Below are 138982 nucleotides of genomic sequence, written 5' to 3'. Positions count from 1 at the left end.
AAAAAATAAAAAGCAGAGACATTACTTTACCAACAAAGGTCCGTCTAGTCAAGGCTATGGTTTTTCCAGTGATCATGTATGGATGTGAGAGTTGGACCATAAAGAAAACTGAGCGCCGAAGAATTGATGCTTTTGAACTGTGGTGTTGGAGAATAGTCTTGAGAGTCCCTTGGACTGCAAGGAGATTCAACCAGTCCATCCTAAAGGAGATCAGTCCTGGGTATTCATTGGAAGGACTGATGTTGAGGCTGAAACTCCAATACTTTGGCCATCTGATGGGAAGAGCTGACTCATTGGAAAAGACCCTGATGCTGGGAAAGATTGAGGGCAGGAGGAGAAGGGGACGACAGAGGATGAGATGGTTGGATGGCATCACTGACACAATAGACATGGGTTTGGGTAGACTCCGGCAGTTGGTGATGGACAGGGAGGCCTGGCGTGCTGCAGTCCATGGGGTCGCAAAGAGTCGGACACGACTGAGCAACTGAACTGAACTGACTGAACATATGCTTTAATATTCCAATGAATGTAAAACACTTGGGTCATGGAACAATAGAAGGTGCTCAACAAATGTTCATTCTGTGTGCCTTTTGTTGAGATGCCTTATGTTCCTGTGTGTGTTTCTTCCAATAGAGAATATTTCTGTGTGTGTGTGTGTACATATATATGTAGATTCACACAATTATTTTGATTTTTTTTGCAAGAGTCTCTCTTATAAATAGGAGGTGAAAACTTTGAGAAACCCATTGAAGGACATGCTGATGCATCCTGTAAAGAAGAAATAACAGGCAGAGCTGGGGCTCAGTGGTTGTAGTATTAAGACCAAGTCTTCCTTTTTGGGGTTTTACTCTTAGACCTGTGGACCAGTTTCCTATAAGTCTCCAGTATAGGATCAGATATACCAACTTAAAACTATGCTGCTTTCTGTGTGATTGCCGTTTCTTAAGTCTAGATAAAGTGGTTTTGAATTGAGTAGCTCTTTGGCCACTTACTACCTCTTTGGCTATCATCAAGGGTCCAATTACTTGTAGACAACTAAGATACATGTGTGTGCTCAGCTGCTCAGTCGTGTCCAACCATTTTGCGACGCTATTAACAGTAGCCCTCCAGGCTCCTCTGTCCATGGGATTTTCCAGGCAAGAATACTGGAGTGGGTTGCCATTTCCTTCTCCAAGGGATCTTCCCAACCCAGGGATCGAACTTGTGTCCTCTGTGTCTTCCTGCATTGGCAGGCAGATTCTTTACCACTGAGTCACCTAGGAAGCCTGAACATCTAACGTATTTTGTTGTAATTTCTCCATGTTGAGAACGATGCAAACCAGAGAAATACTATGCCAGACTAAAATAGTTGCTTTATAAGAGCCCTAGGTTCACTTAACACTCAACAGCTTGACTAACTGTGAAGCAGCATTGAAAAATGACACCCATAATCAAGCCCTCTTTGGTTAGTTGAATATATGTCCCTCTGAATTGTGAAATTGAAGAGTGACTTTTAATTTAGTAGAAGAAAAGACAAATGGAATCTTAAAAGCCTAGGGGAGTGAGCTGGGCTCACTTTGTAATAACACAGAGCCCCACTCTTAGAAGGGCCCATCACTTGGTTTAGGTTGGCCCATCACTTGTTCTGCTGTTGCTCTCTTGAAATTCTTAATTTTTGAACAAGGGAGCCCTCATTTCCATCTTGCACTGTACCTCAATTATTTAGCCAGTGCTTGGAACAAAGGAGGGAAGCAGCATAGAAAACGATGCTTATAAAACACTTGTGCGTCAGGCATGAGCCCAGCAGCATAAAAGCATAAAATTCAATTTGCCTTGGAGGGTGGGTATCATCAGTTTCATTTTACCAAAGATGAAACAGGCCAGCAGAAACTTAAGATGCTTACTCAAGGTTATGCTTCTAGTAATGGTAAATCCACTTTCCAGAGTTTTCCGTAGAGAAGAATTTAATGAGAATGTTTCTTCCAGCGAAGAAACATTTTCTGCCCATTTTTCTTGGTGCTTCCTTGGCCAGTTTGTATTCTTTTTTCCATCCCTTCCCAACTTGCCATCTGCTGGTCAACATTGTACTTTGCATTTTCTAGAATTTCATATAAAGGGAAATTCTCCAGTTACTTTTATATGGCTGTTTTCACTAAGTGCATAGATATATTTAGTGCTATTCATGTATGTGCAAAAGCATGGCATTAAATAAGAATAAGCAAGGCCCTGTTACATATTAGAGCTGCGTTGTTTATAAGCAAATGTCCTTTTATGTACTGACAATCACTGAGAAAAAGTTGTTTAAAGTGAGAAGTGAAATTGCAACTAAGTAAATTGAAATTGTTTCATATCGATTCATCATCAATAAGAGAAGTTTGAACCATCTGCCTCATTACAAAGAAAAACCCACCAGACAACTTGGGTATATTAGGAGGCATAAAAAAAAATTTACTTGAGCTAATATGTGTTACTTTGTTGTGGGATGAATTAGGGAAAGCTTTTCTTTTTTTTAATCGATAAATTCCTTCCCCCAATTTTAATTCATTGGCTCTAAGATCATTTCCAGAAATAAACATTTTAAGCATGAATCATAACTGTGTATTTAAGTGCCAAATAAGAAAAACAATTGCAAAGCAGAATAAACATTTAATTAAAGAAAATTATGTTTAATATTCACGGGGGAGCATGGGTTTTGCAGGGTGTGGGTAATGGATAAAGAAACTGGGGTCATTCACAAGCTTCTGGAGTCAAGACATTATGAATTTACAGACATTGAAAGTGACGAGCGACATGGAAGCAACCTAGATGCCCATCAGCAGATGAATGGATAAGGAAGCTGTGGTACATATACACCATGGAATTTTACTCAGCCGTCAAAAAGAATTCATTTGAACCAGTCCTAATGAGATGGATGAAACTGGAGCCCCTTATACAGAGTGAAGTAAGCCAGAAAGATAAAGAACATTACAGCATACTAACACATATATATGGAATTTAGAAAGATGGTAACGATAACCCTATATGCAAAACAGAAAAAGAGACACAGAAATACAGAACAGACTTTTGAACTCTGTGGGAGAAGGTGAGGGTGGGATGTTTCAAAAGAACAGCATGTATACTATCTATGGTGAAACAGATCACCAGCCCAGGTGGGATGCACGAGACAAGTGCTCCAGCCTGGTGCACTGGGAAGACCCAGAGGAATCGGGTGGAGAGGGAGATGGGAGGGGGGATCGGGATGGGGAATAAGTGTAAATCTATGGCTGATTCATATCAATGTATGACAAAACCCACTGAAATGTTGTGAAGCAATTAGCCTCCAACTAATAAAAAAATTAAAAAAAAAAAAAAAAAAGTGACGAGCGAGTGGACTTCCCTGGTGATCCAGTGGTTAAGAATCTGCCTGCCAGTGCAGGGGACACAGGTTCCATCCCTGGTCCAGGAAGATTCCACATGCCACGGGGCAATGAGCACAGCTACTGAACCCTCAGGCCACAACTACTCAAATCCACGTGCCTAGAGTCTGCGCTCCACAAGAGACGCCGCCGCGCAGAGAAGCTTGTCACAGCAACTAGAGAGTAGCCCCCACTCAAGTCCGGGTGCAGCAACAAAGATCCAGCACAGTCCAACAAAACAGTGACAGGCATGAAAGTCCACATCAGGGAAGCCTGGGAAAATTACCAGCGCCTGCTTCTTGCCTTCTAGCCAAACCGGCCTCGTATGAATCAGAGGAAGAACTCTAGACAACGTTCAAAGGCTTTGCCGTGAAGAATGTGAGGGCGTTTATGAGTGTCTATGTTTTATGCCAGTGGTGACTAGGTAAGTAGAGGTTAACTGTAGGGCCAGAGAAACAATTTGACTTGGCGAGAGCCAAGGGCCTTGTTTTGTAGCCTTTGACTTAGTGCAGTGGTTCTCACTACAGTGATTTTGTCCCCTAGAAAATATTTGGCAATATGTTGGAGAAAGTTTTGATGGTCACATCCAGGAAGTTCCAACTCTGCATTACTGGCATCTAGTGGGGAGAAACCCAGGATATTGTTGAATACCCTACAATACACAGGACAGCCCTTTACGATAAAGAATTATCAGCCTCAAGTGTCAGCTGGGCCAGGCTTAGGGAACTCTGGCCTCATAGTGTTTACATCATCCTGCTCCCAACTCCTTCCTCATCTTAAGATCCCCAGTTGTAAACAAATAATGTAGAACTGGTCTTTGGTTATGTGCTTTTAATTATAAATAGGGTAGTTTTAGAGAAAGGAAGATATAAGAGAGGGAGGCAAGAATTATTTACTTGATTTTCATTGTGGAGATTTACGTTCGGAGGCTAAAAAACAAATGAATGCATTGGCTAGAAAAGAGATTTAAGAAAAATATTCACACTTTTATGAAGCTTGTGGGATGCCCCCAGGGTGAAAGGCTAATGAGTCAGAAATAATTTACAGGGCTTAGTAGCTAAAACCAGAAAGCACAGAAAGGCTTCAGATGGTTGAAAGCAAACTAGAATTATGGTATGCGGTTGTATAATGTGCCTTTTGTACAGTGTTTACTAAATAACATTCATCCAAGGATCTCACACCCTTTGCATAAGTTTTTCAATTGTCATGAAAAAACTGTCTTCTGTCTGTCTCTCTCTTTTTGCACATGACATTGCACACCAAGGCTACAGTCTCAAGCTTTCTCGGTGTTACCTAAAAATATTTGCTGCATACCATGTGATTGTGGCTAAGAGAAGGTGTAAGAGGCTGGAGTTTTTCTAACAGTCAGCTTCTCTTTGCTTTGACCTTTCTTTGTGGTTGTGTAGAAATTCGATGAAAGGAAGGCCTGCATAGTCATTTTAATAATAGCATTTTAAAAGTTGCTTGTAAAAAAAAAATAAAAAAATAAAAGTTGCTTGTCACGGTGTGCTCGGTCAACGTTGCCTTGTCATTTTGGATAGAGAGAGGTAGGAACCAGTGTGATCATGTTGCAAGTCATTTGGTCCCAGTTTGTAAATAAAGTCTGCAAACTTGGTCATTGAGAAGAAGAGAACTCCCTGATTCTGTCGAGAGAGTGCAAGCGGATTGACATTGATCAGACACACTGGGTTAAATTTATAGACACCTAACTTCAATGAAACATTGTTTTAATCGCAAAAGTGATTTGTGATTTTTATGGGGAATTTGGAAAATATAGAAAGGAGGTAAGAAGAAAATCGTAGTCACCCATAATAATCCATAATCTGGTGCTCAGAGATGATCAAGCTTTAGTAGTCTTTTCATAAAGTACAACTTAAAAAGAAAGCTTTTGCTTTATTTCACAAATAAACTTCTGTATCTCTTTCTTTACTAAACCACAAAACCATTCCCTGAATACATGACATAGAAAAATCTTTGTATAGTTACTTGTTTTTGATGATACTTGAAGGAAGTGAATGTGTTTTCAATGTCATTTTGTGAAATGTTAATAATTTTGATTTAATGAATAATATTCCCCATTTCCCTGGTTTGAGTGTAATCTGCACTCTTTTTAAAGGAAAATAATATTTATATTTATAGGACTTATTTCATAGAGTTGATTCAAAGATTTCATTAAAGTACCTATTCATCCTAAATGTACTGTTCTGATTTTTAAAAAGAGTTTTTTTCTCATCCACTGTTCAAGATATCGTAGTAAGACAGAAAGGCATAAGGTATAATGTGAAAATCCCTCATAATCTCCACTGCACTGACATAACCACTGTCAACAGTTAAACACGGTTAACATATATTGATACACTTCATCAGACTTTCTTTTATAATATTTAATGCAAGGTAGACAAAGTGAGGGCTTCCCTGGTAGCTCATTTGGTAAAGAATCCACCTACAATGCAGGATACCCGAGTTTGATCCCTGGGTTGGGAAGATCCTCTGGAGGAGGGCATGGCAACCCTCCAGTATCCTTGACTGGAGACTCCCCATGAACAGAGGAGCCTGACGGGCTACAGTCCATGGGGTTGCAAAGAGTCAGACACGACTGAGCGACCAAGCACAGTCTTTTCTAATTCACCTTAGTGGGATTGTACTATGGAGACTCTTCTGTATCATGGTTTTTTTTTTCACTTAGTGTCTCTTGAACATTATTTCTTTGCATGAAAATATACTGCGTTCTTTTTAATGGATATTCTGTTTTACCAATTCCATACTTATGGACACTTATTTCTGATTTTTTGCTGCAGTGAACATCCTTGTACATACATCTTTGTGTCCTTCCTCTAGAGTTTGATTCTGCCCTTCCCCAGGACAAATCTAACATCCTAAAATTCTATAAGAATGTTATCTTTAACTTTTTTCTCTATTTTTAAATTTATTATTACATTTTTGTTTATTTTTTGGCCTCATAGAGTCTTAGTTGCAGCCTGTGGGAACTTCGTTGGGGCATTCAAACTCTTAGTTGTGGCATGTGGGATCGAGTTCCCTGACCAGGGATCGAAACCAGGCCTCCTGCATTCGGAGCACAGAGTCTTAGCCACCGGACATCCAGCGAAGCCCCCACAATTGGTTTATTTTTAATTGAAGGATAACTACAATATTGTGTTGCTTTCTGTCATACGTCAACATGGATCAGTCATCAGTACATATATATCCCCACTTGAGAGCTCACTGTGGTACAGGGGGCATGTTGGTTCTGGAATCCCTCCAGCTCTCTGCATTCACATTGACACAGTGCTGACCACACACAGACAACTCCAGCTCAGCCTACAGCAGGGGCCTCGGAGCATCTGCCCTTTACCATCAGTGAGCCCCGAATGATCTGAATGATCTTTTGATAATGTAATATGCAATTTAAGTTTCCTGCTGAGAATCTTTCAAAGGCTTCCCATAACCTTTAGAATAAAGTTCAAACCCCATTCTCGCCATGGTCCTCAAGACTCCCCTGGGGCAGGGCTTCAGAGCAGTTTATCGTTTTTCCTTTCTACTTCTTCTCATGGTAGTTTACTTTTTCTCCTTGTATTTGGGCCACCCCACCCCTCTTTCTGTCCTGAAGGCGTATTTTACTGCAGTCGGCAAGCTGGAGATCCAGGAGAGTCTTCAAGTCCAAGAGAAGACGGATGTCCCAGCTCTAACACAGTGAGTCAGAGAGTCGATTCTCCTGTTCAGCCTTCAGTTTCTGCTCAGGCTGTCCACAGACTGGATGAAACCCACTCACACCTGCCTTACTCGGGCTCCCCATTGGATTGTAAATCTCATCCAGACACATCCTCATAGACACACTCAGTGATAAGTGACAGTGAAAGTCACTCAGTCCTGTTTTTGTGACCCCATGGACTATACCTTCCCTGGAATTCTCCAGGCCAGAATACTGGAGTGGGTAGCCTTTCTCTTCTCCAGGGGATCTTCCCAACCCAGGGATCAAACCCAGGTCTCCCACATTGCAGGCAGATTCTTTACCAGCTGAGCCACCAGGGAAGCCCAAGAATACTGGAGTGGGCAGCCTAGCCCTTCTCCAGCTATTCTTCCTGACCCAGGAGTTGAACCAGGGTCTCCTGCATTGTAGGTGGATTCTTTACTGACTGAGCTATGAGGGAAGCCCAGACATACTCAGAATAGTATTTAACCAAATCCCTGGGCACCCTGTGGCCCCATCAAGTTGGCACGTGACATGAAACATCATAGACAATTTCCCGTTACCAGACCGCTTTATCATTGGAAAGGATTTTCATGGAAGTCAAATGTCAACACCTTTGACCATTCCAGAATGTACTCTCTGAGGTTGCCTCCCTCAGAAATACCCCATTCTCTCAGGACATACTGAGTATCATTTATAACACTTAGTCAATATGTAATGTCTTCATTTGCTGTTCACTTGTTTTTTAATGAATTAAAAAGTTTAGTTAGCCAGAGAAAAAAAAATGATTCCTTAAAAACCAATTCTCATGGTTCCTCATAAAACAGTAAGCTTAGAAACAGAAAATTTCATGAACAGAAAATCACTATGCTTTTAGTTCAAGACACATTGGGTTTTTCCCTTTTTTTTTTCAGATGACAGACAGATGGATGTAGCCAAAACTATGAATGTGTGTACTTGCCCCAAATGTGCAACATAAATACAGAAGACTTGTAACCAAAACTGGAACAGGGTCAACTTCTAGCCCCGGTGAGTCTTCTGGGTAGAATCGCCGCAGCCCAAGTGCCTCCTGAAGTCGTGAGGCCTGTGCCCCTCACTCCCCAGCTGGCATTTTTCGTCTGCTGGACTCTGGACCCAGCTGCCCGGGCGGCCCCTGCTTTGTGAGAGAATGCCCTGAGGGGCCCGTTAGTGCCACTGGGGCTAGGACCAGGCATGCTGGAGGCAGGAGGTGGCAGGGAGCTGAAGAGAGCCGCAGGTGCTGTTTACTCATTTTTTAATAGATTTTCTAAGTTTTCAGTTGTTTGTGGCTCTGCTGGGTCTGCGTTGTTGCTCAGGCTTTTCTCTGGGTGGGGCTGCTCTCTGGTTGCAGTCTGCAGTTGTGGTGGCTTCCCCTGCTGCAGATCACGGGCTCCAGAGTACGAAGTTGTGGCATACTGGCTTAGTTGCTCCGTGGCATGTGGGATCTTCTCGGACCAGGGATTGATCCCATGTCCCCTGCGCTGGATTATTTAACCACTGAGCCACCAGGAAAACCTTGCTTATTTATTTTTAATCTCTCTCTCCTACTAAGATATATTAGGGTAGAGTGAGTGAAGTTGCTCAGTCGTGTCTGTCTCTGTGACCCCATGGGCTGTAGCCTACCAGGCTCCTCTGTCCATGGAATTTTCCAGGCAGGAGTACCGGAGTGGGTTGCCGTTTCCTTTTCCAGAGGATCTTCCCGAACCAGGGATCGACCCTGGGTCCTCCCGCGTTGTAGGCAGATGCTTTACCCTCTGAGCCACCAGGGAAGACCTCCTCCTAGGGTAGGGATCTATTCAATAGGTATCTACCCAAAACAAGTGTGCAATAATGAATAGTATTATTTCATCATCAATTGGATAACTTAGTAATATTAGATACTGAAAGTCCTGTATAGACAAACCTCCCTTGTAGAAGAATCCCAAATAATACGTGGAGATAACCACTCCTACAGGAGGTGGAGTTTAATCTCCCCACTCTCGCAGGTGGACTACACAAGTGACTTGCTTCCAAGGAACAGAAGATGGAAAGGGAGGGACACTAACCTTACAGTGGAGAAGCCTGGCAGTTGCTACCTTAACCGAGCCATCATGGGTATTACACATCCTGAGAGGATGCCTTCAGAAAGGCACAGTGTCACTTCTGTGGAATTCTTGCCCCCAAGTGGGTCATCTCAACGTAATGGCAAGAAAACCTCAGATAAACCCAAACCGAGACTTGTTTTACAAAACAGTTAACCAGTTTCTATCAAAAATGACAAGATCAGAAAAGACAAGATAAAAGTGTCACCGGTTGGAAGAGACTAAAAAAAACATGACAGCTAAATGCCATGTGGCTTCCTGAATTGTATTCAAGAACAGAAAGAGGATATCAATGGGAAAACTGAAGAACTCTAAATAAAATCTTAAATTTATAGAAAAGTATCCATGCCGGTTTCTTAGTTTTAACCAAAGTACAGCGGTAATGTAACATGTTAACAAGAGCAGAAACTGGCGAGGGCTATGTGAGAAATCTGTTGATTATCTTTGCAACTTTTCTGTAAAAATAAATTTATTCCAAAATAAAAAGTTTAAAAAAATATGTAATCACAAACAGACTCTAAATAAAGCAATGTTTTTTTTTTTCAAATCTTAATAATAGAAATAAAAAAACTGAAAACAGGAAGTCCTCCAGACTCACCATACACACACACACACACACACACACACACACACACACACGTAACTATGTGAGACAATAGATGTGTTAATTAACTTGATTGTGGTAATCATTTTAAATATGTATGTGTTTATTAAATTATCACATTTTAAAACATAGATATATACAATTTTTATTTGCAATTATACCTCACTAAGGGCTTCCCAGGTGATGCTAGTGGTAAAGAAACTGCCTACAATGCAGAATATGTAAGAGACATGGGTTTGATCTCTGGATGGGGAAGATCCCCTGGAGGAGGGCATGGCAACCCACTCCAGTATTCTCACCTGGAGAATCCTATGGACAGAGGAGCCTGGTGGGTTACAGTCCATGGAGTCACAAAGAGTCGGACACAACCAAGTGACTTAGCATGCATACATGCCTACCTCACTAAAGTTGAGGGAAAAAATCTTATGTGTTGCTAATGATATTCAAAAGTGCAATGAAAATTTTCTCTTTTTATTAGTTAACATATACATATATAGATTGATGACTACTACCATTTGAATTCTGTTTATAAATTTTTTAAACCTTCAAGGTCTCAACTATTATTTTCCATTTCTGTTACCATATTTTAAATTCCCTAAAAGAAGTGATCTTTGCAGTTCATGCCCACTTAATGTTTATAATTGAAGGATATTTTTGCATAGACTGGCACCAAACAGTTAATTACTACTGTTAAAATGATCACTGCTTAGAAAAGTTTCTGTATGAGATGATTCTTACTTGACTATACATTTTACCTCATTTTTCTTTTGAATAAAGCCAGAAAGATTATTGAGAAATCAAGGGTAATGAGTACCCAAAGTCAGAATTGCTGACTCTCCAATCCATTTGAGGTGTTAGAAACGTAGAACCATCAACAAATTTTTCCACCAGTATCTGAAAGAATTCCAACTCTAAAATCGTCACTATCCGAAAGCAAGCACAGTTTGTTACTTTCATTATCACTTGGGTAGTTATATTCATTCCAGTAAATAGCATCTATTAATGCACTTGTGTAATGACAAATTGATAAATAATCCGCTGCACAAAATATCCTGGTTTGGGATTTACACAGAATTAGCTAAGACATCAATACCTACTTAAGACATTTTTCAAAATGACTTGATTGATTTACTTTACTTTCATGGAGTCACAGATCAAAGTCATAAAAGATAAGAGAAATGAGGAATCGTCCTAGTTTGGGGGAGAGCAAGAAAATGGAACAAATAAAGGTAGGAGCTGGATGAGATTCTGGGACAGAAAAAGTACAATGGAGAAAATCTGGTGAAATTTGAATAAGCTTTGTCATTTAGTGAAGAATCTTATACCCATGTGTATCTCCTGCTTTTGATAATTGGGCTATGGAAATGAAAACTGTTAACACAGAGAAACTGGGTGAAAAAGAGAGACCATCTTTCTGAACTATTATTTCAACTTTTTGCAACTTCTGTAAGTCTAAAATTATTTCAAAATTAAAGATTTTTAAACATTACACTGGAAAACGCCTCAGGAAGTTGTTACTTCAAAGGCAAACACAGTATTTCTCAATAGTTCTGATAGAGTCAGCTTCCCTCCAGCTTTGAAATGGAGCATTATTTCTTCAGTTGAACAGCAGATAAAGTGCAGGCGTTGGCTGCACTTTAGGAATATTTTGTACTGAAAGGTATATGTCAAGTTCCTAGAGTTATAGTTTGGACAGTGAAATGTTCATGCTTTGAGAGGCCCGTTGGAAGCAAGACCAATAAAGACTCACATTCTCATTTTACAATGTTCATGAAAATATTCATGCTCATTGAGTGGAATATCAGGCTGAAATTGCCTAGACAATTTTAAATTGGGAGTTTTTTTCCCCCTCTTTCCATTTTTTCCTTTATCATCAAGCACATAGAGTTGAATCTGAATAAGTAAAATGTAGATATCATGTGAGGATTACCAGGTGGCACTTGTAAAAAAGCCCATCTGCCAATGCAGAAGACATAAGATACACAGATATACATAAGAACCCTGGGTCGGGAAGATCCCCTGGAGAAGGAAATGGCAACCCACTCCAGTATTCTTGCCTAGAGAATTAGAGGAGCCTGGTGGGCTACGGTCCATGGGGTCACAGAGTCGGACACGACTGAAGTGACTTGGCACGCACACACAGACATCTCGTGACTTCACTATAATCCAGTGGAGGAAATACATATGCAGGAACTTTGCTAGACAGGTTATTATCACTTTTTACAAAACAATTTTATTTACTTTTGTGTGTGCTGCGTCCTCGCTGCTGCACAGGCTTTCCTTGGGTTGTGACGAGCTACTCTGTGACCGTGGGCTCTGCTTGCTAGGTACGGTGCAGAGCTTCTCATTGCGGTGGCTTCTCTTGTTGCCGAGCACGGGCCCTAGGGCGTGCGGGCTTCAGAGCAGCACACAGGCTCAACAGTTGCGGCTCCTGGGCTCCAGGGCACAGGCTCAGTAATTGAGGCGCACAGGCCCAGCTGCCCCGTGGCGTGTGGGATCCTCCCAGTCAGCTCAGTTCAGTTCAGTCGCTCAGTCGTGTCCGACTCTTTGCGACCCCATGAACTGCAGCATCCCTGTCCATCACTAACTCCCCGAGCTTGCTCAAACTAATGTCCATTGAGCCGGTGATGCCATCCAACCATCTCATCCTCTGTCGTCCCCTTCTCTTCCTGCCTTCAATCTTCCCCAGCATCAGGGTCTTTTCCAATGAGTCAACTCTTCACATCAGGTGGCCAAAGTATTGGAGTTTCAGCTTCAACATCAGTCCTTCCAATGAACACTCAGGACTGATCTCCTTTAGAATAGACTGGTTGGATCTCCTTGCAGTCCAAGGAACTCTCAAGAGTCTTCTCCAACACCACAGTTCAAAAGCATCAATTCTTTGGCACTAAGCTTTCTTTATAGTCCAACTCTCACATCCATACATGACTACTGGAAAAACCACAACTTCGACTATACGGACCTTTGTTGGTAAAGTAATGTCTCTGCTTTTTAATATGCTGTCTAGGTTGGTCATAACTTTCCTTCCAGTCCCCTGCACTGGCAGGCAGATTCTTCACCACTGAGCCATCAGGGAAGCCCCTATCACTTTAAGAAAGCTCTTTCGGTAGTTTAGCAATGATGCGCTGTTTTATTAATACCGTCATTAATCACCTACCACATGCTTGCCTCTTCATCACCTCTAGTCTAATACATAACTCAGCAAGGAAATGTCCCTATTTCACAGATGAGGCGATGAAGGCTCAGAAAAGTTATGTAACTGGCACATCTAGGTTTCAAATCTAAGTGGAGTGTCTCCAAATGACTAATATTTATATTGGTTGCACTTCCCTGAAACAAATTCTATGCTTAGTGAATGTGTCATAGGAAGATTTCAGTATACAAGTCTTCTGACATATTTGAAATAGCCTGTTAATTTTAAAAAGAAAATATAATATTTCATTTGAAAGTTGGTCATTTATAATTAGATTTTCTTGAAAATATAGAAATATGTAAGAAAATCTAAGGTCTCCCAGTTATCAAATTATTAGGTCCATTAGTAATAGAATGTATCAAGTTAATAAATTATATTTCATAAGTACATTAACTATACCAAGATCCTAAAGTGACTTTGAATATCATACATTGAATGTATTTTGTTTTTTTTTAAGCTAGAAAAACTATCAGTGATCTAAAAGAAGTAACTCAATGTTTACTTTAAAAAGTCTGCTTTGGCCCTTCATTTCCTGTTCAGAACTATAGTGAAATATTTATGGGTCATCTCCTTGCTGCAAAGTAAACTTTTCAAAGCACAGATAAATAACCAACCTTATTCGGATTGCACTGAGAGTTTCTACTAAAAAAGCTAACCATATCTTTTGGATATGGGAAATATTATTCCAACGAGCTTTTATTTTAGAATGCTGATCCTCTGTAATTGGATTGGTGGCAAAGATCATTCACCTGATAAAGAGGCAAAGAAAACTTTGTGGCTGTTGCTGCTTTCACCTTACAATTAAGAGGGACATAATTAGATACTCTGCTTTAGCACCCTGTTATAAGATACAGGTTTCAACCTATCCCTTACATCATGAAACAGACAAGTTTCACTCTGTGTCCCAGCAGTCCTTCTCAGTGAAGTTGAAATGCATTAAAGGTCCTGAGCAGGTATGGTTCTGCTCAAACTCAGAAATAAACAGAGAATACCAGAGTTTCTCACTTAAGTTGCAAAACTACAGTGTCCCCTAGATAATCATTGTTTCCTAAACTTTCCCGATCATGAGAATCAGTAGGTACCAGTTTAAAATACATTTTCCTAGGCACATCATCTAGAAATTTCAGTTTGATAGACTGAGGTAGGACCTAGGATCTGAATTTAAACAAATATCGCAGGTGACCAGGGATTTTTGAGATGCAAATTTTTTTTTAAATAAAACATTTGTTACTCTTATTGGGTATTATTAGAATACTGGAAAGAATAAGAACTTTGCTATAAATCAATTTCAGGTTTCCTCATTAATTTTTAAATCTTTCCTTCAATGTTTGCTTTAAAAGATATTAATAATAATATCTATCTCTCGAATTTATTGCAAGTATTAAATATGAAGGATCTAGGCTTTTGTTGCACACACTGTGTCTGGGGACCAGAAGGTAGCAGTCACCGAGAATCTGGTAAAAATGCAAAATCTCAGGCCCTGCCCCAGACCTGCTGAATCTGAACATGCTTGTTAAGAGGATGCCCTGGCTGGGATGCCTGGAGGTCCACTGGTTAGGACTCCACACTTCCACTGCAGGGGGTGCTGGTTTGATCCCTGATGGGGAAACTAAGGATCCCACAGGCCCCAGTGAAGCTAAATAACTGACCAAATAAAATAAACTTGAAACACTTCAGAAATGACTTGAAAAAATAAAAAGATGCCTTGAGTGATTCATACACACTTTAAAGTTGGCCAAGCACTGACCTTGTCACTAAGTCAGGGTTCAGGAAATACTAGATTCTTTCCTTCTCGTTGTATTTATTATACCAATAAGTCAGCTCAACTAGGATTCAGTGATTGTCACCACCTTACTGTTGCTTACTGTTGGTTTAAGCCCATTGGGTACACTTTCAGCTCTTACACAGTGGAAGCGTGTGCGTGTCTTTAGCATCTGAGACATCCTGGAAGCCCTATACGGTGGAAGGTTCAGCTGGTAAAGAATCCACCTGAAATGCAGGAGACCTGGATTCTATCCCTGGGTTGGGAAGATGCCCTGGAGAAGGGAAAGTTTACCCACTCCAGTATTCTGGCCTAGAGAATTCCATGGACTATATGTGGCTCAGATGGTAAAGAACCCACCTGCAATGCAGGAGACCTGGGTTCGATCCCTGGGTCAGGAGGATCCCCTGGAGAAGGAAATGGCAACCCACTCCAGTATTCTTGCCTGGAGAATCCCATGGACAGAGGAACCTGGTGGTTTACAGTCCATGGGATCACAAAGAGTTGGGCATGGCTGAGTGGCTAACGTACAGTGTAAAGTCATTCCTAAATAAAGGCGTGCATGGGCTGGCCATCAGGCTGCTGCAGAAGGTTGACTCTGAGGATTTGACTTCCAAGACTCTGCTCCCATGCACTGCCACCAGCACGAAGCCAGCACCACGAACTCTCCAGTCTTTCCTGAGGATTATTTCAGAGCCTCTCGTGTGTGCTTCCCTGAGAAGCACTGAGCGCTTCCATTACTATTTATCAACCGTTGGTAGCAGGAGAAGCCTACAACTTATAAGTAAACTGGGTGCTATTTGAAAAAAAAATGGGGGGAAGATTTCATAAAACGAATTGGGGGCTTCCTTTTTATTTTTCTCCCCCCTTTTACTCCCAGGGTTTATCATGAAACTCCACAGAGTCAGAAGAAGAGAATTAGGTACAACCTGTCTTACTGCTTCAAAGACATTTTCAGTAATTGCCTGCAGTTAAGGCGGAGAGCACATGTTAATACATGACAAACGAAAATGAGGACTATATTTTAAACTTTGGGGGTGTACTCAGCCAACAATGGAAAAGGCTGGTTGCTGTCATGAATGTTTTAGCTGAAATGCTCTTATTAAAACTGAAAAAAATTTTAGTTTACTGGTGAAAGATAAATGACTAGGATAATTCTCAGATTTCTAGATAATCCAGCCACACACAAAAAAAGTTTCTTTAACGCCATGTGTCTCTTAAAGAGTGTGCTCTCCAACAGAATGTATCAATATCTGGTATTTGTAAGTGTTCTGTCACCGATATGTTCATTATGAAAATATTTTTTAATTTTCTTTTTTATACTGATGGGCACTCAGCCTTGGAGGCTCCTGACTGCACTGCATTCTGTAGCTGAGCCAGAAGCCTGACTTCAGCTGCAACCACACCATTCCCATTTTCTACACTCTTACAGAAAGCAGTAAGATGAGTTCTCACCTATTATTACTAAGTTCTTGGGGAAAGGTCTGTATATTGAGACAGACCTTTCCAATAGGTATACTGGAATACCTATTGGGTATGCCTGGAAAACCATTTGGTAGGTTTTTTTAATTCACTGCCAATCCTTTGTAATATCGTAGTGGTGGTTGTTGTGCAGCCACTAAGTCGTGTACTGTTCTTTGAGACACCATACATTGCAGCATGCCAGACGTCACTGTCCTCCACTATCTCCTGGAGCTTGCTCAAACTCATGTCCATTGAGTAGGTGATACCATTCAACCACCTCATCTTTTGTCATCCCCTTCTCCTCTTGTCTTCGCTCTTTCCCAGCATCAGGTCTTTTCCGATGAGTTGGCTCTTTGTATCAGGAGGCCAAAGTATTGGAGCTTCAGCATGAGTCCTTCCAATACTGTGGAGGTTAAGCTACTCTCTTTTTCCCCATTTCAGTGAAATAGATCTAGCAGTGGAAATGAGACATGCCTTGAAATTGAAAGGGTGAAAAAGAACCATCTCTCACTAAAATCAATGACTCATCAAAGAATTTGTTCTTAAGAAAAGGACTTTGCACCTACACTCACAAAAGAAACTATTCTTCATATTGTGGGGTTTGCCCCCAAATTCATGTGTTGAAGTTCTTACCCCCAGTATCCCAGAATGTAGAGAGAGGGTCTTTACAGAGGTGATCCAGTTAAAATGAGATCACTAGAGTGGACCTTAGTCCAATATGACTGTTGTTCTTCTAAGAGGTAATTTGGGCACAGACATTCATAGAAAAAGACTACGTGGAGAGACGTGGGGAGAAGATGTGTGTGTGTGCTAAGTCGCTTCAGTCATATCTGACCCTTTGTGACCCTATGGACCGTAGCCTGCCAGGCTTCTCTCTCCATGAGATTCTCCAGGCAAGAGTACTGGAGTGGGTTTCCATGCTCTCCTCCAGGGGATCTTCCCGACCCAGGGATCTAACCTAGATCTCTTAAGTCTCCAGGCATCTATAAGTCAAGGAGAAAGGCCTAAAAGAGTTCCTTCCCTCACAGGAGGAACTAACCTTACTGAAACTTTGATGTGGGGCTTCCAACTTCAAGAACTGTGGTACAATACATTTCTGTTGTGTCAAACACCTGGTTTGTGATCCTTTGTTACAGCAGCTCCCTGCAAGCATACTTCATGAGTCATTGCGAAGAGAAAACAACAGTGGATTTGTATCCATTAGGATTAGGGCAGCTACATTGCCTATTATGCGCTTATAGTATTAAAAAACAAGTGATGATTTATTGATGATTTCTTTGATGATGTATTTTCCAATGCTAACATTGGCTTTCTTTTAGCTTAATAGTAACAACTGTGTATACCTGATCATTATATCACCACAGTTCAGGAATGCTTTCATTTTTTATTGTTCCATTGTCTTTACCAGGTACTTTCTCATTCATTAGCTCAGTTCGTCTTCAGGGTAACCTTGAACCACATAGGAGTTTAGTTTATCACTCTCAGGAATGGGGCCACGTACCAGGACACAAACATCGCTAATACTTTCTCTCTATAACCTTTGCTGATTTCCAGTATCTTTACGGAACTGGGAGGGGTTTTATTCCCCAGTCAGAAATAATTGGGTCAGAGAGCAACAGAAAGCAGAAAGCATCCTGGTTCGAGGTACACACACACACACACACACACACACTCACATGCATGCACACATATTTTTTCTGAGCTATTTGGGAGTAGGTTTCATACATCACACCCTTACCCCTTGATTTTTAAGCGTCATTTCCTAATCCACGTCACCCTTTTTTTTGGCTCTGCAGGGTCTTACTTGCAGTGTGCAGGCTGAGTCGCCCTCGGCCTGGAGGATCTTAGTTCCCCAAACGGGAATTGAACCCACATGCCCTGCATCAGAAGTGTAGAGTCTTAACCACTGGACCACCAGCTAAGTCCCCATATTTTGGCATGTAATTGATAGTTACAAACATTTTTATTGTAATCCAATCATCAAGTTTTTATCCCTCCCTAGTCTTCATTTTTTCCAGCATGGTCATAGTTGTGTTTTTCATATGCTATTATTTTTCAACTAGTTGTAGTCTCCGAGTTCTTCTCCTTTACCTAGCTTCAGGGCTTCCCAGGTGGCTCGGCAGTAAAGAATCTTCCTGCCAATGCAAGAGATACGGTTCGATCTCTGGGTCGGGAAGATCCCTCAGAGAAGGAAATGGCAGCCCACTCCAGTATGCTTGCCTGGGAAATCCCATGAACAGAGGAGCCTGGCGGGTTACAGTCCATGGGGTCACAAGAGAGTAGGACATGACTTAACAAATCCATAACAAGAAGTAGTCAGAGTTTCCTACTTCTTGGCATTTCCTCATGGCTTTATCCCCCACCGCTTGTACCTTATCACTACATTTCTGGTAAGGAGTGGCCATAACTGAATCATAACTTTCCTCCACACTGCAGCCTCAAACTCACCCACCCGTAGCTCCGCTGTTGTCTTTCAATCCCTTGTAATTACCCCACATTCATATTACAATAAAGCACTAGCCATTTTATTACTTTTATTTCTGGTATTTACTTTTACTTTGAGTTAGTGTGGTTTGAGTAAAGGGCATTATCACCAGTAGAAGTAATACTTGCAGATAACTAGTGATTCCAAACGGTTACGCTTTCCCGTGCATCTTTTTGTGGCCTATACAGGTGTTTGCTGGAGTCAGAAGACCCGAGTTCTTGTTCCAGTTCTTCCATTTATCATACAGGTAATCTTTGCCAATCACCTAATTTCCCACAATCTTAGTTACCACCTAGTTATCATCTTACTTAAAAGGATACCCAACTTCTTATCTATTCTCCAAAGACCAGCCTTATCTACTTTAATGATTCTCTTGAAGACAAAATGATATGTGTATGTGAAAGGGCTTCATGAGAAATGCCAGAGTATTTTAAAACATCATATATTCAAATATTCTGAATTGGAAAGGATCATAGAGACTGAAAAGACTGGGTCATTTTACAGATGAGTAAATGAATGACCAGAAAGATTAAATAACTTATTCACAATTGTTGAGCTGTTTGGCAGAATCAGGCTTCCTAGTTTTTTGTTTTTTTTTTTTTAATTGAAGGATAATTGCTTTACAGAATTTTGTTGTTTTCTGTCAAACCTCAGCATGAATCAGCCATAGGTATACACACATCCCCTCCCTTTTGAACCTCCCCCATCTCCCTCCCCATCCCACGCCTCTAGGCGGATACAGAGCCCCTGCTCGAGTTTCCTGAGCCAGACAGCAAATTCCCGCTGGCTGTCTATTTTACACATGGTAATAGAAGTTTCCATGTTACTCTTTCCATACATCTCACCCTCTCCTCCCCCTCCCTATGTCCATAAGTCCATTCTCTATAGTTCTTTAATCATAGTTTTTTTATCTCAGCAAGCTGTCTTCCTAGACAGAGTCTGCCTCTCAGGTTGCTCATGCTCATGCTTTGAAGTTGTGAAGAGCTTAATTCCAACTGTCAAATATTTTTCAAGTATTCATTGCACAGAGTATTGAAAAAATACAAGTATAGAAAGACAATTTAAAGAAAATGCACAAGGATTATAAGTGACTTAGAACTTCATTTGACATTATTTGAAATAACTGTTAAGAAATCATTCTTGCTCACTGATGTTCAGGCTTTGTAGAAGCATCAACAACTAGGATCTATGTTAAGCTTGAAGAGATCAGTCCTCAGTTCAAGATCAGTAAGTCTCTGATGCTGGGAAAGACTGAAGGCCAAAGAAGGAGTGGGCGGCAGAGGATGAGATGGTTAGGAAGCATCACCAACTCAATGGACATGAATTTGAGTAAACTCCAGGAGCTAGTGGAGGACAGAAGAGCCTGGCATGCTATAGTCAACGAGGTTGCAAAGAGTCAGACACAGCTTAGAAACTAAACAACAACAGCATTCCCGAAGAGGACTGTGGTTGGCAGAACCACTGTGGTTACGATCCTAAACAGGAAGAAAATACAGCGTGAGGACAAAAATGCCTGCCATAAAAATATGATATGTGTTTTTAACTCAATGAATAAAAGCAGAAGGCATCTGCTTTAGGAAAAACAACAACAACCAGATTTATTGGGTTTAAAGATCCGCTCCGTTTTCTTGAGTCACCTTTATCCATTCCTCAGGAAAAACTGCTGAGGTAGATACTCAAGTTAACAGCATGTTATCAAACCATAACTCTAATGCTTTCAAACCAGCCTTCTCTACCTTCAGATTTACTCTTTCTTTTCTTTCCTTTTTACTTATGCTTTCCTTTGTTTTTCTGCAAGTCTTAGCAAATGCTTGTGTAACACCTATACTTTTTACAAGACACCTCACTACTCAAGCATCAGGGGAGAGAGGAGGGAGTCTGGTTTTGACTGCGTATCAGAGAGGGTGGGGCAAAAGCGCAGAGCCGGCCCTGGACACGTGACCCGGGCCACGCCTCCCCGGGGGAGCCGGATGGAGCAGCCCTTTCACAGACGTCACCCCGAGCTTTCTTTTCTTTTTTTGAATCTCAAAGGCCATGGCTCAAATCCCCTCCAGACGGAAGACAGGTGCATCCTAAACTTTATGAGCAGTAACACTCGGTTTAAAGTAAAAAGCATTTTCCTGAGGCCTACTACCTTCCGCAGAGCCCCACCCACCGTGCACTGAAGATAAACAGCCACATGTCAACAGCCGCGCTGACTCTTCCACCCGGGAACCGGGTAAGAAGCTGGTTCTGAGAGAACAGAGGCCTGTCAGGGCCTGTGGAAGGGCAGACACGCCTGCCAGCTCACCGATGAGAACCTGGACGCGCGGTGAACCCGCAGCGCCCTGGGGAAGGCCGTCCAAGAAGCATTCTCAGGGCTGAGCCCACCTGGCTTTAGGACTCTCAGGCTCTCCTCCCTAATTAAATAAATAACTGCTCTTGCCTTGGGGAAGAGAAAGGGAGGATGAAGAAAGAAAAAGGGAGAGAAGAGAAGTAAATACACGGCCTCTGGGAGAGCAGAAATCCTCTTCACTATTAAGGGCAAATCTTTAACAACCCCCACCCCACCCCACCCCCCACAGACATCTGCAATAGTTTGAAAAATAGATAACCACTATTATTTTGGATTCGACTCCCATCTTTTTCACCTGGATTTTGTTTTATCAAGTAGTATTGATTTCAAACCTGGAGGAGGGCATGGCAACCCACTCCAGTGTTCTTGCCTGGGAAATCCCATGGACAGAGGAGCCTGGCAGGCTACAGTCCATGGGGTCACGAAGAGTTGGACATGACTGAACACACACTTACACATTAATTTCAAAGTCCGATTATGGGTACAACTCAGAGACAATTCAATTCAAGATTGAGAGGAAGGAGGTATCAGTCACTGTGTACAGGGTCCAAAGACTCTCTCCTAGGTCTTCCCTGGTGGTTAAGACCCCATGTTTCCAATGCAGGGTTGCAGGTGATTCCATCCCTTGTTGGGCCACATGCCATGCAGCACAGTTAAAAAAAAAAAAAATCAAAGAATCTACCCTGAGGATGAGAGTGCAAAAAGAGAGCTTAATTGTTTTTCAAGTTACCTTTCTTGTTTTAAATAGATAAGGATTTTCCAGGCAAGAATACTGGAGTGGGTTGACATTTCCTTCTCCTCTTAAAAAAAAACAAACCAAAAACTCAGGGTAAACAAAGTATTTCAAACGTGTTATTCACTCAGTCGTGTCCAACTCTTCCTGACCCCATGGACTGTAGCTGCCAGGCTCCTCTGTCCATGGAATTCTCCAGGCAAGAATACTGGAGTGGGTAGCCACTCCCTTCTCCAGGGGATCTTCCCCAACCAAGGACCAAACCCGGGTCCCCCGCATTGCAGGCAGATTCTTCACCATCTGAGCTACCAGGGAAGCCAATTTTAAAAGTACCCCCTAAAAAAAGTAAGTACCCTCTAGATTTCTACTGGCAATATCTTATTTACTAATAGTTACAGTTGGAGAAAATTTTCTAAGTTGACATTCTCTTCTTAGAAGGATAAAATTTCCCTAAAAACAAAACACACAAAAAAACATTCTTCCATTCTACATTGATTGCTATGGGACTTTCTATTGAACGCCCCTGCACTAATTCTAGTGCTCATGTCTCCAATAACATTAATAGTATCTACCACAACATATGTGATATAAAGTGGGTACCTGGTGGCTCAGTGGTAAAGAATCCACCTGCCAATACAAGAGACGCAGGTTCAATCTTTGGATCATGAAGATTCCCTGGAGGAAGATATGGCAACCCACTCTGGTATTCTTGCCTGAGAAATCCCACGGACAGAGGAGCCTGTCAGGTACAGTCCACAGGGTTGCAAAATAGTCAGACACAGCTTAGTGACTAAACCACAACGGCCAAATTGTCACAACATTTTAATAAACAGCGCATGTCCTAGCAGAAAACACATGCATATAGAGATAGAGGACCTCTAACGTACTAGGTGATAGGACTGAGCAGTCCAGAACAGATTCTTATTATACAAAAAGTATGAGTCTCCTCAAGTTTGGCAGAGATCAAAGAGATTAGCTTATCATTTTCTGAGCCAAGATATTCAACATGAGGAAATGGGTAACTTGAATGCCAAATCTTTCCTGGACATCCTCATTAAAAACACACTAGATAACCTAGGGGAAAAATGAGCAAAAGATTTGAATACCTCACTTACACACACAGACACATAAAGATCCTTAACATCTTAACATCTTAACACTGAGGAAATGTAAGTTAACACAACTACACACCCATTAGAAAGACTAATCTAAAAACTATCCCACGTGTGGATGAGGATATAGAGCAACTACAACTCTCACACATTTTTCATTAGTTCAGTTCAGTTCACTCAACTGAATGCTCAGTCATGTCCGATTCTTTGCAACCCCGTGGACTGCAGCACGCCAGGTCTCCCTGTCCATCACCAACTCCTGGAACTTGATCAAACTCATGTCCATCGAGTCAGTGATGCCATCCAACCATCTCATTCTCTGTCGCCCCCTTCTCCTCCTGCCTTCACATATTTTTCATGGGAATGGAAAGTGGTACAATAACTCTGGAAAGCAATGTGGCAGTTTCTTAGAAAATTAAATGCAACACCTGCTACTGCTGCTGCTGCTGCTGCCAAATCACTTCAGTCGTGTCCGACTCTGTGCGACCCCATAGACGGTAGCCCACCAGACTCCGCCGTCCCTGGGATTCTCCAGGCAAGAACACTGGAGTGGGTTGCCATTTCCTTCTCCAATGCATGAAAGTGAAAAATGAAAGTGAAGTCGCTCAGTCGTGTCCGACTCTTAGCGACCCCATGGACTGCAGCCTACCAGGCTCCTTCATCCATGGGATTTTCCAGACAAGAGTACTGGAGTGGGGTGCCATTGCCTTCTCTGAAATGCAACACCTACTGTGTGCCAATTCCATTCCTAGCTGGATACTCTAGAGAAATGAAAACATATGCCCACATAAAGACCTGCAATGAAAGCTCATTCAGGTTTATTTGTAAGAGTGAAAAATTGGAAGCAATCCTAATGTCCATCAGTAATGAATGGACAAATGTGACATAGCTATTCAATGGAATACTATTCTGCAACAAGAAGGAATGGAAAATTGATGTTCCCCACAGGATGAATCTTTTCTTTCTAATTTTTATTGGAGTATAATTGCTTCATAGTGTTGTGTTAGCTTTTGCTACACAACAAAGTGAATTAGTCACACTTTTATGCATACTCCCTCTTTTTTGGATTTCCTTCCCATTTAGATCACTACAGAGCATTGAGTACATTTCCCTGTGCTATACAGTATGTTCGGATTAGTCATCCACTTTATACATAATATCAGTAGTATATATATGTCGATTGGAATCTCCCAATTCACCCCACTCCCCTTTCCCCCTTGGCATCCATAGTCTGTGTCTCTGTTTCTGCTTTGCACATAAGATCATCTATACCATTTGTCTAGGTTCCATGTATATGCATTAGATTATATGATACTTGTTTTTCTCTTTCTGACTTATTTCAAAGGATGAATCTTAAAATCAGTAGCTGAGTGAAAGAAGCCAGGCAAAAGGAGAGGACAGAGTGGATGATACCATTTAATTTCAGAAAATATTAATCTGTGATAACAGGAAGCAGAGTAGTGGTTCTGGGGGAGGGGGTGGAGGTAGGGAAGGATTACAAAGAAGCAAAGGAAACCTTTGAGACAGATGGAAATATTCATTATCATGATTGTGGTGTGCACGTCTGTTAAGATGGATCAAATTATACTCTCCAGATGTGTGTGGTTCGGTACATTTCAATTATATCTCAATAAGATTAGGGGTCAGGGAAACCCTTGAGAAAGCTAACTCTTTAGGACATTTAGATTTAGGTCTCTCCTGACCCCATCCCAGGAGAGGAAATCTTAGGAGGCATAGACCAAGGAATACAGTGTTTAAAAATTGTGTCCTAGACTTTAGGCAGCCTACAGCCTATAACTAAAGCTATAGCTGACAGTTGAAAAAACTAACCTTGGCTGATAAACTGTGTCTGGATAGGTTTATATATTCAAATTTAAGGCTTACTCAGTGACACAAGAAAGGCTGTTGTATATTTCTGAAGTAGAGCATCACTGGGTTCTTGATCAGGTTCAAAAAACCTTAATGGAGGAGGTAATATCAGTAGTCCTTTATTCAGATTGGGTGGATATGCAAATGCTCAAAGTATATAGAAGCTTCATAAGTCCTATTTAAGAAAGAATTAAATTATTAACTTGATTAGGTTCTTGAATTTCCTAGATTCATTTACTAACTGAAGATCCAGCCTTTCCAATACTATCCTGTTCAAACTCTTCTGTGGTGTTCAAATTATTTTTTTAAAGCAACAGACTTTTCAATGAAGCGAAATTTCACTTAAAACACCCACCTCAATCACTACCCTTACTATAAATAAAAGCAGAAACTTATGACCATATGTTTATTTTTTAAGGTCACATTTTAAAATCCATATCAACAAGTATAATGTAAGCAGAGATCAACCCCAACAGTCATTTTTATATCTTGTTGAGATTGCAGAGTTTTCAGAAATTCTAGATTCATGCAGATAAGGAATTTCAAGTGGTATTTTTAAATCAGTGTCCATGGAAAACTCTTCAGTTAAAGTGATCCAGAAGCTTAAGCAGATGTTAATAAAGGTTTGCCTCTTCGTGGTATCCCGAGTCATATCTAACAACTGATTTCATTCCGTACCGAAAAAAGGCAGGGAAAAAGCACCACAGACTTACAAAAGTTAAAATCACCTAATATAAAAGTCCCACAGGTCCAGGGGCTGTGTATTTCCTCCAATTGCATGACTCCCTGGTACATACACACAAAGCAGACATACCTGAGGCTCGCCTGCGATTTCACAATAGCGCACACAGGTTGTAACAGTGTCTTTACTTGTACAGTTTTATGGGTTCCAACATGCAAAAACTTCAGTTAATATCGAGAAAAGAAAAAGCTGAGTCAGAACCAAGTGACAAACCCAACAGCCAGTTGAGGCAGTACAAGAGGTTCAAGTATCTAATCCAGATGGCAAAGCTGAAGGGGTTTTGCAGGTGTAATTAATACATGCCTGATCAGTTTACACTGAGCTGATCAAAAAGGGAGATGATCCATGGTGGCCTGACTTAACCAGGTGAAGCTTTCAAAGAGGATCCTGAGATCAGAAGCTGAAGCCAGAGACTCTTTGTGGATCTTGAAGAAATAGACCTCCCTGAGTATTATGGCTTCACAATGAATACTGCCTACCATTATGTGGACTGAAGAAGACTGGGCTTCATGTGGATACTCTGGGCCCAGTCAATGCCTGGAATATTCTAAAGATCAGAGGACCCAGAAAACCATGCCCAGACTCCTGATCCATGGAAAATGTGTGATAATAAGTGTGTATTGTTTAAGGATATATTTGTGGTGATTTATTATCCAGCAGTAGAAGAATGAATACAGATGCTTTATTTCCAGGCAAATAATTCTATGAGAATTTCGGGGCTGTCATTTCAATGTTAAAAATTCTTTAAGCTCAGAAATATAGCTGAGAGTGATCTCAGATTAGCTCAGAAATCTCAGCTAAAAAAAGAAATTATGAAGAATCATTTAACATTATGTTGTAAGAACCTGAGAAAAATAGTAAGCAACTGGCTAGGCTCTATGCAAACATGAGTTAAGCCAAAAACTGGAAATGGCCTCCTATTGTTAAAAGCTGATTTATAACATATATATTCGGGTATGTTTTATCATCATTAAATTTTTTTAGCCTGTATATTAATACTAAAATACATACAAGCTACAAATGTAATAAATGTAACCTTATAGGGGAGGAGCTTGCCAGACACCACCATCAAGTGATCAAAGTTAACATGACCAGTTATGGGACAAATTGAAATCCTGGGCCTGCTGATAGGATGTAATGAGAACACAACATTGCTTCTTCCATATTACTGCCCAAGTTACACAGCTACCTCATTTAATCACAAGGAAACATCAAACAAACTCAAAGTGAAAGACATTCTACAAAATAATCAACCTGTAATCTTCAAAAACTTCAAGGTCGTGAAAATCAATGAAAGCCTGAAGAATTGTTCCGCAATTGAAGAAAACAAAAAGATACCACAACCAAATGCTCTGTTACTCTAGACTGGATTCATTTGCTCTAAAGACTATTGCTGGGACAACTGGTAGAACTTGAATGGGGTCTGGGGATTGTGGTTATATACAAATGTTAATTTCTTGTTTGAAAGGTTTTACTTGCAATTGTTTTAGAGAAGAACATCATTGTTTGTAAGATTTACACATAAAAGTATTTGGGGTTATAAGATATCATGTTAGCAATTTACTTTCAAATAGTCGAGACAAAGAGGTGCTTTAAATTTTTCTTGTAAATCTGAGATTGTTTTAAGATAAAAGATACACAGAAAACTATACACTTAGACTTTCAAGAAATTATGCACTTGGGCAACCCCCTGAAGTACTTCTCATGGAGCACTGTTTTTTTAAAACAGTGATTTATCTTCTCCAAATAGAACACAGCGTTAAATAAAACTACCTCTCATCTGTGTGGCAAACATATACTTTCCTACTTATTTAAAAAACTGTAAAACGTATCATTTTTCTTTTTTGTGGTTTCACTAATTGTTTTTTTCCTTTGTGATAGGTCATGATTTGTATAATCATAGACTGAAAAATCTGCAGGAGGCATTTGCTAAAATAAGTACAAATTTCTTATATTTTCATGCATCCTTTAATTCTCCATTTCTCTCAGAAACATAATTTGGTTTGGAGTCTTTTTTCTTTATACATTCTCTATGCTATTTATTATTTAGAATCAGTTAATTACAGTATTCTGCAAGTTGTAGGGTCTAACAACAAATCTGCCATACATGTTCAAATGTTATTTTAGGCTAAACAATAAAAAGTGTACAACTGGAAAATCATTTCTTTCTGAGTTAATTTAAAGGCTAAAAGAGTCAATTTATAATCCTATCTTTTTATTGTGAGCTAAGATTCCAAAAATAGCTTTCTCATGTATAATTACTGGAGACAAGTCACATATTTAGAAAAGTCTGTAAACATTTCTTTGTTTCATGTCTTTTAAAGAAAAATACTTCCCACCAAGTTTTTTGATGTTGAGTATTTTCATATATTTTCACTGTCATGAAACTCCTATAACAGAATAATTACTTCCTGATTACTAGATGGAGATAAATAAGGCAAGGGAATGAGGTTATGATCCTCATCAAGAGAGCAAGCTTTGCTCTCTCTTGCTCCCAAGGCTGCTGCTATATAATACTTGGCCGTGTAGTCAGTGAGCCTACAGAATCTCTTGACTTTCTAGACGCATCTCACCTTCAGCTCGCACTTTTCTTCATCCGACACCAAGGAATCCAACTTACAGATGAACACTGTCCACAGTTCAGGCCTACCATTCAGTGCTAAAAATTTCTTTAAGCTCAGAGTCAGGGCTGAGAGCAAGCTCTGAAACTCAAATCAGCTAAAAGAGAAACAATATGGAGTTATCCAAAAGGATACACCAGGAAACTGAGAAAGATAAATATGCTGCTTGCTGAAAAATGTCAGCTTAAGGAGACCTGCAGGGTGGAGGCCCCTGCTGGTCCGGTGATTAAGAATCCGCCTTCCAATTCAGGGGATGAAGGTTTGATCCCTGCTTGGGGAACTAAGATTGCACATGCCAAGGGGCAACTAAGCCTGCCAAAGACCCAGTGCTGCCAAAATAACTGAACAAAAAGAGGGGTGATGCATAAAACCCAGGTAGGGCTTTATGTAAACATGTGCAAGACGTATAACAATTGAAATTATATATAATCAAAGGTAAAGCTGTATTTCACCACAATGTGCAATTCAAAGAGCCTAGGTTTTGAAACCAGATGGCTACACTCTAGCTTTTTTTTTACCAGTTAGGTCAACTCTGATGGGTAATTTAACCTCTCAGTGCCTTAGTTTCCTCATGTATAAACTGGGGATAATATTATTTACTTTACACAGTGTTTTGAAGATTAGATAGATGCACAGGAAGTATCCAACATGAAGACTGGCGTGTAATAAACACCTGGGGAAAAAATGGTAATTATCCATATTTGTGAGGTGGTGAGTGATGGTACTAAAAGAAAGTCCCATGACAATTTAAAAAATTGTTGTATTTTTACCAAAATATACAGGCACATGGTTCAGTTACATGATACTAAGTATATAAAGAAAATATGCAGTGCTCAGCCCCATCTCTCTAATTCTCTGTCTCACCCTCCACAGGTAACACATTCCTGCTTTATTAGCTGCTTCCTCTAGTGTAGACTCACCTTCTCAATATACTACCTATTACATAATATCACCATAGTATCACCATGATTATATTTCATTTATTTTTTTCCCTTGAAGTTAATGATTACCTCTTCTTAAAAATGTTCTTAGTCTTCTATGCAATTATCATTGATTTTTCCCCCCACAGTCTCCAAGAGCTTTTTAATGTAATTTTCTGCATTTTTATTGTTGTTCAGTTGCTAAGTCATTTCCAACTCTTTGTGACCCCATGGACTGCAGCATGCCAGGCTCCTGTGTCCTCCACTATCTCCTGGAGTTTGCTCAAATTCATGTCCATTGAGTCAGTGATGCTATCAAAACATCTCATCCTTTTCCGTCCCATTCTCCTTTGCCTTCAATCTTTCCCAGCATCAGGATCTTTTCCAATGAGTTGGCTATTTGCATCAGGTGGCTAAGGTATTTTCTGCATAGGCGAAGTATTTTCTGCATAGGCATCAGCATAGATAAATGGTCCTCTTTCTTTTTTTTTCTAGAAATGTACCTCCTACAACCTTTGTCTCTTTTGCTCAACCTGGAATATTGCTCCCTGGACCTCTTGCACGTCTCTTAGGAGCTCTTTTCCTGATCACCCAGGGCATTCCCTTGCCTCACTTCAGCGTTACTGGAATCTCCCTTTCCTGGATTCCCTGGCTTTCTCAATCTTGTTTCACTCTCGTGTTCTGGTAGAGCACATCCTTCAGCAGCCTCCTGGTTAAGACCCCTTTAGCAGATTCATCTTTAAGACCTGCCTTGCGTGTAGAATCCGAAGACAAGGTGTCTACAGAGGGAAGCTTGAAGAACATCATCATTTAAGAAACTGTTCAAGAAAGAAGCTATACCATAGCACAGGGACCCCTGCTCAATGTTATGCGGCAGCCTGGAAGGGAAGGGAGTTTGGAGGAGAATGAATACTTGTATATGTATGGCTGAGTCCCTTTGCTGCCCACTTGACTCTATCATAACATTTTTAATCAGCTATATTCCAATACAAAATTAAAAATTTTTTTTAATTAAAAAATAAATGTAATGTTCATGTTTATTGACAAAGAAAAAGATCTTTAAAACAAAGAAAGATGCTATACCAAAGACAAGTGGAAAGCAGTAGATAGAATGAGAATCGGAAGAGTATGATGTCTCATAAGCCAAGGAAGGAAAGAATTTTAAGAAGGAGGGGGGTCACCAGAGATGAATTATCAATTTCTCAGAAATCTCTTTGCTAAGGAAAAGACTATGACAAGGAGAGTGTGAACTTTTCTTAACCTTGAGGGCACTTTTTCTTAACCCTGAGAAATGCAAATATTCCTTTTATGAGGAAAAAATTATTGGGGGCCTCCCTCCCCCATGTTGAGTTAAATTATTGTTCTGATGTTACTTAAATATGTAAAAACATGAAGCTTGTTTTAACCTCATTACGCTTATTGTTCTTATGTAAATAGAAATGAACAAATCCATAAGTTAAATGTAAGTAAAATTATCAAATTAAATCAATTTAATATTGTTGATGATTCCCAAACCCTCCAATGCCCACGCCCCCTTCTCAAAGCCAAATTACTGATTTCATGTGAATGTGGTACAAGTTACCATAGTCAGTTTGGGTGTTGGCCTATGAACACCACTACCTTCTTCAGGTAACAAGTTTTCCCACCACTTTTCTCTGATTGAAGAACAGAAAAACTTATTTGCTGTGATCTTAAGTTATTTGGCTTTCATGTGACACAACCTCATTGCTCACATATTAAGTTGGCATCTGTCCCTTTGTCATCAGCCAATGTCATTCAAAACAGCACTGTTACCAACTAGACCAGTCTTGGGCAGTGAAATAAGATGGCATGACTCAGACACCAGGTGTTTATTCTTATGTTCGGATTCTTTTTTTTTTTTAAATAAAAGATTTTCTTGAAATGAAATCTTCAGCGATAGAAACATGGATTAGGCTCTTTCTCCCCATGCTTATTATTCTACTTGAGGCTCAGATGATATGATCAATGAAGTGATCAAATTCAAAGACAGTTTACTGGACCATATTCTCTGGAGCTGGACCTGTCATTGTGTGAAGTAAAAGTCGCTCTGTCATGTCCGACTCTTTGCAACCCCAAGGAATTTTCCAGGCCAGAATACTGGAGTGGGTAGCCTTTCCCTTCTCCAGGGTCATTGTGAGAAGCAATGGGATAAAAATAGAGCCGAAGTAGGAGAGATCTCTTGGAATGCTTTTCTTTCCATCAGAGTATGGAAGGGAGGACTTCCCTGGTCTGCTACTGCCAGGGGCAGTGCCTATCAGCCATTCTCCTTCCCTTTCTCTCTGCCCTTTTCCTTCCCTCTCTCCCTTACCCTGCACAATAGCCCACCCCGTGGCCTTCAGCTCAAGAGTTGCCCAATTTCCAGCAAGATACACACATTTCACTGAGGGTAGGAATCATATCTCAGTAAAGAATGCTTTTTGCTTTGGTTATCCGAAAATCCAACAGTAATTTAATCCAAAAACCGTCTAGCGACTTTCCTGGTGGTCCAGTGGCTAGGACTCTACACTCCCAAATGCAGGGGGCTCGGGTTTGATCCCTGATTAGGGAACTAGATCCCACATGCCACAACTGAGAGTTCACATGCTGCAGCTAAAGATCCTGCAAGCCACAACTAAGGCCTGGTGCAGACAAATTAAAAGAGAGAGAGAGAGCGCCGTCTTAAAAGAAAAAAGTCTAATTTCTCACCTAGCACAGAAGTGTGGAGATAAAGAGTGGCAAGACTTGGTTCAGCTGCTGAATAATGCCTTCCAGGCTACATCATCTGACTCCACTGCTCTTAGGATGTGTGCCTTTATCTTTCTAATCTTTGCTTCATAGTTGCAAGTGGCTGTTAAGGCTTCAGAAATCATATCCGTGGCAGGAACAAAGGGACGAGGGTAGCGCTGATCAAGTTCTTGTTTTGCTTTAATAGAGAAGTAAAAACTTTCTCAGAACCACTGCCAGCTCTCTCCTGCTCTTGTCTAAACTATTCTGGGATAGCTAATATTTACCTTTTTTTTTTTTTTTTTTAAGTCTCTTTAGTTCCCTGGTGGCTCAGCAGTAAAGAATCTGCCTGCAATGCAGAAAATGCAGGGGATGGGAGTTCAATCCCTGGGTCAAGAAGATCTCCTGGAGTAGGAAATGCAACCCACTCCAGTATGCTTGCCTGGAAAATCCCAGGGACAGACGAGCCTGGTGGGCTACAGTCCATGGGGTCACAAAGAGTTGGACACGACCATGTGACTGAGGGCGCACGCACATATGCAGGCAGGCAAGTGAGACTGGTAATGGGTGTTGTTAGACCAACAATGTGTCAGCCACCGATGGTGACAGTTGCTGGATCATGCACCTTCTGTCTCAGAGGACAGACTTCCAAGCTGTGCAGGAAATTGTGTGACATTAATCATAGATGCTGGGAGATAAGCAATATAAGGGCTCAAGTTTAACTGTACGATTGTGATTAACACTGAGAATCGGGGTAGCTGAAATGTTGGAATATGAAGTCTGAAAGTATTTCAGAATGGAATCATGAGCTATGCTGAAAAAAAAATACCACAGATTTAGGGGAAAATCAGAAATTAAGAATGCAAAACAACAACAACAACAAACACCACCCTGAGAACCTTGTAAAAGATTCCAAAATAAAAAGATATTAAAATATATGTGTGCATATAATTGCAGAGAATATTAGGAGTCAGGTTATTTGAAGCCAAAGAGGAGAAATGTAAGTGTAGATTAAGTATACAAATTCAGGAATCGTTGTTTAGAAGTGGAGTCTTATTTTATGATTAGGGTCGTTTTTAAAATTGTTTTATTTTATTGGAATATAATTGCTCTATAATGTTGTGTTAGTCTCTGCTGTACAAGGGGAATCAGCTACATGTATACATATATCCCCTCCTTCCTGGGAGGGCTGCTGTCACCCACCCCCATCCCACCCCCCATCCCGCCCATCTAGGTCATCACACAGCACCAAGCGGAGTTCCCTCTGCTATGCAGCAGGTCCCATGATATACATGACAAAATTTTTGAGAAACTGATGAATAACTGCTTTCAATTCATGTAGGAACGACCACCCAAAGAAAACAGTATAACTGTCTTGTAATTAAACATGTTTGTAAGATGAATTTAAACCTTATTTTTAGGTCAGTCAGATTTATTGTTAAATAACTCTTGGGACACAGAAGCCTATTCAAATTTTGTAAGGTAAGAACAGTTGTCAGTATTCTGATTTTACAGAATTCATGTGATTATATGCATCCATTGAGAAGAAAAGATGGCACTTGTATATTTTGAGAGGACACAATTTTTGCAAAGTGTGTTAATTTGATTTATTCATCAAGTATCTAATAACCTCTCCCATGCTCCAGGTAAGCCCAGTCAGAGGCATTGCAGATGCAATGGTAAACATGAAGAATAGCCATTTAGGATGGTAGTGGAAGAAAGACAATGAAATAACCAACTATAATAAAGGTCACCAAATGCATGGGGCAAATATCTAATGGCAGTGTGGCATCTAGCACACACCCAGGGGAGTGCAGGAGAGGAGGGTCCAGGGAGGTCAGAGAAGGCTCTGGGGGTAAGCGTGTCCAAGGTGAGACCCAAGGATAAACAGGAATTAGCCAGAGAAAGGTGCTGGGCTGAGGAGAGGGTGGAAGCAAAGGTGTCCACTCTGAAGTAGGACAAGTTTCGGGGTGAGAAAATCAGAGAAAATGGGGCAGTTTGAAAGCAGTTAAGGAGACAAAGCTCTAAACTTGGAGTCCGGAGGCCTGGATTCCAGGCCTAGCTCTGTTCCATCTGAGACATACGTTGAGACCTGGGGAAAGCCACTTACATAGCGAGATCTCCTGGCGAGATGCATATTCTGATGTATTCAATTTCCACTTCTCGGGCTTCTGGACCACCTGTCCTGGCATTCTGGTGTCTTTTGTTTGTTTGGACAGATTCTGCCTCAGGTTTATTTGCACCAATAGCGCAGGAGGACCCCCGCGCCTTGCACACGGCAGCCCAGCAGTCACACCAGCCCTCCTGTCCTCACGTGGCAGACAAAGGCCTCGACTCTGGAGGCTTTGTGGGGACGTGGGCGCCTGTAGAAGCCTGGACTGGAGCCTGAGCTGAAGTTTGCTTGGGTTTGAGCCTTGGCCTGGGGCTTTGGCCGGCAGAGCCTGGGATACCTGGCAACGTGGGCACGAGCAGGTTTCTGGAACTTGGGGTGCACAACGCGGGCAAGGCTACGAGCTTGCGGCTGCTGCCCTTTGGGAACTCAGGCTTGAGTGTGATTCGCAGCCAGGATTAAGTTAAAAAATCTCATTGTTGAGCGTGTTAAATGGCATCTTAGGTGTCTGAAACCTAAATGAGATTTTCTTTCTATTCTTAGTACTGCGTTTTCTATTTTTAGGAAGTTAAATAAGCACCTCTCCACCCCTTAATCCTAAACACTTAATACCAGCTACTTACCTATGGCTAATGTAATAACCCGCAGAAAATTTCAAAAAATACAAGACACGATCTTCTGAAATAATTTCCCTTGGTACAAAACTTACTTCTTCTTGTTTTCTCTTGCCTTTCAAGTAATTAACCCTTCTCTTTTGAGCTAAAACTACGCAGTGTAAGATTCCTCTGTAGTCATTCCAAGTGGCAGGTAACAGTAATAATAAAAAACCCTTTATTTATACTGCATGTACTTGAAAGTGTCCTTTGGCAACCTGATGTGCCATGCCAGCAGCATTTCGTTTTAGTTGGGAATTAGGTGAACAGTAGTTGAGCCAACTCAGTGAATCATAAAACCTGCTAATTGGAGCTGGAAAATGGTTTTTGGCTATGCCCTCACTCGTATTTAACGTCTTGATAAATTCTGACCCTACTGCTTGGACTCTGTTAAGAGAGGGAAAGTGATGCCCCTGTTATCACCTGATGCAAATATGCTCATTAGAAACAAGATTTCCAATATTTAAATCCTTCTTTTCCTGAGTATCTTATCACAATCAAAAATTCAAATGCAAGTTATATGTGTGTGTGTGCGCGCCGTTACGTCAGTCGTGGCCAGCTCTTTGTAACCCTATGGATTGTAGCCTGCCAGGTTACTTCGTCCATGGGATTCTCCAGCAAAAGCTGGAGTGGACTGTCATGCTTTCCTCCAGGGTACCTTCCTGATCCAGGGATCAAACTTGAGTCTCCTGCATCTCCTGCACTGCGAGTGGACTCTTTACCCACTGAGCCACCTGGGAAGCCTGCAGGTTATATATCTTTAATAAATACACAGATCTTAAAACTAGCTTGTTGACTTCCCGGTGGCTCAGATGGTAAAGTGTCTGCCTACAATGCGGGAAACCTGGCTTTGATCCCTGGGTCGGGAAGATCCCCTGGAGAAGGAAATGGCAACCCACTCCAGTACTCTTGCCTGGAAAATCCCATGCATGGAGGAGCCTGGTAGGCTACAGTCCATGGGGTCGCAAACAGTCGGACGGGACTGAGCGACTTCACTTTCTTTCTTTCTTTAAAACTAGCCACTACTTCACACTCTTGCAAGTTTCATTCCCTGAATTTGTTCCATTTTTCTCAATAAAAATCCAAATTAACACCTATTTTCTTGAAAACTACATTACTGTCGTGGCTTAACCTCAACTCTCCCTGGAAATAATGCAAGGAAAATATTTTAAAGAATAGGTAGTCTTTCAAGGGTGACAGTTGGTGTTTCAACACCTGCTTCTACACCTGAGGGTAAGAGATCCGAGGTGGTTAAATCTCAGTTGTTTGCTTAATCGGCCAGATTTCATACATAATCCTCTCTGGTGTTGTCTTTCACTTTTTCCGTAAGGTGAAGTTAGCAAGACCTTTTCCACTGTGAGATTAAAATTGAAAAATTTGGTCACAGCTTTCTTGCCTCAGAAAAACAACGTTGCTATTCTTCAAAGGGTGATAGGAAATACATTCTCCCAGGGTTATAAAAGGGTTATTACTTGTTCAGTATTTTAAGGAAAACAGAAGGATCTATGTCTTAGGTGCTAAGCATTTATCCTCAATACTTTCAGGTGTCAATCTAGTCCCTGCGAGAATTTAATGTTTTCTTAGATAATTTTCTTCTTTTAGTGGTAGAATAATTAAGTGCTTTTGTTTGTTTTTATCCTTTGGTTTATGGTATCATGGCAGAAAAACTCAAGTTTGACCAGAAAAGCTTTTGAAATGCCCTAGATGAGTTTTTTCTTAACTAAGGGAGCACCCCACTTTATCTAGTGGGATTTAGCAAATACAATCTGGTAGTAGAAGTCAAAGCAATTACCTTAAATTGATAGTGATTTAGTCTTTTAGACCTGTTTTTACATCCATTGCATCATTCAATATACAGCCTTGTGAGACACCGCATGGAAAGGAAAAAATTTCCAAAAGTCTATCTTTCCCCATCTGTAATCTCAACAATTAAGTGTGAAAGTCAACCCCTTCCTCCTACAGGGTGTTTGTTATCCAAACTTTTTTTTTTTTGGTTGCACCACACGGCTTGGGGATCTTAGTTTCATGATTGGGAATCGAATCCTGTCCCCTAGAAGTGGAAGTAAAATTCTAACCACCGGACTGCCGGGGGATTCCCTGTTATCCAAATTTTGATCTCATAAATCTCTGACTTTAACTCCTTCACCTGAGCCACAAATGTACGTGTTCCTTATGACTCAGTTCTTGGTTCCTCTTTCTTTTCTTTAAATGATCTTTAAATTTTAGATTAATTAATTAATTAATTTACCATGCATGCTCTTCCTTGGAGATCTTATTTACTTGCAGGGTTCCCTTCAATGATCACTTTCACAAGTTGACTTCTAAATGCCTATCTTCAGAACTGACCTCCCTCCTGAGAACTTGACTTTCCAACTCTTTGCTAGACACAGTTCTAGACAGATTTCTTGGAAGAAGCTATAGCTTAATGTATCTCAATTCAAAGACATTAAAAGCAGTCTAAGGTCAGGCTCAGAGGCAAGTCTGTGTGTTTGAGCTGATGTTTGTCTTAATAAATTGCAAAAGCAAATCAAATAAATATAGATTTTCCACTACTTTATGTTCATCAGTTTTTTTCTATCCCTTAAACTTGGTCCTTAACTTTTAGGTCCTGTATGTTCAAAATCTGAAGATAGCCTAACACTATTTTCAGTAACCCAACGTTTCATAATGTATTCAAAAGGTTAAACAAACAGAAATTGTGCTCCTCTGAAATGGAAATCAGTTTTCTTAATCAATTTGGTATTAGTCTTTAAAAATCACTCCTGAACAATGAGCTGGCAGGTGCAAGTGAATTCCACGCAGATTCCTTAAGGCTAGTGATTAGGTTAAATGGGTCTTTCAGCACCAGGGTGCATTAAGGAAGCCAAAGGCCATGGATATTTGTCAAAGGTCTTTAGAAAACGAAGTATAAGTTTAAGAAAAGATCCTAAGAAGTTTGGTCAATTCTAGGTGAATTCAGGAATTCTGGTCATTTTATGGGGACGTTAGAGGTAAATCCTGTAGAACTGGAGGGAACTTTTTGGGCTGTCATTTCCCTTCCTATGGCCTTACAAAGTTCTGGGATGATAATCAATCCAGAATTCTAAAGTTCTGAAAGCCGGACTCTGGAGACTAGTGATACTCCGCTATGAGGACACTTCAACTCACTCCATCAACCTGAGCTCCCTGGCAAGCTATGACGTCGAGGCAGGAAAAGGTATCTCTTGTTCATTATATGAACAGTCGAGGTGGTAAATATAAAATAAGAGATACACTTTGTTTGTTGCTCATTAACTGGGACGCAGACGTAGGTAAGATTGCACCGTGAGCGAGGGTAACAACTCGAAACAAAGGGACCGCAGACCCCGGGACACCTCTCCGCCCGCAGCCCCGGGCCTAGCCCGCGCGCCGCGTGGGGGCGGGGGGCCGGAAGGGCGAGGCCGGAGGCGCGGTGGGCGGGGCCGCGGGCGGGGGCGTGTCCTCTAGGAGGCGGGGACAAGATGGCCGCCCTGGCCGCTCGGAGGACCTGAGAGGAGGTGGCGGAGGCCCCGCCCCCCGGCGGGAGGGCCGCTCTGTGCGCGCCCGCTCTATGATGCTTGCGCGCGTCCCCCGCGCGCCGCGCCGCGGGCGGGGCGGGTCTCCGGGATTCCAAGGGCTCGGTTACGGAAGAAGCGCAGCGCCGGCTGGGGAGGGGGCTGGATGCGCGCGCACCCGGGGGGAGGCCGCTGCTGCCCGGAGCAGGAGGAGGGGGAGAGCGCGGCGGGCGGCAGCGGCGCTGGCGGCGGCTCCGCCATCGAGCAGGGGGGCCCGGGCTGCGCGCTCGCCCCGTCCCCGGTGAGCGGCGCGCGCAGGGAGGGCGCGCGGGGCGGCGGCCGTGGCCGGGGGCGGTGGAAGCCGGCGGGCCGGGGCGGCGGCGGCGGCGGCGTCTGTGGCCGTGGCCGGGGCCGGGGCCGTGGCCGGGGACGGGGCCGGGGACGGGGCCGGGGCCGCGGCCGTCCCCCGAGCGGCGGCGGCGGCCTTGGCGGCGACGGCGGCGGCGGCGGCGGCGGAGGAGGAGGAGGCGGCGGCGGCGCCCCCCGGCGGGAGCCGGTCCCTTTCCCGTCGGGGAGCGCGGGGCCAGGGCCCCGGGGACCCCGGGCCGCAGAGAGCGGGAAGAGGATGGACTGCCCGGCCCTCCCCCCCGGATGGAAGAAGGAGGAAGTGATCCGAAAATCTGGGCTCAGCGCCGGCAAGAGCGATGTCTACTACTTCAGGTACCGCCTTGGGGGGCGGCGGGGTCAGCCCGGGGTCGGGGGGTCAAGCGCTGACCTGGGTAGGGGGGTGTCAACAGGACAGCAGAGGGGCCCGGGCCCTTGGCTGAGAGGTGACCCCCCCAACCCCCGAGTGCAGTGACAGTCACAGCGTCCGAATGGTGCGAGCCCCCCGGAGGGCATCTCCACAGGGTAGGGGCCCGGGGAGTGATGGTTTGCGGGGAGAAAGACAGGGTTATTACGCCAGGGCTGACTGGTCCACCGAAGGGTTAAAAGAAGGTGCAATTCATCGGAACTATAAAACCAGTCACTGTTGGCCGCCGTCCCAAGTCCGTCCCAGATTCATCATCGCAAAGTGTTTAATCACGCACACGTGGAAGAAAGGAGCCATCTATGACAGTGAAGCAGGTTTTAGTTACTTTGTTGGGATCCCGGGGAAGTGTCATACAAAGTCACCACTGGGGATGCCTGTAGTTTTCTTGGAACCGCCCTTGTTGTTGCAGAATTGACTCGCCTTTAGAAGCAGTGTGGTCAGTTGTCAGGCTCCTAGATCAGAGTGTGTCCCCCTAGGGGACATTTGGCACTGTCTGGGGACGTTTTTGGTTGTCAAACCAGGGAAGGGGGGTGCTACTGACATGTAATGGGCAGAGACTAGGGATGCTGCTAAACATTCTGTAATACACAGGGCAGCCCTCACTGCAAAGAATTAACTGGCCCAAAATGTCACAAGTGCAGGATTGAGAAATCTTGGTCCGAACGATGAAAGGTTTTCAGCTTGATGATGAATCCTGTGGTCATGCTGTCCCTGTCATTAGTTTGGATGACCCAGTAAGCTCAGGACAGGGTCTGTGGCTATTGATACCAGTGGAATTTTCTTAAAAACAAATTTGCTAACTTTTCTTATAAACTGTCCCATTTCTAGACGAGAACATAAACATGTTATACTCAGTGGCTTGGAGAGCAGCGTTTGTGGGTTCGTTGAGTCATTTTCAGGGACTATACATAGGTGTTGGAGTAGTTGTCATCTGCCATTTAACCATCAGAGTGTGTTAGGAAGGATTTCCTGTTTTCTAACATCAAGTAGGTTTGATTCATTACCCATGGGAAAAGTGAGTGTGTGTGTGTGTGTGTGTGTGTGTGTGTGTGTGTATGTATAATACTCACACAAATGCACACACAAAATACCATGTTTATGAATTGAGAATACTCTTAAATAGATTTAAGGGGTTAAAAAATATATCTGTGTATATGTGCATATGTGTACATGTATACATACATCCAAGTATGATCACTACTGGCACAACATGTAAATACAAACATTCCTGATGGTTGCTCAAATATATGGATGAGGAATTTTAGTAAAATTATTTCACCTTTTCAAGTAAAAAAAATGAAAGTGGTGTTGTTAGTAGAGTTTATTTTGACATTTAATCTGAGACCACTCATCTTGAAATCGTAAATGATGCTTAGAAAGCTTATTTTAAACATACAAAGGTGATAATTGTGTTTTGCATTTCCCCATCATTACGTATTAAATTATACTTTGGTAATACTAAGTTATTTTGGAGCAAATTGTTTTTCCTCTCAGGCTCACTTGTTTCTTGCAGTGCTTTTCACGATTGTTCATTTTTGCATAGTCTTTCGTTAACAGCTCCTTTTGTTATCTTTCTAATCAAGTAGCATGCCTACACTTCTTCACGTGAAGTCTGTTTTGACATCTTGTAGCCAGTGATGTTTGACCAGAATATTCTGTGTCTGGGATTGACCTCCGTGAGGAATGGGTGACTAGTCTGTTCTCAGTAGAGCATCTTCAGCTTTGAATTTCACCCCTTTTGACTTTTTCCTGGGTATGCTTTGTTTGGTTTGGGGATGGTACGTTTGTTCAAACTAACTTGGTTACTGCAGAGCCTTTGTTGTTGCAGTTCTTGCAGCAGCTGGAAAAGTTATTTCCAAAAGGCAGATTGCCGTAGCGCTCCTTCTGGCGTGTGCCCACCTTTGTGTATGGGTGTGTCGTCAACTTTTGACGTTAAATTTTTAATATTAATAGATTATTTTATGGTAGAAAAACTGGTATAATCAATTTAAAAGTCTCTTTATGAGACAGTGCAGAATGATTTGCAGTTTTCTGTCTGTGCCAAATGAAAACACACGTTGAACAGATTTGTGCCACATGCACTTCGTTCAGGGCTGGAGGGAGTGTTGTGTGTCACGGTTGTCTGCTAGTTACACTACAGGATTTCCTTCTGAGAGGTTACGAGGCAGGAGGACCCAGACAGTGTGATGTGACGCCTGTGATACAGTGCTTCCTCTGACTTTGACTTCTGCTTTCAATGGTGGATGACGGAAGTTACCTACTCATATTAAAGGTGAACACGTAGGGCTTCCTTGCCGGTCCAGTGGTTAAGACACTGCCCTTCCACTGCAGGTGGCCTGCCTTCCATCCCTGGTTGGGGAGCTAAGATCCTACATGCTGCGTGGTGTGGCAAATAAAACAGTGAACACACTATTTTTCAATCCACGGTGTCAGTGCTTTGTATATTAGCATCCCCACATACATGCCACTCATTAAAAAACCAATAACTCACAAAGTTCTGGCCATTATCTCTTAATAGGTGGGTGCGTTAATTCTTCCGTTGGTAATGTGAACACCTGCACACAGTTGTTCACACAGATTCTAATAATGCTGACTCCTGATTTAGCTTGCCCCTGGGGAGATTGATTTAAACAAATCTGTGCCTGTTAACCGAGGGTGTGTCTTAACAGTTATTAATTGGACTGAAATTAAGCTCATTCAAGAAAGCCTCAAATTTTGATAGAATTTTTCTTTTTTTTTTTCCTCTTTCCTGAGATTGCCAGGTTCTAATAGGAAGGTGTGCCTCTGGTTGCCAGTTAAGCAGTATAGTTATGTCTTCTGTCAGGATTACTGGTAGTGCTGTGGCAGTTTGTATATTATCATCCCAGGTTTGTTTTCTAAAAGGGTGTGGCTTGATCAAGTGTTGGATCTATTGGTAGAGTTTCTGAAAAAGTTCATTGCCATCATAAGAGCCGATTATTTCAACGATACTTTTCTTACTGGTCTACTGATTCCTGTCATTTCTAGCTTTTGGTTCCATGCACTTGCAGATTTGTTTTTTTTGAAATATCATTTTCCTTGGCAAAGGAACCTTTTAGTAGCTGCCTTATGCCTTTTTGAAAATCAGTTGTCATTCTGTGAGCTCTGTATCAATATCTTATTGGGTTCTAGACTACTAGTTATAAGTAGGTTAAAGGCCCAAGAGTCAGGGTAAACAGCTACAGCTGCTGCCATAAAGTATGATCTGGTTGGGTACTGGAAACAAAAGAGTAACCATTTTTGATTCTTGTATCAAATTATGATGCATTTACACCAGATCACTTCTATGAAAATATAAAATAGAACCAGAGGACATTTGAAATAATCACTAGGGAGCAGGTGCGTGATGAGAGACTAAAGAGATTTCACCTTGATCTGGAAAGAAGAGGCCTCAGAGGCAATATAATTGAGAGCTTTAAGTCATGAGTGAGATGGTGAAGGTAGGAGTCTCTAGGGAAGGCAGCAGGGCCCAGGGGTGGAGAGGTTTGGAGTTGGTACCCACCTCTGTGCAGCCTCGAGCATGTCACTTACTCCCCAGGGCGTGGTTTCTCTGTTAATGACGTGGGTAGTGGGATTGTACCTGTACCTCATAGTGGACTCAATTCTAGAACACTCAAATAAATATATAGCTCTCTTAAAACTTTGTATATGTTTAAGGACTAATTAAAGGAAAACAGTTCATTAACTCAAGTTGTATGGACTGAACATATAAATAGGTTTTTAAAAGTGTATAGAAGTAATCTCATTTGTTATGAAAGGCTGGTATGGTCTTTGAAGCCATGAATTCTGAATCATTGAGGGTATCAAAGTTCAAATAGGGCCTGTCCCTCCCTTTTTTTTTTTTGGGTCTTAAAAATACAGACTTTTCTACATAGTCTTTGTTGGAAAAAACTAGCTCAGCGGACCAAGGGTCACAGTTCTTAATGGAAGTCTCATTGGTGTTCAGTTAACTGTTATTCGTGATATTTTCTTTCTGGTCATCACCATGGAGTTAAATGTGGCATCTCCTGTATTACTGTCTTGTTCATTTCCCTAGAACATGGCTTCCTCCCCGCTCCCCAGACACAATGCTAAACACACAGATGCCAAATAAGTATTTACCCATTGATATGACACTGAAAGCTTAGTGAAGCAGGCTTAAATGACTTCCCGGCCTTTCCTTTGTCACTCTGCTGTGCGGTTATCTGCATTTTACAGGTGGGGGTCAGGCCAGAAGCTAAGTGCTGCTTGAGGTGGTACTGCTAGGGAGTGCAGGGTTAGCATCCTGACGCCGGTGCTTCAACCCTGGGACTCTGAACCACCCTGCCCTGCTGCTGCCTCGGGCCATCCCCAGCACCGTGACTTGGGCTTCCTTGGTGGCTCAGCCTGTAAAGAATTTGCCGGCAATGCAGGAGATGTGGGTTCGATCCCTAGGTCAGGAAGATCCCCTGGAGAAGGGAATGGCAACCCACTCCAGTATTCTTGCCTGGAGAATTCCATGGATAGGAGTCTGGTGGGCTACAGTCCATGGGATCAGAAACAGTTGACAGGGCGGAGCAACTAACACTTTCACTTTCACTTTCAAGTATTGCAACATCTCATGCTTAATCTACTTTGTTAAGCTTTGTGTACCACTAAACTAATGTATGTATTTACTGTTATGCTTGCATCCTGAAGTTGACAAGGGGTACATTTTAAATCCTATTTTGTAGTGAAGCCATTGAACCAAAAGAATCTTCCAAGTTCTATGTAATATTGAAGGAGGAAAAAAGTGGGAAAATAGTGATAAATTAAGCAAAAAGCTTTGTTTCTTTCAGAGTTGAGACACAGTTGAAATATACTACAGACCAGTTTTTTTAAAAAAGCATTTTTTTTCCCCTGGGTAATAGAAGTGACCTTTTTGTTAAGAAATATTTCTCTTTCTCTTTTTCTTGTTCACCCTAGGATTGCCCCTCTTATTTATCAGATATTCAGATAGGCAACACATTACCTAAGAAGCCTTTTAAAAGCTTTCACTTAAATTGGAAGAAATCTCGTTGTAACTTGCAGGCTCAGTGTGGTTTATGAGGTAGTTTTATATACTTCCTGCAAAAAGCTTTATTAGGTTTTCAGAATTGAGACCCAGTTGAAATGTTGGTCTGTAGACCAAAAAAAAAAAAATCCTTTAGTTGGAGAAACAATATACAATATTTATTAAATGCTTATTGCGTAATTGAAAGTTTGCCTTGCTTTTAGTTTCTTTTCTTGATAATGCTTCTTATCAAACTAATGTTAGCTTTTTCTGATTGAAGCCTGGATCCAGAAATAACGTAGAGATATAGAAAGCCTAGGCATGGTGGAAATTGTGCTCGGATACTTCTTTCTCAGCTGTACCATCACATCTTTTCGTGATGCGCTAGAGGGATTTTTGTTAGGTTGCAGCCTTACCATCCGTCCTGCATCTGATTTTCGGAGTCTGACATGCAAAGTCTCACCTGCCAGGAGGCCCATAATACCTGTAGTGGAGGAACTACTTAGCTGAAACGGAACTGATACACATACATTCTAAAAATAATCTCTAACAGAAATTGATATATGATCTTTTTTCAGATTACTTTTTTTAAAATTTCACTTGTGAGATTTAGTCACAATTTTTTTTCATAATTTAGTTGGTGAAACAAGCAGGCTCTTTGCAAAGTTGGTGGTGACTTTTTTGTTTTTGTTTTACGCTTTATAGTGGGACTAATAAAGATTCATAACCTTTAGCTTGTGTTTGAGGTTTCTCAGACCTGCAGGATGAATTAGAAATAAATCATCAGCTCTTTTTTCATGCACTTACTGTTTGGCTTGATAGAAATTCCCCTTGTAGCTCTTGTCTGTTGGTCTTTTGTTGGTGTTTGCCATTGCCACTAAGGAATAACTGGAAATTGAAAACGAAGTTTAACTTACTTCCTAAAAACTAAAACTTCTCAAGAAGGAGAATAGAACTATGAAATAGGGTGAAATTTAAATAATACATGTGGATCTTTTGATTTTGCCTTATCTTACTATAAAGTCAAATTCATTTGTTTGGAAACTGAACTGTATGTAAGCAGTATGTAAATGTAAATGATAGTAAATATAATTTAAAATTAGATCCTAAAATCAAATACTTATCGTTTGTCAAGAAGAATTATTAGTGATTTACAAATGTTAGAAAATCATTGTCCTCTTGATGATTTTTGAATAATATATCTTGGAATTCTTTTCCTTTTCTTTTTATAATGTCCTTAGAATTCTTTTTAACATGTATGCAGTGATGTATGTGTATCTGTTAAAAAAAAGAAAGATCTTTTCTGGAGGCCCCTAGTGGAAATGGGCAATAATACAAAAGTGGACATACAAAATACGTGTTTGCAACTTTTTACTCTTACATACTACAGATAGTAAATTTACTATGTCAGGTTACCATAGCAGTTTCTTAATGCTTTCTTTTCACTTCCATACTTACTTAAATACTGTGTTTGAAGTAAGTCTGTCCATAAACTGACTTGCATAGGACTGGTTTAATAGAAAAGTAGGGACTCTGAATCAGAAGATTGGGACTTGAGTCTTGCTTTACTGTTTTAACGTGGACAGATTTTTAAACTTCTGTAAGCTTCCAGTTCCTCATCTGTAAATCAGGGATAAGAATTCTGCTTCATGGAATTTTTTGAGATTAAATGAAAATACATTGAGGCATCTGGCATATATAGTAGGTGGTCAGATCAGTAAAATATTAGTTCCTTTTTCTTCACTTAATTATCCAACATAAATAGAAGTATGTGCTTGTTAATTATGTGATGGTTTCCAATATTGTATTGTATTTTGAAATGTGAACAGGGTAGAGCTTAGGTTATACATGTTCATCAGAGTTTTAAAAATATATTCCATTTTTTCCCCTGATTATAAAAATAACCCATGTTCAGTGTGGAAAATTGGGAAGATATTGAAGAGTATATAAAGAGAAATGTCTGTCTTTATATAGTTCCAAAGAGAATCACTGTTACTATTTTGACATAATATTTTGACTTGCATCCTGCTTCCTGGATATGTTTGTGCACACACATATACACACACATACCCCCACACACGTATTTATGTTCTTTTATAGTTGCTTTCAGTTTGGAGGAAACCATAGATTAAAGCAAGCATAGTTAGTGTTAGTCGCTCAGTCATGTCAGACTCTCTGTGAGCCCGTGGACTGTAACCCGCCAGGTTCCTCTGTCCGTGGGATTCTCCAGGCAAGGATACTGGAGTGGGTTGCCATGCCCTCCTCCAGGGGATCTTCTCAACCCAGGGATCCAACCCAGGTCTCCCACTTTGCAGGCGGACTCTTTACCATCTGAGCCACCAGTTAATGAATGAACTTAAAGTTCTTTTTAATGCGTATGCAGTGGTGTGTGCATTTCTTTTAAATGGCCTTTCCCAGGCATCCTTAACCTCTTTTTAAAAGAATAATTTGTTTTTTGGGTGTTCTTATCTACCTACATGTATTTTTTTTTTTATTATGGGAAAGTTCAAACATGTGAAAACGAGAGTAGATAAAGTGTAATGAATCCCTCATGTGCTTGTCTACCAGTTTTAACAATTACCAACTCCTGGCCAATCTTGTTTCATCTCTTTCCCCACCTTTCCCATTATATTTTGAAATGATTTCCAGATATGTTTAATTTCCAACATTTCCATAGCAGTGTTCAGTCCTTAGTTCAAACAAAATAACCGGTGTTTTTCCTTTTTCAGACAGTGAGTGCTTATGGCAATGGGATAAGATTTAGGGAGAATTCTACATTCATTCATTTTTTATTTTTTAGTGGCCCACCCTGACTTTTTAACCATTTTCTTAACCATGATACAGAGATAGTAGAATTTGCTACTAATCATACACTCTTTGCATATAATTCTTGTTAAATAAATGCTAGTTTATGGAATGATTGGTACAGAATTCAAATTCTATTGAAGATCTTTCATACCACTTAAAATTGGGTGGTGATTCCTTAAATACTTAAGTTGAAGGAAAAGGTTGAATGTTGTCACATTTTATGAGTAGCCAAATTGTTAATATAATAAATTTTTGTCCTTACTGATACTTTAATTTTCCACCCCAAACCCCACCTCAGCTGTTAGGGAAATTATTTCATGCTCAAATTTACTTGCCTACACTCTTCATATTTTTCAAAAACTACTTTTTGATTTTTAGGGGGAAGGACTCAGCCTGTATTCTTCAATGTGTATATTTAAAAATTGTTGTTATAGAACATTTCAAACATTCGTAGAAGTAGAATTAAATAAAAAACTACCAAGTATCCAGTTCAACAGTTGTCAACCTTGTTTCATCCATAGTCAGATCTACTACCCCTGACTCAGCCTTCATTGTTTTGAAGCACATTGGACATTCTGTCATTTCATTTGTTAAATAACTGCACTTCAATATGCTATTGGGAGAAGGCAATGGCACCCCATTCCAGTACTCTTGCCTGGAAAATCCCCTGGATGAAGGAGCCTGGTGGGCTGCAGTCCATGGGGTCACTAAGAGTCGGACACGACTTAGCAACTTCACTTTCACTTTTCACTTTCATGCATTGGAGAAGGAAATGGCAACCCACTCCAGTGTTCTTGCCTGGAGAATCCCAGGGATGGCGGAGCCTCGTGGGCTGCCGTCCATGGGGTTGCACAGAGTCGGACACGACTGAAGCGACTTAGCAGCAGCAGCAATATGCTATTTGTGAAGATAGAATTTAAACTGGTAGAAGTTTTACAGCTATACAGAGATCAGTATTTCAAACTAGAATGCGAGAGATGCCAGCAGGCAATTCATGATTATTTACATAATTCCTTTTGTTAATACTTTGTTCTGTTAAGGTTTTACGGAGGAGGCAAAGGATGGATTGGGCTTCCCTGGTGGCTCAGTGGTAAAGAATCCGCCTGCCAGTGCAGAAGACAGTTCAGTCCCTGGGTCGGGAAGATCCCCTGGAGAAGGACATGGCAACCCCCTCCAGTTTTCTTGCCTAGGCCCATTGGCAGAGGAGCCTGGCGGACTGCAGTCCATGGGGTTGCAAAAGAGTCTGACACTACTCAGCCACTAAACAACAGTGAGGTGGATTAATGTTTCTGGACTCTTGGGAATTCGGGGTGGAGACATGCATGCTGGACCAATAAAAGGCATGGTTTGTATAGGGCTGAAGAACGAAATCATTCAGCCTGTTGATTCAGAATAGACTTGAATAAACCAGTATGGCAGGGGCAAAAGTCACTGGGTTTGAGGAGTGCAAAGTAGGTTGAAAGGTTAAGAGAAGATTAAAGGAAAAAGAATCTCAGATGCAGGGCTAAGATGTTTCGCTCGCTTTTGCTATTGGGTTGAAGTCCATTGAAGGCTTTTAAACTGGACCTGGGGTGATAGTGGTATTTGAGGAAGAGCAGTCTGGAAGGTTTAGGATGCAAAGAAGGTTTAGGATGCGAAAGTGAGTAGAAAGTCAGCCTGCTGTAGTGATTGAGACTTAAGGTGATGAAGACCTGATTTAGGCAGTGGCAGTGGAGGTGGAAGAGGAAGGATGGGGTCAAAGGTGATTAGGAAGGAACTGGATTTAGTAATTGATCAGAGATAGGAGGTGATAAGTAAGATACTAAGTAGATAACTTCTGCCTGGGCCAAACTGTAGAGTGGGGCTGAGGATGGTTCATTTTAGGAAAGGCCTACACCTGAAGTTTGGGAGGAAAGGAGTTGAGGGGGCCTGGGAGCTGACTCTTAGATAGATTTTCCTGTGTGTGTGTCATGTGGTTTGGGGGGGAAAAATGGTATATATTTTTTCAAATTAATTGGTTTGGCAGTTTTCTGATTGTGCTGAGGTACAAAAAGATCATTTTAATTTCAGAGTTTTAATCTTAGCTAAAATTTGACTTCTGGAGACGATTGTTGTTTCATGTTAGAGAAATCTTTCTTTCAATACTTAAACTTTTGTAAGTAACAAGTAAACTTGAACACTTAAAGGGATTAGAAAAATAGAAAGTTGATTATTTCTTTATTTTCAGCCTTTTCCGTTGCTGTAGCTTATAGGATTCTTGTTATCCCCCGTAAAGCCCTTCCTGAAGTTACTGGAGAGCGGCGAGCCTCAGGTCTTGCTCTCGAGCCCCGACCTAGCCGCGTGGCCGTCCGCAGCGTCCCTTGCTGTCTCAGGCCAGTCCGTCTTCCTCGGCTCTGAGTTACCGCCTCCCCCACAGGTCATCCTGGTGCAAACTGGTTTGAAGAGCTAGCTGTGTTTGCTCAGACCTTCGGGCCCCTCACAATGGTTTGACTGAAGCATCACGATTATCCGTGTTACCAGCGTAACCTGAAAACACGTGTTCTGCCCTGTCACTTTTCAGGGCCCAGTTGCACGTGCGGTCTTCAGAAGAGTTAATTCTCAAATCATAGACTAGCAGTCATCTAAGGCGATGTGGGAGTCGATAGACTGACATCATGGGAGTACTACTGAGCTTTTCTTTCTTTTTTTTAATGTATTTCTTTTTTAGACGTTATTTATTTAAGTTTGGTTGTGCTGGGTCTTCGTTGTTGCCTGCAGGCTTTCCCTGCCGGCGGCGTTGGCAGCTGCTCCATTGCAGGGAGCAGGCTTCGGTGCGTGGGCCCTGGCGCAGCTCCCAGGCCCTGGAGCGTGGGCTCAGGAGCTGAGGTGCACAGGATTAGTTGCTCCACCGCATGTGGAATCCTCCCAAACCGGGGATCAGACCTGTGTCCCCCGCATTGGCAGGCGGATTCTTACCGGGGAAGTCTGGGAATCCTGCTGAGTTAAGATGGCTGTTATTTACGTCTTTCTGGGTTCTCAGTAAAGTTTTTTTAGATTTGAAAGTCAGATGCCAAATAAAATTTTCTTTTTGATAATCTATAGTTAGAAACTTCTCAGGTAGAGTTAGGTTTAAGAAGTGCTTTAAATCAACTGTACTTCAGTAAAAAAAAAAAGAAAAAGTTAAAAAAAAAGTTGCTTTAAGCAGCTTAATCAAAATGAAAGCAAGCAAAGACAATTCAAGTGATGGAATGTTCTTATATGAACTGGGAAAATGTAACTCATGCTTTTGATTTTCATTAATAATTACTTTTCTTCAGGGTATTTAGTGGGGAGGACAAGGAGAGGTGAGATCACAGGTCGGCTCAGGATAGGCAGATCTAGGGGGCGGTTGGTAGGGAATTTTTTTGTGGTTGAAAGTGAAATACTAGTATTTCGTTATTGGGACTAGAAGTAATCGCTTTGGGCAGAGAAAACTGAAAATGACTAATATCCTTCACTAGTCTACTAGAGTTTTTTTTTAAAGTAATTTCCCTGCCTTGCAGTTTGATGCTTTTAGAATAAAAGCTTAGTCACGTTAAGTCCCGGGGTGTCTGACTGTTAGTGACAGCAGCCATCTTGGAGAGCAGGCAGACGATGACCGAGTCACTCCAGGGACCCACCGCCGTTCTGTTTATCTAGCCCTGACTTCCTCGGCCACACTCAGAGTCGTTTGGCTGCTGTGAAGACGGTCCCCACCTGACGGACAGAATTTCTGCTTCACCTTAAGCTCCCGTGGGCCTTGCCTTTCTAATAGGCTTGCCTTGGTCTCCTGCAGAGGAAGGTCCCTGGTCTTGAAGTCCGCTGGGGCCTCCAGGTTGACTTTCCTGAAAGCCCCGAACACAAGCTCTGGCAGTTACGGACAGGAAAACAGCTTGTGCTGTATTCTGAAGGCAGCAGTGTGTGAGACCAGTACTTAGGGCTGTGGAGTGCACATGCTTATAATCTTGACGTACGTCAAGTTGTTAGCAGAATCTTGTTTACCAGTAGCTGGAGTATCTGGTTATAAGGACGGTATGGCTATTACAGCTTAATTAAAATTAATTGTAGTTATATTCAAGTGACATAATAACAGGGTACTCTTTACCAATTTTTCATTAACTTGGATTTTTTTTTTTAGTAGTATTTCCTTTGTTATGTAGTGTCAGATTAACCATGAGAAGATTTTCCAGTTCAGTATTTTAAATTCCAGGCAATATATTAATGTTTTAAATAAGCATAGACTTTTCTGTTCCATTGTGTGTGAATGAAAGCCATGTTCTTAACTATTCAGCTGATGTTGTTCAGTCACTGGGTCATGTCCAGCTCTTTGCAACCTCTTGGACTGCAGCACGCCAGGCTGTGTCCTCCACTGTCTTCCTGAGTTTGATCAAATTCATATCCATGGAGTCGGTAATGCTGTCTAACCATGTCATCCTCTGCTGCCCCTTTTTCCTTTTGCCTTCAGTCTTTCCCAGCATCAGGGTCTTTTCCAGTGAGTCTGCTCTTCACATCGGGTGGCCCTTTGGAGCTTCAGCTTCAGCATCAGTCCTTCCAGTGACTATTCGGGGTTGATTTCCTTTAGGATTGACTGGTTTGGTCTCCTCCCTGTCCAAAGAGACTCTCCAGAGTCTTCTCCAGCCCCCATAGTTCGAAAGCATGAGTTCTTTGGCACTCAGCCTTCTTTATGGCCCAACTCTCACATCTGTACATGACTACTGGAAAAAGTCATAGCTTTTAGCTGTGGTACATATACACCATGGAATTTTACTCAGCCGTCAAAAAGAATTCATTTGAACCAGTCCTAATGAGATGGATGAAACTGGAGCCCCTTATACAGAGTGAAGTAAGCCAGAAAGATAAAGAACATTACAGCATACTAACACATATATATGGAATTTAGAAAGATGGTAACGATAACCCTATATGCAAAACAGAAAAAGAGACACAGAAATACAGAACAGACTTTTGAACTCTGTGGGAGAAGGTGAGGGTGGGATGTTTCAAAAGAACAGCATGTATACTATCTATGGTGAAACAGATCACCAGCCCAGGTGGGATGCATGAGACAAGTGCTCGGGCCTGGTGCACTGGGAAGACCCAGAGGAATCGGGTGGAGAGGGAGATGGGAGGGGGGATCGGGATGGGGAATAAGTGTAAATCTATGGCTGATTCATATCAATGTATGACAAAACCCACTGGAAAAAAAAAATAAAAAAAAAAAAAAAAAAAAAAAGAATGTAAGTATATATGGCCTACCTTTGACAACAAAGTGGTCACAATAAATGTAAATGTAATAAAAAAAAAAAAAAGTCATAGCTTTGACCACGTGGCCCTTTGTTGGCAAAGTGAAGTCTCTGCTTTTTAATATGCTGTCTAGGTTTGTCATAGCTTTCCTTCCAAGGAGCACGCATCTTTTAATTTCATGGCTGCAGTCATTGTATGCATTGATTTTTTTTTTTTTTTTTTAGCCCAAGGGGTTAAAACGTCATTGCTTCCGCTCTTTCCCCTTCTGTTTGCCATGAAGTGATGGGACCGATACCATCTGTCTTAGTGTTTTGAACGTTGTTTCAAGCCAGCTTTTTCACTCTCCTCTTTTCACCATTTTTGCTCTCAGAAGTTACTTTGTTTAATACTAGCCTATGTAAGTTTTGTTTGAGAGTTTTAATAAGGGGCATCGTAATTTTGGGTTGTTTGACTAATCAAGGAAATGTGTAGGATTGTAATAAAGTAGAATTGAGGGATAGTAGAATTATTTCTAACTGGGCTTGCAGAATCACAGATGACTTCACAGTTGCAGTGACATTCTACCTGGGCTTGGAGGATTTAATATTTTATGATAGGCAGAATATTGGTTATGTTCACCCTTCCTCCTGGAAAGACATAGCTGGAAGTCAAAGCTACTTGGCGTATTTTTGGTGACGTTGAGTTTAGAATGTAGGGTGTCTTGACGTCTGGTAGGAAAAAATCAGGAAAAAGTACTTGATCAGTTGGAAGGTTTTTGATGTTTTACTAAGAAGGCAAAGCTGTTGTGCCAGCATTGAAGAGTCTCTGAGCATTTAGAACTTGGTACTGGCCGTGTGGGCTGAGGGATGGTGCCCTGAACACTGTGTGTGGCCTTCTAGCCGGAAGATGAGTTGCTGGGTAGACAGTGATGCTGCGACAGATGATGCTCCAGAGGATCAGGTTGGGGGTGAAGATCGCAGCGGCCAGAGGTGATTCAGGTTCAGACAGTGTTGAGGGTCGTGTGCTGTTTCATTCCGTGATGCTGACCATGTTGGGACCTCTGGACTAGAATGGGAGTTGAGTTCGTTTACACATCAGCATGTATTCTCTCCTCCTCTGGGCTCTGGTTGCTCTCTGCTTCCTTCTATTCTGTTACATACTGGTCTTCACTGGCTGTTATCTTCATCTGTGGGCTGAATTCTATACCTTGAATTGTGTTTCAGGAATAGCCACGTCATGTGATTGTGGAAAAAGAAGGTTGATACGATCTTCAGCTGTCTTGAGGTCTGTGGCGGCTGGTGGAGTCTGTGGCAGACTGGGGTGTGTTGCTTCCAACTTGACCCCGAGAGAAGTTTTTGCTATTCCAGGCAATTGTAAATTGCTTGGTTTTCCAGCCTTTTCTCTTTTGTCTCTGGGTTGAATTATTTTTCTTTTATTGTGGTCATTTGGTGCAAGGTTAAGTTCTCAATATGACATGTTGGCTTTTTTGAGAGATTTTCTAGAATTCTCACAGTTCTTTTCTGGTGTTATAGCTCACTGAAGTTTATTCTAGCACATTTGGTTCAGAAAATTTATTAGATAAGACTTTGGGGCGTTCTTTCTCTAAATTTTTTCTTACAGTTCGGTGCCACATGGGAAATTTTTTTGTTTTTGTTTTAGGAAAAACTTGTTTAGTTCAAGCTTCTGTATAATTCTGACACTTTTGTAATATTCCAGCTTTGACAATTTTTTTTTACAAAAAGTAAGTTCTTGATACACTTCTCTCAGATAGGAGTTAGGCTCACAAAAGTCATGTAAGCATCATACAAACACATTTGTAAATGTTTACCTTAGTTTTTCTCCTTTTAGTAACATTAGGGAGCATTTATTATTGTCAGAACTCATTTTTTTTTTCCTGTTGTGTTTTGAGTTCAAATCGGTAGCCCAAAGGTTATATGGATTACAGGTGGTGTGTGGGGGTGTGGGGGTGTGTGTGTGTGTGGTGTGAGAGTGTGTGTGTGAGTGGTATGTGGGGGGGGTGAGAGTGTATGTGTGTGTGTGTCTGGTGTGTGTGGTGTGTGTGTCTGGGGTGTGTGTGTGTGGGGGTGTGAGTGTGTGTGTGTGTCTGTGGGGTGTGTGTGGGGGTGTGTGAGAGTGTGTGTGTTGTGTGTGTGTGAGTGTGTGTGTGGGGGTGTGTGTGGTGAGTGTGTGTGAGTGGTGTGTGGTGTGAGTGTGTATGGTGTGAGTGGGTGTGGGTGTGGGGGGGTGTGAGAGTGTGTGTGTCGTGTGTGTGTGTGTGTGTGTGGTGTGAGTGTGTGAGTGGTGTGTGGGGTGTGTATGTGAGTGGTGTGTGGTGTGAGTGTGTATGGTGTGAGTGTGTGTGTGAGTGGTGTGTGTGTGGGTGTGTGTGTGGGGTGTGATGGGGTGTGAGTGTGTGTGTCTGGGGTGTGTGTGTGTGTGGTGTGTGGGGGGGTGTGTGGGTGTGAGAGTGTGTGTATCGTGTGTGTGTGGGGTGTGTGTGTGTGTGTGGTGTGAGAGTGTGTGTGTGTCTGGTGGGTATGTGTGTGTCATGAGTGTGTGTGTGTGTGGTGTGAGTGTGTGTGTATGTGAGTGTTTGGTGTGTGTGCATCTGTGGGGTGTGTGTGTGAGTGTGTGTGTTTGGCTGAGCTCCACGGCATGTGGGATCTTAACCGCCAGGGATCAAACCCGGGCCCCGTGCAGTGGAAGCGTGGAGTCTTAACTGCTGGACCACCAGGGAAGTCCCTAAGTGTGCTTCTAACAAGGATTGTTGCCTCAGAGCAGTTTGTTTTGAAGCTGTTTCTGGCTACCGTTGGCATTCTGTGTGTGTAATATGGGAAAACATCTCAGAAGTCAGTCTGGAGCGTGGGTGAAAGAGGAGCCGTTTGCGTGTGTGCGTTGCGCTCTGCGTGCCCCTTGGGTTGGGGTTCTGTCCGTGGTTGCTGCGTGAGTGACCAGCGGGATGACCTGTGTGAACATCCGTCATGTGTTCCAGCAGTGTATCTAGGGGTGGTATGGGAGGTGACAGACACGCTATCTCTTTCTTTAGGAAGTTAAGAATTTCCTTTAAAACTTTTAGTATTTCCTTGGAAAAAAATAAACATATGTAAAGCCATGATGTGATACTAATTGGGAGCATAAAGGCAGGCATGAAGAAAAGGTTTGTGTAGCGGTCTGGGGTATATATTGTTGCCTTTTGTTTGCCAATTAATTAATTAATTGTTTGCCAATTAATGTTATCTTTCTTCTAGTCCGAGTGGTAAGAAGTTCAGAAGCAAACCTCAGTTGGCAAGGTATCTGGGAAATACTGTTGACCTCAGCAGTTTTGACTTCAGAACTGGAAAGATGATGCCTAGTAAATTACAGAAGAACAAGCAGAGGCTGCGGAACGACCCTCTCAATCAGAATAAGGTTGGTCGGTCAGACGCTCTCCCTGAAGCCTCCTGCATTGCTCTGTGTCACTGGAGTTTCGGTTGTCTGAATGTCCCAGTTTGGTTTTTTTTTTCCCTTCCTTCTCCCCCCTGCAAAGCATTTTGATTTAATAAATCTGATTAATTTTCTGGTAGTTGGCTTACAAAGAGAGAGAGCCTAAGTAAAGATGTTGAAAACAACATTTCAGTATCTCCCTAGGCCAACATATGTCACACTTCGTGCCCATTGGGACTGTTGACAAAAAATTTCTCTGTTGATGTTAATTGTCTCCTTTTTCCCCCCTTAAAATAGTTTGTGTTGCCCATAAAGAGGCAAAATTTTATTGTGGTGCTAGTACCCTTACTTACCATATAGTTTATTTATACGTCCCTTTTAATATTCAGGATCAGGATTTGAGAAAGAACAGTTTTTATTTTGACTTTTTGATGGTGTTGGAGAGTAATATTCTTTAGGAATAATATTCACATTCTAATACTGTGATTGGAGATTTTTCCATTAGCTCTTACTCTTAGTGAGTTGCTTAGTTGATGATTTATCATATAAGAATTTACATGAGTAGCATTTGAATTATGCTAATTTAATTGTATTAAAGCCCCCAATATCTTTATAAGGAAAGTGCTGCACCTCCCCTTGTCCCCCAAACAGCTAATCTTATAAACCTTTTTTATTTTCCCCCCAGTTTTTTTCCCTCTAAATTTCAGAGAAACACGTGTGTATGTGTTACCACACGATTGTCTCACACTGACCGTGAAAGTGGTGGAGGGAGAAGGAAGGACTTTTCTTTGTAGGGACATGACTGGTGTAGGCCTGCGTGCCCCCTGGGAGCGCTGCGTTCGCCTGAGGACCTGGGAGCCCACGTGTCGGGGGGCGGGCCGTGGGTCCAGGCAGGCGTGCGCTCATGTTCTGGCTCTGCCTCTTCCTAGCTCACACAGTCACTGGCACCTTGATTAACCTCTGGTGGCTTCAGGTTTCTCATCTGTAAACTTATGATCATAAGATCTTTCCCTTAGCATTGTTGTGAGCAGTAAATAGGAGTTTCCATGAAGTCACCTAGCATGTTCCTTTCCTTTTCCCCTTATAGCTTCCTGAGCACCAAGCTGCCTCGGTGAACAGGTGGCCAGGATGGGAAACTTTCTGACCCAGCCTCCCTCCCTCCTTGCCTTTTACTTTTCCTGGAGACTATGCAGTCTCTGCTTCATATCCCTCTTTTTTCCAGAATTTAGCTCAGCAGTTTTTTGTTTTGTTTTGTTTTTTTCCAAAGAATAGCTTGATTTCCAAAGGCCTGGTGTGGCGGTGAGGATGCACTCCTCACGTACTGCATTAGTTACCTGGCCTGGCTTCCACAGGGGCGTTGGCAGGTTCCTCGTTCAGAGAGGCAGAGCCGGAAAGGGATGCTTGGCATTGCCTCCGAGTTCCTACCTAACGGTGTTGTCGATGGCTCTGAGGGTGTTCAGGGGCTGGGATTAGTGGCAGGAGGAGGGATGCTCAAGTTAGGACCTTGAGTGTAACTAGGATCGCTAGTGACTAGGTCACTAGTGTAACTAGGGGTGTAGCTGTATGATTTCAGCTTAAATCTTGATTCTGGGCTAATTTTGCTTTTTAAATGTAAGAGGAAAAATTAAGATGTATTTTTCTGAAACTGCCTTTTTAAAGCTCTAAACAGTCCTGGACATCTATTGGAGGGGCTTAAATATTTATGAAATGAACAGAGTGCTTCCAGAGCACCCCGTTGTTAGCAGAATCCCAGTTGAGCTGCACTCAGTGTAATGTGCAGATGTACCTCCCGCTGGTTAGGGTTCACGACAAGCCTAAAACTAATTGGTCTCTTTAGTTTGTGTGCACCTTTCCGCTCTAGCTGCGCTGGACTGCTCGTCATCCCGCACCGTGGCATGTGCTTTCAAGACTCTGCTTGCTCATGTGCTGTTTCCTCTGCTTGGAATGTGCTTCCCCCCCCCCTCCATCTGGTGACCTGCTCCTCATCCGAGGCCCAGCTCCATTGTCTCCATCTCTGAAGCCTGCCCTGCACCCTCCGCCCGGAGCCAGGCCCTCCTCCCGCAGGCCTGCCCGGCTCGGCCACGGGATCCGTGGCTGTCGGGCTGCTGCAGCTAGACTGTGAGCTCCGCGCGGGCAGGGCCCATGGCTCTCGTTTTGCTTTGTTTGGTATATATATATAATCCAAAGCCTGGCACACGGTAGGTACTTCATAAATGTTTGCTGAATGTTTATTATTCACTTCATTCCAGAAGTTTATAGTAGCCGTAAATGTTGATTGAATAAATTAATACACTACATATTTTGGAAATGCCTTTTGTTAATCATTGTTTTCTGAAAGCACTCTGTCTGAATTTGGGGGCCCTGGTCTTATTTTTGCATCTGATTTTATTTTAGTTAAGACAGAAAATGTAGTTTTTCCTTTTTTTCTAAGTAAGGTCCCTTTTGGAGTAACACCAACATTAAATATCTCTATAAAGCAGAAAACATATTTGTGGGTTATTAATAACTATACCAGGTCTTTTTAAAGTAATCAGTATAGAGAAAGTTGAGAGATACAGAGATTTAAGGAGATTTAAACAGGAATCTGAGGTAGTGTTTGGCTTTGTAGGCAGATTGTGAAACTGGCTGAAGTTCATTAATTGCATTAATATTTTTTAATATTCACTGGTTTTATTTTTTAGATTCCACATATAAATGATAACATGCAGTATTTGTTTTTCCCTGTCTCACTTTTTTCACTTAGCATAATGCCCTCCAGATATATCCATATTGTTGCAGTGCCAAAATTTCATCCTTTTTAAAAAAAATTTTTTTTTTATGGCCAAGTAGTATTCTTGGGTGTGTGTGTGTGGTGTGTGTGTCTTTGTGTACATTTATATATCAGATCTTCTTTCTCCATTTATCTGTTGATAGACACTTTAGGTTGCTCTCATGTCTTGCTTACTGTAAATAATGCTGTTGTGACCATTGGGGTGCATGTATCTTTTCAAATTAGTGCTTTTATTTTCTTCAGCTACATACTCAGGAATGGGATTTTTTTAAAGACTCTTATCTTGAAAAAATTAGAAGTGTAAGGAACAATATAAACTTTGAATTATAAGCAATGCAATTATAAACACTATAAATTATAGTTTATATTGACTTGTATATTGATTTTAATATATCTTTTGTATCAGAGGGGAATTTACTGAGTGAATATCTTCAAGTATGTTTGGAAAGATACCTTTTGAAGAACTTTAAAAAATGATTTTTAATTCTTTTAGGATTGGTGGGTACAGTAGAGTGGAGATTGTCTTTCAGTTGATATTTACTAAGGCTTTTGTGGCACCTCTTCCTGTTTGTCTCAAACTCAGTCTCAACCTTACGCTGGAAATCTGTGCCATTCTTGATTACGTTGTACCTTATTGATTTTCTTGCCACTCTCATAATTATTTCCAGCCCCTACTTCCATCTCTTTAGTTGATAAAGTCAAAATAACCAGTTTGTTACTGAAGATATTCCATTTGGTTAAAGGAAAAAGACTAGAGAGTGATTTGGAAGTCATCAACCTCGAGCTGATTTTTTGAATTCATGAGTGGCTTCCTCGGAGCTCACTCAAAGGGAGGAGTCGTAGGAGGGCAACACTGTTAGTAGCAGTTTTTGTTTTGATGGAAATGTTTCAGCCACCAGTCACACGTGGCTGTTGAGTGCTTGAAAAGTGCCTAGTGTGGTTGACTAATTGAACCTGTAGTTTTATTTAATTAAAGTTTTAATAGCCACATGTGCCTAGTGGCCACCATATTGGACTGCTCGGTTCTGGAGTGTGCCTCTTAAAAACGACTTTTGCTTCAAAATCTAAATACTGTTTAGGTGTTTATGCAGGCTTTGTTTCTCCAAAGAGGAGATGTTTCAAGGTTTTAAGAGATAACAATCCTTAACCTTTTAAGAAGGAAGTTAATTTCTTAAAGATACATTTCTTTAAAAATTAGAGAATAGTCTTAAGATAAGATAGAGAAGAGTACAGTGATCCTCAGTGCATGATATATTTAAAGAACTTTAGTAGCTTAGTTTTCTTGCTAGAAATTTTAATGTTTCAGATGTGTAAATATTAAACTGAATTCCTGTGTTTCTAGCTCTTAACAACACTGAAACATTTATGAAATAAATCTGCAAAACTAGTAAAATTCAAGTTCCCTAACATTAATGTGACATATATTTTACAGCTTGCTCACAATATGGATCTGGTATGGAACAAATTATATTTCACCCTGGCTTGTCAATGCTGCTAATACCTTGGAAAGACTCAGTTCTTTCATCATATTTCTCTAGTCACGCAAACTGGATGCATTTGAAAATAGCATTATGGTCTCTTGAAGGAATTTATTGTAGAAGGCTGCCATTATTTCTTGTCACGAATTACCTTGGTTTCTGGTTATATACTGGGCTTCCCTGATGGCTAGTGGGTAAAGAACTTGCCTGCCAAGGAGAAGACGCAGGTTTGATCGCTGGGTCAGGAATATCCCCAGGAGAAGGAAATGACAGCCCACCTCAGTATTCTTGCCTAGGAAATCCCAGACAGAGGAGCCTGGCAGGCTGCAGCCCACGGGGTCGCAAAGAGTCGGACACGACTGAGCGACTAAGCATGCGTGGTAGTCTACTATTGTGACTGTAACCACAGATTGGATTCTGTTTGGTTCTGGCCTAAGTGCTCAATCACATCATCCAGCAGGTGATTTGCTCTAATTATCTTCAACAAAATAATAATAACATTCTTAAAGACAGCTAATATATATTGGGGGCAATAGCGTTGCACATTGAGAAACTTCAGTGAGTTGGTGGTGCTGCTGGGAATCAGGTTAGGTGTCGGATGTAGAATGGGTACCATTTAGGAAAAGTGGAGGCTGGAAGCAGGGAGAGGAGTTAGAACAGTTTAGTCCAGAGAATGAATGAGGGCCTGGACTAACGCTGTAGCCAGGAGGTATAAAAAGGTGTGGGACTCAAACAAGACAAGTTAGTACATGAGTCCCTGATGATTGTAGAGCATGGGAATTGTTGATGCCTGCTCCAGTTCTGGGTTGAGTCCCTTGGGACAGTGGTTGATGAGGAAGACTGAGTTAAAATGCTCTTATTTCTTGGATTCTGAAAGATCTCGTAGACTTCCAGGGATTCCCGGGTCACGCTTTGAGAACTGTCATAGGGGTTTGTGAAACATTGAGATTGCCCAGTGTAGGAGCAGATAGAAAAGTACCTTGTCACATTGTACGCAGTGGATAAAAAATTAGCTATGTGGAGAGTAAGAAGGGACTTCCAGCAAGGTAGTAGGGGAGTGAAGAGAATGTGGGATTGTGACGGCCTAGGAGAGGTTTTTTTGTTGGATGCCGTGGAGAGCTTGAGGAAGATAACGACTTTGTAGTATTCACTGGATTTTCAAACAAGTCACCTGGTGACTTAGATGTAACCAGCATCGGCAGGGTAGAAGGACCACAAGTCAGGTTTGGAATGCCAGAAACTTTCTGGGAAACCAGAAATTAGGAGCAAAGATGTAGCCTGCTGTTGTAAAAGTTAAAAAATTTTTTATTTAATCTTACTTGATTGCGACTTGCACACATGGTGGAAAGGAGATTCCATGAGGAGCAATCTCCCTCCTCTTTGAGTCTGTCGGGCTCAGCCTCTTTCCTAGAGGAATTTATTGTCAGCCAGTTTTGTTTTTATACCCTTTCAGAGCTTCTGTGCATTTGCTGAGCATGTATGCATATGTGCATTTTTCTGCCTCTGTCCTCATAAAACGGTTAAACTACTCTTGTGAAGTTTAAATGCGAGACGGAGGAAAGAGGACAGTGTTCGGAAAAGAAGGCACGATCACGGAACGGTATCGTGTTGTTGCTTTCCCGTTAGGAGACGAAACAGGCCAGCTTGGAACCGGTAGAGTCAGGAAGATCTCTAACCTGAGAGTGCACACTTCTGGATGCTCTCCAGGAACCTTTAAATGAAATAATTTCTGTTGTTTTTTCCAAAGGAGAAAGTCTTCACCAATTTCTCAAAGGAGAATGTAACTGAAAAAGTTAACTACTGTTTTACAACAGGAGAGGGAGCAAGTCTTTGGCAAAAAAGGTTAAGGATCAGCTCACTTGCTGTAGCTCAGGTTAGACCTTTGTTTAACTGATGAGGAATTTTTTCAGGTATTGAAGTAGCACCTTAGTGGGGTGATTTATTTCAGAATTAGGGACCCCATTTCACCTAAAGGGCCCCGTGATAGGATCAGTCTGATTACCAGCTCCTGATATTGTGGTAAGATCTACTTGTTGGCTTCCACCTTCCTAGTTATCTTTCCATCTAAACCGAAAATAGAGATCCTGTTCCTTCCATAAAACATGCCTGGCTGACAGGAAGGTAGCTAAAATCTTTTCCAAAGATGCTGGTGCTTTTTCCATCATTTATTAAGCCTTTGTTGAACAGAGTGGCTTCTGGTCTCTCTGTTGGATACGTTGGGGGCGGGGAGCGGAGAGAGTAGATCACAGATGATGAATCCAGCATTTCTAGGCCTTGAAGTCCTTACAGGGGATTACTGACATCTCACTTAAGTGTGGGCCACTCTTAAGTACAGGTTTTTGTTCAGTTGAAAGAAATGGACAAAAGCAGGAGTGAGGCGCGAGTAGCTGTCACAGCAGCACAGTGAGGAGTGATGGGGGCCTGGACGCACGTGGTGATGGAAGAGAAGGGGGTCCTAGTCTTGTTCTGAATGTGGGATTGACAGAACTCTCTAATGAACTGCGCGTGAAAGGTGACAGAGAGCCCTTAGATTTTAGGTAGACTGAGTGACTAGGTGAATTGGGTTGCTATCTACTGAGATTGCCTTAGGAAAGAATTTATATGGGTGAATACAATGAATTCAACTTTGAGTGTACAGAGTTTGAGATGCTTATTAAACATCCAGATGGATTTGTCATGTCATGTAGGCATACTGATTGAGAGGTCTGAGCTGGAAAGGCATTAGGTAGAAAGTCACGTAGGTAGTTTTTCAAGTAATGGGCCTGGAGATTATAGACAGAAGGATCCAGAAGGAAGCTCTGAGAAAGTCCAGTGATTAAAATTGAACTAGAGTAGAAGGAATCAGCAGAGTGGATTGTGAAAGACAGGAGAGACACGGGAGAGGAGAATATTTCAAAAAGGAGAATGGTCAGTTACATTGATTGCCACTGAAGCATTGAATGGAGGAAGACAGAAATTTCCATTGAGTTTGGCAGCAGGAAGGTCATTAATAACCTTGATACCAGTGGTTTCAGGGAAAAGAGAAGCCAGATTGGATTGGGTTGAAAGTGAATGAGAATTAAAGTTGCTCATTGTGGACAATACTTTGAATAAATTTTCTTGACTAGGAAGGAGAATCACTAGATGGTAGATGAAAGGGATGCTGATTCGGTTAATTTCCCATTTTAAATACTGTGGAAAGGTAAGAATGGGGCCTGTTGCACCAGTGGAAAACCACAGAAGTTTAAGCACATTGACAGTGTAATGACGCTGATGGATCATGGAATCTATACGGGGTGGGGAGGAATGTGGAAGAGGTTTTGAAAGAGTAAGAAAACAGGTCAGCCAATAGGCAGGGAGTATTGATGGGTTCAAAGAACCTGGAGGGCAGTCCTCAGTGAGTTATAAGGACAGGAAGTAGAAATTGGAAGGTCGGATGCTTGCCTGAGATATTGGGCACGGTATAGTTACCAGTGTAGACAAGCCTGTGCCTCTAATGTTAGGTGGGTGAGGCTGGGTAGAAGAACAGGTCAGAGGACTCAGGATGTTGGGTGGATTATCCACGTGGGTGTTGAGACCTCTAAGAATGAAGACTAAGAGCTGGGTTGGGGAAGAAAACATGAAACAGAAGCTAAAGTCTTCAGTGAGTAAAGGAGAAATCAGGGAGGAGGGTGGGAAGTCAGACAGTCAGACCCTATGAACTTCAGGGGAGCTCTGCTTTGTGAAGGAGGAAAAACAGAAATGATGTGAGAAAGTAATGGGGAGAAAGGAGGGAACCTGCACCACTTACTGGGCCTTAGAAGTGTGGTTGTCAGAGAGGAAGAAGGTGAAAGCCTTTATCTGGAAGAACTTTAGGGGAGATAGGATCTTTGAGGGATGGCAAGTTTAAGGAAGTCCATTCTCTCCTGGAGAGAATGTTTAAAGAAAATATTGAGGATATAGGAGAGCCTGCTGACCAACCACCCAAGAGTGTACGGTGCAAAGACTGGCAGGAGGAGTGAGAGGGGTAAGGTTAGGGTTTGGTTTTCAAACTCAGCTGGTAAAGAATCTGCCTGCAATGCGGGAGCCCTGGGTTCGATCCCTGGGTTGGGAAGATACGCTGGAGGAGGGAAAGGCTACCCACTCCAGTATTCTGGCCTGGAGAATTCCTGGGAGTGTATAGTCCATGGGGTCACAAAGAGTCGGACACGACTGAGCGACTTTCACTTTATTTCACTTGTCCATGACTAGAATTTTTAAGATATGAGACAATGGGATAGAAAATAGTACACATCCCATTTAGTAAGGCTAAGTATGTTAGGTGATTTTTGTGATCTGTACACCCTTGTGTGTACTGAGGCATGATTTAAAGTGTATATTTCTACTCTTAGTTGAAGTCAAAAAAGTTTGAGGGCCACTGAACTACAGGGTGGACGTACAGAATATTACGGAGGTGAGTACTGCATGATGACGTGTGATCTGGGGGACGTGGCTGTTTGGTTATTATGAAGATAGGATGTGGGGTGTGATGGGATTAATTTTGATGATTGCTAGAGCAGAGTACACAAACATTTCAAATATTATTGTCCTGATTTTTCAGAAAGGAGGTATGTGTACCTCTGCCAGATAACTATTATGAATGAACTTAGAAGAACTTTCTTAGGCAAGAAGGACTTGTTCGGATCTCTGAGCCTCCAAAGAACTGACTTTATTCCTGCCTTAGTTCTCAGCCCCCAGCATGCCTGATACGTTATAGGACTCCTCAGCGGAGTATGGGCTCCTTAAACAAGCATCTTTGCTCGCCTTCCTGAGAGAACAGTCCTACATTTGCTGCTGCTACTGCTAAGTTGCATCAGTCGTGTCCGACTCTGTGCGACCCCATAAGCGGCAGCCCACCAGGCTCCCCCGTCCCTGGGATTCTCCAGGCAAGAACACTGGAGTGGGTTGCCATTTTCTTCTCCAATGCATGAAAGTGAAAAGTGAAAGTGAAGTCGCTCAGTCGTGTCCGACTCTTTGTGACCCCATGAACTATAGCCCACCAGGCTCCTCTGTCCATGGGATTTCCCAGGCAAGAATACTAGAGTGGGTTGCCATTTTCTTCTGCAGGGGATCTTCCTGACCCAGGGATCGAACCCACATCTCCTGCTTGACAGGCAGATTCTTTACCACTGAGCCACCATGGAAGCCCCTAGTTAATATTATCTAGTTTATCACCTAGTTAATATTATTACAGATTAAATTGTGTAACTCAGTCAAGCGGTTACCTATCTCATCTCTATTACTTAATCTGTTGACATCCTATTAATTGACCTTATACTTTGCCCCAAGGTTTTAATTTCTGTATCAGTCTCCTCTGTCTAGAACCACTGCTAAATTTTAGGTTATTTTAGTATACAGATGAGAAGTTGTTATGGCATGTTATACTGAAGTGATCTAAGTTTTCAGGTCCGTAATGAACACTTTTCCCGAATCATGGCTGTCTGAGAGCACATGGCATGTGTCTTGCCAATGTACGTAGATTGTTTTGATGTCTTAATCTCATGTTGGCAGTCTTCTCGGTTATAAATTCTTTGTACTCTTTATTTCCCATTATTTCATGATATAACATCCCTCTAATTGACAGTGACTTTGCCAAAAACACCATCTGAGGATTATTTTCCCATGGGATCCTTTTGTAGGGCTCGCTATGTATCTATAAGCATAACTTCATGTTATATAGTAATTAATGGAACAAGTTTGGGGGTTATTTTACATTAGTAATCTTGAGGTATATAGTACAGATGATTATGTTTGATAATTTTGACATGGATGTTGTAGACCACATTGAATTAGTAGCTTCCACTTACATAGCATGTGTAAGTTTAAGAATGAACAATGAGACTGTTTAGGAATAAGGGCTGCATACCATAAGATCTTACATGTAACAGGCATTTTATGCATCATTTACTCCATGAAATTTTTTTAAGCACATTCTGTGTGCGCAGACATTATTCCAGATTCTGGGAATAATAGAGGGAGATTCTGTGTTTGTGGGATTATTATTCTAGTGGGATGACTAACACAATTTAAAAATTAAATGCTACACAGTTAATTAAGAATGGTTGAGATTGACTTGGTGGCTCTGTTAGGCCGAATGATCAGAAGGGAATGATTTTTGGCCAAGATCTGAATGAGAAGATTCAACTCTACAAAACCAGAGGGTAAAGTGTTCTAAGCAGAGGGAATAGCCAGGGCAAAATCCTTAAGGCAGGATACGTTGAGCACATGAGGACAGGCAGTAGGCTGGAGGTTAGTGAGTGGGAAAGAGGTACTAGGTGAGGCCAAGGAAGCAGACAGACCTAGCCACTGGACCTGGCAAGCCAGGATGAGGAAGGGAATAGAATGCTCTTGTGGACTTTATGTAGCGAGCAGTATGATTTTTTTTTTTTTTGCTGCTGTGTGGAGAATGTACCATAGAGGTTCAGAAGTAGAAGTCAGGGGCCAGTTATAACAGGAGGCTATTTACCCAAGCTGGAATGATGGTGGCTTGGACAGTGCTCATTTAATGAATAATAAAGAAGGAGTAAGATGTAGCAAGAGATACTGTAATCAAAGTTGACCTTTGAACAACATGTTTGAACTGTATACATCCACGTATATGCAGATTTTTTTTCCACAGTAAATAACTGCAGTACTAGCAATCAGCAGTTGGTTGAATCCATGGCTGCAAAACCACAGGTCAAGGCTTTCTTTGTGAAGGGTTGGCACTCCAAAGTCCCATGTTGTTCAAGGGCCATTCCAGAGAGCTTCTAATTTTCTCATGTGCAGAAATCTTTAGCTGAAAAATGAAGATAACTAAGAAGTTATTAGCAACTAACAGCACTGTTCCATTTTTTGGCTAATTTGAGCTAGGCGTTTAGATATGGATGGGATAAAGATTTCTAGGAAGCAAACAGTGAAGAGAAGAACCTTAGCCATGTTAGCAGACAGACTTGCTGATGAGAGCAGCCTGTTCAGTATGAGTAGGTTTAGCATGTTATAAGTTAGTTCCTCAAAGATGTCAAAGTGCACTAGACCTCTGAGAGGTTCTGGGCTGGACCTTTGTGCAATAATGAGAGTAGATGTAGGGACACAGTTGCCCGTGGTATGTTGTCAACATTTATTTTGGATGTTGGAGTTTCTGTCTATGATTGTTAGTTTCACTTAAGTTTTATAGGTCCTGCAGAGTTACCTAACTTCTAGACTCTAGATCAGTGAGAGAATGAAGCCCTGCAGAAAATGATTTGTGTGACTGTTTTCATAATTCTAAAGTTGTGTACTCAGCTAGTGCCAGCCCAGATGTAAAGGAGATGATTGGTTCCATGCATTAGAACCCTTAGTTTGAGCAGAGCTGCTCTGGTTGAAACTCATTAGTCTTTAGCCATCAGTCCTTTTAACTAAAGTTAAAAGTCCTTTTAACTGAAGTCCATATTAACTAAAGTTCCAAGAAGTTACTTTTCAAACAAAACTCTTCAAAACTTGATTTCAGTGATGAATTACAAACCTCCACTTCAATGAACTACATCCTTTTTTAATGAGCTCAAAGTAGAGTCCACTCATTCTATTTTACATATTCAGTATTCCATTGTTCTCCTTAAAAAGGTATTATTTATGATATTACATGAAGTGGATTTTCACTACAAAATCATAGATCCCAGATACATATTTTCTTTACTTTTTGTAAAAACCTTTTTGCAAAGTTGCACTTTTGTCAATATACTAAAAATCACTGAATGTCAATATACTAAAACCCACTGAATTGAATAAAATGATGGATTTTATGTTGAGTGAATCATATATTTAAAAAAATGGACTGTAAAGCACTTTATATTGGCTTTTGACTTTTGTGGACTTTTGTGGAAACGCATTGGCTACTGTGTATCTGGGAGCAAATCCAGAATTAGGTTTTGAGGATAATCTTGGTTCCCCTAAAGGTCAGGCTCCTCTTTGCATGAACCAGGAGGTGACTTTCCTTATGGGGAAGCTTAACAGGTTAAGGTTTTAACTTTGAGTAGCATGTTCAATAACATGATAGTGCTGATAAGAGAGATAGCTGCTATTTATTCAGAATTTATGTGCCAGCGTGACTGTAAGCTGTACCACTGCTTTGTCTCCTCTCTGCCCTGTGAGTGTAAGCTCTGGAGGACTTTGGTATTTGTGAATGACTGTATACAGCACATGGTCTGTATCTGGCAGATAGTAGGCACTCAATATTTGTTCAATAACTGACTTAATGAAAGCTGCTTGAGCAGCAGCATCACACATGCATTATCTTGTTTGCTTTTGTAAGAATCTTAAGAGTAGTTACTGTATTTACCTCGTTTACAGATGAGGAAAGTGACTTTAGAAAAATAAAAGTCTTTGCTTCTCAAATTGGGACATGAATATCTCTTGGGGTATGCAAAGCCACAGAATTAAAATGATATCTGTAAGTGTCCTGTTTTCTTCTTTTCTTTTCTTTTTTTTTCCTCCATTTAAAAAATTGAAATAGGTGGGGTTAATCTATTTTCAGTAAAACTTAGGGGTTAGCAGTGAAACAGTATCTGAATGCTACAGGTTAAAGACACATGATCTGCGTCACTGTTTTAGTTTTCCTCTTTTCTAGCATTGTGTGCTCTCAGTCATGTCCGACTCTGCGACCCCGTGGACTGTGGCCCGCCAGGCTCCTCCGTCCACGGGGATTCTCCAGGCAAGAATACTGGAGTGGGTAGCCATTCCCTTCTCCAGGGGATCTTCCCAACCCAGGGATGGAACCCAGGTCTCCTGCATTGTGGGCAGATTCTTTACCAGCTGAGCTACCATGGAAGCCCTTTCTAGGATTCAGTTCAGTCAGTTCAGTCACTCAGTCATGTCCGACTCTTTGCGACCCCATGAACCACAGCACGACAGGCTTCCCTGTCCATCACCAACTCCCGGAGTTTACTCAAACTCATGTCCATCGAGTCGGTGATGCCATCCAGCCATCTCATCCTCTGTCGTCCCCTTCTCCTCCTGCCCCCTATCCCTCCCAGCATCAGGGTCTTTTCCAGTGAGTCCACTCTTCACATCAGGTGGCCAAAGTATTGGAGTTTCAGCTTCAGCATCAGTCCTTCCAGTGAATATTTAGGACTGATTTCCTTTAGGATGGACTGGTTGGATCTCCTTGCTGTCCAAGGGACTCTCAAGAGTCTTCTCCAACACCACAGTTCAAAAGCATCAATTCTTCGTGCTCAGCTTTCTTCACAGTCCAACTCTCACATCCATACGTGACCACTGGAAAAACCATAGCCTTGACTAGGCAGACCTTTGTTGGTAAAGTAATGTATCTGCTTTTTAATATGCTGTCTAGGTTGGTCATAACTTGCCTTCCAAGGAGTAAGTGTCTTTTAATTTCATGGCTGCAGTCACCATCTGCAGTGATTTTGGAGCCCAAAAAAAGTCTGACACTGTTTCCACTGTTTCCCCATCTATTTGCCATGAAGTGAGGGGACCAGATACCATGATCTTAGTTTTCTGAATGTTGAGCTTTAAGCCAACTTTTTCATTCTCCTGTTTCACTTTCATCAAGAGGCTTTTTAGTTCCTCTTCACTTTCTGCTATAAGGGTGGTGTCATCTGCATATCTGAGGGTATTGATATTTCTCCTGGCAATCTTGATTCCAGCTTGTGCTTCTTCCAGCCCAGCATTTCTCATGATGTACTATGCATATAGGTTAAATAAGCAGGGTGATAATATACATCCTTGACATACTCCTTTTCCTGTTTGGAACTAGTCTGTTGTTCCATGTCCAGTTCTAACTGTTGCTTCCTGACCTGCATATAGGTTTCTTAAGAGGCAGGCTCACATTGAATCATTGAAAGGTTACACAATAACCAGGCCATGCTGGTTTAGTCCTTTTCAAAGTCATCTTCACTGAGTTGTCGTTTATGTATGTTCTTGGCTTTTACGGAAGGTCATTGGAAAAAGAAAAAGCATTTGAAATCTGTTTACTATCTGTTGTGATTTAAGTGTCTATTTTTTTTTCTAGATTTAATACCAGCTTTTATTTTACTCTTTAATTGGTATGCTTCCTCCTTTCTGAGTATGAAATCCTTGTCATTGAATGTTTCTTTTTTTGCCCACGCCCCTAGAAAGTTCAGATCCACATCTGATGGTTAAGGCTAGTATCAATCACTGTTAACCATTTCAAAAGGAAATTTGTTTCCCCTTGTCCTTGATTAAAATTAATTTTTATTGTGTATTTATTTTTGAAGTTTTAAGAGCCATCACAGATATTTATTAGAAATAGATAAAGTAAAAGTTTAAAAAATTGTTAGAAAGATTTATTTTTGTATTCATCCCTGGGGGGATAGAATAAACTGTCAACAATTATTTGAGTTATTGGAAACTTCCCAGCTTAATATACACATTATTATAAAATACACTAAATTTTTACTGGAATGCCAGCCTGTATACTGAGAAGATACATTTAAGGTTGGAAACTTTGTTAGAATGTGTGTTTCTTTTCAGTTTAGTTTTATAATGCAAGGAACTTTGTTTCACTTATTCCTATATTGAAAGGGGAGATTTCAGATACACGAATAGCTTTAATCTTGTCCCATTTTGAAAAAAGTACTTTAAAGACAGAAAATAGTCGCAGTCCCTTCTTTTGTGATCTGTTTATACAGTAAGGTTAAAATTTTACTGTGATTTTCCAGACAACTTTCTATTCAGTAATTCACATTTGATTTTTAGATTGTCGTGTGGCGATATACAGATATATTAACCATGTTTTAATATTGAACTCACACATGTGCAAAAGTCTCAGAAAGAATGCTAAAATAACCACCACTATAATGACCATTATTGTATCCACCAGTGTTTATGTGGGTATATTTCCTAAAACTGTACAAATGTTAGATTTTTAATCGTTGGCAATATGACATTACAAAGAAATTGCTTTTCTTCTGTTATTGTTCAGCTCGGTCATCTTCATTCATATATGCTTAATCCTTACTAGTCATTTGTGTTATTTCATTTTGTTCTTTTTTTTTTTCATTTCCCTTGGTGTATCAGTGTCTTTATTACTGGTTTCTAAGAATTTATTTATGACTAAGGATGTCATGCAGTACAAATAAAATACCATATTTTATTGCCATCTGTCTATTATGTTTTGTAATTTGTATTTATATTAAAATATCATCATGTGTTTAAAAAAAAAAGTTTGCTTTATAACTCCTAGGTTCATGGCAGATTTGTAGTTATTTAGAAAAACTCAGACAACTGGGTGTGAATTAACAGTGACTCTTTTGACAGTCCTCAGAGAATGGTCATAAAATTTACTTTTTTTGTGACAGTTTCTGGGAAAACCAGTTAGTCCAGCTTTTCAGGTTATTTTACATGATATATTGTAGAATACAAAATTAATTAGTAAAAAATTCTTTCTTCAGAGCTTTCAGGCTAGTTTAAAAGAGGAAAAATAATAAAATATAAATAAGATCAACAGAAGAGCAATGCTGCACACTCTTGAAAGATCTCGTTCTGTTCCACTGGGCAATAAACTGTCATTGTCAGACAGTGGAATTTTTTAGCCAGTAGATTAATTTTTTATTGCATCACAAACATAATAAATTAGTCTTATCATTGTAGCCCAGTAGTTTTACATGTTTCATGCTTCATTCCAGTCTGTGTGGATTAAGGATTTTATAGTTTTTTTCCTTTTATAGTTTTGAATAGTTTAAGCTAGTCTCTGCCTCCTCCAATCATTCTTCGTAACAGACTCTTACAGGCTCTGCTGTGCTTGTTCATACAAATAGTTGCTCTGTATTTCTTTGTCTGCTGATCCCATCTTTGTTCTAATACCAGCAGAGTATATTATTCTTTATTAAAGTACAGAAACATTAAAAACCAAGCAAGGTATTGTTTCGTGGTAGATACTGCTTAGAACAAATTAGTGGCAGGAAGAGTTCTTTGTAAGCCATTATGTGTTAAGTGTCTTTTGGACTGAATACTGACTGGTACAGGTTGGTTGGCTTCACTTAGGGTCTTAGAATGCTCTTGATGTCATAAAGCAGAGGGATCCAAATCTTCTGCACATCACAGAATTACCAGGAGAGTTTTAAAAATACACATTCCTGGGCCTCACGCTCTTTGGAGATTGAATCCTAAGTGGTTATTTTGCAGCCTGTTGGCCAAGTTTCCACACCTCTAAATCATTTTTTTTTTTTTTTAAACCATAAAGATAAGAAAATGAAATGCCTGAGAAGTGGTATTGTTAGAGTTTTTAAGATGAATATGCCTCTTAAAGGTAAGCACGTATGTTGGAAGAAAAGTGAATGAGAGAAAGAAATGACCAGCATGCCCAGTGTGTACAGAAGAGCAGTGTGCGTGGGCTGGGGTAGGGTGGGGGAGAGGAGACACATTGAATAGGGCACCCAAATAATTACCTGTAATAATGATCAGACTAACTTCTGCTGTTCTGTAAGTGGAGGTCACAAACTCAATACCTGTAGGGTTCAGACATGTGTCACAAATGTGAAATGAGGCCTTTTGCAAAACGACAACCCTTGACACCTCTAGTGGCCGCCATTACTAATCAGTCTTGGCCTGTTTTGGCCAAATCAGTCCATTTCTAGATCTTTGAGTTTTTAAGAGAAGCTAGAATTCTCAATTTTATGTGGATTTTATTTGTAGCTCTTAGCTTCATTGACTCAAGAGACTAAGAACTGGAGCAGAACACATCTGTGGGTGAGACCTGGTCTCTCTGCCGCCAACTTGCAGTCTTTGTTTTAGAGCAGCGGTGCCCAAGTGTGGTCCCTGGACCAGCATTGGCATCACCTGGATCTTAATGGGAATGCAAATTCCCAGGCCCGACCTCAGACCTCCTGAATCATCATTTCTAGGAGTGAGACCCAGGAATCTGTGTTTTCATAAGCCCCCTGGGTAACTCTGATGCATGCTCAAGTTTGAGAAACACTGTTTCGGAGTCTGGAAGTTGATCCAATTTTTATTTGGAGATCGTTAATAAAAGTTCATTGACATCCTGTAGATGATTTATCAAGTACATTTCTATACTAAAAATATCTAATGTACTATATATTGTTTTAGGATATATTTGACCCTTTCTATTTTTTGCCCAAATCAGAATGATGTTGTTTAGTCACTAAGTCATGTCTAACTCTTTGCGACCGTGTGGATTATAGCCCACCAGACTCCTCTGTCCGTGGTATTTCCCAGGCAAGAATACTGGAGTGGGTTGCTATTTCCTTCTCCAGGTCATCTTCCTGACCTGGGGATTAGACTCATGTTTCCTGCATTGCAGACGTATTCTTTACCGCTGAGCCACCAGGGAAGCCCAAATGAGTCAAATCACATTTTGTTCTTTTTCTTCACCCCCCAACCCCCTACAGCATGTTACTGTACTTCATGTGAATTTAATAGAAATTCTGTGCCACACTTTCATTTCTTACATCTTACATTTTTTTTTTTACTGGTTGATTAAAAGTCTGTAAGTATGCTGCTTGCTTTTCTGAAACTTCAATTTTAAGTTTCTTTTTAAAAAGTAAATGTGTTACAAAATTAAAGAGAGAGAATATTTTATTACATTTTCCTAAATTGAGCTTTGTTTGTGGGAATTAAAGCTTTCTAATTACCTTTTTTTAAATATATATAAAAAAGGGAAGGTTAACCTTTGTGGTTTTATGTAAGCCTGGACCCCTAACAGTTGAGGAGGTAATTTATATTTTAATAGCCAAGTACGCCATTATTCTCCTCCATTCTCAGAATGTAGAAATGATTGCTTTCCTGGTTATTGACCTGAAAGCCCTCCTTCCTCTTGTTTCACCAACCATAAATATATATTTGTTAGCTTAGAAGTTGCTAGTATCTTGTTAATCAAATTTTATATAGAGAATTTTTTGACATTTTAAAGAACACAACATTTTTTATTGTGAAACTTTACATAAGTCTTACATAATAAAGTGTTTAAAATGTACTTCAGCGTATTTAAAATGCTGAGATTGGGAAGTTGGGAATAATCAAAGTAATAGATATTGAATTAATAAGTAATTAATTACATTTATATATAATATTTATTAATTAAAACACTTATATCCACAGGGTAAACCAGACTTGAATACAACATTGCCAATTAGACAAACAGCATCTATTTTCAAGCAACCAGTAACCAAAGTCACAAATCATCCTAGTAATAAAGTGAAATCCGATCCACAACGAATGAATGAACAGCCACGTCAGGTAAGGATCTAGTTGGTTCTCCAATTTTATTTTTCAGAAAATTCTGGTATCTTTACCAGTCATAGTTCAAATTAACTGGTTAAAATGGAATATATTTGGAAAGAAAATTGTTTTATATCCTAGGCTATTACTGGAATGCTGGAGATTAGCTCTAAGACAATATTTAGATAAAATGTTTTAAGAAAAAATTAAGTTAATTAAAAAAAATAAAAAATTAATTTCATGGACTACCTTTTTATGCTTTTGTGTGAAGGTACATCAGACTTGGTTCTGCTCGTCTTAGCTTATTTTTTAAAGATTATCTTTCCAGGGAGAATATTTCCGAAGGGGAAGAAGCATGCAGTTTGTGTTGCTAAGTTTAAAAATATTTTCTATTATTCGAAAACGACTTTTTGTTCTGATTTCTTATTACACGAAAGCAGTCCCTCCCCTTTGGAAAAACAGAAGTAAATAAACGTTGTCAATAGGGTATATTGTCCTGTGACTTCCATTTTTGTATAAATGGCATTTATTTTTCTCTTTCTTTATTGCCTCGAGCTGTATTCCACCAGAATCTTTTCTCAGAAAATAAGTATTATCTGAAAGGCCTCCCTGCCGCTTAATAATGCCACACTGCCCGGGGAGGGAGACTTGGCAAAACGCTTGAACTCTCCAAGTAATCTTGCGCACTCACTCCCTAATTGTGGTAAAAAAAGTTCAGGTACTTGGTGAAATTTTAGTAGCTATTGGGGTGAGGGAGTGGAGGGAGAAACCTCGGTGCATTTTTCTCTCCTTTCTCTGCCTCCTCCCACTTAAGGATTAGAAACACTGATTTACCTGTGACCATTATCTTTGACTCTCGTATTCCCCCTTTTGGATGTCTCACTCCACCTTTTCATTTGAATTTTGTTTTTCACTAGTCCCTCAAGTGTCTCATCTGCAGACTTCATAAAGGACTGGGCCAAAACTTTCAGACAGTTGCTCTAGAAGAAGCTACCTAAAGAAATGCAGTTCCCACATCCTCTGTAGTGTTTTTTCCTCTTCAGGTGAGCCAGGAAAACAGAAGATATTTGGAGCCACATTGGATCAGCATCTTGCTATAGATGTCTCAAGATTTGAAGTTCTAGACTTGCTTTACTGTTGGTCCCCAAGAGATTCAACAGGGGCCATGTAAGTGTATCACATCCAATATAAAAGATGCGTACCTGCATGTGCCTTTAGGTTCTTGTCACCACTCAGGTTTCCTTTGGGCCATTCAGCTTTCTGTACCAGGCTTTTCCCTTCTGTTTCACTACTGCACCCAGTGCCAGCCCCCCAGCCACCGGCAGCGGTAGTATATTCAGCTCCAACAGGGAGGGAGCTCGGCCATTCTGAACTTTGCCTACCTTGACAAAGCCATTCCCTGATTGTGTTCTTTCTTAGATACTGTCTATAAAGTCTTGAACATCTTGTCCTTGGCTTTTTGGTGATTTTAAAATTGTTTCTTTGTAAAGATTTTTTTTTGTTAATTGAAAATTCTGCAAGTATGTAATTGGGCAAGACAGTTTGCTTCAGAAAGCCACAAAGATAAAGAAAGTGGAATAACGCGTAATGTTAGTTCCATATCGAAAATTTGAGTTGTCTCATTGAGAACAGATAGTGTTTAGTAAATTTTATCCCCCTTTGCCTTGGTCAAATCATTCTCAATAGTCTCTGAACAAATATTTTGGTTAAAGACAAACCAACTAGCAAGTTATGGTCATTTTAACAAGAATTTGTTTTCTGCACCTAAGTTCAGTCACAGATTTTAAAAACTGTACTTACTATATTCACTGGGTGTTTATCTGGTTATAGAGGTATTGGCAACCTAGATGTTTACAGGTTTTAAGTAACCAGATTAGTTGCTTCTTACTCTTTGGTACATTGAGGAGTTTTTAAGTTTTCCTTCTTTAATTAAGGTTTATGAGATTATTCTCAAGTGAAAAGATCTGTCAAAAAATCAAATCCCCCCCTAACCCCCATACACAAAACACTTATATCAATTTTAACCCAGGTCTTTTGAGGGTTTTATCTTCATTTTAGCACTTTCCTAGACAGAAAGTGTTAAAAATTATTTAGGAGGTTACTTCTGCAAATACTTGGACTGTTTTTCACATTATCCTCTTGTCATTTGACAGTTTTTGCTGGATGTTTTTGATTATACTGTGAGACATTAGTTGTCTCTCCCCCTTCATCTTGAACATAAGAACTGAGGTCATATTTGACTACTGTCCCCCTAGTAGGATTTCAAAATATAAGACTGTGCCTTGAGTAAAAGCAGGAAAATGGTAAAGACAACTTTGGTATTAACGTTTTCAAAACCATGATCTTGTTATCCTGACTGTTCCAGGTTAGATTTAGGTTTTTTGGTAAAGGAAGATGCTGATTTTACTTATATTTTGACATTAATATGGCAAATGACTGCTAGTGAGCTATTATTGTTGAGGAGATAGGCCAAAAAAAAAAAAAAAAATACATACGCAAAAATTCTTCCAGTTTTGCTACCTTTTGCATAACTTCATTGAACTAGATTAGTAATAGGAATTGCCGGATATTTCATTTGGAGGAGTTATTCTGATCAGAGAGTAAATAAATTAGCCGATGAGGTGTCTGTTTTTTGAGGTTCCTGTAGATATACGTGTTTTTTATCTTAACTGTAAATATTTATCTATTTGGCTGTGCCAGGTCTTAGTTGTGGTATGAGGGATGTAGTTCCCTGACCAGGAATCAAACCTGCGCCCGTTGCGTTGGGAGCACAGAGTTAGCCTCTGGACCACTGGGTAGTCCCTACCTTAACTGTGCCACATTCTTTTAGGATATGTAAGCCAGTGGTTTTGTCATTCCTTTTGGAGTCTTGAATTTTGAGACCTAGAATTAGGATTTGATTTTTGGATCTTTTATCTTGAATCGGTTTGAAATGTTTAGTCTACATGTGAAGCAATCATAGAAATTAATAATGCCTGTTTTTTATAAGAAAACTCCTATGCCTGAGTCTTATCTATATGGCAGTCGCTATTTTGAATTCTTTAAAATATATGAATTTCTAATACATTAACTCCTTGAAAATGCCTTAATTTTAAAAGTGCAACAAAAGTACACTTTTAATACAAGAAAAGTGCATTGAACAGAACTCAGCAGTGATTTCTGCCTATAATTAAAATTATAAGGTAAAGATGATTTTTGTAAAGCCTGGTTATGATAGCGTAAGTAGCTAGCCAGTTTTATATACACTATAAACATATCTAGCACATGCCTGTCTTTTTATTAGATTAAAAAGAAATCTGGAGTGGGGGTGGAGGGAACTCTCCCAACTATAAGACTGTTATTCCAAATAATAAGATCATTGAACTATCCTTATCTGGCCAGATATTAAATCACATCCTAAATTCTTTTTAATCCAATTGAATTGTGATTTTGCTGTTAAGGGTGTCTTTCCTAGCATCCTCCTTTCGGTATGTGAAGATCTCACACGTCTGTTTCTTTCTTATTTCTTTAATGCTGTCATCTTTGACACTTTCTGGTCTCTTGCTTTTTCTCTTTTTTTTATCTACCAATCAAAGAAAGTTCACCTTTGAGCTTCATCTTTTACTTCTTCCTTTTAATTAAACTTGCTGGGCTTTAGGTGTTTCTGATAGTCTTTGAATATAAATTACATTTCTTACACAATATTAATTTTTTTTTACCCAAAAGTAAATATTTAAATCACGGAAGAAGTGGGCTTAAATCTCCCATCTGATTCTAGATGTTTTTCTTTTTATTTTGTTAACTAATTCTATGTTCAGAGGATATGAAACTTTCCTTTCCTCCCTTCCAGAAATGTCTTTTTTTTTTTTAAATGTTTTTTTTTCCAGCTTTGTTGAGGTATAGTTGATATGTAACGTCATGTAAGTTTAAGGTGTACAATGTGATGATTTGATGTATGTATACATTGCAAAGTGATAACCACAAAAGAAGTTAGTTAATACATCTATCTCCTGATACAATTACCATTTTTTTGTTGTGGTCATGATAGTGAGAACATTTGAGATCCCTCTCAGCAACTCCCAGGCATACAGTACAGTGTTGTTAGCCGTAGTCACCAGACTGTACGTTAGATCCCCGAGATTTGCTCATCTTCTGACTGGAAGTTTGTACCCTCTGACCAGCACCCCCTCTTCAGCCCCTGGCAACCACCATCCTACTCTGGACTTCTGTGAGTTTGCATTTTTGAGATTCCACATTTAAGTGAGATTATGCAGTTTGTGCTTTCCCTTTTTGCCTTATTTCACTTGGCATTCGATCTCAAGGTTCATCTACATCATCACAAATGGCAAGATTTCCTTCTTTTCATGGATGATAATATTTCAGTGTGTGTATATATATATACACACATCATTCATTTGTCCATTGATGGACAGTTTGTTTCCATATCTTGGTTACTGTGAACAAAGTTGCAGTGAATATGGGGGCGGGGTGCAGTACGTCTTTGAGATATTGATTTCATTTCCTTTGGATGTATACCTAGAAGTGGGATTGCTGGATCGTATGGTAGCTCAGGTTTTGATTTCTTGAGGAATCTTCATAATGTTTTCCATCACGGCTGCACCAGTGTACCTTCTCACCGGCAGTGCGTGAGGGTTGCCTTTTCTCTTCATCCTTGCCAGCACTTAGAGCTCATCTTTTTGATAGTAATCAAAAAGGACTGTTTTTAAATGTTAGAAGAAACTTTGTAGATGAAAGATAAATTTTAAAACCATGCCTTTTTAAAGACATTCTATGTGAAAATTCATAAGATACTTTAGTATTCATTTATTATGACCCTGAAAATTTCTTCAGTCTTACCAAAGAGAAGTTCAGTGCCATGCTGAATGTCTGCTCCTCCTTCATGGTCTTTTTTTTTTTTTTTTTTTCTTTTTTCCTCTCTGAAAATGTACAGTATGTGTGTGATTTTTAAAAAATTCACTGACATGTGTTTGTAGGCCTTTTTGAATTCACTGGGCACTTCGTAGGCGATAGAGGGAAATGTTTATCCTTTGCATGGAAAATGTTCTTGTCATCTTTTCCCTCTCTTCTGCTGAATCCCTTAACTTTTCATTCTCTCTTTGTATAAGTTGTGTATTAGCCATCTTAGAATTTTCATATTTCTACTTTTGTATTTTCTCTCTTATTAACGATTGTTGTTTTACTTTCCAGGATGTTTTCTTGATTTTAACTTTTTATCATTTTTTTTGTTTTTTTATTTGGGTGATGTTATTTTTAATTTCCAGCAGCAGTTTTGTACATAAAGTTTTTTTTTTTTTTTTTGTACATAAAGTTTTGCTGTTTTTATTTTATAGCTACAACCTCTACTCTTACCTCTCTCAATCTATTAATGATAAGGATATTTTTTGTTTGGTATCTGTTTTTTCTCTGTTCCCTGCATTGACTATTCTCTTGTTGTTAGTTTCAGTTTCTTTCTTTCTTGTTGACTGTTATGGCTACTGCTTCAGTGAATATTCGAGTATGTGCTTTTGATTTGGGGTTTATACCAGAGTAGAAGTTTCAGGTCATGAGTTTGCATACGTTCAGCTTTATTAAATGCCACCATCTAGTTTTCCAGAGTGGTCACACAGAGCTACCCTTCTACCAGCACTGTGCAGTTGCTTCAAATTCTTGTTAACACTTGATGTGATCAGTCTTTAAATTTTGGACATTCTGATATTTGTTTAGGGATACTTTTAGTTTTAACTTGCGTTTCCTTGATATTTAATGATATTGTGCACTCTTTGTACGTCTGTTGGCTGTATAGATATCCTTTCTTTTGAAGCATCTACTCAATTGTTGTGTTAATGGTGTTTTTCTTTTCTTCAGTGACTTGTGGGAGTTCTTTGCATTTTCTGAGATCAGTACTTTGTCAGATCTGTCACATATTTTCTTCCAGTTTGCCGCTTAACCTTTTCCACTTCCCTAATAGTGTTTTTTGGTAAGTGTAAGTTCATAATTTTAAGAGAGTTGGGAGGTGGGACAGAGACTGGGTGAGTGTGGCAGTGGCGGCTTCTAAGATGCTGGTGACATTCTGATTCGTGATCTGTGTGGCAGTTACATGAGTGTGTTTACTTTGTGAAACTTAAGTAAACTGTAAACTTTTTTTCTTTTTTTTACACTTTTCTATATGTAATACTTCAAGTTATAACAAGTTAGAATATACTTTGTCAGTCTTCTCCTTTTATTTCTGTGACATGTTTAAGAAATTTTTGCTTACTTAAGGTTATCAACATATCCCTCATACCATTTTCTGAAAGCTTTGTTTTACTTTTCCATTTGGGTCTTTAATCCATCTGGAATTGACTTCTGTATATGATGCGAGGTGGACTGACTTTTTTCCCAAGTGGATATCCAGTTGACCTAGCACCATTTTCTGAAAGACCATTCTTTTCCCATTGCCTTGTGTTGTCACCTCTGTCCTGTATGGAATGTGTGAGTGAACGTCTTGTGAAAGTCTGTTTCTGGTCCATCTGTTTCTTTGGCCTTTTTGTACATGTGACTTGGTTTCTACACTCTGTACTGTTTCATTGGTCTGTTAGTTTTCTTGAACTTGATATCTGGTAGTGCAAGTTTTCTAGCTTTGTTAGTCTTCATTTGAGATTATCTTGTTAGTCTTGGCTATTGTCATTTCCATGTACATTTTAGACTCAGCTTGCTTAGTCTTCTTTAAAACCTGCCAGGATATAAATCTATAGACCATTTGGGGGATGAATTAGCATTTTTGCAATATTAAGTCTTATGATTCAGTTCAGTTCAGTTCAGTCGCTCAATTGTGTCTGACTCTTTGCGACCCCATGAGTTGCAGCACGCCAGGCCTCCCTGTCCATCACCAACTCCTGGAGTTTACTCAAACCCACGTGCATCGAGTTGGTGATGCCATCCAGCCATCTCATCCTCTGTCGTGCCCTTCTCCTCCTGCCCCCAATCCCTCCCAGGATCAGGGTCTTTTCCATTGAGTCAACTCTTCACATGGGGTGGCCAAAGTACTAGATTTTCAGCTTCAGCATCAGTCCTTCCAATGAACACCCAGGACTGATCTCCCTTAGGATGGACTGGTTGGATCTCCTTGCAGTCCAAGGGACTCTCAAGAGTCTTCTCCAACACCATAGTTCAAAAGCATCAATTTTTCGGCCCTCAGCTTTCTTCACAGTCCAACTGTCACATCCATACATGACTACTGGAAAAACCATAGCCTTGACCAGATGGACCTTTGTTGGCAAAGTAATGTCTCTGCTTTTTAATCTGCTATCTAGGTTGGTTGTAACTTTCCTTCCAAGGAGTAAGCATCTTTTAATTTCATATATATATATATATATATATATATATATATATATAAAATTAACTAACCTCATATGTCCCACCATTAACATTTTATAGTTTTCACTCTAGAGATCTGTTATGTCTTTTATTTGTTGATAGTTGTTGTTTTTTGATGCTATTCTGATTACATTAAAATTTTTTTCTAGTTGTCTGCTGTTAATATGTAGAAATAAGCTGAATTTTATATACTGTGTGTTCAGTTATCTTCCTAAATTAACTTATTAAATAATCAGTGAGTCTCTCCAACCTTATTCATGAACAAGCAAACATATCATCTGCAAACAAGAGTTTTATTTCTTCCTTGCCAATCCTTAAACCTTTGATTTTTTTTCCTTGTCTCTTTTCACTGGCTTGAAATGCCAGTATAATCTTGAATAAAAGTGATAGCAGATATCCTCATTGGTTATATACTAGGGAATATTTTGAATGATTCTCCATTAAATATGATGCTTGTTATAGGTTTTTTTTTTTGTGGTAAATATCCTCAAATTAAGGAAATTCACTTTAGTTTACTAAGAATATTTTTCATGAGTGTGTATTGAATTTTATCAAATTATTTTCTCTACCTAGCTAAGTGATAAAATGTCCTTTATTCTGATAGCATAGTGAATTACAGTGATTGGTTGATGTGAGAAATGGCAGTGCTTGATTTTTTGATTGGAGAACATACCTTGAATTCCTGGATTAATAAGCTCAGTGTAGTCATGATGTGTTATCACTGTTTAGATTTACTGTTATTTTGTTTAGGATTTTTTGCATTTATATTCACAAGAGAGATTGACTTGCATTTTTCCTTTCTCATAATTTGCTTCTCAAGCTTTAGTATCATGGTTTTGCTGGCTTTGTAGAATAAGCTGGGAGGTGACCTCTCTCAATATTCTCTGGAGGAGCTTGTGAAGGTTGCTGCTGTTCTTTAAATGTTTGGAAGACTTAATTGTGAAGTCATCTCAGCCTAATTTGTCGTTCTTTTTAAATGGGGAGGCTTGAAATTGCAGATTCAGTGTATTCAGTCAGTACATGGATAAATATTCATGGTTTCTCTTATAACAATTTTGAGAAAGTGTTTTTCTAGGAATTTGTGTATTCCATAATTTTCAAATTAATGGTATACGTTCACCATTATTAAAAATATTCAAATAGTTATATTTTCTAGTAACATTTTTCATTTTTGTAGTATCTGTTGTGATATCTTCTTTTCTCTGATGTTGGTAGTATCTAGATGAAAGGTGGAATGAACTATTGGGGAGAGCCTTCTTAACACGTTTTGAACTCAGTCTATATACATGCCTATTTCCCCATGGAAAGCCAAATTAACTTATTAAGATGATATTTATTTTATAGACGCTAGTTAGTTACACAATGGGTTAAGCTATGTCTTATTTCTCACTTATTGCCTTAAAGTAGTTTCCTAGTAATGCTGAGACTTCTGTTTTCTCATTCTATATTTGCTTGCTGTTTCTTTACTCTTCATTGTCATTGTCAGTTTTTTGAGTCCCTTTATCTTTAGAGATTTTTTTTTTTTTGCATAAAACATGCAATTGATTTTTTTTCTATCTGATCCGATAGTCTTTTCTTCTTTTATAGCTGAGTTGATCATTACATTTATTTATTTTATAGATATGTTTGGTCTTGATTCTGTCGTTCTATTTATGTACTGTTTTTAATATTTTATTGTCATTTTCTGGTATCAGTATTTTTGTTGTCAGGTCTAAGCTTTCCATTTAAATTCATATTTCTGATAGTTTTGAGGATTTGTAACCTGATTTTAGTTCTAGTGGTTTCTCAGTGTCATGCTTTAAATAATATGTATATACTTTTATTTCTTGATTTATTGATATTTAAAAGGAAATAGAATCTATTAATGCCCCACTATAAAAATGAGGAATTCATTTATACTATTGAAATTAGTTTCAGGAAAGCTCTTCTGAAAGGCATCTTTTCTGATAAACAACTAATGATGCCTCCTTATCTGTCAGAGACCAAAGTTCTTGCTGTTGAATGGGGTTTTGAAATCATTGATTCATTTATTCAACAGCATATATTGTTGCTTCTCTTATGATGCTATGTGTGTGAGTGCTCAGTTGCTCAGCTGTGTCTGACTCTCTGCAACCCCATGGACTGGAGCCCACCAGACTCCTCTGTCCATAGACTTTTCCAGGCAAGATTACTGGAGCAGGCTGCCATTTCCTCCTCCAGGGGATAAGGATCAAACCTGTGTCTCTTGCATCTCCAGCATTGGCAGGCAGATACAAACATATAATTCAGTCATGCATCCTGTCCTTATAAAACTTCTAATCTAAGAAGGAAGACAAACACTAAAGAGATCATCTTAGCTGTGTGGAAATGTGACACAGAAGTAGTAAAGGAGCATAGCTATGTCCTCATATGGACTCTTATGTATTAATAAGATTATTGCTACAACTTTTCCTGCGGGAGTGGCACATGAAAAGCTTAGGGGCCTTATGAAAAGCTTAGGGGCCTATTCTGAGTCCATGGTCATCTTAGGATAATAATCCCTTTCCAGGTATATTACCTGCCCACTTTGTGTAAGTTGTGTTCATGACAAAGTTTAGACCAGCAGCTGCAGCAGACAGCTACACCTCCATCCTCCTCAACTCCAGATTTTGCCTTTTGCTTCCTCCTTCCATCTTCTCTAGCCCAAATTGTTATCTTTTGCCTTAGCAAGAGATCTCACTATCGTTTCCTCAGCCACATGAATCAAGCTTTTCCTTGATTTATGTAATAATTTTCTTGTCATTATCTAGCCTTTTCTTCCTAGGCCACTCCCCCAAAATAAGAGGGTAGCTCATGTTTGTCTTTTGATGTTTGTAAGCCATGGTATTTAAGTTAAGCTGTTTTTGCTGACCCAGACTAGATGACTCGGCTATCATATGGAGTTGGTTTGAAATACAGCGGTTTATAAACTGGACAGCAAATTCCTTCTGGGCAGGAAGCATCATTCTTCTGTGCAGCTCTAACCCCGTGTCTTGCATATTTAGCTTCTCATGAGTCACTGAATGTAAAGTGAACATTTTTGGGGTTTTGCTTTAGTCCGCAAATACATGACAAGATCCTTTGTTCTTTGATCAGATTTAGCAAGAGCCTTAGAAAAGTGAATAAGATATTCATTGAAATTATGAAATCCTAACATGAGAAAATACTCCGGGCAATTCAATAAAATGCTTATGTTTTCAAAGAACTTCCTCACTTTTTATCAGCGTTTATCTTCTGAAGTATATAAGGCAGTTATTAGTATTTCTATTTTACTAGTGAAAATACATTCCAAGGGGATTAAGTGACTTCCTAAGACAGCACTCCACTTAACGGTTGAGTCGGGACTGAAGCATTAAACTTTCAAGCCAGGGTTTTTCCTGTTACCCTGCTGCTGCTGTTTGGATTTTCCAGGCAAGAGTACTAGAGTGGGTTGCCATTCCCTTCTCCAGGATATCTTCCCGACCCAGCGATCATACCTGCGTCTCCTGTGGATTCTTTCCCATTGAGCCACCTGGGAAGCCCATTCTTAACCGTAAATTCATCCCCCAAAATTTGAGTGTCTTGCATCATGCTCTTGACAGAGATGAAGACTGTGCAAGTTAAAATTTGTGTAATGATTAGATTCTAAAGGTAACTTTTGTTTCCTCTACTTTACGAAGTATTAACACTTCTGTCTTCAAATACTTTAAAAGGTATATTACATCTTACACATGTTAAATATCTTCTTTCAGTAGAAAAAAATGCTTACAGTACCATTTCTTTGACAGTTACTGTCAGGGGTACTAATTTGTTGCTTAAACAGTGATAGAAAATATAGAAACATACAGAAAACCATCATAAAAGGCAAACTTTCATAAGTTTTCTGACAGCAGGTGATGGCAACAGGAAAGTAAGGCAGAAGAGGGTTGAATCAGGAATTGGATTTGTTAATTAGAAGGTTACTGTGACCTTGGGCAGGTCAGTTAACATAATATTAGGAGTAGAACCCAGGTTAGAAGGAAGGAAGGAATGAGAGATGAGGAAATAAAGTTTCTGCCTTAGTGGAAGGAAGAAGACGGGTGGTTTGGAGGAGATGTAATAAAATAAGGGCTTCCTAGGGGACTCCGTGGTAAAGAATCCACCTACCAATGTAGGAGACGTGGGATCTATCCCTGGGTCGGGAAGATCCCCTGGAAAAGGAAATGGCAACCCCCTCCAGTATTCTTGCCTGGAAAATCCCATGGACAGAGGAGCCTGGTGGGCTGCAGTCCATGGGGTCGCAAAAAGAGTTGAACAGGACTTAGTGACCAGGCAACAACAATAAGTTAAATGAGGACACTTTCTTGGTTAGCCATGTTCCAGTGTATCTGCCACGTCAGGGGGAGATGCCGAGCAGAGGAAGGAGTAGACTGGAGCGTGTGAGAGAATGGGCATGTATATGGGCTGGGTCAGAAGGAGGCAGGAGAGGGTAGGACCAGGCGTCGAGTGTAGAGAAGCCCTCAGAGAGACAGCAGGATCCCAGAGACAAGAGGGAAGTGACGGAAGGGTGAAGCAGTCCAGGGGTGATCTCCGGGGCAGAGCAGATGACAGGAGAGAAGGAAGGATGAAGCGGTCCAGGGGTGATCTCCGGGGCAGAGCAGATAACTGAAGATGCTCAGGGCCTTGAGAGGCAGGTGTGGAATCAGTTAGTACAGACTTCTTGGCCTCAGAGCTAATATTCAGCTTGTGGTGTTGAAAAAGAAGAATAAGAAATAGAGGTTTGGCTCTTTAGCAATTTTAGATGAATTCAGTTTCATTATTGAAATCTCTGTGTGTTTCTATATAGTTCAGTTTAATTTTTCCTGATGGAGATTATAATTTCGAAAGGAAACAGTCATGTTTTAAGGCGAGACACGAAACGTCTGTGAAGATCTGAGTTTTAAGGTTTCATCTCGCTCAGTTTGGCAGGGTGCAGTTTCCTTGGAGTTTTAATCTGGAATTGTCCAGGCCCCACAGATAGCTACGTACTAAGAATTTATGGAAGTTAAAATGGTAAAGGTCAACTCGTGGTTCTGTTCTGTTGTTGTACCTATACTTGAGCGTCTAAAGTCATTCTGAATAGAGCTGTGTTCTCAGTCATCAGCAACATCTTTGCACACACACGTGATCTCTGATCCTATGGTTATAACAGGGAACTCCCTCAAATCTGTACACACAGATGCTTTTCACCTTACAGGTTGGGATATAAAATGTCATGTTTCGGTCATTTGGAACTCCACATCTTCCAGTAGAAATGATAATTATAAATGGTTCCAGCGTCCCAGACCAGCCCATAAAAGACCATTAAGTCTGAAGTGAAAGTGAAAGTGTTAGTTGCTCAGCCGGTCCAGCTCTTTGCGACCCTAGGCTCCTCTGTCCATAGCATTTTCCACTCAAGAACAGTGGAGTGGATAGCCATTCCCTTCTCTAGGGGATCTTCCCAACCCAGGGATCAAACCTGCATTTCCTAAGTCTGTCTGAATTATTAAAAATAACTACTGCTTATAGCCATCTTTTTATCAGGAAGCGTGTTCAATTTCAGCTCTTTCTGTAAGAAGTGTTTCTCCCACTTCTGCTTTATCTTGCTGACCCCCTGGCTGGCTGGCAGGGACAGAAGGGCTGTCGGCCCCAGGCCACTTAGTGCGGCTGTGATAAGGCCCAGGAGTCAGAGCTGGGGCAGAGGCTCCGGAAGTGGAGGCGGGAGCTGGCGGGGCGGTTTGTGTGCCGAGGGCGGGGTCTCCTTTCTGTTCCAGCTGTGAGATCTGGGGCCCTGCCGCTGCAAACCTTCTGTCCTCCCGTTCCCTTTCTCTTTTCCTGGACCCCTGGTTCTCAGCCAGACCTGATTTTATGCTCCCTATCCCAACCACAGATACCCTGGGGAAATTGGCCGCGTCCAGAGACATTTTTTGTTGTCACAGCTGGGGCGGTGCTACTGGTGTCTGGTGGGTGTAGACCACAGATGTCGCTAAACATCGAGAACCCAGAATTATCCAACCCCAAATGTCAGCATCGCCAAGGTTGAGAAACTCCACTCTAGGCCATTGCTGCTGGTTTGAGGTTTTGTTTTCCCACTTTTTGCTTCACTGCAGAACAGAAACGTAGTTTGTTTCCAGGTTTCCTCTGACCTTCTGTTCTTGAAACAAGTTCAGAGCCCTTTTGAAGTTTTTCTATTTTTCTAAGGGCTCTGCTCTCATCACACATGGAAATAGATGGGGTAAAAATAACGAGGAGATTACAGTTTCAGGAAAAACTTCCGTGTTATCCACTGGCCTTTAAATAGAACAAAATTCCCATCCGTCTTTAGATCCCGTCCTTCCCCATTGTGGTCTCATCACCCGCCGGGTTTCCCCTCTTCCCTCGTACAGCTGGGCTGCTGAGTCACTGGCAGGCAGCCTCTCTCGGGCAGTCCAGAGGAGCCACAGTGGGGAGGAGAAATCCCGGGAGTGCTTTGACGAGAAGGGAGGGAAAGGTTCCTTTGTTATTGCATAGATCCGGCCAGAGCCACTTTCTGACTTTCTGTTGTCCTGCTGCTCTTAAGGAAGTCACAGGATGAGCTTCCACCCCAGCACTTCCCTAAGTACCCTCCGCAGCACAGGGGTCTCCAGGCCCTGCTGGTCTCGCCTCCTTCCTACCCTGCTCGGCACTCTCCACCGCTTCTGGCTTCACGGGCTTGTGACCCAAGTACCCACTTCCTAGGGCCCCGAGCCTGCTCAGGTGCTCTGCTGTCATCGGGAAAGGAGCGTCAGAGTTTCTGAACAAGATCCTCCTGGTTCCATTTTGTTCAGAGCCCTGCAGCCTGTGTAGCTGCTCCTACTTACAGAGTTCTCCCAGCTAGACTTGGGCCTGAGAAGGGGCAGACTGGCTTGCATGAGAAAAGGGAAGGGGAGGATTTTAAGATACTTAGAGTAGTAGAAAGCACCCCCGCTGAAAATCTGGGCAGGACGAGCAGCTCTGAACAAACGCCATGTCTCAGTCTTCACTTGTGAATATGTGCCTTTCAGAACCGACTCTCTGTGCCGTTTATATGTATTAATTTTAAAGCATAGCAGGTGCTGTGATGTGATCAGCAGGGTACTAGATGCCATGGGCAAAGACTAAGTAGTAAACTGCTGTTTGTTCTCTAATGGTTATCGTGTTGATAAAACCTCCTCACATAGTTTTGGATTTGAATCAGGGTTAGTCTGACTCTGAAGGCCAATCCCAGTTCACTCAGCTACTCAGAAGTTCAGTCTTCCTACCCTCCAAGCTGACTCTCAGGTTGAGGTCATGAGTATACATGGCAAGTCAGTTTCTTAACACTACACAGTGCTTTTCAGATGAAATCTGATGGTGGATGAAAACATGTATTTGATCTAGATGCTTGTCCATGTGTTTATGAGAAATCAGAATTAGCATAAAAGGAACCTAAAACAATATTATAGAAAAAACTCAAAAGCCTTCCATTCTACATGCTTCATGAGGCACTCCATCTCTCCTGTTTCATGAAACGTCTGCTGACACTCCATTGTTAGTGTGACTTCTCAGAAAGTGCTTTCTTGGAGTAGAGATCTCGCTCTTTAATTTCTATCCACCAAAAAAAAAACAACCCCCAAAAATGGGGTGTTCAAATGTCATTGATATTCGCAGTTAATTCCAAGAGAGCTAATTCGTAGAGAATGTATTTTATACCGATTCTTTAGTTTTCATCATGTGAGCTACTCCCACGTCTCTTTTGAGATTGTTGTAAAAGTCTGTGCCAGCTTTAGCCTAAATACATCACACAGGTGGGCTTCTTAATTCTACGTGAGGAAGGGCGTGGCGTCGGCACGGATCACCTCCAATGCAGTTTACACAGTATCACACTGTAGGTAAATGGATTAAAAGCAGCTTGATAGTTTTCTTGGCAATTACTGATCTTTCATTCGCGTTTGATTTCATGACTAGAAGGGTCTCTGGCTTGTTAGACACAGAGCCATGCACGTAAACGCTCTTCTAGAGCTTTCACTTGTTGAGATCAGGACTGTCTAATCACTGACCTGGGTTTTAATTCCAGCTGCACCCCTGACGAGTCGTGCGCCTTTGATGAGTTACTGCGAGGGGGTATTGATAATGTCTTCTTCAAAACGCTGTAGGAAAGACTAACCGAATTACTGTATGTGATGCCCTGAGCACAGTGCCAGGCTGGAGGGAAGGGCTCGATGGGTAAGCAGGAGTCGTCCTCCCCGCCTCCTCCTCCTCTTATTCCGCCGGGAGAAGACGCCCGGGCACAAACAGATCTTTGGGTGAGCGCTGTCTCTGTTTACCCCTGAACAGTTTGGTATGCTCTTAAATATGCTTTGACACACATCCTCCTGCAATGAAAACTAGAAAAGCGAGTATCTTCCTCCAGTCCTCTGCGAGAAGAGGATAGCGCGATATGTGTTTTAATCGTCTAGCAGAATCGGGAACAACTCGGAGATCTCGGTGACTGGGGTACACAGCCCCGCGTGTGCACTGCTGCGCTGTCAGCCCAGACCGCACCCGCCTTTCTCAGACCGAGATCCCCCGCCTCCCTCAGAGTTACCTGAGACACTTGTAAAAGAAAATAAAACCAGCTCTCTCACCCCAGACCTACTGAACGGAATCTTTAGGGCTGAGGTCTCAGAACATGCCTATACAATAAGCCACCCTGGTTATTCTTATGTATAAAGAACATCTAGAAATACTGACCCACACTCTGTCTCATCTCCTTGCCTTTGCTTACGCTGTTTCCTTGGCTTGGAGACGTCTTTCCTCTTCTACAGAATCCTTAACACATTTTTTGAGAGCTGCCTCTTCCTGAAAGCCTTTCCAGATTCTCCCAAATTGAAGTGAATATTGTATCTTCATTATTGCAGTTAACACAGTCTCCCTTCTAGAGTTTTACTAGAAAACAGTTTCACCAAATGGTAAGCAGCCAGTGGGCAGTGATTGCCGACTATGCATCCCTGGTGCCCAGCAAAATGCTTTGTGTCTAATGGGCACTAAAAGGGCATCTGTTGAATTTGGATCGATTCTCTACTTACTTTTTCCCAGTAAACCATTCTGTTCTGACATCCTCCCAAGAGCACAGATTCCTTCAGAGTATGTATTATTAAGGTCAGGGTGGTAGAGGATGGTCTTAATAAACACGATCAGCCTTAGTTCCCAGACCATCAGAATAGGGGTGTGTGTGTGTGTGTGTGTGCGTGCGTGTAGAGGATGGTCTTAATAAACATGATCAGCCTTAGTTCCCAGACCATCAGAATAGGGGTGTGTGTGTGTGTGCGCGCGCGCGTGCGTGTAGAGGATGGTCTTAATAAACACGATCAGCCTTAGTTCCCAGACCATCAGAATAGGGGTGTGTGTGTGTGTGTGTGTGTGTGTGTGTGCGCGCGCGCGTGTGTGTGCGTGTATTGTGACGAGTTGTTTGAGATCCCTGTATCTTCCTCATTGTCATCTTGGTTATCACTTGTAAGGCATGCTGGACAAATCCGCCAAAGTCCCAGTTAAATCTGCAGCCATTAAAAATAATGGTATAGTTGTATTCTGGGTTGGTTGTCCTTTCAGGAAACAGACTTGATCATTTCACTAAAGCAGCAGCTTTCACCGTCCACTGTCATGCTTGTCCCCTGGGACCCTTAGGTCAAGTACATACAGCAGTTGTTGCCAGCGATGTCACAGAAGTACTTCCTACAGTCATGAGGAGTGAAGGTGTGGAGATGAACTCCACTTTCTAGTAAGATGGTTTCTTCAAAGCTGCATGGTCCCTGTCAGTGACATTTTAGGCACTTTCCTGGTTCTGTGTGACTGTTAATCCTATCCTAGGCTTCTCCATCGGCTGGGTTGCTGGGTCGGGCGTTGCCCAGACCATCGGCAGGAGAAAGTGCGTGTGGGAGCTCTCCAGTTCTCTTCTCTACTGCAGGGTGATGTCAGAGGAGGGTCTGATCCGTGGGGAGTGGGGAGGGATGTACTAACTCAGAGCGAGAGCCCATTAAAGAGTTTCTCCACATCTTACATCACTGATCCCTAAATTATCTTGATTATTTGACCTCACACCAGGCAGCAAGGTGAAGCTGAGAAAATCATTGGATGTGGCCAGTGAAATCAGATTTTCATCGGCTCGGTTAGGATTTATGAAAGTCACAGCGTTCATGAAAGTATGGTGACAAGACAGCTGTCCTGGACAGAGGACTCCTTTCAAATGTAGCGAGCCTCGTCTTCTCCCTATTTCTGTCTCAATTTCTAATGTTAATACAGTAGGAAGAACTCCAGATGACCACAGTCACCTAGTAATCCCACAGAATACATAAGCAAGGAGATCTGAAATCCTAATGTCAGGCAGAGGAAGACCCCTCCCTTCCCCTGAACCCTTCCAGTACATTCAGGGCTCTAAAGTGACCAGAGACAGTGAGAGAAGGTCCCTGCACTTGGTGAAGGAGCTGACTAACCTTTAGAGTAAATGTAATGGAAATCCATGGAATGGGGGTAGGGTAATAAAGTTGAAATGGGTCTGGGAGAAAGGAGATAATGCAAATTAATTGATATTTGAGCAGTTTGCTTGGGAAAAAGAAAAGAAATTGGTAATTATATCAGCTGGATAAAGTTTGTGTTTATGGGGGGGGATTACAGTTCCAGCACCCCCAAGGAATCCCCTTGTGCTGACCCCTTGCAGTGGGATCTTCCCTCCAGCCCTGACTCCTGGCAACCACCCTTACAGTTTTCTTCTTTTTCATACACATCATTCATACAGTATGTAAAAGACTGGCTTCCTTCGCTTGGCATAATGCCTGCTTGATGTAAGTTTTCCACATACTTTAAAGTGCGGAGAACCCCTTCTTTCCAGAACAAAGCGAATAGGAACCTGAGAAGATGGGTGTGGAGAATCTGAGTTAGGGACACAGACATGCAGCGCCCCTGGGTGAGCGCGCTAGCGCCGAACGCCTGGCGGATGGGATGGGGAGGCGGGCAGGGGCGACCTTGACTGGTTAAATGTTTTCTTTTCTCAAACTAACCTCGCTTCCTGCTCTGACCTTTCCCACTTCGCAGGGAGTTGGGGGTGGCAGAAAGACACACACACACATATATACAACTTACACACCCATAAATACATGTGCCTCCATTTTCATGGCCTGAGTGCTTGCTTCATTTACAGAGAGGTCATCAACCTGTCAGATTCAACTTCAGATTTTGTTGAGGGCTATCTGGTGCTGTGTGATGATACCAGGACGTGTAGTCTAGAGCTGTACACTTGTTTCTCAAGCTAAGATTTATTTTGCAAAATATTTCATCCTAAATTTGTGTTTTCCTTCAAAATAATAGAAATTTAAACATTAGAAATTATAGAAGGTAAAAAATTTAACTTTTGGTATCTAGAATTGGGATTTTTAGATATGATTTATTAGTAATCATCTCTGTAGTTTTTCATAGTGTTTTTGGTAGTGTTGATTTATTTTACAAACTAAGTTATATGTAATTTTTAAATTATAATTTATATAATTATAAAATTTATATAATATAAAACACTAATCTCATATTCACTGACTCCTCTGTACACTTTTTCATTAGGAATTAACTGCATTTTAATTTTTGTTGGTTTTTTTTTTCCCCCTATAGTTGTGATATTCAAAGCATAGATGATTGTTATTTCCCCAGAAAAGCAGGCAGACTTTCTTAGGACATTTATCATATTCATTAACTGTTACTTAGAAGAACTAACTACTTCTTCCTCGTGATGGTTAATGTATTCATGACCTCATACGTGTTGACCACATATTCTGCTGTTGATGTGATTTATATGGAGGTATATGGAGATGTTAGCATAACTCAAAGCCTAAAAGGACAGTAAAGAAGTTACTCTTGGTGCTAGCACTGTGGTTATTATATAATCTAAGGTATTATTGTTCTGCCATAAGTAGAATTATTTTACTGTATCTTCTCATTTGTCCGGAAAGATATTATTTGATGCTTTTCATGTATCCAGAAGTTAGAACATAAGCTTGGAAGCCCTCAGAGTGCTCAAAAATCTGTTAAAAGTAAACCTAATAAAGCTTATGGCTGCTGTGTGACAGGTGTTTGTGTATATCGCTTTATTTAATCTCCACAATCATCCTACGTAGCAGTCGCTCTTGCCACGCCCACAGAGGACGTTGAACGTCTGAGGTCACAGAACTTGTCCAAGGTCGTACGTCTGTAGCTGGGGTTTCAACTTGGGTGCATGTGTCCCTCAAGACCCTGATTCTGAGCCCGTTTATTCCCACATCAGTCAGTCACACAAATTTTTTTTCAATATTCACTATATGACAGGCCCCCGGGTATCCAGGATTAAAGACAAATTTATCAAATTCTAAGGAATTCCTTTATCTGTTTTTTGGACTGCAGTAAATATGAAACAGTAGAAAAGAGCTGAGGCTGCAGGACAGAGACCCTCTCTCTCTTACCTACTGTTGGATTCACAGGCCAAGCACAGCGCACAGTAGGAGTGTATCAAGAAATACATTCATATGGACGAATGACATCAATGACAAGAAATGCCCAACTGGGCTTCCCCAGTAAAGAATTCGTCTGTCAATTCAGGAGACATAGGAGACACAAGTTCTGTCCCTGGGTTGGGAAGATTACCTGGAGAAGGGCATAGCAACCCTCTCCAGTATTCTTGCCTAGAGAAACCCATGGACAGAGGAGCCTGGCGAGCTACAGTCCATGAGGTTGTAAAGCGTCGGACACAACTGAAGCAATTTAGCAAGCATGCACGCAGTAGCCGACTAGGAGAGAGAATTAAATGTAGAAAGGATTTGAAATCAAGCAGCAGAACTGTCCTGGACTGCTCAGTGTATGAATAAGCAGTTGCATATCTCGCTAGACCTATGGGGTAGGAAGAGTCTTCAGCGTGCTCACTGATGCCGGAATGATGACCTTGGGCCACCTAGTGACTGAGGAGACCCAGGCTCTGTACCACAGAAGGAGAGGCACTCATGAATGTGGCATCCTGTTTAAAAAGCAAGGAAGTATGCAAAACATTTTAGAAAAGTTTCCATAAAAAATGGCATTTGTTCCCCTTAAAACAGGCCAAAAGGCTAAACTTCTGTGTCTTAGAAAAATCACATAGGTGGAGAAATTGTTTCCCTAACACTCTTGGATAAAGAGGTATTATGCAATACAGTTTTTCTTTTTCCTGATAAATTGTAACGTTAAATTTTCATGCCAAATGAAACCTTGAAGAACTCAAGTTAATACTCTTTGGAAGATACCTTATGTCTTCCAAAGGACTGTTATCTATTTAGGACTGTATCTCATGCATAGCACGTAACAATCTATTGGATGTAACAAGTGAATAGGCTGCCTAGAATGACAAAGCAAAGTTTTTGAGTCATATAACTTGAAAGAATTATGTGCGTTGAAGTCATGTTTGAAGTATCATTTAGCTTTTTGTAAGAAAAAAAAAAAAGGGGGACATTAGGGAACTACTGATATGATTTCAATTTCATTATTCAGCAGCATCGATGCGCTACTTTCTTGTCCCGAGAATGTATCTATTAACAGTGATGTTTTGCCTTACAGCTTTTCTGGGAGAAGAGGCTACAAGGACTTAGTGCATCAGATGTAACAGAACAAATTATAAAAACCATGGAACTCCCTAAAGGTCTTCAAGGTATTCTCCGAGTTCAGTTGAGCAGCCCCTGCTGTGTGCCAGGCTGTGTGTCGGAGGCAGTGGAGGCAGACGTGATGAGGGCGACAGGTCTTTGCTGTGGGGACTGTTTGCCTCGCTGGGTGATGCTCCCCTTGGGTTTTAGTAAACCCAGAGGCAGTGTGCCTGAGACGCTTTGTAGGTTGCAGAACGCTTCCGGGCGGTGTCTTACCTAAGTTTTTTTTTCTCGTGTACCTTTTGGCCTGAGTTTAATTAGGCTCGTCATGTAAATTCACCCATGTTATGTGTTAAGACCCAAATGCAGCCTAAGCGGCAGACTGTCCCCAGCTTCCTGCTCAAAGCAACATTGGGCCCCAGCACTTGCTTTTTTCTCCCTTCCTCTTATCCAAAGAACAGACAGCATCTCTCCTCCTGCCTCTCCCTCCGTGACCTGCTGCTGCAAGCCTCAGATGCCCATGGGTCCAGTAACAGGAGCGAGCAGGGTCTGGGGTGGAGAACTCAGCTGCTGGCGTGCCTTGTGGGGTCACACGTTCACTCCAGGTTCTAGAGAAGCATTAGTTTTCGAGTGGTTACAACTTTGGCTTCTAAATCTTGATACACTGCGGATTGCTCAAAAATCCTCCTAATTCATGGTTAAAGTAGTGTCTCATCCCTCTGTGCTCTTGGAAATTATTGCTTTAACTTGTTTAACAAGTTTAGGACTGTAAGAAATGCACTTAAATGTAGCCATGGTTCCAGTCTCCTAATGTGCAGTCAATGTGTACAGTTATTAATCCTATTCATGTGGATATTTTGTTAGTTGAAAAAGCTGTTAAAGGTATAGGTACAGCCTACTTCCATTGGCTTTTCCTTTGAAATCCATGCACAAAAAAGAAGTGTTGAGACATGGCAAGCTACAGAGGAAACGATTCAAGGACCCAGGGACACGTTAATAGGGATATTTGAATGTAAGATGACTTTAGAAGGGACTTAGGTCATTAAGAATAATTGACCTTGCATGATGAAATGTAGCCAACTTTTTAAGAAGTTTTTAATACCTTGGACATGTATTTTAAAGTTCTGTTAAAGTTTTATTAAAATACTCAAGTATTTGGTTACTGTTTCCTTAATGTTAATTCTTTATTGCTGATAACTAAGTAAATACGCTGTTACCTTTTGCTGCTTCGGCTTGTGTCAGTTTTAAATAGCTGCTGTCAGATGAATATAAAGATGATCAGTTGTTTTAGGCCCCACAGGGTTTGCTCAGCACGGCTGGAAACGTCCTGGAACTGATGTGTTTCTGATTGCAGGGGTCGGTCCGGGCAGTAACGACGAGACCCTTTTATCTGCTGTCGCCAGCGCTTTGCACACAAGCTCTGCACCCATCACAGGGCAAGTCTCCGCTGCTGTGGAAAAGAACCCTGCTGTCTGGCTTAACACGTCCCAGCCCCTCTGCAAGGCTTTCATTGTCACAGATGAAGACATTAGGTGAGAGCGCAACATGACTTCAGAAAACTTGTCTTCTGCACTTGATATGTTTTTTATTGCTTGCTAGGTTCAGTGACATGTCCTAGTAAGTGATGAACCTTCTTTACAAAACTGTTTTAAAACAGATGCTATAGGATGTTTAAAACAAATGCATGCTGAAAAAGGTGGCATTGTATAAGGTGCGTCATCCTGATTATCCCCGAAGGACAGAGCAGTTGTCCTCTCTCCACATGGTTTTGGCGGTATCCTATGCAGTCTGGGGTTCGGCCCTTCTGCTCTGAGGAGCCCCTGCATTCAGTTACCTCTGTTCCGATTGCCCCCTGCATTGGTTGGTCTGCAGTAGCAGATCATTCCTATGCTGCTTTGAGTTCAGTTGTGTTTTCAGAATTCAGTTTACTTATCTTGATTTTATTGATCTCACGTAAACTCAATTTAGAGATTTATTTATCTCTACTTAACTTTGTTTCAAGTAAAGGTTTAAGGTGGCTCTGAAGACACACACACACTCACACAGTGAGACACACATGTACATACATCGAGTGAAGCCAGATGAGAAGCAAATGAGAAGAAAGACAAAGCAAAAGGTAAAGCTGTTACGTAAAATGGAGCTGACAGCGAGACGCGGACACAAGCTGCATCCATTAGCATCTTTTCACTCTTTCTAAGGCTGGGCCACAAATTAGGTTTATAGCGGCAGATTATGAAAGGAAAATGTATCACTCAGATAGATAATGCCCAAGGCGTATAAGCAAGTCATTGCTCAGGAGCAACAAAACTATTCCAGATACTAAAACCACAAAGAAATTCTTATATGGGATTTATGGATTTCAGTATTATTCTTTAGAATGATTGTATTGTGGTGGTGATTTAGTCGCTAAGGTATGTCCAACTCTTGTGACCCCATGGACTGTAGCTGGCCAGGCTCCTCTGTCCATGGGATTCTCCAGGCAAGAATACTGGAGTGGGTTACCATGTCCTTCTCCAGGGGATCTTCCCAACCCAGGGATCCAACCCGTGTCCCCTACACCTGCAGGCTGTCTCCTGCATTGCAAGTGGATTCTTTACCACTGAGCCACCAGGGAAGCCCAGAAGAGGACAGGGTGTATACTTCATTATTTCTGTCCTCTGAGTGTGAACCCGAAAGCTTTACTATTCCTAGACCAAGCCAGCAGATGGCACTTTTGAATTTTAAAAAAAAAGTATTTGTTTTTTGTTCTTTTTCTAATTCCTTGAAAGTTGGTGTGAGACTGTTGTTAAATGCCTCCATCTAGCCAGGTTTATAATTGGAAAGCCATTCCACGATTTTAAAGCAGTTCCTTTTGCAAAGATGTGAAATGGTTCGAAGTTGTATTCAGATGCCTTGATGATGTAGAATTTATGATCAGTGTTACTATATATGTATTTTTTTTTTTAAGAAAAACAAAGTGTGAAATCAAGGAAAGGAATCAACTTGCTCTTTGGACTGTTCCTACCTTTGAGGAAGGAAATCACCCAGGAGGCTAGCTCCCCTCTGTCCTGGAATGAGCACCCAGTTCATCAGCCCAGGTCCTGCCAGGCCCCTCTGGGTGTTGACTGAGGTCCTGTGACTGATGACAGGGGCCCGTGGGGACGTCTTGGGGCTGTGTTAGAATCCTGCCTACTACATCCGGCAGAGGCTTTACTTTCGGTTTTCATAAATGTGGGAAGCCTCGCCACTGTCAGATTTTCAGATATACTTCTCCAGCCAAAGCCAGATCTGGATGCTTTTTTTTAGGGTAAACTCATCTGACAGATTGTCCATTTGATCACTGTCATAACAGAAATCATCAAGCCAAACATTTCTTCTCCGATTAGTACATATTCAAAATAAATGACTGCAAATGGGATTATCACCTTTTCTCCTGTTGTATCACCAATAATCTGTTTGTGTTAAACCTTCAACTGAGGGTCTCAACATTGAGCACATGTTTTTTTTTCAGCCAGCTTGATAACTATTTTCACTCATGGGTGTATTGTTTTCTGATACCTAGTGATAAGTTCTCACAAACCTCGCTGTTTAAAGCAATAGCTTTAACATTTATTTAATTTAAACATTATTTAAAATAGCTGTTCGTAGCTCTCATTTTTGTAGGTCGGAAGTCTGGGCGGGCGTGACTGGATTCCCTGCCCCAAATCTTACACAGTTGAAATCTGAGTGTCTGTAGAACTGCGTGGCCTTCTGGAGCCTGGGCTCCTCCTAAGCTTGTTGCGGAGTTCGCGTCTTTCTAGCTGCAGGGATGAAGCCCCTCTCGGCTGTGGGATCGGGCTGTTCTCGGTGGTGGTTTCAAGCTGCCGGCCGCTCCTTGCCCCATGGCTCCCCTCACATTCCCTCTCCTGCTTCTTTCTAAAAGGGCCCAGCCCCTTTTAAAGCCTGTTCTTATTAGGTCAGGCCCTCTATGATAATCTCTTTAGATTAACTCAAGGTCAGCTATTAGTAATCTAATCATAGAATGACATCCCATCATGTGTTCCTAAGTCCTTCCTGCCCTTATGGGGAGAGAATTCTGCTTGGGATGTGAGCCGGGGCCCATGGGGACATCCTGGGGCTGTGTTAGATCCTGCTTGCCCCATCCGGCAGAGGCTTTGCTTTCGGTTTCCATAACTGTGGGAAGCAGCGCTCAAGACAGCAGAGGAGCGGTGGCCAGTGTCAGATTCTCAGATACACTTCTCCAGCCAGAAGCGCTGCTCCTCCCGTTTCCTTCATCCTCCCGATGGGGTGATGTTAGGGCAGCTGTGCAGACACTCTGATATCAGGCACAAGAGGCTGCCCGTGACCGACACCCCATTTATCATAAGCCTGGAGTTACTGAGCCAGACGTAAGGCTAACTGTGTAAGAAATAAACATCCTGTTTTTCATGACTCTGCTCCGCTGTGTGACAATCTGTTGAACTCCAGGGACCTCCCTGGAGGTGCAGTGGTTATGTCTTCACCTTCCAATGAACAGAGTGCGGGTTTGATCCGGTTTGATCCCAGGTCCAAGAGCTAAGACCCCACATGCCTCAGGGCCAAAACAGAAGACGGAAGCAGTATTGTAACACTTGCAATAAAGACCTAAAAAACAAAAGTGGTAGATGCTCAATTGTATCTGACTGTTTGCAACCCATGGACTGTAGCCTGTCAGGGTCCTCTGTCCATGTAATTTTCCAGGTAAGAATCCTGGGGTGGGTACCTATTCCCTTCTCCAGGATATCTTCCCAACCCAGGGATCAAACATGAGTCTCCTGCATTGCAGGCAGATTCTTTACCGTCTGAGCTACCAGGGATCAAAACATCTCTAAAAAAGAGAAAAAAACCTGTTCAACTCCAGTTTCTGTGAATATGATTGAGGCTACAGAGCTTGACTCAGTGGCAGCTCCCCTTCTTTTTGAAAATTCATTTAAAAGGGGGAAGTCTAAACCTTTTATCTCCCTGTGCGTTTTTCAGAGTTTGGTAAAGATGACATCTGAAGTTTTTGTGGTTACACAACATGTGTTAATTTCGCTCCCTTGGACATAGACTCATGAGATAAAGAGACGTGGGGACTGGACTGCAGCAAACGTGACTCCACAGCTGGTTGGGCACCCAAGGGGCGGATGCCCAGGGCATCCTCGTGGGGTCTTCTGGAACATCGCCCATCTACCCTTCTGCTTTCCCCGGTTTGGGGCAGTGCCGTAGTTTGTCTTCCTCAACGATGGATGGAGAAACTGGCACTTCCTCCTTCAGCAGAGCCCTTAGAGTCCCTCGCTGCGTCTCTTCCCTGTCCTGGCGCTGCTCCCCTCCAGCCTGTATCCATCCCAGCACCTTCGCTGTGGCCTCTGGAGGCCATGCGCCCTGTTTTGTAGTCAAGGCCCGCCCTCCGCCTGGGCCTTTGCCTCTGCTCCTTCCTCGCTGCTGTTCTCAGCCTTTTACTTTCCACTCTTGTCGCGTCTCTCCTGTTTCTTCAGCCATTGCCTCCCCACCGGGTTCTGGAGGCGAATTTCTGCTTCCCTCTTGGTTTGCTTAGAACTGTTTTAGGAATCTCTCTCTTGCCCTGTCAGGGAGCTGTTCTCCATTTTTTTTCTTCTGCTTTTTAAGGATGCCGTGTGTACCAGTAGCCGTGCCCTGTTGAAGGATGACTTGTGTACCAGTAGGTGCGCTCTGGTTTTCATGTCCTGGTTCTGCCTCTCTTGTATGACTTGCTGTTTTTAACTCTCACTTTGGAGGCTTCTTTAGAGTCCCCAAGACACAGAGGAACTTGCATGTTCTTCACTTACTTGGCTCAGCTCAGCTCAAGGGTCCGTTCCTCCTGCGTCCTTGGTGCACAGGATCGTGTGGTCTTGGCTCCTTCGTGACGGCCTTGGCCTGCAGGCTGCGGACCCAGGGGGGAGCTCCGACTGGCCTCCCCGACACCGCCCGAGGCAGCAGCTGAACCGGCCCATCATGCCTCCTCCTCCTCCTCCATCCTTCTCAGTGCTTCACCCGGCAAATCGCTTTTCCTTCCTTCTTTTCCGTATCACTTCCCACTTCTATTCCAAATTATCCTTTATAGGAATAACCCCGAACCTTCACATACTTGAGGTTTTTGAAGTTGGAGAAAAGGTCCCTGAAATACACCTCCTCCTGCCGGAATTCTCTGTGAGATGAGGGCATCCCTGCCTGTCCGAATGTCCCCCCATTTTGGGCAAAGCCCATCTCCCACGAGACCTGGTTTTGGTGAGGGTTAGAAGCTGCTTTTGCAAAGTCTAAGGAGAAAGAGATGTGTGTTTCTGAGGAATTTCCCTGACTTTGGCGTAAAGAAAAACCGCGTCGTCGGCAGCATCGTTGTTCCAACACTGGCCAAATTGTTAGTGTCTTTTACTCTGTTTTCACAAAGGAAACAGGAAGAGCGAGTGCAGCAGGTGCGTAAGAAACTGGAGGAGGCGCTGATGGCAGACATCCTGTCCCGGGCTGCTGACGCGGAGGCGACGGGCCTCGAAGTGGACAGTGGGGATGACGCCTAAGATTGGCATCAGGTAGAGCAACGCCGGGACGCGTGGAGACTCAGGGCTTTTCTTTCCTTGCTCCTGCCCTTGCAGCGGCTTCAGCGGCGCCTACAAAGCCTTCTCCACTGCATATCTTGTGCGCATGCTGTTGTTGGGCCCCCTTTGTATTTAAGGACCATATACGTGTGCATCCTTTTGTTCTCATGATGTGAAAATATTCACACCCCTGCGGCCACTCGCAAGGGATTTGGGCTCCAAGGTGTCACTGGAGCAAAGCAGAGGAGGAAGGAAAGGACTCCTCCAGGGAGAGAGGCGTTGCAGGAGACAGGGCAGCCGTCGCCTCTGCCACAGTCGCTTTCTGGGGTAAAGGGGTCTGTTGTCACATACGTAAAATTATGGTCACAGAGGAGGCAAAAACCCGTCACTCTCCTCTCCTCTTCTGATCTCTCTAGCACAGGCGTGATGCAGGGAGACCAAGTTAGGCTGCTGGAGTCTAGAGGTGATGGTAGCTTCATGAGGGTCCTGGTACCATGGATGCAGAGAAAAATGGAAAAGCCAATCTGAGATGTATTTGGAGGCAGAATCGACGTGACCGGGTGGATGACTGAGCCCAGGCTGTTTACGGGAGCCCGCTGGGTGGGTGGGTGGGCAGGGGTCCTGTTCGGTAAGGGAGCAGACTGGAGCTGGTGCACGCCGGGAGGAGGAACTCATTGTTCACACGGTCTTGCCTTCCCATCAGTGCTTTTGTCTTAATTCAGAGTGGCTTATGCCACAGTGACCCAGAAATCAGGTAATAGCTACCACTTTTTACATGAATATGGTCAGCGGCAGCAGCAACCTTTGACCCCACAGTTTCCTGACCGCGCAGAACCATTTAAATCCAGCTTGGTGCTCTTAAGTAGTTTTCTTCTGGTGTCCGTGTCGAGGAGAGGGAGATGCTGTGTTGACGCTGAATCTTGTCTGCTCTTCCAGTAGGGGTGTGTTTTCTGGACTGTGATGAGCACACTTCATATGTGTAAAGTCTCTCAGGGGGAAGTCTGAAGTGTATTTTTTTTTTGTCCAAAGACTTCAGCACAGTGCAGAAATCTGGACCACCATGCCTGCACCATATGAGAACTGATTCCAGGAAAGCCCTCTTCAGAGCTTTTAATTGTTTTCCAGACTTTTCCCCTGAAAACAATGTAGGAACAATCAAGGGTCGTGTCGTTGAGGTTTTACTGGACCCTTGCCTACTTGCAGATTACTTTGCAGGTTGACGTCAAGGCAGCCCCCTGGGTCATGTAAGCGACCATGTGTTTAGGGACTAGGTACTTGGCGCTCATAAAGGCCGGCAGCGCTCATCGCCTGGCCCAAAGGTGGTTAATGTGGAAAACAAACTAATTAACGTTGAGTGATTAGTGTTAATATATATTTAAAAAGTAGCCGACACTTCGGTATGTTGGGTAGGGAGAAATTGGTATTATATATATCATATTCTAAACTTGAGAATGGCATTATTAGACCAGGCCATTAGACTTTTGGGTTATAGAAGATTTAGAAGTACATCTTAATTATCAAAACTAAATTTACCTAAATCACTGATTTAGCCCCACATACACCTAGGGTGTTTAATAAACCAGAGCACTGCCACATGACTTAACTAGGGGTTCATAATAAGCTGAGGAATAGGTAGGACTTAGCTTGACTAAAGGTGGGGCATGGCCAAGTTCAAATGCCTGGTAACATGCCGGACTCTGAACCACGCAGTTCTGTTTAGGTGTGTTCATTGCATTGTGACAGGGCTGGTCTTTCTAATGGTCCTTATTAGCAGGATGGACCTTTATTTGTTTTATACACACGTACAAATCCAAGTTAAGCAGTAATAAGACTTTACTCTGTTTCTATCATCTATAAATTCTCTGAAGTAAAATAAATTATGGTGAAATAAAATAAATCATCGTTAGCAGAAATCTTCCTAAATTTTCTCAATATGTTTGGATTTGGGTGTATCTGTGATTTTTTTTTTTCATGTGTTTGCCCTGTGAGTTCCGGTTTTATGCTGACTGACTTAATGATGGAAAACCTTTTCATAAGCATACAAAGGGGCACATATGATTACTTTGAAAATGAAATGAAGATTCTTTCAGAATTAAAGAAGTTGAAACAATGGGGGGAAAATGTTGAGTCCTTTTTATGTGCAAAGTGCTGTAACTAAATGCTATCAAGGCTTTAAAAATCCTATTCTATGTGAAATTTGGTCTCTCACTGCTTTTCCGAGCTGCTGACCTCACCTGAGAAATCATTGAATTACTTAAGTCTGTTTGTTTTCTTGCAGGTAACTTTCGACCGACTTTCCCCGAGAGCAAACTCCTAGAATTGAGCAAAAACGTTTCCACTGGGTTTTGCCTGTTAAGAAAAAAAATGTACCTGAGCACATAGAGCTTTTTAATAGCACTAACCAATGCCTTTTTAGATGTATTTTTGATGTATATATCTATTATTCAAAAATGATGTTTATTTTGAGTCCCAGGACTTAAAATTAGTCTTTTTGTAATACCAAGCAGGACCCTTAAAACGAAGCTGAGCTTGTGATGCCAGGTGCAATCTACTGGAAATGTAGCACTTCCATGAAATACTTGTTCCCCCCAATTTTAATATGAACAGATCAGGAGTACCAAATAAATTTCCCAATGAGCGCTTATTGTGACTTCACTGTATATAAACAGATTTTTATACTTTATTGAAAGAGGACACCTGTACATTCTTCCATCATCACTGTAAAGACAAATAAATGATTATATTCACAGACTGATTGGAATTCTTTCTGTTAAGGAGCACACACCATGCATAGTCCCTTCCTAGAATTTCTGATTCACATTCAGCTGTCTTCCCTGGGCCTTAGGTTTGAAATGAAAGTGGTGGGAAATAGTTCATACATTTGCAATATGCCTCTGGATATCATGAGAATTGTGCTCAGAATTGTATGATGTCATGTAGTGTGGGTAATTTTTATTTTCCCTTGCCTGTAACGAGTACTTTTATTACTTTTATAAAAATAAGGCATTTTCTTCCCTCGGGCATGAATTAGGTACACACGTGCCCTTCAGATGTTACTGGAAGTCCGAGACTGTTTTTTGAGAACATTTTGTATTTTCCAATGTGTGTTGGCTTACAGAGTTAACAGGTGCAGGTGAGACCCTTTGTCACAGAGAGAGGCAGCATTCTGGGCAGACTTGCTAAATGAACCAGATTGTAATGCTTTGCTAATTACTACCCAGCCTCCAGAGTCTTAACATTTTTTTTTCCTGTTGAAACTCACAAGCATTAATTTCATTACTTCTTAAATTCCTTGATATCTAATTGCTCAGACTGGCACAGCATTAAGAAATGAGTTTTAAAAAGCAAAACAAGGTAATCTGATGCCAAGAAATGGAACTAAGCAAATTTAAGTACATTTTGAGAAAATGAGCAAAAATAATATCTTTCTATAGGAAGGGCTTATGCACTTCTTAACTCTGAGTTCTTTTAAAATTAGATGCAAAATGATGTGATCAAGGATGTGACCAATTCTCTATAAATGTCACCTGTGTGTATTTTATATATATATGTATATATATATATATATATATACATATACATATATATATATATATATATATATATTTTTTTTTAAGTTAGTATCTCCAGCACCCTTCCAGTTCCTGAGGAAAGAAAAGAAAATAGTGAAAGCAATGTGACTCGCTAGGTTTGACCTGCTATCTCTCTGGACCTTACGCCAAACTCCTTAGGTGACACCTTCTTGGAATTCCTGACTCGCATTCAACTTTGCTCTTTGGGCCTGAGGCCACCAATTTCCTCAGAGTAATTCTGCTGGCAAATAAGCAGAGATACTGGTAGACTCTGGGAAGACAAGTGGCAGAGGCTCCCTGCCCTGGGCCCTTCCGACTGTCCCCAGTTGGGGTGACAGTGGGAAGTAAGTATTGATTCTTTTTAAAAGCTATCATGACTCGTTAGACTGAATGCCTGAAGGCTTTTCTTAGACTCCTCTAAAAGTCCATGAGTCTTCATTTGTCACCAAGCTTGGGGTGACTTCATCTTGGCCATCATACGTTCATGTCACAAAGCAGTCCCACCAAGATATACATGCTTGTATAAGCAACTTTTGTATTCAAGGGAAAAACACAATGTACCCACATACAAAATTTTTGTTATTCTGTACTTTGCTCAGGTAGAGAACAAGGTTTGAAAGCCATTCCAGGGTGTCCAGCTGAGAACCCCTAAGTCCAGGTGTTTGCAGTGCACCCCCAGGACATACCCAAAATTCATCATCTCATCCTCCCAACCTTCCACCATCTTGCATTCCCTAACTCAGGGGATAGCAGATCATCTGATCCAGCTGCCCAAGGCAGACGCCCAAGAGTGATCCCGGAGGCCACTCTTGTCCTTGCAGCCAACATCCCATCAATCCTGTTAGCATTATTATCCACATTTCTCTCATCTATTTGTCAAAAAATAGATTGTCAGATGCCAACCCGCATCTTCTTCATTCCCACAGCCACCGCCTTCATGCAGCCTCCTTTCCTCTGCACTCTGCACCTTCTGTTTTTCACCTGTCCCCTTTCCCTCCTCCATCCCTCCTTTTCCTCCTCCATGGAGTCATCAGTAATGGTCCTGGAAGCATCTGTGGTCTCACCATTTCCCTGCTCAAAATTCCTCCCTTGTCTTGTGTACGCGGTTTAGAGTCCTGCTTCATAAGAGTGAGCACTTGGAAATGGAGAGCACCTGTGTTTGGACCCTACTTTTGCCATTTGTGTGACTTGTCAGGTTTACCCAATGTCTGTGAGCCTGCTCCTCCTCAGTGAAATAGTAATAATACCTACCTCATAGAGTCGCCGTGAGGACTAAACGAGATGCTGTTTGTCATGTTAGCACAGTACCTGGTGTGTCGTGACGGGCTCTGCAGGTGTCATTTTATGTCACTTCCAAGAGGCATTTGCTGATAACCCTAACTACCCTCCACTTTATAAATGCCCCCAATACTCTCTATTTTCCGCCTTGGCACTCTGTTCCTTTGTGGAAATCTTCTAAATCTGTATTTTATTTATTTGTTGACTTTTTTTGTCTGTCTGTCTACTAGAATGTAAGCTCTTTGAGAGCCAGGATGTGTCTGCCTTTCTCCCTGTTATAGTCCCAGCGTTTAGCCTAGTGCCTGGCACGCAGTAGGCACTTAGTACGGGTGCGTGGAATAGACGGACGGTTGATCGAAAGGCTCTTCAGGATCTGATAGCCGCCTGCTTGTCTAGCTCATCCTGCCACTGCCCCACCGCACCTTCAGCTCAAGGAAACTGCATCACCTGCTCCTTCGAAGCGCCGCTTGGGCCTCTGTCTCTGCCCCTGTTGTCCCCTCTGCCTGCTGCCCGCACGGCCGGTTCTCGAGCACTGGTCCCGTCGCAGCTCGTTGTCTACCTCCTCTGTGAAGCTGTCCTTCATCCCCTCCAGGCAGATGAGCTTTTTCTCTCTTCCAGATTCCTACTGCACTTTGTAAATACCTCCACGGAAGCACTTTACTGTATTGTACATTTGTTTGCATGTCTGTTTCTACTTTTAGACTGTAAGCACCATGAAAGCAGAAACTGCATCTGTCCATGCTTCTGTCCCCAGAGCCTAGCTCAGTGCCTGGCACATAACAGCTTGTCAGTAAATACTTGTTGAATGAATCTATGAACACCAAGTCTTGCAGTTGGAAAAGTCCTGCAAGACATCTGTGTTACCACGGAAAGGAATGCCCCTGCTGGCTTGCGGGGTAGTGTTTTTTTTTTTTCGGTCCTAGAGAGGAGATCGAGAAAGCATTATGTAATCTCTTTGAATATAAGATGACTTGTTTGGATTTCTGAAGTAAGTTGAACTATGTAGAGCTTCGTAAGTGATTGCGAAAGATGTCAAAAAGCTTTGTGATCCCTCAAATGCTACAAAGTCCAAAATAAATATTTGCACTATTAGTATTTCCATAGTCAATGCTATGCGAAAATGTACAGCAATAAATTTCGAAGCTTTAAAAATGTTTGTGTAAGTCATCTTCAGTGACTTCATCTGTGGAGGAATCTCGGTCCTGTGTTTCCCGGACACGGGGCGGGCCTGTGGACTGGGGTTAGGGCCCCAAAGCTTTCAGGCTTATCCAGGGACCCTGCTTGCCGTTGTTTCTGCGGTGCTGGCTCAGCATTTGGCCGGTGTGTCTAGCGAGCAGAAAGAGCCGGACGGGCTCTCAGAATCAGGTGGTGGCCACGCCGGACCTTGCGAGGCCATAGCCTCTGGTCCTCCGCTGGGACGGTCACAGCTCCCTTGCCCTGCCCGCCCTCACGGCTGGGACGCATATGTGACCCCAGTGTGAAATCTGCTTCACTGGCTTCCACCACTTACACTGGTGGAGCCGTCACATCCGTCAGGGCGGGATTAGCTGTGGGGTTGCGAATTACAGCTATGGCTTGTCAAACCTGCCTGTCTGAAAGGTCTGGGGTGGGCTTTATTTTTTTAAGGAGGTTTTTTTTTGCTGTCCTGGGCCTTCTCTGCTGTGTGTGGGCTTTCTCTAGCTGCGGTGAGCAGGGCTGCTCTGCGTTGCGGTGCTCAGCCTTCTCACTGCAGGGACCCCCCCTCGTTGCAGAGCACAGGCCCTGGGGTGCCTGGCCTTCAGGAGCTGTGGCACGTGGGCTCAGCTGCCCTGAGGCTGGTGGAATCCTCCAGGGCCAGGGATCGAACCCGTGTCCCCTGCATTGGCAGGCAGACGTTCCATCGCTGGACCCACCAGGGAAGTCCCTGGGGTGGCCTTGAAAACTTCAAGTTGCATACTGATTTTTCCAGGAGGGCCCATGTAAGTGAAAAAGTGAAAGTGTTAGTTGCTCTGCGTCTGACTCTGCAAATCCCGTGGACTGGAGCCCGCCAGGCTCCTCTGTCCCTGGGATTCTCCAGGCACGAATACTGGAGTGGGTAGTCATTTCCTTCTCCAGAGGATCTTCCCAACCCGGAGACTGAACCCAGGTCTCCTGCATTGCAGGCAGATTCTTTCCCCTCTGAGCCATTCCAGAAGAGTCCGTGTAAGAGGCTCAGTTAATTATTTGGCTTTGGTTTTTATGGCAGGAGGACACAAGTTTTTGTTTCCTCTCATTTATAGAGCAGTTTATGATGTTCGGAACAGGTTTACCTCCATTAATGTCATGTTTGAATTGCAAACCACAAATAAACCACGTCATATATATACACATGTTACTATCCCCAGTTTAAGAGTCGAGGAGTCTTAAGAAGCAGACGGGTTAAACGACTTACTCAAGCCGGTAAGGTGCTGAGAGGGAGCAGCTGAAGAACGATCTTCTGCTTTTAGAACGCCACGCAACCTTTCAACGCTCTTCCCCACTCACGTCCGAAGGGGCCTTTCTCTCTGTGACAGAGAACAGAACAGTCTGGTTTATCAAGTATAGCACGACTGTGGCCTGAAAACTTATTCAGGGCAGAGTGGCTCTTCATGGGAAGCTTGGTTCTTTTCACACTGAACAGTCAAAGCTTTTCCATTGAATTCTGCTGAGAAATCTTCCCTGTTACGATTTATCGTCTGTAAGAGGTGGAAAGAGCGCAGCTTCTCGGTCTCAACGATGTTGGGAGTTATTTTTATCTGAGGGGATTAGCATTTCCCTTCTGCTGTAGTTGAGCGTTTTGCTTCATGAGCTTGCTGCTGTGAGAAGTCTGGCATCGAGATGCAACTGGACTGCAGGGCCTGGGGACGGGGCTGCAGAGTGGGGCGCCTGATCTAGGGCTTGTGTGTAAGCATTCACTGCGGGTGGGAATGTTACTGAACCAACGTTCACACCCATGGACAGTAAAGCCGATCTATTAACACTGGGTTGTGGTGAAGCAAAGTGCAGCGTTTATTGAAGGCGCCAAGCAAGGTGTCCGGAAGAGTTAGTGTTCAAAACACCCAAACGCCTCTTGGGTTTCAGCAAAGCATTTTCAAAGGCAACGTCCCAGGGTGCGTGATCAGCTTCTGCACAGTTCTCTGACTGGTTGGTGGTGAGCTGTTAAGGCAGTCCTGTTACGGACTGTGTCACAGGGGTTAGCATTTCCAGTCCTTAGCTCCGGTAGATCTGGGCTCAATGTGCTCACGATCATTAAGTAGTTAACTTCTTCCACTTGGTGGTGGTTTTGGCATCTGAAAAACTCAGGAAATATGCATCAGATACTATTATCTAGATCCTTCATAGAGGAGCCACAGCAGAGGATATGGTGGAGGGGGTGTTTTCCAGGAAGGCTCCATAGGGTCCTGCACTGTTGTTGCCATCTGATCTTTTTGAGATTTTAATTTTTGAGTAATTAAAGACATAATATATTATCAGAATATAGACATGAGTTTGAGCAAGCTCCGGGAGTTGGTGATGGATAGGGAAGCCTGGCGTGCTGCAGTCCATGTGGTCACAAAGAGTCGGACACGACTGAGCAACTGAACTGAATATTATCAGAGTAGTACATGTATATAATTTATAAATAAACATCTATAAATTGAGAACTTACGCTTTTTGTTTTTTAAAGGGCTTGAAACAGGAGGGAAGGGGGCAGGCCACAACCTCTGGAAGAATAACATATAGCCCTTGAGGATACCACATAAACTGGTTAGAACAAACTAGGTCCAAGATGACAAGATTTGACTTCCAAAGGACCTTGAACCTCATTGTACGCTCATTGTAATATGTCAGCATCTAAATGACACACCCACTGCGCCGTGATAGTTCTGAGGCTGATCAAACAAGGCCAAAAAAGTGGACAGTGGCCTAATTCCTGCAAATCCCTGCCCCTTATCCGAAATAGTTGGAATAATCCTCCCGCTTACTAGCCTGTGAAATGACCCAGCTCAGAAGAACTAACTAGCCCACATTCTGGGAACTCCCGCCTTCTGAGATGGCCCGCACTCTGTCTGTGGAGTGTTTCTCCCAAGGCCATGCTCACCTGTTGAGACAAACCGCATTGTCTATGGAATGTGGATCTCTCTAAAAATTCTACTTCTTACCTATCACTTTGTCTCTCACTGAATTCTTTCTGCCATGAGACTTAAAGAACCTGAGCTTAAGTCCTGAGATCAGGTGTGTGATCTCATTCAGAAGACAGTGAGTTCAAATCCCAGTCTGGGTTTTGGCTGGGTTCGAGTTCCAGTGGGTTTGAGTCCTGGCCCATGGGTTCAAGTCCCAATCTGAGTTGCACGGTTTCAGCCTTATTATTAAAGTGTTTATTATTAAATTCTTCTTATTAAAAGAGGTTTGAGACCAGTACTCCAGTTCAGGACTCCTCATCTGGGGTTCCCGAACCCTGGAGTCAAGGAGCCTGCCAATGTCTTGCCATCAAATAAAAAGCTTTGTGACAATGTACTCTTCTTCTGGGCTAGTATCCACAGCTTCTGTGAAAAAAATTCTCAGTGGGGAAATACATCTCACATGCCTGGTTTATGGCCTGTATTTCATAGATGGTAACAACCGCTTTCCTCAAAACACACCCTGGGGATTTTTGTTGAGATTGGACTCTGCTTTGGGGGGGAGTTATCTTGAATTTTGCTGACCGGACAGGTACCTCTTGAACCTAGAGAGAACCAAGGTGAGGACTCGTGTGTGTTAGTGGGGGAGGTGGGGGCCAGCTGTCGGTGCCTTATTGCTCACATCATGACTTATACCCAAGGGCCTTGGACTCAACAATAGCGACTTACGTGAAAATAGAAACATTTGGAAACTTAAAGATATGAATAGCAACATGATAGAAAGTTCTATTTATGAAGAGACTGAATGCCTTATTTTAAAACCTTTATTTCCTCTGTCTCCCCCCAAAACATAGAGTCGCTTGATAAAACGCTGTAAATGAGAAAACCACAAGCTTACAGCTATGACTGTTATTTTTTAAAAATAACACTGTGACTCTTTGGAACAGGCCAGATTTTAGTTTATCAGAAGCTGCTGTGAGAAAAGGATGGATTAGTCACCTAACCCTAAAAATACTTGACCCTGGGGGGAAATGCAGTATTACTCAGAGAGTCAAAAACATACTCAGCTTTCCTGGAACTTAAAATTCATTCAGGAAAAAAAAAATAAATAAAATAAAATTCATTCAGGGAATAGTTACTATCTTTGTTCTTTAATTTTTTTTTTTTTTTTTAATGAAATCCCACAGATATAGAGAACAAACGTCTGGACACTAAGTGGGGACAGGAGAGGGGACTGGGAAAGATTGGGATTGGCATATTTACACTCTTGATACTATGTATAAAGTAGGTCATTAATGAGAATCTGCTCTACAGCACAGGGAACTCGACTCAATGCTTCGTGGTGACCTCGATGGGAAGGAAATCCAGAAAGGAGGGGAAATATGTGTACGGATGTCTTCACTCCAGAAGCGAACACAACATTGTAAAGCAATTATGCTCCAATAAAAATTAATTTAAAAAAGTGAAATCTGGTAGGCTCCCTCACCATATCCTTAAAGACCAATAGAGAGAAAAGAGGAAACATGAGTGAGGGTTAAAGAATGGAGAATAACTGGAAACCCTGGAGGAGATTCCGGCCTGGCACAGAGATATCTCAGAGGACATTTGGGGAAGAAATAAATAGGACGACGAAGCAATGCACACGCTCACAAACACGTCCACTTAGTACTCGTTGATTAATTCAAATGTCTGCAGCAGTCTTGGCTCATATTCTCAAATGGAAAGGGGAAAACCTCTTTTTTGTTTATTTAACCATGTGCTGTAGGGCAGACACAGAAGGTTGGCTAATCCAGTAGCCATTCACAGATGTGCTGGTACCACCTTTGTGCTTCTAATTAGGCTCTGACACCTGGATCTTCAGCAGCCATTGCGAATTGGTACACACCCAAACTTTAGACTCAGCTTTGAGCACTAATATTCAGCTAATCGCTGGAAGCCCCACCCAGTTTTCTTTCTCATTCCCGTGGTTTCATACGCTGCCAATCATATGGAGGCTTTTGCGAAGCCCTCCCTGGTTTCCTATAGCAACATCTGTCTGCTCTGTGTGCCTCTGGTTTTTCCAGTTCTGTTCCATTTTGCTGTTGCTACCAGATCTTATATACCTCTTCAGTTCAGTTCAGTTCAGTTCAGTCGCTCAGTCATGTCTGACTCTGCGAGCCCATGGACTGCAGCACACCAGGCCTCCCTGTCCATCACCAACTCCTGGAGTTTACTTAAACTCATGTCCATTGAGTCGGTGATGCCATCCAACTATCTCATCCTCTGTCGTCCCCTTCTCCTCCCGCCTTCAATCTTTCCCAGCATCGGGGTCTTTTCCAATGAGTCAGGTCTACGCATCAGGTGGCCAAACTATTGGAGTTTCAGCTTCAGCATTAGTCCTTCCAATGAACACCCAGGACTGATCTCCTTTAGGATGGACGGGTTGTACCTCTTAGACGATCTGATGTTCTTGGTCCCATTTACTGTGGGCTTCTATTCTTTTGGACCAGGTCTGACTCCTCAGATGACCTCTGGCCCTCGGTCTACACACCTCACCTGCGGATACTCCCAACTAGAACCCTTCATGAGCTCAGACACCATGTATTTGTTTCCTGTTGCTGGGGTAACAAATTACTGCAGTTTTAGAAACTTACAAGTGTCCCTTTAACATCTCGTAGTTTCTGTGGGTCAGAAATCCTGGCACAGTGTGACAAGCTGGTTCTCTGCTCAGTCTTAGGTTGAAATGGAGGTGCTGGCTGGCCTGAGATTTTGTCTGGAGGCTCTAGAGGAGACTTGCTCCCAGGTGCACTTGGGTTGTCAGCAGAATTCAGGTACATGGAGCACAGAGGACAAAGGTCCCTCTTTCCTTGATGACTGTTAGCCAGGGATTATCTTCAATGTCCAGAGGCTGTCCACATTCCCTGGCTCGTGGCTCCCTTCATCTTTAAAGCTAACAACAGGGACTTCCCTGGTGGTACAGTGGTTAATAATCCACCTGCCAACGCAGGGGACATGGGTTTGATCCCTGGTCCAGGAAGATTCCACATGCCGTGGGACATCTAAACCCATGTACCACAAGCATCGAGCCTGCAAGCCTGAGAGGCCGCAGTCCACAACCAGAGACGCCGCCGCGGTGAGCAGCCAGGCGCCGCAGCAGAGAGGAGCCCCTGCTCGCCGTAACTGGAGAAAGCCTGTGCGCAGCAATGAAGACCCAGCGCAGCCAAACATTTATGAATAACTATTCTTTAAAAGTCAACAAAAGCTGGTCAGAGTCCTTCTATGCTGTGAATCTCTCTCATCTCCCTTTTTACCTCATGTCTCCAACTCCAGCCAGAGAAAGCTCTCTGCTTGCATGGTTTGATTAGAGTGAGTCCACCCAGATAATCGAAGATGACTTTTCCTATTTTAGGGTCTGCGACTTTAGTTGCATCTGCAAAGTCCTGTTCGCCATGGAACCTGATCTACTGATGCTACTAAGAATGACAGCATAGGCATTATTGGAGGGGCCATTCATTCTGTCTGTCACACACTGTTAGCTCCAAGGAACAGAAAAGTCAGTAGTAGGCAGTTTAAATAATAAAATATTAAAGGTATCTAGGAGACAATCCTCGTGGAGGACAGGTACCCAGGGCCGCCCATCAGGGCTCCAGCTCTGTGTCTGTGTAGTCTTCTTATTCTGGTCTCCTCTCCACGTGTTAGCTTCATCCTCACCTCATCTTCATCTTCACCCTCATCTCAGCAGCAGGATTGTTCCAGATCACATGATTAGACACGACGGCGGCCAGAGGAAGGAGGTAGATTATTGCTTCCTACGTCTGCATTTTTTTGTTTTTTGTTTTTTTTAATATTTATTTATTTATTTGACTACAAGAGGTTTTTGTTGTGGTGTGCAGGTTCTTTAGTTGTGGCATGCAACTTCTTGGTTGCAGCATGTGGAATCCAGTTCCCTGACCAGGGATTGAACTCCGGCCTCCTCCATTGAGAGCATGCAGTCTCAGCCACTGGACCACCAGGGAAGTTTCATATGTCTGTGTTTTAAAAGCCCCCAAACACTTTCCTCCATGCCTCATCGGCTAGATTTGGGTTTATGCCCTTTCCTAGACCAGTCACTGAGACCATGAAAGTCACTCAGTCCTGTTTGACTCTTTGTGACCCCATGGACTACACAGTCCACGGAATTCTCCAGGCCAGAATACTGGAGTGGGTAGCCTTTCCCTTCTCCAGGGGATCGTCCCAACCCAGGGATCAAACCCAGGTCTCCCACATTGCAGGCAGATTCTTTACCAGCTGAGCCACAAGGGAAGCCCAGTCACTGAGAAAAGGGGTTGGAATTACCCCAAGTGGCTTAGATTAATCATATGGGACTAATATGGCTCTTAGGGGTCAAGCGCAATATCTGCTTCAAATGGCTCGCTATTCTTCTGTGTCATGCTTTCCCCACTTTTGTGCTTTCATTTTTACTCTTTTTTTTTTTTTTTTTTTTGTAAAAACTAGCTTGTCTTTCTCACAGTCTGTCCAAGTCCTATATTTCCTTTAGCCCAAGAAGATCACATTTCTTTTTGGAATGCTTGCCAAATGCTTCCATCGATCCAATGTATCCCTTCTGGGTAGCCTGACTCTGTCTGACACATTGTACCTGACTCCATATGGCTTGTTCCTCCAGTGTTTCTCATCTTAACTGAGTGATGTTTCTCCTGGATGTGGCCAGTGAGTTTCACAAACTGAATTTGGGGGTGAGTTCATCAATTTCATACCTGGCGTTAATTGTAAAGTTTGAGGGTGTAGTCCACATAAGTCCACCCACACTTCTGATACCAACTGCAAGTTCAGAGGCTCTTGAAACCACGCTCAGTTTTGATAGCTTGATACAAGGATCCACATGCTAAGTCGCTTCAGTCGTGTCTGACTCTTTGTTACCCTTTGTACCATAGCCCACCAGGCCTCTCTGTCCATGGAATTTTCCAGGCAAGAATACTGGAGTGGGTTGCTGTTTCCTCCTCCAGGGCATCTGTCCGATCCAGGGATTGGACCCAAGTCTCCTGCATTGGCAGACGGATCCCTTACCACTGCACCATCCACTTTTATGACACAGGAAAACTTCCTTGAACTCCAAATGCAAAATAAGCAGGAGTATATCTGTTGTTTTTCTCCACAAGTTATAAGGTAATTAAGACGTAATTGCTTTCTTTTTTTCTTAATCTGGAGCAAATAAATGGCACAAGAATAAACAACAAGGCCACAGACTGAGTAATCTTGCAAACACTTTACCTCCTGGGAAGAAAAAGCAGTAAAATCTCCATTAAACTCTAACAATGATGCTTAATTATTGGGGCAACTACCAAGTCATCGGTATTTCCTACCTCCAACTTAACATTTTTAGACCTTTTACAAATCTATCCTTTTATCTATATCACATTAGTGCTTTGTTGATGCTAATCTTATGATGCTGGTCGTAAAAATCTAGTGAAAGAGATAAACCAACTAAGTGAGATTATAGGGCAGGAGAACAACTGTCGACACATATTATTTCTACCATAGAGTCTCTGGGGGGTCCTGAGGTTCCAAAATATAAAGTATCAAGGGACTTCCCTGGTCCAGTGGCTAAGACTCCATGCTCCCAATGAAGGGAGCACAGGTTCGATCCCTGGTCAGGGACCATGATCACACAAGCTGCAACTAAAGATCTTCCGTGACATAACAAAGATCAAAGACCCCTTATGCCAAATAAATAAATAAATAAATAAATAAATATATATATATATATAGAGAGAGAGATGGTGGGGTTGAGGGGGGAGGGAGAGAGAGAGAGTCAAAATGTGGAGATATCTGAGCATTTTAATTTGCCTTTCAAGTAAATGTCTCTCTTTAGACGTGAAAGGGGGTGGGTGGATGGGTGGGTGCGTAGAGAATTCTAAAGTGCACCTGCTTGCCTGGAAGATTACATTATCATTGTTTTTTTTAAAAAAATTATTTATGTTAAAAATTATATACACCAAAATTCAGGCTTTTTGATGTGCAGGCCTGTGAGAATTGGCAAAGGACTAAAGTCATAGGCCCACCACCAGAGTTGACACAGAAATGTTCTGTCATCTTCACCCTTCCAAATTCCTTGTGCTGTCTTTGTTGTTCACCACGTCCCTACCCCAAACCTCTGTCAACCGCTGATCTGTTACCCGTCTCCACAATCTTTTGCCTTTTCCAGAATGTCTTATGAATGGAATCATACAGTACGTAAACTTACGGGACTGGCTTCTTTCACCTAGTATAATGCATTTGAGAATAAATAATTGAAAGTTCATTCTTCTATTGTTATGGATTTTTATTTATCCTTGGTTATCCATTCATCTGTTGAAGGACTTTCCTTTTGATACTATGCTTTAGTATCAAAACTTGATCATCTTAACACATCTTCTGGTTGAGACAATTCCACAAAAGGGTAGCCTCCTACTCTCTGCATATAGTGAGGCTCCAAATTCAATGTAAGTCAAATACAAACAGGAGAAAATTGCTCTGTTTTCAATCGTTTTGGGTTTTGTTTCAAAGAGTTGCACTTTGTATGCTCAGGATTGTGTTGGATACAATAAGGAAAATATGAAATACTCTCCAAATGCAACGTGTGAGTTAGATATCACCTTTGTTCTCTGACCTAACCCGACATAACATGGGAATTTCGCTGGCCACGTAAAGGGAGATGAGCTTTGCAGAGACTGGACCTTCTTTCACCTGGTTGTGCTGGAACAGAGGGAAGTAACAGAGCAAACACTTCCAGGAGAAGCATTGCTTTGTTTCATGTTACAATCCATTTCCCTTTCCATGAAAAAGGCTTATCAGTTCTTACTGAGCTGGAGAACTCTCGGAAAACAGCTTATGAAACAACACACAATAATGACAGATGTAGGGACCTCCCTGGCAGTCCAGTGGTTAAGACTCCATGCTGCCAATGCCAGGGGCGGGGGTTCAATCCCTGATGGGAGAACTGGTATCCTGCAGGCCCCACGGGGCGGCCAAAAGACGAAAACAAAAATATTATGGCAGATGTGCACATATACTCGGCCTTCCCTGGTGGCTCAGCTGGTAAAGAATCTGCCTGCAGTGTGGGAGACCTGGGTTCGATTCCTGGGTTGGGAAGATCCCCTGGAGAAGGGAAAGGCTACCCACTCCAGTATTCTGGCCTGGAGAATCCCATGGACTGTCACAGTCCATGGGGTCACAAAGAGTTGGACACGACAGAGCGACTTTCACTCACTATTCATAGACTCGATTTAGACTCACAATACCCCCTGTGAGAGAGACGATACTGTCCCCATCCTGCAGATGGGGAAATGGAGTCCCAGAGGAGTCATGAAGGCCGCCCAGCTGGTGAGCATCCCAGCCAGAGCTCGGACCGGGGCAGCCTGGTGCCCGAGTCCATGAGGTCACCACCTTCACCCCTCTGCTCCGTCTCTGCGGGTCCGGTTAGCCTATTCACAGAAAGAAGCAGGAGGCAGCGCCCCTATATTAGAGCGGGATGGATTATGTTAAAGGGGGAGGACATACTTCAGCAACATTCCTGCAAAAACCCCTGAACTGAGAGCAATGGCGTGAACTCAGACGCGTGAAAGCAGGGAGATTTAGTTAGTGGACCTGGGAATGAGAGGGAAAAAAAATGAGAAAGTTGAGAAAATATGACTTGAAATTAAAATATGTTTATATTTTATCTTTTTCTGTGTTAATTTTTTGTCAATTTTTAAATTTTAAATGGGAGTATGGCAGATTGGCAGTGTGTGATACAGGTGGACAGCAGAGGGACTCAACCATACACATACACGTATTCTTTCTCCCCAAACTCCCCTCCCATCCAGGCTGCCACATAACACCCAGCAGAGTTCCCTGCACTCTACCATAGGTCCTTGTTGGTTATCCATTTTACATACAGCGGTGTGGACATGTCCATCCCCAACTCCCTAACTATCTCCTCCCCTCATATTTCCCCCTCCAGCAACTGTAAGTTCATTCTCTGAGTCTGTAAGTCTGTTTCTGTTTCATAAATAAGTTCATTTGTAGCGTTTCTTTTTAGATTCTGCATATAAGGGATGTCCTAGGATATCTCTCCTTCCTTGTCTGACTTTATATATATGTTTTAAAACAGGGAATGGTAAAGAAAATTGTAAAGAAAAAAGCCCGTCTCAAAATCTGGAAAAAAATAGAAGAGTCCCATGTTGAAAGAAGCCACATTTAGATACTTTAGAATATGTTGCTGCTTCAGCATTTCGCCTCTTCGCTCAAACAGCCTGCTTTATTTCTTTAATGCTTCACTTTTCCTAGCCTTTGGTTGGAGAGGCAGTGTCATTACCTTCATTTTTTACTGGCTGTCGAGATAGCTCAGGTTCAGTTGGACCAAGCCGAGGTAATGACCCAGGCAGGGTAAATGGGAAGCTCTCTGTACTCTCGGGAATAAGTCCTCAATTTAAGACATTTCCTGAATGCTACATTCTTCCTAAAAATAATATAGAAAATCTATGCAAGCTAGGTCCGGAATTGTTTTTATTCAAGAAACTTGAAGAGCAGCATTGTCCGCTTATGTATCAACGTCCGAGAACCACCACGGATATAATAGTTAGTCTCCAATTATAATAAATAAATTAATTAAAAAAAAACATTTACAATCAAGTGTGTTCCAAGAGGCAGGCGTTAACAAGTCAGTGCTGTTTCCAAGAGACCTCTTTTGAGGTGCTATGGACCAGACTCTTTCTGAATTTTGTCCTGAGTCCCCTCTGGAGCTGGTAGCAATTCTTGCCCGGGCTGGATCAAAGGGAAGCGATTCCATGATGGGGCTGCTCATCCTTCTTTGCTTTTTCTATTCTTTTCTGTCTCTTTCTCTTCCTTCTCATTGGTCATCACCACAACATGCGGAGTTTCATTTCAGGGCCTGAGCTAAAATAGACAAAAGCGGCCAGCATTGGCTCACAGAATTGGGCTATTCTTTTCTCAGAAGCAGCATCTGGGGTGACTTCACGTCCTGCCTGCCTGCGGAAGCAGCCCTCCCGTGACCCTCAAGTCTGTGTGGCCAGAGTTCAAGTATTGTGCAGGGAGACTTCATTTCTGCTCTTTGGTCAAACATGACGAGGGTTTGGACAAAGGACAGCTACAGTGTCCCCCCACCAGGAATACCTATATCTTCATCATTCATGTTTACATCCACTTGCCTGCCTATCGAATCTTTTCCACTTACTACGTAATTAAATTTACCTGGATATGAAAGTTCTGAATTAACTGCTGGCTCATCTGGACATAGGATCTCATAGGGTCTCACATGATATGATAGCTTAGGAATTCCAAAGGATGTGCTTCAAAACAGGATCTCAGAAGAACTGTTTTTCTTTTCCTTTTTTCAATATCCACACATCGAAATGTAAAGGGGGACTTCCCTGGTGGTCCGGTGGTTAAGACTTTGCCTTCCAATGCAGACTATACGGGTTCGATCCCTGGTCAGGGAGCTAAGACCCCACATGCCTCAGGGCCAAAAAACCCAAATATAAAACAGAAGCAATATCGTGACAAATTCAAGAAAGACTTTAAATAAAGTTCTGTGTGTGTATGCTCAGTCATGTCTGACTCTGCAACCCTATGGACTGTGTCTATCCAGTACATGGATACACGCTGCTCTATCCATGGGATTTCCCAGGCAAGAACACTGCAGTGGGTTGCCATTTCCTTCTCCAGGGTATCTTCCCCACCCAGGGATTGAACCTGCATCTCCTGCATTGGTAGGCAGATTCTTTACCACTCTGCGCCACCTGGGAAGCCACATCAAGACAAAATCTTTTTAAAAAATGTAAGAGAATAACTGTTCTTCCTCTTTCTTTGCAGCCCCTTCAGCTCGCGTTTGGCACGCCCCCGCGCTCTCCCTGTTCCTGTTCCCCGATGTGTCGGTTTGCCAGGGTTGCCCCCCAGATTGGGCGTGGGGCCCCCCAGCCCTGGAGGTTAGATGTCCAAGATCAAGCGGTCAGCAGGTCTGATTTCTCCTGAGGCTTGCCTCCTTGTCTTGCACATGGCCACCGTCTCCTTGCGTCTTCCCATAATCTTCCCTCCCGACACGGCTGGGTTCCAATTTCTTCTTATAATGACACCAGTTCACATCGGATTAGGGTCCGCTCAAATGACCTCATTTTAAGTAATTTACTTCTTGAGAACTCTACCTCCAAATGAGTACATTCTGAGGTTACTGGGGGGCTTGCGTCTAGACATATGGACCTGTGAAGTTTAGGGGAAATGAACCGAGTCCACAACTCCCTAAATCCTGGATAACACATCTTAGATTTTGAAATTAAAAAAATAGGTTAATGGTCACTGTGCCAGTATGTTTTCACTGTAAATCTGGTTTCAGTTCTAGGCAAGGCTTCTTATCTAGAGCCCATGACCTACGTGGGGCTCATAAACAAGCTGAAATTGTAGAGGCCAAAACTTGTGTTCTACACTCTGAGCACACTTTCATCGGACCCTTAACGCATCTGTAGCGCGACAAATGTTACGATCTAATCGCTAACATACGGGTGTTGTTGCCAGAATCTTGACCCCCTGTCCCCCAATGCTGAATTAAAAAAAATACAGAGACAGAGTTTAGAGGAAATAGAAAAATGGCTTTATCTTTGCCTGTCCAAGGGCAGTAGGCAGCAGGCTAGAACTGTCTCCCTCCCCTAGGGACTAGGGAGAGGTTTATTAATGTATCCTCATGAAGGTGTTGTATATTTTTTTTCTGCAAGTTTACAGCCAAAAGCTGGCATCATGTGGCTCAGCAACCCGGTCTGGTGTCCCTGAAGTTATTTGCTGTGAGCTTCTTTCCTTTGAGATGCAGAATCCTACCAGGGCGTTGTAGGTGGAGAATGCCAGGTGCAAAGTATAATCTATATAGAGCCAGAGAGTAAGCGGCTTTGTGAAGGACAAGTCCAGCTGCAAGTGTTTGTTAGTAGTAGCAGCTAAAGAATAACCAAGATGGTACAACCCTTGCGAGCCTGTTTGGCTGGTACGTGCCAAAGGCTGTTTGTTTTTGCTGCTGTAATGTTGCCAGCAGAATACCTTTCCTTTAAGTAACAAGCTTGGTATATTCTGTCTCCACGTTCAACATGCACGTATAGAACATTGTACAGCCCTGAAAATGACAAAACACTTCACAACATGAACTCAGTTAATCCTCACAGGCACTCAATGAGAACGGTAATATTTATAGATGAAGAAGCCAAGGCACACAAAGGTTAAGCAACTCGGGTCATAAATTTAGCAAACAGCAGAGCCAGGATTCCAAGCCAGGTGATCTGGTTTGACAGTACCAACTGCTACACTCCACTGACCCTCCTGTCTCATCTTGCGCATTGCGAGTTCCAAGCCATGTTATTTGCACTCATACAACCAGGGACCTTCACAATCCTCTGGGTAACTTACATTTTTACCCAGAACATACAGTGGGAAGGAAATTGAATGTGATATAAAAGGCGTGGCAGTGTATGCATGCCACTCTGGACAACCTTTAGCATTAATACCATTTAGTCAATAGTTGTGTGTGTTTCTGCAATTATGCGTTCAAGCAATTCTCGTATCTTTTAAATTAAACTCTTTGGTTGGACTAGGATGTATAGACAGTGATAACTGCTTCTAAATGGACCATCATGTTAATAATACAAATGATACTCTTGAAAACTCTACCAGGCTTTCTCCTGTGTCATACTCATTTGGTATTCACCCAACTTTGTGAAGGGAAAGACAGACATTTGCAACAGAATGCTTACTTTCCCCTAGGCTGTGGAAGAACAATAGTTTTGTTATTAGGCTTCTTTAAATACAATTGGAGGAGGTCAGAGAGAGGATGTGACCGCCAGTTGACCAAGAGAAGCAGAGGCTCCTCACTCATCCCCCGTCCTGGAAGGTGTGTGTTCTACCCACTGTTCTCATATTAACAGCCATTGCAAAAAAAAAAAAAAGTCTTGAGAGAATAACGTCTTGTTGAGATCACCTGGACTTTGTATGTGACTGAACTGCATTAAGGGCTCTATTACAACTTGTAAGATTCTGGTGGGCAGTGCCGAGAGAAGCCTCGTAGGTAAATTTCCTTGCTTATTACGCCTGCCACCTGCCAATCTGGAGTCCCCTGACTGTGGCCTCTTCTTGTGCTCTGCATTCAGGGGCTGGTTGTGAATTTCACCAGGGCAACTCCAGAAGGTGCAGACAAACAACATTCTATCACTTCTAGGTGAAAGATGAAATTAAAGGAGCAATTGGATCCTTGGGCTGGGGTGGGAATAGGAGTTAGCCAGCCAACACTTGCTTTCCGTCACTGTTGGCAGCTTTATTTTCTACTTTCTTCAAACTTTCAAGCCCAGGGAACAACTAGAAATGCCTTATTACCTTAGACAAAAGGCGCTTATCTAATAATACAGAACGGAAAAGGAAAGTAAGTATAAATCACCTCTTCTTGTAACGGGAAGATTGGTATTCTCCCAGTTTTCTTTTTTTTTTAAAGAAATTATAGATGTAGCAATGAAGCCTTACAAGTTGGTAGCAGGTGCTTGCTCTGATACTTTTTAAAAACTCAAAATACACATGGGGAAAAGGGATGTATTTGAAGGCACAATTAGTGCTATAAACCTTAGGACTGACCATGTCAGGTTTCCTTGTAAATAAAAATGGGACTGGCAGAAACTCAGACTTGCAGGAAGTTGGATACATTTGACAAAGGCTCACATACTTAACGTATTTCTTTGGCTTGGCTTCTTGACATACTTTCTGAGTGACAACTGCGGTGGGGCACTGGAAGATTTTGTGAATAATTACGGTGCTGTATGACTCTATTGAAGGAAATGGATGAGATCCTCGTGGGCAAAAGATGGTGTGTTCTCTGTGGAAACTTGTCAGTCCAGTTATTTCAGCTAGTCACCCGTCAAATCAGATCACTGCCTGGTCAATTATTACACTATCAGCAGTAAAGCCTGAAATGCCAAATGGCTAATGTCAAGGACAGTGATCCTAACAGTTGTTATCTTCAGGAAAGGGGCAGCTGGTTTAGCCACAAGACATGAATTGTTTAATTACATTCTATGTTTCTATTTTTGGTGTCAAATCAAGTGTCTAGAAGAGAAGCCACCCCTTCCCCTCCATAGGTACTTATTAAAAAAAAATGTATTGGAGTACAGTTGCTTCACGATGGATGCTGGGTTAAGTTTTTACTGTACAGTAAAATGAATCAGCTATACTGTACAGGTATTTCATTCTTCAAAAAGAGAAAAAAGTCACCCAGGTATTTGCCGGCTTAAAATTCCTTCTTCCACAATTCGTAGGGATAAAGAGACTTATCTGAGATTATATTTCTCAGGCTCACCATTTTTCAATAAATTCAGCCTCTTCCCAAGTGTATGCTCTGGAGAGGCTGGCTTTGCTTGAGATGCTAACGATTACCACCGCTGAGGAAAGGAGTCTCAGGGCAGTGATATTGTAGATGAGGCTATTACTGCCCAGCAGAAAATCGATTAGAAGCCTCATCCCTACTCTTGCCTTCTCAGACCCAGACAATCGAGGACCGAGGCGTGGACATCATGCAGCGTCTCCCACTGACCGCCATGACCTGTCCAGGTTAGTCGGCAAGCCCTGTGGGGAGCATCCTCCGCTTCCGATCAGGGCGCCCTGAGCGCCCATGTATGCCCAGGCGCAAACAAAGCTGCCTGAAAAATCCGGGATGTTCTAGAAGGGGAAGACCCCTTTAGGTGGGTCTGCGCTGCTTCAAGGACGAAGAGGCTTTACAGGATGTTTAGAGAGTGATGGAACTGCTGTTTCAGAACTGTTTGTTTCCAAACTTCCTTATATTTTTCCTTTGCTCCTATTTGTGATGCTATGTAGATGCCTTGACCGCGGCAGAGGATCATTTGAATGTTGGCATATGGTCCCATCTCCTTCTGGAAAGATGGGCGTGGGCTGTCTGTCCATAGAGGGGTTCATTCCTTTCTGCAACCTTCCAATCCACTCCCAGCTCTCCTGTCCCTCAGAGTCAGAGCTGCAGACTTGGGATCTCAGCTCCCTCAATATTCCATGTGCTTGCTTTCCTTCCTTCTCCCCATAGGTGTGTTAGTCGCTCAGCGCGTCCGACTCTTTACGACCCCATGGACGGTAGCCCACCAGCCTCCTCTGTCCATAGGATTTCTCAGGCAAGAATACTGGAGGGGGTTGCCATTCCCTTCTCCAGGGGATCTTCCCGACTCCAGGATCGAACCTGTCTCCTGCATCGGCAGGCAGATTCTTTATTGCTGAGCCACCGGGAAGCCGATTTGCATGTTAATAAAAATTTGAAAACTTCAGTTGCCAGAGGGTGTCATTGAGATTCTTAGGAGACGCTGACACACTCCAGGCCTCCCTCCACCCCGTGGTGATGCTGCAGCTTGCGTCACCCCCCAACCCCGCCCCGGGGCCCCCTCCCAGGTTCGCAGCCCCCCAGCTGCCCTCCCTGGGCGGGGAGGGACTGGCGCGGTTGGCAGCTGGCCTGGGGGGCTCAGCTGCCACTTGGGGCAGGAAATCAAGGATGCACTTTTAAAATGCAAGAGCTGGTTTCCAATATGTCTGATGCATACAGCAGCAAGCCGAACTGCTGGTGCTTCGGGCAGGAGACAGACGCTGACAAAGTTTGCTCCTATTAAGGTGGTTTGAATGGATGGTTCTTAGCAGTGAGATCCGGCTCTCTGCTTTACCGTTGCTCTCTCCTCTCTTTTTGATTTTAAGAAAATAAAGCAACCTTTCCCTCTGATTTTCTTTCTTTCTTTTCCCTGGGGCCGGATGCGCGGCGCCTTCTGAAGCAAATGAAGAACCTCTAGGGGTCAGTGCGGCGTAAAAAATGGCCAAGCCTTGCACCTGAGCTGAACCTGGATGTTTCAGTCACAGCTTTGTCCCTATTCCATCCTAATGAAGTCCTGTTCCTTCCTGCCTAACCTGGCTCCAGAAGAGTCCTTCTGATGGCCACTGTCCTTTAATGTAACTTTAAACATCTGCAATCAAAAGCAGCTCTGATTTGAAATTCAGGACTATTTGTGCTGTTTTTAAAGAGGCCGTAGCTTTTCAGCTGTTCTCTTTGGACCCGGAAGGTTCTCTGCGCCCACTGTCCTTTTCAAGCTTCATCCCAGGATGGGCAGAAGCCTGCTGCCCTGTCATCTCACTTTAACTCCCCCTTTCCCTTGTAGTAAAAGAACCAGTGTGTGCATGTGTGTGTGTGCACGAGTCCATTTGTATCATGTGCTGGGCTTAGTCGCTCAGTCGAGTCCAGCTCCTTGCTACCCGACGGACTCCTCTGTCCATGGATTCTCCTCCAGGCAAGAATATTGGAGTGGGTTGCCATGCTGGCCTCCAGGGGATCTTCCCCACCCACGGATGGAACCCATGTCTCTCGCATTGCAGGCGGATCCTTTACTATCTGAGCCACCAGGGAAGCCCATGAATACTGGAGTTGGTAGCCTATGCCTTCTCCAGGGGATCTTGCTGACCCAAGAATCGAACCAGGGTCTCCTGCTTTGCAGGTGGATTCTTTACCAGTTGAGCTTCTAGGGAAGCCCTGTTCTTTTGTATGCATTTGTCAATTGGGTCTTTGTCTTTCAAAGTTGAAAAGTCTCATTTCTTTCATCTTTTTATCAAAGGATATTTCAGTCTTTGGGCCTGGAGGGGGTGGTGGTGTGGGGTGTCGGGGAGAGAAGGGCAGAAGTGCAGAGGACATCCTGGAAGGGCAGGTGGGGATGGAGAGCGGAGAGCCCTGGAGACCCTGCAGCGTGCAAAGGATTCTGGGAATTTCTTGAGCCATGGTCCCTGCTTATTGAGGTAGTTACGACCCCTTCTGTTTCCTCCTCCACCTCCCTCAGTTCTGCCTCCGCTGCATCACCGAGACAGCTCTCAAGTCACAGGTGTCCCAACTCCAGCATCCTCTTTTCAGCCCTTGATTCTATTAGCTCTCCCCGGGGCACTTGTTCCTGTTGAACATTTCTTTTGGAAGGGCTGTCTCATTGGATTTTTGCACTGCTGTGTCTCACAGCCTCCTAAACCTGGGATGATGGCCACGTGGTCCTGGAGCCACCACTAACGACTCGTGAATCCATCCCAGCTCCTGTCTGTGGTCCCGGCACCCTCCTGTGGGACTCACAGCTGACACAGCCATTGATCAAAGTTGACAGAATGAGTGATACCTCCCGTCCAGCCTGCCTGAGTCATGCCTCTCCTACAGTCTTTGATTCCATTTCATTTTGATAGCCATCCTTTCCCTGGGTGACGCCGTCTCTTCCCACAGTTCCTGTGAGTACTCATATGCTGAAAACACCCCAGTCTCTATCTCCAGAACACATCTTCCCTGATTGCAAACACTGATATTTCTGTAACCTATTAAATATTCCCACCTGGAATGCCATGCATGTGTGCTTAGTCATGTCCGACTCTTTGCGACCCCATGGACTGTAGTTTACCAGGCTCCTCTGTCCATGGGATTCTCCCTCCAGGCAAGAATGCTGGAGTGAGTTGCCATTTCCTTCTCCAAGGGGATCTTCTTGACCCAGGGATTGAACCCAGGTCTCCTGCATTGCAGGCAGACATTTTATCATATGAACTTCAGGGGCATGTGATAAAATTCTCATCTCTGAGTCACTGACAGTCCTGCTCCAGCAGTGAGATTCTTTCGAAGGCAGGTTGAATAAGTGGGATGATCACATTTCATCATCTAGATGGAGACTTTTTTTGAGCGTGAAAGAGGGTAGCACTGTTAAGTGAAATATTGAATATTTCACCAGGAATATAGATGCAAAACATGAGCCTCCCCTACATGCCGGGTCATACTCAGAAAGCCTGTCAGATATTTAATGCGGCCTGTAAATGTCATGGTTTCAGAGGAGGATGTAATCATAAGGAAGTTGGGGGTCTTGGATTCTCTGGAGAGGGTCTGTTTATTTAGATCTTGAAGCAGGAGGAGGCTTTGCTGAGGGGAGAGAAGGTGGGAGAAGATGAAGTGTGGAAGAGGGAGTGAGTGTGAATATGATGGTGCAAGATCCAGGGGTTTCTGTAAGGGAGCAAAGAGCAGGTGCATCTGTCTGGATCAGAGGGTTCCCGGGGGGTGGTGATGCCTGGAATGGCGGGGGGCTGCATAGAAACCAGAGGGGAAGGTGAAAGCTGGGTTGGCAGGAGGACTTGGGCTGTCAGACCAGAACATCTGGATTTCTTACTCAAGGCGGAGACAGTTTTGAGTGGAGTGATTTGCTCAAAGCAAATGTATATATTTAAATTAAGGTTAACTTTGTGATTTTTTTCAGGATGTAGCAGGTTAAGCTAGAGGTAAAACAAAGTTGCAACTGTCTAGACTAAGGTCATGAGGGTGTTACATGGCAGAGGAGTGGAAAGATAGATGTTTGCAACAGACTTTGTGAGGAGAAAAAAAAAGATGAAATCTGAAGACTGTCTGCAAAAGGGAGGCCAGCAAAGGGGAGAGGGAGAATCCAGGAAAGGTCAAGGTTTGGGGAGGAGTGTTTTTTCATGTTGTTGTTTTCTGACAGCGCTGGGTCTCAGTTTTGGCATGCCAGACCTTTTGATGTTTGCTGTGGCCTGAGGGATGTTTAGTTGCTGCATGTGGGATCTAGTTCCCCAACCCTGAATCAAACCTGGGCCTCCTGCACTGGGAGAAGGCTGTCTTAGTCACTGAACCATCGGGGAAGACACAAAGTCATGGTTTTGACAGTAAGTGACTGGGAAGGTGGTGGCGCCAAGTTAACAGAATAAAAAAGGAGATGGAAATGGTTTGGGGAAAAACAATTAAGCTGGGAGAACTGGGAATATTTTTGCTTTCAGTGTTAATAGTAGCCGCATGCTTACTTTCAAAAACTTGGACAGTGCAGGAATTGTGGAGGCAAATGTCAGCATTTTGAGATTTTGATGCTCCCCACTCCTGGAGTATTCCTGATGGCCTCTTCATTGTAAAGAAACAGATGGGACAACAGGAGGTGGGGGTGAAGGTGAACCCTATTTCTGTGGGAGTTTTTCAAATGGTTTGCCTTGTGTGCTTTAAAAAAGATTTCATTCATAAAAATAGGCTTGTTTAAAACTTACTGGTCCCTGACTCTGCGCCAGGCACGGCAGAGGAAATGGCATTTAAAAGTAGCATGGGAAGAGTTACAGGTGGAAATGTGGGGGCCGGTATGGCAGGAATGGTGATCGAGTTTGCAGAGTCAGGTACCGGAGCAGAGAGTCCTATTGAAATACACTCACCAGACGCGAATCCCAGGGGTGGGAATAATTAAATACAAGGAAGATGCTGACAGGCTGCTTGTGTACTTGAGATTTAGACAACAGGGGATTCTCCAGGGTTTAGTCTTTGAAGCCTGAGTTGTTCCATCCTTAACCAAACTAGTTTCTTCCAGCCTTCTGTTTCCTTCATTTTTAAAAAATAGACGTTTGATTTATTTATCTTATTTATTTATTTTTGGCTGTGCTGGGTCACTGTTGTGGTGCACTGCTCTCTGTTCCGGCTCGCGGGCTTTCTCTAGTTGCGGGGACTTTTCTCGTTGTGGAGCGTGGGCTCTAGGGCGTTCAGGCTTCAGGGGTCCTGGTACACGGGCTCAGTTGCCCTGAGGCATGTGGAATATCGGTTCCCAGACCAGGGATTTGAACTTCTGTTCTCTGCACTAAGACTTCCCCGGTGGCTCAGATGGTAAAGTGTCTGCCTGCAATGCAGGAGACCCGGGTTCGATCCCTGGGTCGGGAAGATCTCCTGGAGAAGGAAATGGCAACCCACTCCAGTACTCTTGCCTGGAGAATCCCATGGATGGAGGAGCCTCGTAGCCTACAGTCCACGGGGTCACAAAGAGTCGGACACGACTGAATGACTTTACTTCTCTGCATTGGCAGGCGAATTCTTAACTGCTGGACCGCCAGGGAAGTCTCTGTTTTCTTCCCTCTTGATCTAGGTTCACTCATCAGAACTGTTGCTATTTTATCAGCAACAGTATTTGTGCTGGCTACCACTGAGCCGTGACAGGGCTGAATTCCAGGTCATCATCTAAAGGTTCTCAATTGTGCACACCACTGATGTCACTTTATCAGGTCACATCAGTTGGAGCTTGAAAAGATGCTAATGATAATAGTAAATACTACCCTTCTGGCTCTTTCCTAGCCTCCAATTTCAAAATCTCCTACAGCCAGTTATTCCAAGGGGTCTTCTGAGGCTCTCACGTTGCTCATGAGTAGAATCCTTTTTGGGCTTTTCTGACGGCTCAGCTGGTTAAAGAATCTGCCTGCAATGCAGGAGACTCCGGTTCGATCCCTGGGTTGGGAAGGTCCCCTGGAGAAGGGATAGGCTACTCACTCCAGTATTCTTCAGCTTCCCTGGTGGCTCAGATGGTAAAGAATCTGCCTGCAATGCAGGAGACCCCAGTTCAATCCCTGGGTTGGGAAGGTCCCCTGGAGAAGGGATAGGCTACCCACTCCAGTATTCTTCGGCTTCCCTGGTGGCTCAGATGGTAAAGAATCTGCCCGCAATGCGGGAGACCTGGGTTTGATCCCTGGGCTGGGAAGATCCCCTGGAGGAGGGCATGGTAACCCACTCCAGTGTTCTGGCCCGGAGAATCCCATGGACAGAGGAGTCTGGCTATAGTCCAGGGTTTTGCAAAGAGTCAGACACGACAGAGCGGCTGAACACAGCACAGCAGCAGAATCCTTTCCGCCCCTGCAGACACCCTCATGTCTCCTCTCAGAACACTCATCCAGACGCTTTCTGCCAAGGCTTCGGGTGACGCTCTAGCTTCCAGCGTTGCTGCTGGCAGGGCTGCTCTGGGCACCCACACCTGCTGATGCCCCTGAAGTTGTGCTCTGCCAGCCTCAAAGCTGGCAGCTTTGCCTTCTGCTAAAGCACGGGTGTTACTGAAGCCATCTGATGCCCGGCCCCCTCGACATGACGGCGCCGTGCTGCCGGGACAGGTGAAGTGAGAGGACCTTCCTCTAGCTTCCTGCCACATCCTCTCGGTTCCGAGGCAGTGCTACCTTCTGCTTCCCAAACAACACGGAAAACAGATCCTTCAGTTTTTGTAAGCAACACGTCGCTTTCTAAGACCCTAACATAAGCCAGGAGCTCTCTGGTCCATAGGACCACCTGAGTGAAGGATCTCTGCTGAACTCAAAATTCTTCCTCCCGTCGGATTAGGACGCCCCCATGTGACCAAGTGTAGGGCCTGTGGGCTTCCCACAGCATTCACTGTTTCTTACCCAGGGTTTTTCCATTTCCTGTAACTCTATCTCTGCAGAGCTGGCTCGATTATTCTGAAAGACACCCCCAGCTGTGTCTTTGACATCAACTCGGGATGGAATCACACTCTTCTGCTGGCCCATAAAGATGTCCCTCTTGTTGCAGGCAGATTTCTGCAGCGGGATCCGGAAGAGTAGTGCCCGAAGGGCTTAACGCATCTTTCCACCAGAGGGCAGGTATGTCATAGCTATCGAAACTCTCAGGTGATGTTTTTCAATAAAGAAAGACCAGGTAAATACAAAATGTACCATAAAAATTGTGTTCCTGTGTCTTTCTTGGGCTTCCCGGGAGGCTCAGCGGTAAAGAAGCCTCTTGCAATGCAGGAGACTCGGGTTTAATCCCTGGGTTGGGAAGATCCCCTGGAGAAGGGCTTGGCAACCCACTCCAGTATTCTTGCCAGGAGAATCCCATGGACAGAGGAGCCTGGCGGGCTATAGGATTGGAAAGAGTCAGATAGGACTGAAGCAATTTAGCACACATGCGCTCACAGGGCATATTAATACATATAAAACTGATATCTATCCGAAGTGAATGTGTGTAGTCTTATGGTGATTTTACTTGTACTTTCACCGATAGGGGTTTTATGGATCTGGAAACAGTATTAAGCAATAGATAATGTCTTGTGGTACCCAGATTTCCTTTGAAGCGTAGAACATACATCCCATGGGAGATTTTAAGACATGAATGTAGAACTAACTGGCATAGCATGCCATTTTGCAAGAATATCAACTGTCCTATCCATACTTTTGCCTAATATATATTTGAAGCAACAGTTCTGATATACTGATTTATTTCTGCCTCAAGATGTTTGTGTGCAATCTCTACGTGGGACTATTTTGATTTTGAGTGTCCTCTTTGCTGATTTACTTCTACGGTCTGGGAAGTTAAATCCTGGTGAATGTTATGGCTGATTTTGTGGCTTTAGGAAATTCTCTAAACCATGCACACATGGAAACCTTATAATGGCAATGTGAAGCACATCTAATTGTGTAATTCTCTTACACAATTGAGGAAACCAAGGTGTAGACATTATCCTGAGGCCCAGATAAGGGGAGGGTCTTTTTAAGCCTTTATTTGGGCCAGGGCTTTGTTTATTTCTTTGTTGGCTGCACTGGTATCTTCCTTGCTGCGCTCAGGTTTTCTCTGGTCATGGTGAACAGCTGCTACTTACTCTTCACTGTGGTGCACGGGCTTCTCTTTTTGCTGACTTCTCTTTTTGTGGTGCTTGCCGGCTCGAGGTGCAGAGGCTTCAGTAGTTGTGACACGCGAGCTCAGTAATTGTGGCACATGTGGGATCTTCCCCAACCACGGACTGAACCCACGTCCCCTGCATTGGCACACGGATTCTTACCACTGCACCATCAGTGAAGTTCTGGGCCCGGGCTTTAAAAAAAAACTTGTGCAATAGCATACGTGCAATTTTTTTCAGTAAATATATGTTTCTAAAAATATAGAGCTCTAGTCTCATCGTTCGTTTCAAAGCTGATGCTGTGCTTAGAGCTCAAAGGTGTTCTGGGGTTTACGTGCTCCCTCTGCCTTAGTTCAAAGGAAAAACTTTCCATGTACAGCACTATTGTTCCAGAGACATCTCAGGAGAGGGAGAGAGCCAGAGTGAAAGACGCTGCATTAATTTTGCTCAAAAGATGAGCACTGGATGTCTTAGAGAAATGATATTGTGTGAGATCAAAGATAAAACCTTTGACCAGCTCCAATGTGCCCTGCCTTTTCGTGGCTGCTATGAAAAACCACGAAGACGCTGCTGAAAAATGTGATGGTAGCAGATTCCCTGCTCCAAATAAAGCCCTCTCCAGCCAAAGTGAGGGTGGGGATGCGAGTACAGTAGACAAAAAACAAACCCTGAGGAACAGGAAATACTGTTGCAGTGAGTTCCTTTCTTGTCTTGATCTTTTTCCTTCACTGTTGTGGTTTGAAGACCTCAAAGTCATTTTGCCTGGAGGTGCAAGTTGCTGATAAACTGCATAGCACCAGGCATGCTTCTAAACATCTATTTTAGAGACTTAGCTTACATCCTTGCTGCTTGACGTGTGGTTCATGGCACCAGCAGCCTTGGCATCACCAGCAACTTGTTAAAAGCAGAACCTCTGGGTCTCACCCCAGCCCCCCGAATCAGAATCTGCATTTAAACAAAATTCAGGTGACTCATATTAAAAAAACATAGATAGCATATTAAAAAGCAGAGACATTACTTTACCAACAAAGGTCCGTCTACTCAAAGCTATGGTTTTTCCAGTAGTCATGTATGGATGTGAGAGTTGGACTGTGAAGAAAGCTGAGTGCCGAAGAATTTATGCTTTTGAACTGTGGTGTTGGAGAAGACTCTTGAGAGGCCCTTGGACTGCAAGGAGATCCAACCAGTCCATCCTAAAGGAGATCAGTCCTGGGTGTTCATTGGAAGGACTAATGCTGAAGCTGAAGCTCCAATACTTTGGCCACCTGATGTGAAGAGTTGACTCATTGGAAAAGACCCTGATGCTGGGAGGGATTGGGGGCAGAAGGAGAAGGGGACGACAGAGGATGAGATGGCTGGATGGCATCACCAACTCGATGCACATGGGTTTGGGTGGACTCCGGGAGTTGGTGATGGACAGGGAGGCCTGGCGTGCTGCAGTGCATGGGGTCGCAGAATCGGACAACCCCAGTTTCCCCTTCCTAGTCTGCATCTGTCCTGAGATACTGGTCTACTTCGTGCAAGTTATTTAAAACTAGAACAACTGATCTCACCAACTTAGTGGCTGGAATGCATCTGGAGATAAAGTTAGCCAGCGTGCTACCTTTTCTTTCATAGTAATTTTTTTTTTCACATAAACAAGAAGATGTGGTTTGCCTTGCATTAGGTAGACTTGACAGAACTCCAACTTTCAAGACATAAAACGAGGAAGTGATTATTCACATTGTAAAACAGCCTCTGCTTTAGGAGGAGATTTACTAAATTATTTCTTTAAATTGCCCTGGGGTACTTCTGAAATAGAATTTGACTCAAACATTGATTCGCAGTCCAATTTCTTATATGGCATGTAATACATAAATTAAGGCATGATTGCACAGATAGTAGTTTGGGGACATCTTATTAATACATTTCTGAAAGAGCTCTTGACCACCCTTCTCATTTCTTTTCACCATTTCATTCTAATTTCTCTAAGTCTACAATATGGAATGACTTCTTTTTATTCATCTCCCAACTCATATAAATCTATCACTTCACATCCCTATGAAGTCAAAGACTTCACTGAGATTGAATTAGCAGAGAAGACACCTAAAAGATGACTCCAAGAAAAATGACCTTTTAGCCTAATGAATAGTAATAGTGGTATTATGCTTGGTTTGAGCCTGTAATCCTCTCTGGTAGTAAAATCCTGTACAGGGAAAGTGAATATGTTCCTGCAAAACAATGAGCAACAGCACAGAACTGTTTATCAGACCCAAAAATGTTATCTGTAATTGGGAAACCACATCAGAATAGCCGCTCAGATCACCAGCTTCTTCGTGTACTCATGTCTTTGTTCAGATCTCTATTATGGTGTTAGTCACTCAGTCATGTCTGACTCCTTGTGACCCTGTGGACTGTAGCCCGCCAGGCTCCTCTGTCCATGGAATTCTCCAGGCAGGAATACTGGAGTGGGTTGCATTCCCTTCTCTGGGGGATCTTCCTGACCCAGGGATTGAACCTGGGTCTCCTGGGTTGCAGGGAGATTCTTTACCATCTGAAAGTGAAAGTGAAGTTGCTCGGTTGTGTCCGATTCTTTGCGACCCCACGGACTGTAGCCTACCAGGCTCCTTTGTCCATGGGATTTTCCAGGCAAGAATACTGGAGTGGGGTGCCATTGCCTTCTCCAGGAGATCTTCCCGACCCAGGGATTGAACGCAGGTCTCCCGCATTGTAGGCAGACGCTTTACCATCTGAGCCACCGTCTGAAGCACCAGGGAAACCCCTATTATGTTAATTATGCTTCTTTAGTGCATTCTGTGTTTTTGACGCTTTTCCTTAAAAGTTTTGAATGATGGGAACTTAATTTTTCTCATCTTTATGCACCCAGTGCCTAGCACATGGTAGTAGTTGGCACAAGTTTGTTGGATGAAGGACTTGGGAATCAACTGCACAGTCTGATACCTTTAGAAAGGAGCTGGGATTCGACATCTGAGAAAGCCTCTATACCAGCGGGTGAAACAATGATAGGTTCTTTCTTTTCAGAGAGGCAGCAGTAACATGGTTCCTCTAAAATATCAGATAACAAACATTAGTATTTGGCTTAGAAATTGTGACTATATTTGAATATTACTAACTGTGAAGTGCTAGAAACACTAAAAGACAAGAAGGAGGAGGAGGAGGAAGGGGAAGAAGGGGAAGAAGAAAACTATGGCTGTTTCATGGAAAAGCTTTGATGGTACAGTTACTCCTGGAGACTGTGTTTATCTCAGGGACTGATCTCCTTTGTAAACTAAGTCACTTCTCAGGTCAGTACACAGAACTCCACTTGCTGAAAACCTGTTCATATAGGCAGATCAGGTTTTAAAATATAGGACTTCTTTTTTTCTAGGCCTTGCTCAGAAAGAAGAATCAGGACCGCATCTTTGTCATCTAAGTACCAAACTAGATGCAAAGAGAATTCTTAGATTAAACTCCTGCTAAGGAAACATATGGGCTTCCCTGGTAGCTCAATTGGTAAAGAATCTGCCTGCAATGCAGGAAACTCCAGTTCAATTCCTGGGTCTGGAAGATGCCCTGGCACAGGGATAGTCTACCCACTCCACTGTTCTTGGGCTTTCCTGGTGGCTCAGGCAGTAGAGAATCCGCCTGCAATATGGGAGACCTAGGTTCGATCTCTAGGTTGGGAAGATCCCCTGGAAAAGGGAACCGCTACCCACTCCAGTATTCTGGCCTGGAGAATTCCATGGACAGAAGAGCCTGGCGGCCTACAGTCCATGGGGTCGCAAAGAGTTGGACACGACTGAGTAACTCTCACTTTCACGGTAACATTTTAGAAGGCACTGACATTCTAGAAGATTATTCTTTATGGAGTTGGTGCCTTCCCCACCAGGTACTAGAATCCTGACTACTGTAGTCATTTGGGTCCACCATATTCAAGATAACTCCTTTTCATGCCATCTGGAGGTAGTCTTTATTTCAGAAATATGTGAAGTTATATTAATTAATAATTACTGAACTTATACTTTTGGATGAAAGCGACACGTTTTCTAGACTTAAAACAATTATATATAGCAAACCAAAAGTGTATACACACACACACACACATAGTAGTGTCTGCATGCTAAGTCACTTCAGTTTTGTCCAGTTCTGTGCGACCCTATGGACTATAGCCCTCCAGACTCCTCTCTCCATGGGATTCTCCAGGCAAGAATACTGGAGTGGGTTGCATGCCCTCTTCCAGGAGATCTTCCTAACCCAGGGATCGAACCCATGTCTCTTGCATCTCCTGCATTGACAGGTGGGTTCTTTACCACTAGTGGTACCTGGGAAGCCCATATGTATAGTAGGGTTGTGGTCTAATTCTTTCTCTAAAGGAAATGATGAGTGAGTGTGAAGAGAAGTGACCCTGCTCTGGTCTAATCTGGACATCTCTTCCCCCATGACATAAACTGGTCATTCTCGAATGTATTTTTTATGCTATACTTTTTCCGTATTGGTATATCCAGAGCTTTGGCTTTGTCGTAACCCTTGCTGGTAGAAAATACTGTTTCTGTTTTTAAGAAGACGTCCCAAATTATTTTACTGGCAGTATTTAGCTGCTATTTTCCTGATGAATATTACTTTCAGAAAACAGTTGGTGATTGATTATTACTCTCCTAAGAATGAGATAATAGCTGTTTGTCCCTTTAGTTTTCTTATCCTCTTCTCCAACTGTTCTCAAGGCTTTGGCCATTTGCTCTTGTGTTTCCCATGATCTGCACATTAGTGCTTGGAAGAAGAATATTTCATTACTGTTGATAGAAAAATTAGCTTTCTGATCAGAAGTAGAGCTGAAAGCGAATCTCCTATTGGGTAGAAATGAGGGCCCCCAAGTACTTCCCAGGCAGCATTGAATACCTTCCTCTCCCCAAGGTGGCAGCTAAGTTGTGATTTTCTTTAAAAATACCATACCCAATCAGTAAAGAATCCACCTGCAAGGCAGGAGACACAGGAGATGCAAATTTGATCCCTGGGTCTGGAAGATCCCCTAGAGGAGGCAATGGCAACCGACTCCAGTATTCTTGCCTGGAGTATCCTGCGGACTGAAGAGCCTGGTAGTCTACAGTCCATGGGGTCACAGAGTCGGACACAGCTGAGCGACTGAGCAAGCGAACAAGCAACATCCCACAGGGTTTCAGAATGGAGTTGGTGGCAAGAAGAATTAGGAACGATGGAATACCGAAGAAGATAAAATATAATGGGAGTAAATAAATAAGCAGAATAATAAGGTAAGGCTTCTTCATTAGTGATTTGGAATTATGTGACATGCAATCCTTTTCCTCCCCCTTGGGAAATCTGACGCTTGAAGACGTGACACTGGGAATATTCAGTGTACTCACGTCTGGGTTTCTTTTCTTTTTTGATTTTAAGAACTTACAGCCATATTTAACTAGCATTTCAGAAGTGAAAATAAACATACCGTTGATAGATTCCCTGGAACGTCAGTCTCCTTTTTGCTTGGGTGACGCGTGGGTAAAGGATGTGAGCTCTAGGCTAAGACCTGGGAAGGAGGGGGCATCTGAGATGGGGGGCTCAGCATCTTCTCACTCTGGGCTTTCCAAGCTGCTTGATTCCATGGACTTTAGAATGAGCTGTGCATCTAGGGAACTTTTTTGGTGGCTTTCAGAGGGATGACCCAAATTGTTACGAGATGTAGCTCAGACAGCTAACCAGCAATAACACAGTCGATCTCGAATCTTTGAGGGGCTGTTTGAATCCTCTCAGCACTCTCTTGACGGAGCTAGGAAGCAGAACTATTGATTTTTGCTCCATCTGGGGGAGGTGAGGCTGGACTTGTATTGACAGATACTTTTCCCGTGGGAACTTGTCGGCAGGAATAAATTCATCTCTGGATCTGACAGGCCCTTTCTCTGGAGGGTTCTAATTAAGAGCCAGCATGGAAATATTCCTCAGACTTTTGTGTTTTATACTACAAAGGATTGCCACCGCTTAGTTGAGAATGTTGGCTGTTACTATTTCCTTGGCTAAAACAGATTTAGAATCTTTGGGATTATCCAGTAATTTAGGGTCATCAATCTCAATTATCCAAACAACAGAACTTCTTGCCATTGGCTAGAATAATTGGAAGAGCTGTCTAATCATGCATCCAGGCTCTTCGGCGATCTGCCAGCCAATCTAGAATTACTACATTTGTCTATAATTTTTGGTCTTAATGTTCAAATTGTTTCCATCTAGGAAGCTGTTTGGAGTACATGATGTACTTCCTGGAAATATTGATAAAAGAAAAATCAAGCTTTAGCATATTGGAAAGCATATACAGCCTGGTCCGACTCATGAAAGAGCAGAGAGGAGCACAGAGATCAACTTCAGCACCTTGGGTAGTCTCTTTGGGTGTTTATTTCCCTTTTTTATGTTCCCCATCTGGCCTGGTGATGCCTACCTTTTTTTAAACCTTAACGATAAATTGTTTACATCTTTCCATTTCAATAAAATATAGCTATTCATCAACAATTTTAATGGCTGCTTATTATTCTGCTGGATACATGTTTTACCCAAAAACAATGCCCTAACTGATGGACATTTACATTACTTCTGATTTTCTTTTTCCTTACAATGCTCAGATGGGCATCTTCACATATACAACTTTGTATTCTTATCAATTTTTTTGAAAGGATGATTGTGTGAATGTTTCTGTTTCATATATAAGTTCGTTTGTGTCATATTTTAGATTCCACATATAAGTGATATCATACGGTATTTGTCTTTCTCTTTTTGACTTCATTTAGTATGATAATCTCTAGATTCATGTATGTTGTTGCAAATGGCATATTTCATTCTTTTTTATGGCCAAGTAGTATGTGTGTGTGTGTGTGTACACATACACTGCATCTTCTTTATTCATTCATCTGAAAATATAAGTTTATTAATCTCTCTTGGTTTTGGAGAATGACATGAAATGAGTTTGTGATGTGGGACCTGGCATAGCACTGTGGGCATTATGCATCTTTTATTTACTGTTATGTGAAGAACAATCTAGATCAGGCAAAATTGTGGACAGAAAAAATATTAGACTTTACCTATTATCGTGAGCAAAACCATCAGAAGACAAATATGGCTTGAATTGAAAAGAAGCAGGCACAATCCTTATAAACATAGACTGCCTCAATCAACTCATGAATGGCTTTCAAATAAGAGAGTGAAAGTATTCCAGGATGTGCAGTGATCTATTGGTGTGTGGAAAAATAACATTAACATTTATTTTTTAAACTAATTTCATCGGGTTAAAAATATTTTTTCATATGGTTTAGAATATGTCAATGCAGTGATATATGTGTATATGTTATAATAAAAATCCCTATGTTAAAAGCCTATACTAAAATCCTTTCTTGATTGTGGTGAAAATAAAAAAAATTGGAGGCCACTGGTCTGATTTTGTCTTAGGCTATCTCATTTGGTCATTGTCATGTATTTCCTTGATTTGGGGGCACATTTCCATACTGATTTAATTTCTGTGTAACTTGAACCCAGTTACT

General features: G+C 42.3%; 1 protein-coding gene and 1 pseudogene across 1 annotated transcript; one reads left to right on the top strand and one right to left on the bottom strand.

The window, feature by feature from the left end:
* Window positions 1-8003: 8003 nt before the first annotated feature.
* On the bottom strand, window positions 8004-8276 carry LOC122684654 (annotated as a pseudogene).
* Window positions 8277-37936: 29660 nt separating this feature from the next.
* MBD2 (methyl-CpG binding domain protein 2) lies at window positions 37937-103835 on the top strand. Its single transcript, XM_043888762.1, has 7 exons — window positions 37937-38720; window positions 55075-55234; window positions 73550-73687; window positions 94535-94625; window positions 95912-96089; window positions 100940-101078; window positions 103363-103835. The coding sequence occupies exons 1-6, from the start codon at window positions 38167-38169 to the stop codon at window positions 101064-101066; spliced, it is 1248 nt and encodes a 415-aa protein (XP_043744697.1). The 5' UTR covers window positions 37937-38166; the 3' UTR covers window positions 101067-101078; window positions 103363-103835.
* Window positions 103836-138982: the final 35147 nt, after the last annotated feature.

The sequence above is a fragment of the Cervus elaphus genome, chromosome 27, assembly GCF_910594005.1.
Source record: "Cervus elaphus chromosome 27, mCerEla1.1, whole genome shotgun sequence".
NCBI classification, from domain to species: domain Eukaryota; kingdom Metazoa; phylum Chordata; class Mammalia; order Artiodactyla; family Cervidae; genus Cervus; species Cervus elaphus.
Note: the sequence above shows the minus strand (reverse complement) of the source record. Positions and strands in the feature narration are given on the sequence as shown.

What these genes read in the sequence shown, in the direction of transcription:
- MBD2 (XM_043888762.1), top strand. Translation starts at nt 38,167, where the DNA reads ATGCGCGCGCACCCGGGGGGAGGCCGCTGCTGCCCGGAGCAGGAGGAG. An exon ending in TGAATGAACAGCCACGTCAG is followed by an intron (nt 73,688 to 94,534) that starts GTAAGGATCTAG and finishes TTTGCCTTACAG; the next exon opens with CTTTTCTGGGAGAAGAGGCT. An exon ending in GTCACAGATGAAGACATTAG is followed by an intron (nt 96,090 to 100,939) that starts GTGAGAGCGCAA and finishes GTTTTCACAAAG; the next exon opens with GAAACAGGAAGAGCGAGTGC.